Genomic DNA, 119,353 nt, shown 5'->3' on the forward strand with positions numbered 1-119,353 from the left:
TTCCTTTTTTCCAACAGATGATAGAGCACACCCTCTGCTTAGGTGGCTGATCACCTTAGCCCAAGGGTCTACAAAACCCACACATACTTCAGTTGGTAGCTTAAGCCTCTAATGGGCAATTATTCCATTCATATGAAGGTAGTTGTGTCCCATGAATATGAAATGTTTGGCAGTCCCTCCTCTAACATTGCAAGGGCTGTGTGGATGCTCTTGGAGGAGGACAAAGCCCTAAAGGTATGGGCCATTTCCATATGTGTTAGGGAAATTGAGGAGGGCTTGAAACAGCCCTCTGTTTACAGTAAACTCAGGGTCTCTTCTGGAAGGACAGACATGCTGGGTATGCAGCTAAACTGCTTTTTCAAACTCATACCAGCAGTAACCCATCAGTTGCTGTCTATTAAACAGCATGAGTTTAGTTAATTTACTTGCATGTTTAGTCCTGTTTTGATTCACATTAAAATGACTGGCATGCTGTCTGTTTCTCATGCATTCAAAATCAAAATAATATGATTATGGCAAAAAGAAAGAAATGTAACTGGTGTTGAGATGGTAATTTGATTTATGGGAAGATTACTGTATAATGAGCTACCATAGTTTTAGCGCAAAATTAATTTGCAAACAAAACTTGATAATGTCATTGACAATAATGAGACTTTTGTAAAATCTAACATCTTGATTCACATGTGCTTCAGTCGTTCATTTAGGCTACATTTAATTTAATTATATGTATTAAATTCAAGTAAGATGGCAGATATGTGTAACTGACTGCTAACATTCTATTTAATACTGCTAAATCAGTAATTTTCCCACAAGAAGAAGTATATCACTTTTTATGTTACACAGTATTTTCAGTTTGCTTTATTTTTGACTATTTTACTTTTTTTTTTTTTTTTTTTACTTTTGACTATTTCATGTTTTCTTGATATAATGAAGTAGCATAGCAGTAATCCATAATCATTTAAATGTTTTCCAGTGCTCCCCTCAGCAGGGGAGAATTCTCGGGTCGTCTTTGCTAATGTGTTCTCAGTGTTAAAGATCCCTACAGGGAAGGGAACTGTTGTGCACTTCTTAGCAAGGTACATATTTGTTAATGTCCTCATGATTTATTAGGAAAGGGACATTCAGCCAGCCTTTGTCATGGGGGGATCTGTTTATAAGTCCACTCATTGGGTGACCTGGCCTATCAATCAGGCTTTTGGAGGTAATAGTAGAGTTGAGGGTGAGGGGTCCTGAGAGGAGGGGCTGAGGTCTTTTGCATAAGCATGGGGCCCAATCTGCTGGGATTGCTCTGCACAGTGAGGGGGCCTCCACAGGCTTATACTGGGGGTCTTTATTTTGGGGCCCTTGCACTTTTTAACACAATTACTACACCACCCTTCTGTCCTGATGTGCTTGCCTTATTCATATGTATCAGCTGTTCTCTGGGTTGCAAGGTTTCCAGTTGCAAGCCCCTCTGAATGGATAACCTAATTTGGGGAGTAGTCCCGACTACAGACCAGGGAGTCTGTCCACGACATGAGAATGTTGACCTTAGAAAGCAGCGCAAAGAGGACTGCTAATTTATGAGGATGCCTTTTCCGGTTAACAGAATGTGGTAAAACAGTACCATAGAGGGTTATAGTTCAAGCATTGAGTCCACCTATATGTTTGAGTGCTGTTGTAAAGCCATTAGCTGATGAAGCTGTGCAACAGTCAACAGTGGAATGTTTGCTTCACCTCTTTTCAGGATGCATAAAATGATTATTCATTTAGGATTATTCCTTATAAGCCAGGTATCCTGGAGTCCTAGAACTCCTAGAAGCACTCCTGACTTCCAGTTACAGATGCACAAACCTCGATGTCTGTCATTATTGCATTTTCCCGTATGTTACTTCGTGGACATGATAGCCAAGGCTACGTACAGGAAAAGGCTGCGTGTGTAGATGTGAACGGTGGGGGGATGGGAACTTACAGTATATTTATGTGCACGCATGTCTGCATAAGTTTGTGTGTGATTCCCTTTAATAGCTCCACAGGCAGACACAACAGCTGAGAAACAGACAGGGTTTCATTAGTGATTCCTGTAATGTCAATAAAGTTGGCATGGTTAACAGGAAGAGTGTGGGGATGGAGCAAGTGGAGACCAACCCAAGGCCATGGGAAATGTCAGACCAAGCTGCAGATGATGGGGATGATGATGTCATCACTCATGGACTGAAAGGAGACATGGGCACACTTACTTACATAGTCTTTGTAACAAGCACTTTGACCAGACATTGTAAAGAGTGAATTGAATGTGTATAGATATAAAAGGAAGATAAAAGAAATGAAATGGCAAAATCAAAGGAATTATTATTGGCTGTTAATTAGTTTATAGTGCTATTTTGTATAAAGCCTGTTTAACTTTATATTTTCATGAAATAAAAAAAAAAAGACTTGCTTGATTTTTTAAAACTTTCAAATCATTTAAAGTGGTACTACAGTGATCTATTATCGCACTTTCACAAAATTTGGTAACTAGTGAGGGCCAGATTCAAAAGAATTGTCAAAATTGATGCAACTCGATACTGTCTTTTGTTAGATTTTGCCTTCCTGGTAAACTCATATAATTCCAACACCTTTCCCCCGGTTTTTAACGCAGGTTTCTGTCTGTTGTTTTTGAGGCAAACCGGTAAGATCATTAGGGTTGGTTTCTAAGACAATTTTTATACAGTTTTATAAAACAGTTTCTATGGGCTCTCGTGGCAATTAAACTGATTTCCATGTGTAAAATCAGTTGCTGCTTGATGTATACCAAGCAGCCCAGCCCTCTGTATGATGCTAACAATCTTGAGGACTAAGCACCATCTTCTGGTCATGTTCAGAAACACAAGCACTATGCAGATCCTGGCCTCATTGAACTAGATTGTGCACTAGAGGGTGGTGTTGTATTTCTCTCCGTTGTAGAAGCAGTGCTAGGTTTCGAAAATCAGTACATTGCCCTATCACAATGTAAATACATCACTTCATCACAGAGTAACATCCAAGACGAAGAAGTTGTTTTGAGGGTTTACAGATGTATTGAATTTTCTCTCTATAAAACAGTAATCACCATCCTACAGGTCTGGTCTGAATATTGCCCATCAATGTCGATATTTTAAATAGGTTTGATTTCTGATCCCCTATAAGCAATAACCCGTTTTTTACAGCTGTTCTAATAAGAGGCTGCATATTTTATTTCTGGGTATATGAGAAATGCAATACAGCAATAACTAGTTGGCAATGGTTGTGGGAAACATTAAGATATGAAGGAATGCTTTGCAGTGACCCCCCCTTTTAAAAATGCAGGCATGTTTGTTCAGTCTCTATTGTTCTGGTTCACTTGTTAACATGGGAAGTTGTCTGTTTTTTTTTCTGCGCCAAAAACAGACATGTTTTGTTCTGCTGCTGCTGTTTCTTCTAAAGATGTACTGTACTCCATTAGAACTTTATGTCTCTGTAACTTTCCTATCTTCTCTAAATCAAGGGCATTTGGCTGAAAAGAATCTGCTGTGGATAATGAATATATACAGTATGGGAAAATTACATAATTAAAAATACAACCTTATAAGTATGTGTCACACAAAACCCCTATCCTTCACCTGAAAGAGCCAGGGTCAAGAATCTGTGCTGCTGTAGTGCCCTTGAGCCAGTCACTAAATTTTTATTAAATCTACTTTTCGTTTGGTGACCCTGCACTCTGACCTGGTGCAAAACCAAACCATACCAGCAACAACAAAAAATCATTAAATATATAATGCAGTACGTGCACAAAATAAAGTATGAAAAGGAAATCTGAAATAGAGAACCTGTACTTGAACACAACTTCACTCGCTGAATTGTCTGTTGTCAGCTAATAGGGCCTGTCCAAATGCCTGTTTTGATTTTCTATCTCATGACACTATGTATATTCTTTTTTTATTAGATTATAGCAACATTCACATCATTCTAACAGCATAGGGTTGTACCAAAATGAGACAGACCCAGTGGAAATTGGTGAAGTCTATGTGTTGCTTTCAACCTGTTACTCTCAGTGAAAACTCATATCAGTGGTTCCAAAGGGATGGCGGTAGAAATAGGAAATAATAATTATTTTTTTTCTGACATTTCTTTGATCTAAATGTTTGTAATATCTGACTTAGATGACATTGGCTCTAATAACATACTCTTACCAATAAGACCAAATAATTTGGATCAGGATCAGAGCCCATTGTCAATATGTTAACCCATACATGCCAGAAAAAGATTTAGTATGTCCCAATACATAGTATGTCAAATACAGTATGCAAGCATGTTTTTCTGGCTATTCTGATATAGCATATATGAGCATGAGGGTCAAAGTTAAAGGCGCAATGTTATGATGAAGTAGTATGTCCCAATCGTATGCACACTGCATACAACAGTAAGGGGAAGTTGTAGTATGTACTCACAGTAAAAAGAAAAAGTATGTGTGGCTCAGGTGGTAGAGCAGTCGCCTACCAACCGGAAGGTTGGTGGTTGATCCCTGGCCCTGCAGTTTAATGTCGAGGTGTCCTTGGGAAAGACACCCCATATTGCTCCGTATTGCTCCCGATGCTGTGCCATCTGAGTGTAAATGTGTGTGAATGTTTATCTGCAGGTGGCACCTTGTGCGGCAGCCTCGGTCACAGTGTATGAATGTGTGTTAATGGTAAATGGTTCCTGTACTATGTTAAAGCGCTTTGAGTAGTTGTTAAGACTAGAAAACATTTGTAAAACATTACGAATTTTCCTAATGGCCAGACTACCCAAGCCCTTGGGCAGAGCAGAACAAGAGTGACAGCCCAGAGGAATGAAACTAATAAGTCAAAATGACGTGGTTGAGGAGAACACAATGGATAAACTTGATGCACCTAAAAAGCTAATCTCAGGGGGACAGTACTAATATTTGATACAAGCCTTCAAATATAACCCTAAATGACCTTCCCCTGACCTAGATCAGGGGAAGGTCATATCTAGGTCTGACCTAGATATGCTTGCCTTGGATGTTATGAATCTCAACCCCATCTGCTGCTGGAACTGGGGACCAGGGGAACTGCTGAGCACCTCTTTCGATGAGGTATGCTGTGACCCGTGTGTCAATAATCGGCCTAGCTTGGATGGTTAAGCTATCAACATCCTTGTACCCACGTAGGGACATGTTTCCATCAACCTGATTTGACAGTTGCAAGGCAGTGTACAAGAGATTGGGGTAGGCTGTGTTTTTCATGTACCCCTGAGTCTGTTGACAAAGTGTCCAACCTGACCAGTGGCCTCCACCCACAGCCATTGTGTCTGCCTCCAGCATTACTGGGGGTTCCAAGTAGTCTGCAAAGGCGTTAACATGGGCAAGCTCATTTAATCCTGTCAAATGGGTGATTATGTTGTTGAGATCCTCCAAATGGAAGTCTCAGAACCTAGAGATGGCTCAATTGATAGTCACAATCCCTGTGAGTATCTTCGACTTTTGTTGACATGCAAGAGCCAGTCTGAGAGACACAGGGCTGACAGACTGACCCAGGACATTAAAAATGGCCTACCTATGAGGTCTGACCTTGATGTCCCGGCATCCCTTTGTCACCATTTCCCTGGCGAAGTCAATGTTGTCTAAGGTCTCCTGGCTTGCAGATGTGATAATCTCTTTCAGACGGGCATTGGTGATACTACCTCCGCTGGTGAGGATTGTAACCCCTAGAACCAGCAGGTTCACGATGTTGTTCCGACTTGCAGCTCCTTGCTGGAGAAATAGTGCATACACAGCCAGGTACTTGAGAATCACAGGAATGACCTCGGCCTGGATGGGAACATGGGTAGCATCATGTATGTTCTTCTCCTTCTTCGAGTCCATTGCAATTTCAGATGTTGCTCTGCCAATATCTGGCGCAGGTCATAGCTGATGGGGTCGGTTCAGCCAGGTCCTGGGGGCTGCACTGGGGGGCGTTTTGATACTCCAGTAGGTGGGGGGGGCAATGCCAACTAGAGCATAGAGGCATCGGACTGGCGTTGTCTTTATGCATCCCGTGATAATGCGGCAGGTGTCGTTGAGGGCTGTGTCAATCAGTTTGGTGTGGTGGGAGCGGCTCCAGCTTGAACACGCGTATTCGGCTGTGGAGAAGCACAGGGCTAGGGCAGTTGCGCGGATGGTTGGTGGATTGGCGCCCCACTTTGAGTTTACCAGTTTGCGCAGGATGTTATTGCGAATGTTGACCTTGGCTTTGGTGTTCTGAAGGTCAGTTTTGGAAGAGAGTGTGACTCCGAGGTACACAGGGTGAGGGTGGTTGGAGAGTTTGTGGACATCCCATGAGACGCTCAGTTCTTTTTTCGCAAACCTCGATTTTTAAGATGGAAGCTGCATAGTTGGGTTTTTGATGGGTTGGATTTCAGGTGGTCGTTATTGTAGTATGTTGTCATCTCTTGGAGGGCACTTTCCAGGACAGGCTCAATCTTCTGGAAGTTCTCCTGTTGGGTGGTGATGCAGAGATCGTCCGCATAGATGAAGCAGTGGCATTGTGGGGGAAGTGGTTGGTCATTAGTGTAGATGTCAAAGAGGAGGGGGGCCAGTATGCTGCCTTGTGGTAGGCCGTTCTTTTGGGCTTTCCATTTGCTCTTCTTGTCATTTAGTTGGACAAAGAAGCGCCTGTTGTTGCGGAGGCTCTTGATGATTTGGCACAGGTCGAGGTCATTAGTCATGTCAAAAAGTTTCCTAATCATGGTGCGGTGCTAGACAGTGTCGTAGGCAGCGGTGATGTCTATGAAAGCTGCTCCGGTGATGAGTTTGCACTCAAAACTGTCCTCAATGTGTTGGGTGAGGTTCAGTAGCTGCTCAGCACAGGAGCGGCCAGGGCGGAAACCACCTTGATGTTTAGCAAGCTTAGAGTCTATAAGTGGCATAAGGCGTTGGAGTAATAGCCTCTCGTAGAGCTTGTAGGTGATGCAGAGGAGGGAAATGGGTCTGTAGCTCTTTGGGGATGATGGATCCTTTCCAGGTTTGGGAATTGCGACAGTCTTGTCCCATCATGTATGTTGAGACTATGATACCCAGCTAAGGCCCCCGGGTGGAGCTCATTGGCTGCGGAGGCAGGTTGTGATCCTTGAAGTTGATGGCAGGGGACATTTGCATCGCCACGGTTGTTCCCTGTTCTAATGTCTGTGCCCTAAGTGGCCCAATGGGTTTGATTGATAATGACAATTCCGTCATCATCAGGCTGGACAGAAAACCGCCTAGGTCACGGGTTCCAGAGGCTATGCCAAAGGTCCTAAACTGTCTCTGGATATGCACATCTAATGTGAAAGGTACTACAGGGACACTTAGTGTAGCCGTGCTATAGGCCTCTAATATGAGCTGATAGAGCTGATTCACATCCAAGTACATGGCATGGGCCAGGAGAGGTAGTCCTCCCACCAACAAGCTAAGAGCCACTACCCCTTGGATAAGGTCATGGTCTCAAACAGCTCTCTCACCTCGGAGGGCCCTACCCTGCTGATGGGCTAGTACCCCTCTAGCAAGTAGGTTTACCACATTCCCTGCACTATTTTCGGGATGGAGAAATCTCATCCAGTAACTCACTCCACGCCCCGCCTGGCACAAACCTGCGAGGTTGAAAGAGTTAGTGGGCATTTGTGGTTTCTCCATTGTGCTGATTCCTCATAAACCTTCCAATCAAGAATCCAAGACTGCTAAAAGCTTTTAAAACAGTGTATTTCTCTTTCGAGTTCTACCAATCACTGCTGGGTCAACAAGGGCCCCAGCTGTCCAGGTGACATATGTGGCTACTAAACAAGCCACCATATGGGTTGAAAAGCATGCTGGTATATGAAGTATTAGAGTTAGGTTATTCGAAATTAACTGAATGATAATATGAATTCATTAGCATTTCCAGAAGTATTCGGTGTGGCTCATGTGTCCGAGGCTGGCTGTTACTCTTATCAGTTTTACTTAGTTTTATGTAGTTAGATAGAGAGCTAAACGCACGTTTGACTTACGTTAGAGGCTATGTTTAGACGGAAACGATCTGAAGAGAAAACGCAAAAGTAGCGTTGCGTTCTCACTTTTTATTCCGCGTTTAGACGAGAGTTTTGGGGGAGAAATCTGTGTGCATATGGTGACGCAAATGTGTGTGAAATTGGATGTAGTATGCACGCCAGGCGGCTAGGTGGCACTGCCACATAACACCACCAAGGCCGCGCGCCTACGTAGAACCTTCCTTCTACTTCTCTCCTTAGTAGCGCGAAACCAAAACATGTCATGAAGCGAACAACAAAAGCTTGTCTGGAAAGACGAGGAGGTGGAGTTGCATGTTTGTCTGAGCACAGCACCCATGGGAGCACTACCAATATCCTGAGCCTCGCAGCGGCCAGCGGGCAGGGGAGGCTGAAACAGACTCTCCTCTGCCCGCTGGCACTCGCTTTCTTGCTTTCTCTTCATCCACAACATTGTAGCCTACTCCGGCTCAAATGAATAGCCTACATATGGTCATCAAACTATAACAACCTTATCCACATTGTCGAAATCATTTAAATATTGAGCCATTACATTGAAAATCTTTTAGCTAACAGTAGCCTATAATTTCTGTAGCCTACTCCGTAACAACAGACTACCTGGACGCCTTTTTCTCGTCTCTCTCCACACCGCTGTCTTCAGACTTTTGCGTTTTTACCCTTTAGACGGTAACACAATGGTGGAGCGTTTTTAAGATTTCCACTCTGGAGGGTGGTTTCACTTTTATGCGTTTTTAAGCCCCAAAAACGCCGTCGCCATATAAACGAAAGGCACATCCGATAAAATATTTTTTCGTTTTCACCCGCGAGCGTCATCGTGTAAACAGGGCCTGAAACCATCAGCATCACATCAGCCATAAAGTCCCAATATGGCTGATGTGAAAAAATTTCACCCACACATTTGCTGCATTCAAGTTGCATTCTCTTCGTTGGATTGTACAAGGTATCTTGAAGGTTGTAAATAAGAGTTGTGTTGCGTTATGTGTCTGGTGAAAAATAACACAGAAGAAGACGAGGAAGCTAGACTTGTTCCTTGGTGATTGTTTTTACATTTATAATTAAAATAGCACATATCTACTTTGAGTTCAAGGTGTAAAAATAATATGGGTAAGTGTGCACGGGTAACTTGTGTCTAATATAATTGATGAATAAATGTATCGATTAAATTCCTTTGTGTAATCATCACTTATATCACTTTTTAAACCTTTCAGCGTTTTTTTCCTCCACTTTATTGGTGCTTCGAACTCTGAATTTTACTATTTCCGACAGCCCATGAAGGCAACATTTGCCCACCAGCAGGCAGCAGCCATCCGCATCAAACTGATTTCATTCACTGAGTGGCCGCTCCGTGGAGAACAACAGGCTACCTCCCTCTGTCCTGTGTGAGTATTACAGCCTTCTGTACCTCTAGCCTTTTCACAGAAGTTATGTCAAATATTTGTCGCTTTTAGTATTCGAGACCGAGATTCTTGTCATATAATTTCAGAAATGTCTCGTATTGAATCTGGGTTTTATTTCTTTACAAAGTCATGACTGAGACGTTTTTGGACAGCGTGGTCTTTTGTTCTCTAGGTATATTTCTCGTTTTGACAAAGAAAAGCTGGGTGTTATTTAGCCTTTCCCGCTGCGACAGTTTTACACCGATGCGGTTGTTTGTTCGTTTAGTTTTGTTTTTGGTGTAATATTTTCTTGTGTCTAGCAATTTAGCGATATGGAGTGACCAGTTTAATCCAGGGTGGACATATTACCAGAATGCCAGAAGTGGTAAGGGTTAGATTTTGTAGGTATCTAAATGTGTCTAATTTGGTCCTTTTAAAATCTATATATATATTTGTTAATGTTTTAATTAAATGTTTTTATCCTTTTTCTAGGATGCTGCACAGCTATGGGACAAAGGAAACAAAAACCATATGATCAAGCTATCTAACAAAGAGCCATAAAATCAACATCTATATGGGATCCTAAATTAGGGGAACATTGTAAAGACGGCACCTTTTTTGTTATCTCTTTATATTTTATTTAATCTTATGAGCTATTTATTGTAAACAATTCCCTCATTAGACAATATTCTAAAGTGTTTAGTTAAGGGAGGTGATGTTCTTCTGTATTCAGTCAAGATATCACTACTGGCTAGGGGCTTGTAAGAATACTTTGGCGTTAAGGTTGACAGAGAAGAGCTGCTTTAAATAGCTATGTGGAACAGAATATGCACATAACTAGAGGGGTTCAGTCCGACCCAGTCCCACTGGCAGGGCAGAGACGTTCCTCCAGCAGCACCTCCACTGTTTCATCATGTTGCACTAGTTACTGACTGACTCTTCAGTACAGCCAAGTGCTGCATCCCCAGCTGCACCATGACTTCATCTGACAATGATGAAACAGGGAGTGACCTGTCTGAGTGTCTGGAGATCCGGGAGCTCCACGACCAGTACATGGACCCAGAGACCTGCTTCAAATCCAAAAGCTTACCCATCCTGAATGGACCATGTCAGCCAAATCGAAAGGCTGCAGAGCCTCGGCTGGTCAACACCACCCACACCTCTGTGGTCGTGGAGGAGAGCAGCGAGCTCCAACCCAAAACCCCAGACTCCAGCCAGGCAGAGACTCCCTCTTCCAGGACCGACTTCTCCCCCTCTGCCTCCAGCATGGTGGGGCTCAGTAGCTCTTTACCTCTGGAGGGCAACAGGGCCGCTGGCTCCGGAGGTAAAAAACTTGGTTTCTCTCTCACCCGCCTTATCCGCATCCCAGCCAGGAAGTATGTGCAGCTCATCCTGAGGGACTCCCGCTGCTTCCTGTTCTGCATGTGCTACCTGACCTTCATTCAGTCCCTGATGGTTTCAGGCTACCTGAGCAGTGTCATCACCACCATTGAGAAGCGTTACAGTCTGCGCAGCTCTGAGTCCGGCCTGCTGGTCAGCTGCTTTGACATCGGCAGCTTACTGGTGGTGGTCTTCATCTCCTACTTTGGCGGCAGAGGTCAGAGGCCTCGCTGGCTGGCTGTGGGTGGTGTGGTCATCGCTGTAGGGGCAGCATTGTTTTCCCTGCCCCACTTCATCTCACCACCTTACCAAATCCAGGAGATGAACTCATCAACGGGCCATGAAGGCCTCTGTCAGAGCGGCAACAGCAGCGGGCGTGAGCTCAATGTGGCATCGTGCCCACGTGACCAGGAAGGCAATGAGCACAACCTGTATGTGACTCTGTTCATCTGCGCCCAGATTCTTGTAGGCATGGGGTCAACGCCAATCTACACCCTGGGGCCCACCTACCTGGACGACAATGTGAAGAAAGAAAATGCATCTCTCTACCTAGGTAACACATCCCGTAATCCATTTTATTTTCCATCCTTATGGCATTTATAAAAAGTGAATGAATAATTATTATTTCATTCCCACTATGAATGCATTAGATGTTTGCATTGATAGATTTAGAAGACAGCTGTTTATTGGTGTGGTCTTGCTGATGTTTATCAGTAGGGTGTGTACGTATGTGCATGTATGTACCCGCAGAGTTCAACAATGCACTTGCCCCCCCCACGGTCCCTCTGTCCTTTTGATTTAATCTCCGCGGTATCCAACCTCTGCACCACACTGAGGTAAATACAGAGACTGCAAAGTCAACGTGTGTGTGTGTGTGTGTGTGTGTGTGTGTGTGTGTGTGTCCAGAAAGACTCGTTTCTGTGGTGTTCGAGTGGTAGCATATTTTCTGTTGTATTCCTTAAAAAATCAATCATCACTTTCTTCACCGGTATCATGTAATTTATCTGGTGTGCTGGGGCTTAGCTGGCCTTAATGGTTTTGCATACCACATACTGTACATATCTCATAGAAGAGTTCATGATTGCAGAAGTAATCCTCCTGTCTGTCTGCACACTGTAGTTGGGTTATTGGGACATGGGGTACCCCTTAATCTGGTGTAGTGTCTTTACGCTGTCCCACTGACCTTTTGTGTAGGGCTGCAACTAATGATTATTTTCATCGGATAATCTGTTGATTTATATTTTTGAATAATCAGCAAATTATTATAGCAAAAATGTTGAGTGAAAAATGGCCACATAATGTTTGCATTTTTTGCTTGATAAATAACTTAATGATTAAATGATTTGTAAGTATTGTTAATTTCACTTTCAATTGATCTGCTAACCGATTAATTGTAGACTAGTTGTTTCAGTATGTGAGTTATATGCAGGTGTATTTTTTTTTATTCCTATTTGGTCCATGTATATTCATGTGAGGAGGACTGCATGCACCCTGTTGGACAAAAAACAACGCTGAGATGGTTGCACAGCATTAGCCACGGTGCTGACACCAGCCCTTGATCACAACATTACACAGCCCATGGAGCATATTCTCTGTCGAGTCCTTTCGCTGCCTGCTCCGCTGCCCCTGAGATCCAGTATTGATCAGATCCCTGCGTCACAGGGAGCCAATGCAGCATAGCTATTGAACCAGGCAGAAAAACAAGGAGAAAACAATCCCAAACACAGACTTGCTGTGATCTCATCTCTGCAAGGTACTCCAGAGAAAACGCACCAGGCCTCATAAGGCTCATAGAGTCATCACAGTCAAGACATCCCCTTGTACAGAGCATCAAAAAGCAGCTCAGGCGACCTTGATGGCTGTTTTCAGAGGACTCCCTGAGCAATAATCTGTTTTGTTCCAGCAAAGCGTGTTTGGGAAAACAGAGACATGTTCTGACATGCCAGAGAGCAGATAAGTGGGAATAACCATGGTAACTGGGTTTCAGTTTTATCATCTGGGTGTTTTGACTACATTTTTATCTTTAACATTCTCTGAGGCATGTTCTGGTTTTTGGTGCACAAATGAGGTCCAGGTGGTTTATCTTTATATATTTAAGGTTAGTTTGATTGAAATCCACCTTCGCCATCATGAATCTTTAATTAACCTCCAGAAAAAAACACGTTGTTGGGCATGTGTAAGAGTTGACATTTTAACCTTTACCCATCCCCTTTTCTCTCTGCAAGAAGGGAAAATGCAGCCCTTTAACCCAGAAATCCTCCAAGCCATTTTCATATTTTTCCAGCCTAATTTTCTGGAGATATAGGCTACCCATATCTTGAGGATACTTCCCCCAAAATGACCTTGAGATGGTTTTTCCCCCACACCCTTGAATGTAAACCCTATCTCAATTTACACTAGCTCAGAGGGGAGGAGCTGCACGCTTTTGTAGGACAATGTAGTTTACACTGAGGGGTACTTCTGGTGTCCTTGGAGGAAGAGAGTGGTTTTTTTTCATTCATGATGTTATCTTTGTGTATGCATGCATACACAGTAGGGCATTCCCTCTAAAAGAGGGTCCTTAGAGTCACTGCAGGGGGGCATCCCAATTATTGTAAAAAAAAAAATTAGTATTATTAGCAAATATAAATCTTCACTGATGATAGGCTTACTGGCCTATAGGTAAGGTAGTCACTAAAGCGTGATTTATGCTTCTGCGTTAAATCTATGCCGTGGCTACGTATGTAGGTACGCGGAGACACAGACCTACGCCGTAGCCTGACGTGCACCCCTCGAAAAATTTAACTACACGTCGTGGCGACGGACATCGCTCGGCCGTGGTTTCGTAGCGTTGCATTTCCCCCTACTCATTTCCTCTGAGAATAGAGCATAGAGCATCAGCAGGACCATAAAACAAGCTTAAGATAGCCATCCCCAGATACATTTTATCCTAAAGATTCACTGTGCCACATAAAAGATGATTTATGAAATCATGCCAACAATTAATATTTTAATAGCTTAGTATTCTATGCTCTAAAAGGGTATGTATAAAGGCTTTAGGCTGCCCTACATGTTATTGTAGCCCCAGTTTTAATACGCAACTTCATTAAATACAATATATGTAGTAGGGGGTCCCTGCTCCATCTCTCTTTCAGTAAGGGGTCCTTGGCTTAAAAAACGTTGAAGACCCCTGCTCTTGAGAGTATAGAACTGATAGCTTGAGTATGGAAGTAGCTACCGTGCGCACATTTCTGCCTCTTTCTTTAGTTTTTTCTCTCTTTCTGCTCGGACAGATTTACAACATACCATTCTTGGCGTTACTATGGTGAACATTTGTCTTTGCCCTTCTCTGAGGAGCCGCCCCATCTTGTATGAAGGTGGCACGTTGCACTAGATGAGGTTTCTGTTCTTGATTGTTTCCCATTTGTACTACGAATTGTTGCAAACACTGCCCAGCCTTTGTTCTTGTTCTGTTGTCTCTGCTGTTTATGCCTCCAATCCCTAACAAACTGTCACCATCTCCATCTGATTTTGCAACAGTGACTCAGAGATCTAAATGATCAATAATCTAGATTCTCCTCATTAAATTGTTGATCCATTACAAGCTACGTACAGTGGCTGTGACCTCCAGCTATGAGAGGGGGTGTTTTTTTTTCTTGCACTGGCTACCTCTGTGATTTACAAGCAAATGATGCTGAGAAGCTGTTATTGATGTGGGGTGAATGGAGAGGTCAGCTCTGATTAGATTGCTGTCTGCATGTCCACATTACATTCCGGAGGAGGTGTACAAACTCATCTTGCAGCAAACAATACATCTCTTTGTTTATGCACAGTTTTTCTTTTATAACCTTTTTTAATTGTCTAGACTCTGCAGCCTCTTTTCATACATATACATGCAGCCACCCTCTACATGCAGGCTACGATTAATTAACCCTCCTGGCTGACAAAGTCCTGCTGCCTCTGCATGCATTAACTAGGTTACAGTACAGATGACTCTGAAACTTAACATACTGGTGTGTGTTATTGGTGCTTGTGCATTATTCTTCTTCTTCTATTAGATACTCATGGAAAAACCAAGGGCCTCTGATGTATCCCCAGCTGGACAGTGGGACTGTTTATTTACTAAAGAGAAGGGGAAGAGGTGGTGCCCAGTTTTAGGAAGAGAGGAGCTTTGTGCGTTCTCTGCTCTCTCCCTCTGACAAATTTATAAACAGATGCTCTTAGTCTCTCTCGTGTGTTTTGTGTAGCTGATGTGTCCCTACCAGATTAGAGAGAAAAAAAACAGGAATGATCAATTAGTTCACAGTCATACCTCTCTGTGTTTTTATTTTTTTGATAGGATTATCAGTTGTGGCCCTGGCACATCTCTTTCTGTGCTCACTCAGTGATTTTTCATTAAACTGTGTGTCCTGTTCTGCCTAGCAGCCAAAGCAAATGCAGATTGTGTGCACACACAGAAGCCAACTGCTGCTCTCTCTGCCCGTCCAGGCTGACGGATCACATTTCAGGATTGGTTAGGGTACACGTTTGGCCCTGTCAGAGGCTGGCATACAGATAGAAAGAAGACTGTTTCTTCACTGTCCCCTTGGCTTATCTCAAGGAGGTTTTAAATATTTCTACCCCCTTTCAGTGCACCCAGTCCTGCTGGCCACACAGGCCCTCAGGGTTACTCAGCAGCAGACGACCTTTTTAGCTGCAGACTGTAGGGCTGCCAGCCCTGACCGCTACTACTACGACTCCCCTGTGAACCGCTGACCCCTCTGAGGTTGATCCTGTGCCACTGATGACTCTGTCTTTTCTTTAAATCTTTTACTGTTTTTCTGTCCACCAACCTGCACTCCTTACAGACAATTTTGTCTTTTAATTAGTCTGCAGGAAGAGTAGGAGTGATGGACTAAAGCGGAGACCGTTTCCAGAGGCAAGGGTCTTAGCCGCAACAACTGTAGTGGAGTCATCGCTCAGCCTCATTGGCCGCTGTCTTCTGGCCATTTTTCAGTGTTGTGGCCGGGTTGTTTTGACAGTGTGGGAAGGTTCCTGGGGAAATGCCACAAGAGGTTTTTCTGATCGCAGGAATGCTGAGAAACCTTTTGTTTTCAGCTATGCAGGAAAGAAATGGACATTTTTCTTTGTTCTTGCTGGCTCTTTGGTCCATGTTGTTCCACCAAATCCTCCTTGATCCCTGGACCTTGTTGGCTCGAGTTAAAATGAAATAAATGCCCCAAAATAGTTTTTGAAGGGTTTAATTGTCTGCATATAAAATCTGTAGGGTATTGTTACTTACTCATGCGTTTCAGACATTTACACATTAAAATTCTGCTTGTAAAATAAAATATAAGATTTTCGGACTGATTAACTTCTCTATCTATCTCGGAGTAATTTATGTGTTTGGCCAGATGTTCCACAGTAACTGCAAAAAGATCAGGAGCGCAGACACTTTCTTCCCCACCCACGAAGCCATGAATCCTTATTGAGTGTCTTGTGGATTACATGATTACCTCATTCATTCACAAATGAAACATATTTTCTCTGTACAGTACACTACTGTATAGCGTCATGTTTTTTTTTTTCTCACTTTATACTTTCCGTCTAGATGGATAACTTATAACAATACTGCTTTATCTCCCTTGGGCTGCTTGTAAGTGTTTTATCACCTGTAAAAAAACAAAAACGAGGCCACTTCAGATGTCCTTTGCTGTTGAATATCTACTGGCTCTAAAGCACTCAAAACCTGCAGCCTCTCTGTGTATTTTCTCTGATTAAACTAATCAGCATTGTGAAGAGAAACATGCCCTTCCTTTGCCTGTTGTGTCCAGTCAGGAAATGAGTTGTTGTCAATAATTACCAGATGTTTATCTGCTGCCAGGGGTACAGTATGTCCTGCGAGGGCTTTCAGCACAGAGGGTACTGTTGGATTCCCAAAAAGGACAGACTCTGCTCTGACTGAGCTTCTATGGGATTCAACATATTTGACCTGCGTCAACTCTCTCTGGATCAGAGAGACAGAGACAGCCTGTACTTCCACGTGAAGCTGAATTACATTCCCTTCTGTGCTTCTTGTGTATCTTATCTGCTCAGCTGAGTCCTCCCTTCAAGTTGATTCAGCCTTTAGGGGGAGTTTTGTTTTGCTACAGAGGTAAAAAAAAGAAGATCTTCCTCCATTCTAGTGTTCTGTCCTCAGAGCAGTGGACTGGCTATTGCTCTCATTGACCCATGTTCTGCAAAGATGGAAAATGAGGGAGGAGGAGCTGCTGGAGGGAGAAGTGTTAATGGCATTTACATAAGTGTAAGAACATGTTGAGCACAACAAAGCTGTAGTATTTGGAAATAAGTATATGTGCTATTGTTTTCAAATATGAGGATAATGTCAACAAATACAGTCCTCCACATCCAAACAGATTGCCCTACTAGAGCAACATGGTGAGAAAATGAAAGCATTTATTTTATGAAATGTGTTTCGTTCATTGACATTTTTATACACTGGGTATCCTTTTTGCATGGACTTTGGTTTGTCCCCCTCTGACCTTCAGCTTTTATTCTATGTGCTGGCTGCACATAGCAGACCCATCTGTGTTGAGCCTCCTGGAGGGACAGGAGCCCACTGAGGGAGATGGATGGTACTAAACATTTTCTGACCTCACCCTGTGGGATTGTTACTGCATACACACACGCATGTGCACACTCAGGCACATACTGACGGGCTGAAACGCACTAAGACCAAAAAATTTAGCCTGACAGGCGTACACAGGCCGGGGCAGATTTCGCTATGCACATTGTTCTGTCTGTCGTAACGACTCTGCCAAGCACTAAACGTAGCGTTAAGCTGGTTGCGCATTATGTAACTCAGGCTAATAGGCTAACATGTAACCGCAATACAGCTCATTGGAGAGACAGTGTTTTGGCATGAGACGTCCACTGATATTAGCTGACTGAGTCTGCTCATTGTTGTGGGGTGTTTGGGAGAAAAGTTTATTTAAAGTTCACAGTAGGATCCTTTTTAAAAGCTGGATACAGGTACTTTATTATAATTTTCCAAAGCCTGCTGCTTAATGCTAATTTTTGTCAGGCTTTTGTTCCTGTAGCTGTGTGTTTTGCATTTTGGGGGGCCTAGTTGTGGGTAGACCATTGAGGGGTGTAAATGGTAAGAGAGCAGCTGTTTAGAGCTGTGTGTGTGTGTGTGTGTGTGTGTGTGTGTGCGTGTGTGTGCGTGCACCTGCAGTTGGGGGTGGGTGAGGTTTGGGGGTTGTTGGGAGTGAGCACAAGTGTTTGCAAGAGGCAGGGTTTTGTGTAGTGTTGGTATTCCTGCAAGCATGCAGTGGTATTTGAACATCTGTGCCTGTGTGAAGAGACTGCAGAGAAGTCTGACCCATCAACATCAAGACTGGCTTCATACAACTCTGTCACAGTATGTAGGAGGCACCTCTGCTGCAGAACAGTGTACCAAGTTCTTTTCTTACCTGCGTTACCATCTAGCGGGGTGAATGAAAGCAGGACTCCCATCTGCTGCGTGTTCTGCCACACCAATTCTATTTACACAAGTAGTAATCAAAGTATTCCAGATTCATGGCTGAGATCACATGAGCTCAGCTATTAATATATTCTTTTAGCCTTTTATCCTTCAAGATACCAGTAAATCCAATAATCACAGTTGCCCAGGGAGTAGGGCTCACTAAGGACACAGATTTGCAAAACACATGCAGGCATAAAGACCAGTGGTAAATATGATTAAGAATATGCCTTGATATCTCAGATATTTTGTTATGGTTTTTTGAAGGCAAGGTATAAGCTAATGTAGACTGTGGATTGCGTTGGAATCAGCATTCTTTCTTGTTTATTTTTCTCTTGAGGAGTAGCTTGTGCAGAAAGAGGACAGAGGAGGATGGACTGATGAATCGGCCACATTCTTGGCACTTGCTGAAGATGAGGGGGGCACTGTTTTAGCTTTAGTACCACTGACCAGATTGCTGTGCGATGTCTTTATTGAGAGAGGCTGAAAAGCTGCAGGTGCAAGCTTGTGGCAAACTAACAGCCCTATACTCACTACTCTAATGGATCCACACACTCACAGACACTCAGTCCCTAAGTATAATGTGATTATACCCCCAGCCCAGATGCCCCTCATCAGCTGAAAGATTAGCTGCCACCCTCTCAAATGTTGGAACATTGTGTGTGTGTGTGTGTGTGTGTGTGTGTGTGTGTGTGTGTGTGTGTGTGTGTTATCAGATTGGCTGCATGATGTACAATTTTGATCAGAAGTAGATAATGAAGCAAGTGAAGACACAATAACTGCATGTGTTTAGGTGAACTGATGGAGGTAAATGCCCAGTCATAGCAAGCTATGTTGCCCTGTCTGTGCCTCATGTTCTGTACATTTGCAAGGTACATACTGACCTGAACCAAAAGATCCAGAAAGTCCAAAGATGAGCTTTCATTGCGAGAAAATGCTTAAAACTGCCATTGAGCATTAGTCGAGGAGAAACAAAAAGACTTGTCTATTTGCTTAAATTCTGTAAAAAGAGAATGGGAGTAAAAATCACAAAGAAAGATGGATTAGGAGGAAAATCCCCAAAAGATAATAGATAACATTAATTAACAATTAAGTATAGAGCAAAAGGATTTACTCAATGTTGCAGTGTGTGAAAGAATTCTGAGAAATATTACAAAGTGAAGTCCTATAAAAGGGCAGAGGCACAAAGGAGTTAGCCCATTTCTCTTAGGCTCTCCTTTTGAATGACATCCCTTCAGTAAGCCAGTTAAAGAGAACGGTGTTGGTTTGATTAGCTTGTCACAAGGGGAAATTGTGAGGAAGTGAGAGTGAACGTAAATCAAATAGTTTTGAAAAAAAAACAAAAAAAAACAACATGATCAAATTTGATCCTCAAAGCATTCTCTAAACTGAGACTTTACATCTTTTGTCCCAAACAGAGCATTTGTCCATCTGACAGTGATGGATTTAGAGGCCCAGTCACACGTTTCAATGCAGCACAGAAGAGTGAGCAGCTGACCTGACATGTATTGCTGGCTGGGTTCTCCTTCCATCACCATGTTGCCAGTGGAATTTTGCGACTTTGCCATTTAGATGTCTTTGCATTCAGCCCTATTTCCCCCCAGCCCTCGGTAGAAATCAGCAGCAGCAGATTTGTGGTCTTTTGCTGTGAGTGCAGGTCCAGAAGCCTTACGCCAGCATCAGAATCAGCAGAAAATGGTCGTTTGGTGTCAGAGTTAGGATCCGTGACCCCTCTGACGCACACAAAAGTAGTATTGGGTCCCTCAGGAAAGCCTTGCATGCTGAAGAGAATCACTGCTTTTTCTTTTTGGACTGGCTGAATCATGCCATGCTTAAATAGTTTTGACTATCCTTCATGCACATCTTTATGCGGTGTTACTTTTGTTGGCCACATTATTTTTGAATGAGGAAACGCAAGTTCATGACTGGTCGGAGCATTGCTTTACTGGCTGGCTGACTACTGCACTGTAGCCTTCCTCCTGCAGCAGGGGAGCCGCTATAAAATAAAAAAAAATCTATTCTCTTTTTTTTCAATTTCTAAATATTTGATTTAGCGAAGTGAGCTTGAGGAACCCCTGCAAGGAAAGTATAGCAGTTTGCATTAAAATTTTATTACAGTGTACTGTTTCTTGCACTATGACAAAGATGTTGGTATTACTGTTCTGCAGCAAGAAGATTTGGTATAAAAAAAACATAACAAAAGAGACACAATTTCTGACTTTTCTTTCAAAAGGCGTGATAAAAACCCTTTCTCTCCAGTAGAGCATGTACAGTAGATTTATGAATTGGATCATCGCCTGCCCTCATTGTGTGTCTCACTTCAACACCATCAATCATGTACCTCAGCACATCAGGATGAGAGACGAGGTCACTGGGTCATAGTTTGCTGTACAGTAGAATAACACAAGATGGGGAAGGAGAGAAAAGCAGACTTAAGATGCTGATCAATTCCTTTGCGCCCCTTGTGATCAGTCATGTCTGCTTAAGGGGCTTATAACAGTAATGCCCGGAGTTAAAGCGGTTCAAAAGCCTGATGGGTGGCCTGAATGCAGATTTCCAAGTCAGAAAGGCTTTGATGTTCCTGTTTGTGTGGTTCTTATGTCCGTCTGATAAAGTCTTGATTCTTTATCTGTACCAGTCTGTACTGCCTGCGCATCAGGTTTAAAGTTCTTAACTGTACTTGATCCATTTAAATATTCTTTACATCATGCTCACATTTCATACAAATCTCATCCTTTTACCACTGTTCTGCCTGTGGGACGCCAGCACTTTGTGGAACTTTCATTGACTGCTAGTACCATTAAATGTTACATCAACAGGTTATATCTGTATGCGTAGATTCCAATTTATTTAGCCATTGTGGTAATTTGTAATGGATGGTATATCATACAATTAAAACTTTCAAAGCGTCTGGTAGTCCAACAGGGAAATAAATGCTCAAAAATGTTGTGTTCAAGTCATCTCAAGCATTGAGATATAGTCAATTTAAGGGTTAACCAAAATGACCATGATATATAATATTATTTAACCCTGAAATGCAATTATCTGTCATCATTTTGGACCCTTTTGATACAATGTACAGTTCAAGGAATTAAGGATTTCCCTGAATAGAATCACAACATTGACAGAATCAGGATTATCATTCCATGTTACCAATTCCACCTATATTATCATCATCTCAGGTCACTGTAATGTGTGTGAATGTGTTTCTCTGTCCATGTCTGAATGTTTGACTTTGAGGGAGAATTAGTGAGTGTAGTTGGGTTTAATCTCACTTGATGGAAACTGAGACAGTTTTCTATCACACTTCATTCTCATTCATGTCCACCAGCTCTACTACCTACCTCTACTTAACTTCCCCTGGCATTTTATCTGTTCACATCCTCTCTCTTGATTTCCATCTCATTCCCTCCCTGGCTGTTCTTATTCTATAGGAAGCACTTGTACAAGTACCCATATAGACCTTTTTCTATCCTGATGCTTAATGCAGGAGGAACACAATCACGCAAAGACACCTCAAAAAGGCTATGAATGAGAATCTTAAATTAATGTGGTGAAAGCATGAACGCCGGTCGGCTTTTATCTATGCATTAATGCGACTGATTCTTACAGTATCTGTTGTACACAGCTGCTTTATACTGTATGAAAAGCTTCTCCGTCAGTTCATTAAATCCCTGCAGATATTTGAATGCAGCAAGACAGGTATGTTGATAAATTTGTATCTGCAATTTGCCAGAGCGCAGTGCCATCGTGCACGGCTGTCCATCGTGTTTACCTTCATGCAAATGACAAGCAGCTGCTACAGAATAACCGTACACACCTCCACACACATCAGACTGGTTGGCTATAACTTTGTGTTCCGCCCATTTATGCGAGAGACATCAGATTTCCGGAGCTCATTGATCCTGCTTCCTTTCCAACTTAAAAAAAAAACCCATGTTTTTTGCTTGAAATGCATTACGGCGCAAACAATGCTGTATCATATTTAAAGATATGATGTCGCAGTTTATGACTTATTTTTTTTGTTTTTTTCTATCTAATTGTGCTGTGAAAATAAACCCTCACCATCTGCCTCTGGCTGTAGATTTTTGGTGTGGTGTGGCACATTGTGCTGCTCTGCACCATCCAGACAAAATGATTTCCTGAAGTGTTTAATTCGTTGAGCTACTGTTGTCATGTGTCACTGTGATTTCAGAGCTATGAGACCAGACTGGTTGAGAGGGTATTTTGTTTAATCAACATCACCTTCTAATCTATATTCCTCTTCTTCCTGCTCTTTTGCACTTTGCACTGCTCCACATACATAAACCAAAATAGCAGGTGCTATTATATAGAGACGCTCTGTACAGAACATGATGCAACATGAGACACTCAACACATTCGCTTTCAAAAGCAAATAGATTTAGAGAAATTATGCATTTTTATATACAAGGTTGCATTCTGGTTGTGGGCATCATCTAACAAATGCATATTAACTGTGTGGGTGTGTGGCCACAGTCCCTGTGCATGCCCTCTGGGCAAAACTGTAAGGTTAGGACTTGTAAGAAGACACTGCTATGTCAGCAAGTTGCCATGGCAATGCTGTCATTCCCCTATTTCATTGTCTTTTTCCTCCTCTTGTCTTTTGGGGGGTCAGTCACATGACTGAATTGATCCCTGTAACACAGGGATACAGAGAGCACTGTCCCTCTCTTTTCATTCCCTTTTTAACAGCAGCAGCCGCTTAGATCATCTATCATACAGCTGTCATCTGCAGCTACACTTTCCAAAGAGCTTTAGGCATTGAGCTGGACTGTACAGTGCAGTACATCAGAATTCTGAAGTGTGTGCTGACGTATCGCACCAACACTATTAAATGAGTCGGAATAGCTCATTTACTGTACATTTCTTTCTGTCACACAGCAGGTGTGGAAATCGATAATTATCCCACGTCAGAGTGAATAGGTAATGTGTGATGCACAATGCTACATAAATCAACATGATTTGGCTCTTGAGTAATGCTGAAAAGGCGATATGATTGCATCTTTTAGAGATTAGATGGCTCCGGCATAACACATTGAATACAAATCCAAGGTCGTTGTGTTGCTGCGTGACATCCATTCCCAGGCTTGTTTGGAGGCTGACTGAGCTTTGTAGGCTAATAGCCAGGTGGAGCGCTAAATAATTCATTGAAACTATGTTTCAAGCCAGAGAGCGGAGAGGGATTACAGAGCCAGGCTCTTACTTCTGCAACCTTTATTGCAGGAAAGTGACAAGAGGAAAGCAAAACTAAAAACAAATGAGACTTTGTGCACATGGCCTGCATGTAAACATAAACGCATACATACACACATTCTGCTCAATTCCATTTCAGCTTGTGTGGAGTTGCAGATGTGATAACAGTGCAGTTTGACACTGATGAATCTTTTGTTATGTGAATTGTAGCCTCAACCTTTTTTATCCCTGCGGTGTACTGACAAGGCAGTGAAAGTTCTGTCCTTTATTTCATTCACGTAATTAGATCAATTCATTACTCGTAATGAGTTTGGCCACCGGGGAGCTGCTTCATTAGGTGCAATGTGCTTTCTCATCAGGTCCGGTTGCTCTGCGTTCTCTTCCTTCATCCTCTGCCGCTCTGTCTGCATCTCAAGGGTGAGGGGTGAGGAGACCAGAAGGTCAGACAAGATTGGAGGGGGATGGGGGGGAAGCATTACAGATGCCATTTTATTGTTATGCCTGAAATTCCATTCAAAGATTAGGCAACTATGGAAGCAGCTGGGTGCTGTTTATCCCAGATTCCTTGCAGAAATTGTAATCTTTTGGGGAAGGGAAGTTGCCCATTCCAGTTGTGACATATTTAAAAAACTTGTCAAAGTGTAAAATCTCATCATCTGTAATGAATATCAGTTATAAAGCTGAAATAAATAGTCAATTAAACAGTAAGTCAAACATTAGCAACAGGTCAAGTTTCAAGAAATGGTCTCACTACAATGAAATGGCTACTATTATGGGTGGAACTGTTCATGAAATTCACAGTTCGGTTCATATCACAATTTTGGGGTCACGGTTTTCGGTTTGGTACAGGGGGGTATTTCAGCATACTTTTTATTTCAACTGTTTGCTTTAAACAAAAAATGCAGCTTTATTTTTAAATGCAAATGGCCATATTAGAGACTAAAGCCATCAACATAAAGTGAAACATATCCTTTTAAACAGTAGCCTACAACATGTCAGTTCTTAATGGAAATATTAGTTAGGAAAAGTGTCACTGTTATCAAAAAATAAAATAAAAACGCATAAAGAGCAACATAACCCCCACACACATTGTACACTGTTTTCAAAACAACACTGCTCTGTTCATTCTGTTTTCATGTTCCTCTGCAAGACAAATATAGTTCGTGATTTACTGTGTTGCTGAAATGTCGGCGGATATTATTGCACGGCTTAGTAACATTAAGTTACATTAATCATATGCTGAAATCCTGCATTCTCCACGACTGCATGTCTTTCGCTATGAACTGCCCAATGCCCCTCTCCCCCCGTAAGGTGAGAGTTAAAGGGACCCCTCAAAGTTTTTCCTTGCCACAATTTAGCCTAACTTTGAGGCGATATTTAGCGTCCCACTCCCAACAAGCTGGCATGACTCTCCCGGTGCGCCTGATGGCCAGTCTGGGTCTGATCTGGAGTGAAGATCATTTTACCTATTCAAAATCATTAGCAGCCACCTGGGCATTTACCTTCCTGTAATCATGCCTCTAATTCATGCCTCTCTGCTGCCATTCTTCTCTTTCTGTTTCACCCTCATTCATTCCTACAAGTTCTGAATGAGTCACTGCAGCTCATGAATACAGAGTCAGGAGGACCAGAGCTCTTACGGAGTGTGGAGGAGTGGAGACAACAGAGCAGCACTGGTCCCTGAAGGGGAGATATTAGAGGGATGTTGCTGAGCAAGCTTTATCACTCTGTTACACAGCAGGATCAGTCACCACAGACTGCAGCCCAGCTCCTCTCCTTTTCTGTCTGTCTGTCTTTGTATTCCATCACTCTTGCCCCCCTCCCTCAGATGTTATGCTGTTTCTTCCTGCCTCATCTGGTTTTCTTTGTCCTCACTTTCTCTCTCTACCACTTATCTTTCAGTTTATCAGTTTTTATTTATTTCTATATCCCACTATATTGCCATTCTCTTTCCAGATTATTGTCAAGTAAATCTCCTCTTCCTGACACCGCTGTGTCCATCCATCACAAATACTGGAGCTGAAACACTAAATTGTGGTCAATGATGCACTATAAAACTCTCTAACCTTCTCCCTCCTCTTACTCCTTCTCCCTCTTACCCGTGATGCTCTTGCACGTGCCCATGTGGATGCATGTTTTAAGTGTTCATGTGTGTATTTAATATGCAAGGAGGGGGTGACCTTGGTTGACGTTAAGGTCACTGAGGTGTAATTGATGCTTTAGTGCTTCTTGATGAGTTCTTTTGAGTGTGTTTCCCCATGCCTGTGCAATAATCATTAATATCTTGCTGATATTGGATTCTGCTTGTAACATGTTAGTTTGCACGCTCTGTAACTTCATTCTCAATTTGTATTTTCTCATGCATGTCTAATGCATATAACAAAGTCAGCACAAAATTCCCACAATATATTGAAAGTCAAGCTGGCTGATCACATAGATGGTTTAGATGCTGACTTTGTATAAGATACTGTAAGAGTGAAAAGCCAATAACTTTAATGGAGAGCTCCTAACCCATTATCTCTGCACGTGTAGAAATTCATATGAAGCCTATAATGTATTGTCCTTCACATGCAGCTGGTAGGGGTCTATTGCGAAATTGAGTAAAGTGAGCCTGTGGCACGTCATGAGTTCTACATTTGTGTGTGTGTGTGCGTGCGTGCGTTGCTGTGCCAGCATATTCCTCAATCCGATGGCACTGCCCTGGCCGCCCTTCAGCCCGGCCGCAGCCCTCCAAACCCTTCATCCCTAAATATCCTGGCTCGGTGCCAAGCGGGCAGGGTAGAGCGATCAGTCAAGCACAGTTTCTGACCCCCTTCATCCTCCAATCAGGCAGAACACTGTTAATGTAATGGATGGCGTGGCAAGACTGGCGCTTAAACAATTCCCCCAAGGGGGATAAAATATGGCCGCCCCACCTGGGTGCCTGAGACAGGGGATGATGGAGGTTGGAGGGCAACCAAAGGACCATACTTGGTGTGCAACCTTTGCCTGACGTGTGAAAGGCTGGGTGCACCCGCTGTATCTGGCTCAAGCCAGTGTGTTATATTTGGGGCACAGAAAGGGTCAGTGGTCTGTGAGGTGATGAGAATGATTCATTAATTGAGTTTATGTGACAAATCCATATCCACATTCCATATTCCAAGCTTCCAATCCTGTTAGGTTTAAAGGACGAGCTGACTCACACAACTGATTCACACACACTATGGTTGTGTCCATTCATATTTCCATCATTAACCAGCTCAAAACTATGTAACATAATTTTGAAGAGTCAGACTGAAGCTCAATCAAGAGGCAGGAGATGGATCTGAAACACTGCAATCTATAAAATGATGTGCTTTATAGCCAGCCATTCTATTATGGACTATGTTCTGTGCTTTATAGAGGGAAATTATTTCTCTGTGTACCAAAAAAGCGTGATTCACTAGCTCAGGTTTTGTGAGACGTTTTTAATTTCAAGATGGAAATAATAAGATAAGACCTCTTGTTGTTCTTGCCAACTATAATTCATTGTTTATTGTCTCTGGTGAGTAATTTCTCCAGTTACATTGTGTAACGGTTTGACTGCAGAGGTGAATTTACTCTCTCAGCCAGCAGGATATGAGAAATGGCACAGTGAAAGGAGTTAAAAAGATGAAATATGATGTGTGAGGGAAAGAGAGAAAGAGGCAGGTGAAGTGATACATGTCTGCTAGATTTATAGGAATGAAACTGCCACAGACCTTGTTTATATTTTGAAATGTATACACTTGCATAGGCATACTTTATGTGTGCAGAAACTAAAATGTAAAAGACTGGTAACCAGTCTTTTGAGCCAAGGAAATTGACCATTGTTGTCTTGCATGTTGTGTTGATGTGTGTAAGTGTGTCTGCTTTAGACTGATAAGAGGATTTGTTGAAGGGCCTTTTGTTCTTAAAGCAGTGTTCCCCCTCTTTCTCCTTTTCCCAATAGTCCCATGATTTAATTAAGTGTAGATAAGGATTTGGGCTTTGGGAAATTGTTGCAACCGCACTATAGGAATGCGCTCTATTGGTCACAATCAGGAGAAAAGAATGTCCAAAAGCAAGTGTTGGGATGAATATATGCGGCCAGTTAAAGATGCAAGCCCCTTGGGAAGTAGTGATGCCATATGCAAATGTTGGCAGGACAGCTGAAACATTTGGTGAAACAGACAGAGATGAAATGGCTTTTGAGCTTCCTTTCTGGCAAAGTGTGAGTGCAAGTGTGTGTGTGTGTTCCTCTGGTCTCAGGGGGAGTGAGACTTTTGAGTGTTGGTCTAGATACACAGCACACCTGCTGCTAAACACAGACTCTGTCACAAACTCCAGGACAAACACACTAACACATGATGTGCACACACACGCACAGACTGCTGATGGGGTTTAGTGCAGGCATCCGAGAGAGTGACATTTGAGAGACACAAATAGAAGAACAGGAGCATTTTGCTAGGTGTGTTTGTGAGAGTGAGGGGAGCAACAGAAGCATGTAAATTGTAGCCATCTTGCCAGTTGAAATGAAAATTTGTTGGTGAAAATTCACAGAAACATTTTAATGCATATGCACACACTTAAAACCATCATAAAGAGCTAATCCTTCGTCTCAGTCACATAAACACACACTGTCACACCTTGACAGCTAACAGCAATGTTCCAGGTTTAATTATAGAAAGTTTGCCCCCTCATTACAGCTAGTAAAGGGCTTTGACTCTCGTCTCTGCTGGATGTCCACAGGAGGTTTTTCCACTTGTCCCACTAAGGTTATTTAATACGTTTTTCCCTTCCTGCGGCAAAGTGACGGCGTGTGATTGGCTCACCTCAGTGAGGATCTAAGAGCCCCCGAGGGTTAATGTTTCACCCTAACTCGCTCTGAGGTTTGCCGGTGTGGGATAGCTGCAGGCTTGCCCTCAGGTCAATGTGAGACCTCTGGAGCTTTCAGGTCTGTAGTTACAGACGCTTCAAAAGCTGTAAGAAATTACCTTAGGGCTGGTGGAGAGTTCCCATTGATCTCAGTGCAGGTGTTCTGCATATGGTGGATACATCAGGGGTAATGAACAGCTCCCACAGGTCTGATTTAAGCAGTCACAGTTAACAGTGGGTCATTAAGAGCATTAATGAGTAAAAACTCATTAATGCTCTTACTAGGAATGTTTTTACTAGGAAAAAACTTCTCTGAAACAAAGTGTTTTAATAATGGGAGTTAAGTTAGGCACCATGCTCATCAAAAGTATATTATCCAGTAAGGAAAGCAGTTTAAATTATTTTGAGGAAGCTTCTGATTGCTTATATCTGTGTCTCTTCAGCCATCATGTATGTGATGGGAGCCCTGGGACCTGCAGCTGGCTACCTTCTGGGAGGCGTCCTCATTGGCTTCTATGTTGACCCCAAAACTGTAGTCAACATCGACCAGAGTGACCCCCGCTTTGTTGGCAACTGGTAAATATGCATGTGCATTTATATGACTGCCCGAGCCCTTATGTGCTTTCCCTGTACGATGATCAATCTGTTCTCAACTGTCTTTTTGTCTTGTCCCATCTGTTGTTTCTTCCTCTCAGGTGGAGTGGCTTTCTCTTGTGTGCCGTAGCCATGCTTCTGGTCATCTTTCCCATGTTTGCTTTTCCCAAAAAGCTGCCCCCACGCCACAAAAAGAGGAAGAGGAAAAAGATTGGCTCACCCGGCAACCAGTCCAGCGACGACGATGTGATGAAGGAAAAGTCCAGTAGCAAAGATCAGAACGTCACCTCTTCCATGGGCTTTGGAAAGGACATCAAAGGTGAGGAAAAGATAATATCTGATAATGTCATGCTTCTTTTCCCACCTCTGGAGGTGTTACAAGTACCTTACATATAGGAACTGTGTGCTATTGATGTACAAATGGCCCATAATCTAATCAATGGCAAGGATTAGTCATTTTATCTAACCGTGGATGCTCCATCGAGATCTCCTTTTTAATGATGTTATTGATTTGTGATGAATGAGGTTGTCCATACAGTTGACTAATGAACTGTAAACGTGGGCAGTTTTAGTGGACATTGGAAATTAATAGTAAACATGTTTAAAAGGTCATAAATAATTGCTGGCAGTTGGAGACTTGATTCCGTGATTTTAAATTAAGGGCAGTACAGTTTTGACAGTGTACGTCTCCAAAAAAACAATCATGTATTCTTCAGCTGCATTCTTCAGCTAGAATAAAAACATAAAATTAGGAAAACTGGAGATGGTGTGAGAGCATTTTTTCTGCTCTGAGCCTGATATACAGTACCATGAATCTCCTGGTTTTTCATTGGGAGAGCCCCCTGGATATGCTGTATCCTGCTCCAGTGTTTCCCAGGTTCCCCTTTGTTTGATTTTATCTCTCTCTCTCTCTCGCTCTCTGTTTCTGTATGTGCTTTTCTGTCTCTCCATTTTTTAAATGAGCTCCCAGGGGAACTCACATTTCCACACAGGAGAAAACCATATTGGCAACAGAGCAAAACTGTAGCATGCATGTTTGCTCCTGCACTTGTTATATGCATAGCAACTAAAGGGATTCTAATATTTATTTAGATTATTGTAAATGGTCATAGATGAGAGAGAGCGAGAGAGAGCGAGAGAGAGCGAGAGAGAGCGAGAGAGAGAGAGAGACTTGTCCCAGCAGGATGTTTTGGGCTGTGTGCAAACTATGGCCAATTTTGAAGACTCAGTACTTCAATGTTTGAAACTGTAATGTATTATATTGCTGTGCGTGTCCTTCCCTATTCAGCACTTTCTGTGAAAGATATGCCGCCCTGAAGTGATTATTTTCACCAAGCATTTTTTTTGCCTGTCAGATCATCAGCAAACCCTTAAAAATGCTAACACTGAATGTTTTCAGTATTGCACATGAAGGACGCACTTGTTTGGATGAAATTCTTAACATTTCTTGGATTTGTAGCTAGTATAGATAAGTAACTGCAGCCACATACTGTATATCACAGTCATATTTCAATAGCTGAAAATACAGATACAGTAATGTAAAGTAATATTTTACTCTGAAGCAGGACAAAAGTAGTTTCAAAGTTACTTGCAAATAAAAAGAATGTGACCCAAGACTAACTGTTTAGTTCCATCCTCAACTCTGTGTTTAAACTTAAAGTTCCTGATAGATGGTATAAAAGTGACTTGCGGATTTAATCGATTAATCGACTGATTGCTTGTCAGGAAATAGTAAATAAAAATACCCAAGTACGTCCAAGCCAAGTTGGCATCCTTAAATGTCTTACTTTGTCCGATAAACAGCAAATCCTCATACTGGAGAAGCTAGAACCAGATACATTATTTAAACAAAGAGAAATGTTAAGCGAAAGCATATGGATAATACAGTTTGACCGAGTCGTTAAATAAATTCTCACAATAAAATAGCGAGTGTGACAACTATTGCGAGCCAGTGGTCTGTCTGATTGAGAGAGCAGCTGCTGTAGACGTCAACAGGACCTCGCCATCTGTCCCCCCTCCAGACGAGATTACAGTCCAGCTCCACAGGAATTAAATAATTAGCATCACTATTCTTTTAGTATCTTTTGATCTGAGATAACACTGACAAATGCTAACATTTCCCCACCTACAACAAGATTAGTTGAATTAGTGCTGAGACGGCTATCCCCAAATCAAGGGGGTGTGTGTGTGTGTGTGTGTGTGTGTGTGTGTGTGTTTGGGTGGTTTGCGTTCTCCTGGCATTTTGGGATTTCAACTGCAGGAAAAAAAAAGCAAAGAGAAAATCTCTCTTTGATTTCCTGTCTTTCTGTTCACACTGTAAACTGAAAATGTGAATCTTTTTTTATCTGTGGCCTTTTATTTAAAATATTCTTAGGAAGTATAAATAATTGGATTTAGGATTTCAAACTGATAATTTTTTTGTTATTGGGGTTATGGTCATATGGCAAGAGAACAAACCAGACACCCGCTTTAACTGCTCACACTCAAGGTCAGTTTGGAGATGTAGTCCCTGCAGCAGCATTTTCTTGGTCTTCCTCAGAACATCCTAAGCAGGTGCCCAAACTACATCAGCTTTTTTTAATTTATTTTTTTATAAATGGTAAAGCAGCATCTTAAATCTGAGGTCCCTGTGGATTGTGGAGATCTGTTTCTTTTGTTTTATTTTCAGTATTTTGAGTACAGCCCCTTTTTAAGGCTGTCAACAGACACCTTATTGAGTTGGTGTATGGACAGCATGGTGGTGTTATGATTTTGGAAATAGTTGTTCAACTGGGAGTTGCGAGATCCACGTTTGAGTTGCCATGACAGCAAGCATCTGCCTCGCTGATGTGCCTGTGAGTAAGAAACTGCATCCCCATTAGCTCCTGTTTTGAAAATGATTCAGTGCTGCATTTCCTCTGATAGAGAGAAAGTGACATCAGAGGTTTATCTTTGGGGATCAGTAGATCAATAGATAAAGATAAATCAGTCTGCCTGGTAACAGTAATTTACTTACAGTTTGACTACATTACTTTTGAGTGTCGGGATAAGAGGGCATTCTGCATCATGTCCACCAAATCATATGGACACTGTGCTCGGGCAGACATAAAGGGCATGTTTGCCCTTGTTATGATGAACCAAGGATAAGCTTTGTTTGTTTTGGGCTCTCGGCATAGATGCACATAATCCACATACTTTCATTGTACAGCAAAACTTGCTGGTAGCTATTTAGCTTTTTTCAAGCTGTTGTGTGTGTGTGTGTGTGTGTGTGTGTGTTGCTGCTGAACAAGAATACTTATCCAGATGTAATGAGACATGGTTGAATGCATGAGTGTTTATTTATGTGTGTGTTTGGGAGACATTTAAAGATGGAGTTAACATTTACTATATTATTACCCAAGGTTATTATGACACAAGGTTTACAGTATTTGGGTTACAGATGTCTTTTATTAATTACAGCTTTCCAGTAATGATTCAGTAACTTCTTCTGATGATCCTGTCGAGTTCAGTTTGTGTGGGCGTGAGTGAGAGTCAAATTAAGAGACCGATTGTGTGTTAATTACAGCACAGTAATGAAATGCTCCGTCTTGTCTTGTATTCCATCCTCAGAACTCCCCAAGGCAGCCCTCAGGATCCTCAGCAACATGACCTTCCTGTTTGTCAGCCTGTCCTACACGGCAGAGTGCGCCATCGTCACCGCCTTCATCACCTTCATCCCCAAGTTTATCGAGTCACAGTTTGGTATCCCCGCCTCCAATGCCAGCATATACACCGGTAAGTCTCTTTTGTTAATTCACTCTTTCTTTTCTATAACTTTATTGAAAATTATGCAGTAGAACATGTTATCATATAGCTGCCTGTAGAAGAAAGAAAAATCTAAAAAACTTGTGATGTAACAAACTAATTTCAGTTGCGATTAATCCATCTATTATTTCTGGTATTTTTTTAAATTTAAAAAGTTTAAAGTATCAGAAAAATATATTCTACAGTAATGTAAAACTGAGCAGCAAATCCTCACATTTGAGAAGGTGGAATCAGCAAGTTCAGCAGTCAGCAGTTTGACATTTTTAGTTGAGAAATTTCTTTAATGATTTAGCCATCATCAGAAATCTTAGTGATTTATTTTCTGCCAAGCGACTATTAAAATGTTGTTTCATCACTTAAAATAAGCACAAATATGGTAAGAATCACTCTCTCCTCTGGATGCTCTGCAATGACTTTCCAGATGGGAAAAAGAAATGTGTGTTTATTTGCCTATAATGCAGTAATAAAGCAGTCATTTTTATTGAAATGTCCCTGAAGAGATCTGTTATAACCCAAACTATTAGCTCAATCAGGCAAAACGTCTTTTCCAAAGAGTTTATTAGAATGTATTACCCTTGTCTGCAGCACTTTAACAATAATTTCTTTATTGTCTTGTATCTAACTTATTACTATAAGTCTTTAGATTTAAGCCTGCATGTTAAATAGTTACATAATTATACTCTAAAAACACACTATTATGTCTTGAGGAAATATGTGTTTTTACTGCAGTGAAAATGGTTTGTTTGACATTGTGTGTTGCTTTCTTTTTGTTTATTCTGATCCTGGACAGGACGGTAAATGACGCATCACCACATACTTTATGCACTAGTTTGTAGTCTGTACCAGCTTATGCTCACATTTGTTCTCACCTCTCCTTGTCTAGCACACAGTGATTCACAGCCAGAGGGCAGCACTATGAGTCATCGCTGACTTTCATTCAGTGATGAGCATCCATTACATCCCCTGACTGTAACACACAAACCTCTATTGACTGCACGAGACACATTCATCATAACGTGGACACACGCACACACACACACACACACACACACACACACACACACACACACACACACACACACTACCCTGTCCTCTGCCTGTACCACATATGTAGCATGTACAAATCCTTCAGTCATGTCTAAGACAGTGGTACTAATACAAAACCAATCTGGTAGGATTATTACAGAAACCAGTGATTGAAAACTAAATTATGCCTGTGTATTTGTCTGTCCAAGTATTCTGGTGCCTAACATGTGGCCATCCCTAGACACACACACACACACACACACACACACACACACACACACACACACACACACACACACACACACACACACACACACACACACACACACACACACACACACACACACACACACACACACACACGTACACAATACCATTGCCTCATCTCATCTGCCTGTTGCCAGGATACAAGGGGTAAGAGCAAACGGGTTGTGCGGTTGCCATGGCTACTGAAATGATGCCAAGCTGCTGGGATGTGATGATGGTTGGCGAGGAGATGAGGGCACTCCTGTTGATGGGAGCACAGTGCTTACTCAGGCAGACAGATGGACTGACCAACTGTGACATTTCTCTGATGATTGTGAGGGACTGTTTTTTAAAAATGACCACAATACCAGACAGTGTTTTTGTGTGTGAAAAGTATTTGTTTTCACAGAACATCTTATCAAACCTAATCAAGTTAGGATTAGCTTTCAACAATTTTAAGCAACAGAAGTTGATATTTAGGAACAAAAATGTAAAGATTGACATTCAGATAAATTTGATAAAATTTGATTAGTTGATTGGATCTTAAAGCTGCTATAAGTGATGATTTTATATTCACAATGAGTGTGTTTTTATTAAGTAATTATTGTGGCACACAGAGAATTATCGCCCAACTCTGCAGTTCTCCTCAGCTAAACAGAGCTTTATAGTGTCTTTCAGCTCATTGTTTTGGTTTTAAGGCCCACAACTTTATTATAACTAGCTGCTCAACAGCCCTAATTGCCAACTGATTGAATATTGTTTGGTTCAGTTCATTAACGCTTTTATACTGTTTTTGCTGTATTAGCAGACTGCCATGTGGTCGTTTTTGGGGGGAAAAGTTCTTAGCTGCACAGGAAACGATGCATTTTATGTTTCCGGCAGCACCAACAGTGCTTTGCTAGAAATAAACAGAAGAATAATTAGAAAATCACGCAAATTACCACCTTGATAAGTCTGTATCATGCCCGGTTAAAGAGCAGCCACTGCCACATGCTCATTAGATGTTGCTACAGAAATAGCACTGTAACATATCACACATGCCCCCATCAGCTGCAGTTTCCCCTATGCTGCTCTCTGACTGTTTCTCTGACTTTTTTCACTTTAGTGCCTCTGTTAATCTCACTCACCCTCCTTTCAAATATGCACTTTCCATTCTTATTATTTTTCTATTATTTTTTTCCGTGTGTCTGTTTTTTTCCTCTGTCTCTGCTGTACGAGCTGCAGTTGACAATTGTAAGCATCGCAAAGGTCTGTCACGAGAGTCATGGCTTCTTTTATGTAGGATCTCTATAATAGATTAGCACCGACATGCACACATTTATCAAATGCCTGTTAATCCAGATAAAATGTAGCATTTATTACTACAGCATAGTATGTACTGTATGCGTGCACTGTAAGTCACTGTAATATGATATCTTGTTTGGCTGTGTACATGTTTAATCCTGCAGAAAGCACAAGGTTTTAGCACAAAAAAATACACTTACAGGATAATGTTATGCCACAGTTGCCTAGCTCTCACTTAGCATGCTGAAAGAGACACATTTTCTATTTCTGTTACACACAAACACATGCATACAGAGAGGGAGAAGCCAGATGACATTTCTGTGTACTTGGATCACTTCTGTGCTGATCCTCTATCTGTGACGACCCTCCACCCCCGCTGACTGACCCCATCTTGCTCGTTACCAGGCCGTGAGTGCCTGTGGCTGGACTCGAGGGCTGCCATGTGCAGCTTCCCTGTGCCTTAACTCCTGCACGATGTGACACTTTCCACCCGGGTCCATCCTGCCAGCAGCCAGCTTTGCCTTTCTTCATGCTGTCAATTAGACCAGCTTTAGTGGACTGAGAGCATGTGGTCCTGTACTGCCACCGTCTAAAATGACTCACTGGTAGCCCAAAGTGTAGCTTTGTCAGATTGATACAGCAAAGCCTATTCTTTCATTTTTCTTTGAATTTATTTATTCTTGGCAAGTCACATTGAGATTGATCTTTTCTTTTCAAGCAACCGTGTCCAACAAGACGGCATACAATCCTTTAATATAAAAGCATGACATGTTCACATTAATTATGTCAGTGCACCTGATTAAAATACTGTAGATCTGATTATAATTGTGATTAGGCAGTCATGCTTTACAGTAAATAATTCAGTGTTAAAAAATTGACACAAATTAGCTACTCTACTTCTGTGCCGTTTGCAACACTTCTGACGTTTTTTCCTCTATTTCACCCGGCCTTCTTTTCCCTCATCTCTCTCACAGGCGTGATCATCGTACCCAGTGCTGGGGTGGGCATCGTACTGGGGGGCTACATTATCAAGAAGCTGAAGCTCGGTGCCAGAGAGTCAGCCAAGCTGGCCATGATCTGCAGTGGGGTGTCTCTACTCTGCTTCTCCACACTCTTCATAGTGGGCTGTGAGAGCATCAATTTAGGAGGCATCAACATACCTTACACCACTGGGTAAGGGCAAATCTACTTGCTTTGTAAGCTCATTTCCCCCAACTACATACAAAATGAATCATTTTATGTATGTGGTACTTAGGAGCCAGTTATACATTTGTTTTTAAACTGCTTATTTTTTATTTTATTTTTGGGGGCTTTTTGGCCTTTAATTAATAGGACAGATGAAGACAGGAAAGGGGGTAGAAAGAGGGGGGATGACATGCAGCAAAAGGCTTCGGGTTGGACTTGAACCCTGGGCTGCTGTGGTAAGAACTGAGCCTAAGTACATGTGGCGCACGCTGAACCAGGTGAACTACCAGGGCACCCCATAAACTGCTTATTTAAAAGAAAATGCATATGAAGTTATATCTGAAATACACACATACTGGAGGATGGTGTGGGCCCGGGATGCTGTCACCGCTCCCATCACATCATCCTCATGTGTTATAGCATTGTGTTGGTGTGAATGATTAATTAGCAACACTGGCATCTGCTCTAGTGGCTCTGTTGAATCACTCTGCCACCTCTATTTCTGAAGCTGCTGCTTGACACCACATCAGCAGCGAGGCTTCACAGTTAACAAAACAGTCATCCCATGTCTCAGCCCCGGGCAGAAGTTAGGAACACCTTGACATACAAACATATTACATATCTTCTCTATCCCATCTCATTAAACTGTACGCTGCTGTCATCGATGTACCGAAACTTAACATTTTCAATTTTTAAATTCGAAAGTTTGTTGTGCAGGCATATATTTATAGACATATAAAAACATCCTTTGATATTAGACGGGCCAGCTAACTGCATCATCTCAGAAGTTCACTAAAAACTGAACACACAGGGAAAACTGCTAAACCTCTTTGAAATTTACTTTTCACATAACTAAGTTAATCATGGTGACTATTTGTCAAATAGTCAGTTTGCCCTTTAAAGCCCCATAGCTGACCCATTAATAACTGCAGTCTTTGTTTAAGCCGGTGTTTATAGAGGGGTCAATAAGACGTGTGAGGCGGTAGGGGATCCTCATTATGAACAGCACTGGTCACTAGCACCCACATGAGGAATGTTTAGCCCAGGCCCAACCCTTTGTGTCACTTGTCTGTACTCATACACACTAGTGTGGATGGAGCTCTCCCTGCTGGAGACTATTTGACAAAAAAGGACATGACAAACTCCAAAGGTCCTCAAACTTTTCAAAGCCAAAATATCAAGTTCTGGAATATCTGCAAAAGTGTTACATGATTATGACTCGGGCCTGTATGCTGAATTATAAGCTGCATGTAGTCAAGTACATTTTTAAAATAAAGCTGGGCCATACTGCAAATTTCTGTGTCCTCTGCATCTTGATCAACCTTCACAACTCAGAGTTTGTTTGCCTTCATTCTCCCTGTTCAGTGTCTGCAGCGCTAAACCTAATGTAGCCACTCCTTCTCTTGGCTCTCTGTTTAAGTTTTTATGCAGTGCAGCCAACACACAATTACACAACATCTGGAGGGTTCAGTGAAGGCCGGGGTTTAGTCTGAACAAAAGGACATAGGCAGTCAGTGCAGAGAGCCTGCGACTGCAGCAGGGCTGGTGTCTTTTTTAACGTGCGTGCAAACACGCACACTGTCTCCTTCACACACAGTGTGTGTGGAATGTGACACTGTTGTGTCAGGATGGGACCAAATGTGCTTCCCCTGTAACAACCAATGTAAAAATTAGGATGAGTATCACTTTATGCTCTAAAAATGATAGTCCACTGATTATAAGAAGCATAACATAATTAAAACTTCCCTGTTTTGCATCTTGAACACTTCAAAATTCAAATCTTCAGAGGTGTGTGTGTGTGTGGGGGGGGGGGGGTTAGGGCCCGTCCGCGGCTGTTCCACAGGGCTCAGAGCGAAGCTTCCCAGAGAAAACCCAGGACTCGCTTCACTGCTCCCGGTTTAAACAGAGCCAGCATACAGCGACGGTTCCCACACTGTCTCTCGAGTCACTGGAAGTTATCACTTCCTCACCCCCTTGTTTCTGTCGGTCTATCATCACACAGGCTGGTGGAGGGCTAGATTAAAGATTATTAAAAGGATTATGTGCAGCAGATTAGTAATGAGACGCAGAGACTGCAGTAGACATTGTTGAGAAGGTTGGCAGCTTCTTTCATAAAACACACACTCTGTTTTACTGTTGCATTACTGCACTGAACAGAAATGATTGTTACTTTGCAAATAATATACTACATTTATGATTTTTTTAATGGCTGTTTGGCTCTTTTTTTCCTGCTTAAACAAAAGTTTATGGAGTGATGCCATACAGGGAAGGGGAGTGGGGACAAGAGGTATTATCCTCATTGCAGCAAGAAGCATTAGGTTTTATGGGAAATGTGGTCTAAAATGCAACATATGGCACCATACATTTTTCTGGAGCTAAATGGTGTGCTGCTATCCAGGCAAGGCCACACTTGTAAAAGACGTTGCAATGAGACTAGCCTAAATGCATTAATGTGTAATGAATGAAGAAATGCTCCTACCGATAGTTGAATGGCCAAGTACCCTGCCTCTCGCCCTTGCTGTCACAGCATTACTGTACCTTTTTTAAAGTGTAAATTAAAAAAGAAAAGCAGCATTGTCGATGCATTTAACGTTATCCAATAGGTTTTGAAGGAAAAACAAGTTTAAAAAAAGCATGTAGCCTCTGCACTGAAATGGTCCAGTAAATGGATATGATGGGTCCTTGTTGTTCTTAACGGATGTTTTTGTGTGTCCCTCTGTGCAGTCCGACCCTGACGATGACCCACAGGAACCTGACTGGCAGTTGCAACGTGAACTGTGGCTGCAGGATCCATGAGTACGCTCCGGTCTGCGGCTCGGATGGCATTACCTATTTCAACCCCTGTCTGGCTGGATGCAGCACTGTGGGCAATGATAGCACCGGGGTGAGTACACTAAAACACTTAAACATATAAAACACACACACACACACACACACACACACACTCACTCACTCACTCTACACTTTTTGTTTTTCTGTTTCAGAAATATTTTCTATGTGGCCATTTCTACATCAAGTAGGAGAGTAAAAAAAAGTGATGAAAACGATTTTAGAGAAGGCAAACACTAATCATAATGAATAAACAAAGACCTGTTCTGTACGTTCTCCCATAGCTCTGAAAGTACAGGAAGTGTCAAACTCCACAACAATATTAGATAGGAAGTTATGACAGCATGAGGAAAGGAAATTTGAAAACAGTTTAACAAATCAATAGTAAAAACACTTTAAACTGTAAAATGTCCCTTAATACTTTTTCTGTTGAATGTTTTGAATTCCCCTTCAGAACACAAGGTAAAATAAGAGTTTACTTGCAAAATGTAATGTGTAAAATAATAGTTTTTCTCGATTACATTTTTCATGTTTTTGTGATCATTAGGCGCCGAAATGGCCATCGAAATTCGATTAATTGCACAGGCCTAGCATTAGCTTCAAATGTTAAGTTAGCTTAAAAAGAGATTTACTCTTGTTGTTTGTGACTACAGATTAGGAACTACACAGACTGCGGCTGTGTGCAGAGCAGACAGGTCATCACTCCATCCTCTGGTGGCCAGGGCAACCAGCTCCAGCTGGTCATCGTTAAAACCTACCTAAACGAGAACGGCTACGCTGTATCGGGGAAGTGCGACCGCACCTGCAACACTCTCATCCCGTTCCTCATATTCCTCTTCATCGTCACTCTCATCACCGCCTGTGCCCAGCCCTCCGCCATCATTGTCACACTCAGGTAAGGGACGCTTATGACAATCAATGTCGGTGTGTGTCCACTCTGCTTAAAGGTTGTCTTATTTTCTGTCTCTTTGAACTGAATAAAAAACATGATGAATGTTTTTCTTACATGCTTTTATTTGGATGCAGTGCAGTACATCTGTATCGTTTACTTTCTATTTCTCCTTTGTCAGGTCTGTTGACGAACAGGAGAGGCCTTTTGCTCTTGGGATGCAGTTTGTCTTGCTCCGAACTCTTGGTAAGTTCCTGAATATTTGCACTATGATGAATGATAAATATATTAGAACCACACACTGTATGTTTTGTGACCCTGTTGGGTTAAAACACTATAATCCCTTGTATATTGTATCCACTTTGGTAGATGTTAAGCTAAAGATTTTCAGAAAGCACACAGGATGTCATTTAGAATAGGAAGAAGAAAACCTACATTATTGATCCCCAAATGGGAAATAAAATTTGTTCACTCTGTTATTTTTTTTACGAGCAGTTCGGTTCCTTGTTCAAGGGCACCTCAGCATTGCCCAGGAGGTGCTCTGGCACCTGAGGTCAACTGGCATTTAGTGAAAGTAATGTATTTGTAACCCATTTGTGTATACTATGACTTTTCATGACTTTTTATGACATAATAATGATATTGTTGTGATTTGTATGGCATAATATACTATGACTTTAACAAATGTATGGCATTACTATACTATGACTTTTTATGACATTTTTATGGCATATTTTACTCTGACTTTTTTAATACACACTATACTTTTTTTATGACATACTATAGTATGACTTGTTTAATGATATACTATACTATGACTTTTTATGGCATACTATACTATGACTTTTCATAACAATTTTATGACATACTATGACTTTTGACCTCCGCCAAGGAGGTCATGGTTCTGGTTTGGTTTAATAATAATAGCCCAATTTCCATGAAACTTGGTGGAAGGGTATAGCATGGGCAAAAACAAAACCCATTAAACATTGAACTGATTACTTTTTTATATTTTCATGACATACTATACTATGACTTATTTTGATATTTTATGACCTCATATACTATGACTTTTTTGACACTGTACTATGACTTTTTTATGACTTTTTTCGACATACTATACTACGACTTCTTTGGACATACTATACTGTCGTTTTTCAACATACTATACTATGACTTCTTTGGACATACTATACTATGACTTTTTTGTGACTTACTATACTATGACTTTTTTTCGACACACTTTACTATGACTTTTGTGACACACTACACTATGACTTTATTATGACTTTTTCGACATACTGTTCTATGACATTTTTGTACTTTTTTAGACTTTTTTAACATGCTGTCTTTCGACATACCTATGACTTTTTTCGACATATGTACTATTCTATGACTTTTTTCAACATGTTTCAACATACTATACTATGACCTTTTTTTCGACTTTTTTGACATGCTATACTTTGACTTTTTTTATGACTTTCTTTCGACATACCTATGACTTTCTTTCGACATACCTATGACTTTCTTTCGACATACCTATGACTTTATTATGACTTTTTTGACATACTATTCTATGACCTTTTTTCGACACTATACTATGACTTTTTTCCGACTTTTTTGACATGCTATACTTTGACTTTCTTTCGACATACCTATGGCTTTTTTCGACATATGTACTATTCTATGACTTTTTTGTTTTTTGAAATACTATACTATGACTTTTTTCAACTTTTTTCGACAGTCTATACTAAAACTTTTTTCAATATACTATGACTATACTGAATTTTTTAACATACTATGACATTTATTCAACTTAATCCTGGCTTTTTACGAGGACTTGAACCAGTGACCCTCTGGGTCTCACAGTACTATGACTTTTTTTCGACTTTTTTCGACATACTATACTATGACTTTTTTTCAACTTTTTTCAACATACTATACTATGACTTTTTTTCGACATACTATACTATGTTTGTTTTTTTATTTCGACATACTATAATATCACTTTTTTGACATTTTTTGACATACTATACTATGACTTTTTTTCGACATACTATACTATGTTTGTTTTTTTATTTCAACATACTATAATATCACTTTTTTGACATTTTTCGACATACTATACTATGACTTTTTTTCAACATACTGTACTATGACTTTTTCACATTTTTTGACATACTATATATGACTTTTTTTCGACAAAGAAGGAACAATTTTCATTTGGAATATTTTATTTTCAGATTTGTTTTTTACAAATTACATAACAGATGCACACAAGATATACTATACTGTGACTTTTTTTTCGTAGTACTATACAGACTGATTATACTGACTTTTTTGAACATACTATGACATTTATTCAACTTGATCCGTACAAGGGCTTGAACCAGCAACCCTCTGGTTCTCACAGTACTATGACTTTTTTTCAACATTTTTCAACATACTATACTATAACTTTTTTCCGACATACTATACTATGACTTTTTTGTACTTTTTTCGACATACTATACTATGTTTTTTTTTTTATTTCAACATACTATGCTATCACTTTTTTGACATTTTTTCGACATTTTTTCGATATGCTATATTTTTTCGATATGCTATACTATGACATATCCCTACTGACTTTTTTTTATGTACTATACAGACTAACTATACTGACTTTTTGAACATACTATGACATTTATTCAACTTGATCCGTAAGAGGACTTGAACCAGCAACCCTCTGGTTCTCACAGTACTATGACTTTTTTTTCGACTTTTTTCGATATGCTATACTATGACATATCCCTACTGACTGAGCTACAGTGCTATTACTTTTTTTCGACATACTATACTATGACTTTTTTTCGACATACTATACTATGACTTTTTTGTACTTTTTTCTACATCCTATACCGTTTTGTTTTTATTTCAACATACTATACTATCACTTTTTTGACATTTTTCGACATACTATACTATGACTTTTTCACATTTTTTGACATACTATATATATGACTATATGACTATATATTTTCCATTTGCTTTGTGCATTGTATTGTGATACAGTATACTCAAAACTCTTTAGTATGTGTATTGACTTTTTGGGGTACACTTAAAGCCCCTGAAAATGTGCTTTCAAATTAGTATAACAAACTAATGTTATGTAGTCAAAATTGGCTGGAAATGAATATGAAGTTTGGAATTGGGACTCTGTGACAATCTTGTTTACCAGATTTTAAGTTATTCATCACAACATCTCTCTTCTCCCTCAGCCTACATCCCCACGCCCATCTACTTCGGTGCTGTGATTGACACCACCTGCATGCTGTGGCAGCAGGACTGCGGCGTGCACGGCTCCTGCTGGGAGTACGACGTCACCTCATTCCGCTTCGTCTACTTCGGCCTGGCCGCCAGCCTCAAGTTCATTGGCTTCGTCTTCATCTTCCTCACCTGGTACTCGATCAAGCACAAGGAAGATCGAGCTGAGCGCTGGCGCCAGCACCTGCCTCCGCTGGGCACTGTCAGCGAGCTTATCTGCCACGCTGGAGGCCACAAAAGCCACGCACGCACCCGCTCCTGCCCCGTGTTCATCCCACCTCGGGCCGACCTGCCCGCCGCCCTGCTGCTCAACCGCGGACACAGCAGCCTCAGCTGCCCCGGCAACGCCCTCAAAGCAATAACCCCGCCCATCCTGTTGCCTAATCACCACAGAGGCTCTGCCCATGTCTGAGAGCATGCCAAGCCTCCCTCTGGCCTCCATCGTGACACGTGCCTTCCTGTTTGTGTTTCTATGCCACACAGTGTCTGCTTTACATCAATCAGACACACCAGGCAGGGCTCCACAGCTGCTGTGGGACTGACAGGCAGGGACACGGGTGCGCCCACCATATTTAAAGGGCTGCTAATTGTTGTTTATAATAACAGGAAACTGACAGATGTTCTTTGATTCTGAGCATATCATCAGCTGCAGCCACACACATCATCCACACAGGTCAGAACTCCACTTGAAGGTTCAGACGATGTAAAGACATCTCATGGTGCTACTGTTAAAGGGCAGGGCATTAAAACTCTGTACAGACGGATGAGTCATCATCAACACGGCCTCTAAAGCACAACTGAAATACCTGTACTATGCAAGATCCTATGTACAGCTCCCTCTTTACTCTCTTCTTCCCCGCCTAATTCATATGTTGTCGGCTCAGTCATAATCCCACTTTCTCTTACAGTCCGGGCTGTGAACATATCAGCAACCTCTTATTTGAGCCATTCCACCTGTTCTCCTGCCCGGTGTAGTTTGGATCTTCATAATTGACCTTTTTCTTTTTTAATCCTGTTTCTCCTCTTTTTTTTTCTTTCTTTTTTTTCTTCTTCTTTCTTTTTGTAACAGTGCCTCTCAGGCTGTCTCAGCCAGTCCAATATACAAAGCTAGCTACCAGGGTAAATGCTAGCTACCGAAAAGCCAGTCACTATCCTCTCAGTTGAGCGCAATATTCTGCTTTGTTGCCCTCAGCTTCTGTGTTTGTGAACGGTTGTCCCCGAGCTTGAGCCTTTGCGCCCCGGCGGACGAAGCTCCTCGCCTTTGCAAGGTAACCATGTAGCTTAAAGCCGTTTATTATCACAACGTGGCAAACGGTCAACGATGAGATACTTTTCTTATTCCTATGTGCTGAAGCTACTGTATGTCCAGAAGATGTGATTGTACTTGTGACTTGAAATGTGATGGAGATTCTAAAGAGAAGCAAAACTGCAACAAATTTGAACCACTTTTAAACACCACACCTTCAAAGTAAAATAATTTGTATTTAATATATTGCAACAAATGCAAGGATGCATCACTTTGGCTTCATATTGTAATGGCTTCTCCATTCTATTGGTCATCAGATGTACATAGTAGTTATCTAGTAGGCTAGGCTTTTAAGAAAGTAGTGCAGCAAAGCATGTAAAAGCCCTTTTATCAGCAAGAGTAATCTGATGTTGATTCTTCAGTTCCTGGGTGTTTGAGGCCCTCTAGTGGACAGAGAGATGATTGAAGGCCAGTGAATGTTGCGGTTTGTCAGACCTACTGCACTATGAAATTCTTGGTTAAAAGGTTAACTATTAAACTTAATCACTGCACTGAATTTAGAACTTCAGTTTTCCAGAGATGTACCTTCTGCAGGTCTGCTAGTTTGGTGGTGAAGTTTACAACATTCAGTATAACCGATGCCATGTTTTACTAGAATCGTATAATTGTGACTCATGGATTAACCTCCGTTTGAACAGGACAGGTAGTGTTTGCAGAGAAATGAAAGCGCTGGTATGGCCTTTGTGTAAAAAAAAAAATAGCTTTGTTCAATATTGGAAATATTGGTACATGTTTTAAAAACCACATTTAATGAGTTTGTTTTTTCTAAGGAGGAATATAAGTCTAATAAAGTTAATGTATTTTATATCCTGATCAGTTTGACTTCATTTTAGTTATTACAAGTTTGCAAAGGAGTTTGGAGAATCTGATGCAGTGAATCCATTTTAAAAGTTAACATTTTTTGGCTAAGATTTGTGGTTTTCTGCCAGGTAACGATTATCAAGTTGTAATGGTGGTAACTAATAGTATTATTGTGACTTAGTACCTCAAATTATATATTCATAAGTGATCATCGTGTAAATATTGACAAAGAAAATAAAACTTATTATAGAGCTCACACATAGTTAGAAGCATATTTATGAACTAACCCATGATATTGTAGTTTAAAAAAAAAAAAAAACCTAAAAGCTACAAAAAACAGTGGATTTGTCTCGCGGTGCCTGAACAGTGTTCTTCACATGGGAAGGGTTGAATTCATCATGTGGGGAGGGAGTACTACACAATTGAGTTAAACGCTGAAGTAATGCTACCCAGAATGCCCTTCTCTCCATCTGTAATCAATCCTCTAGGGCTCAGTATTTAGCACAGCCTCAAGAGGAATACCAATGTACGATCATTGATCATGTGACTGGAAAGCCAAACGTGATCCTCGCTGAGTCATCTTACAATAAGTATTTATTCTATTCACTTAATGTTACGGCTGCTTATGAAATTCTGTTCTGATAAAATACCAAATGTTGAGTAACAATTTAAATTGATTAAAATTCTCCTCTTATACTTACTGAACTTTGCAAACTGTTTAGTTAGAACATTAGCATACAGGGACGGATAGAGAATCGTCCAGTGATGCCACACAGATCATTAGACAGTAAATGCAGGGATGTCTGCCTTTACTGTACTGTACACCTACTACTTGGTATTACTGTAATGTGTCCTGCTGTTCAAATGCCTGGACTACTACTGACACAGACAACTTCAGGTTGACTGTAGATTTGCTTCACCACATTATCCTGGACAGAACAGAAGCTGTATATTCTCAAAGTCTAGCTCTTATCGCTTTTGTTTCTCAGGAGCAGAAGTCTATAATTGATGTTTGTGAACACATGGTTTACAAATGCCTTGAATACTTGATATTTGTCATTAAAAAAAATGAAACAAAATCACCTTGCCTGACTGAATTATTGCCAATTTGTGTGTATAGAGACAAAACTTACGGCTGAAACATCACGGAAGGTTGAAAGGGTTTATTTTCTTAACAGCTTCATGGCTTTTCAAAAGTAGGAGATGTTCTAACACTTGTGCACACACTGTCAAAAAAGAAAAGGACCGCATCAGGTTTTTGCAACACCAGTTCCTAACCAGTAGATCCATCCCGGTTGCTCTTAACAGCAGAGATTTACTACAGGCAGAAAGGTTAAACATTGGAATACTTAGCTTTATGCAATGTCTGCAGAGTATTTTACAGAATATACTGTCCTAAATAAAACTATCAGTGGGCTGTCCTATAACCAGTTGGACTAAAGTTACATTTGAAATGAATTGGCCACGTGCAACACTATATTCAGGATTATCAAAAGCACTACATTTACACCACGAGGAATTGGTGACATTTCCAACAAAAAGTTACACAGTGAACATGTTCTAACCCCTGGTGATTGTGTAAGCGTTTGCTTGTGATGAATAAGGATAATTCTACATAAAATAAAATGCTTTGAATAGTGACGAACGTGCAACTCTGCAAATTCAGAGCTGGTGCAGTGGTGCAACTAATCAGTGAATAGTAAGTAATGTGGCCGATTATTCAGATGCTAAACTGTCCCATGATTGTCTAAACTTCCTGATAGTAGTATGTCATATAGTAGTATGTCATATTGCTAAAAATATTCATTAGCGCAAATTAAAACTTTTTTGTTATTTGCGAAACAGATGTGTATTTATGTTGATTCTGTAACTTTCTCAGAAGTGACAATAGTAGTCAGAAGAAATAATCATTTCATAAAATCTAATTTCTAATTTTACAAATGGAAACAAATGTCATATCCATAAACAGGGTCATCTGGTGGCAAAGTTCAAAAGTGCATTTGGGGTCAAATTTAACATTATATATATATATATATATATATATATATGAATGATAGTGTGAGTGGGCACTGTTCTGGTGAGGAGTCCTGTGACTGGGCAGATTTTTGATTAATTAATGATTCCTTAAAGACTGGAGCACACCTAAAGCTGACTAATGCTAACTATTCATTCAGATGTTGAAATGGTTTCACCACACACTTGTTTTTTCATAAAAACGTATTAAAAATGTCAATGTGTTATCCATATGGAATTAATCATTTTTAAACCCAACACTTGAGTTTAGCTGCATTAAGGCTTTTTTCTTTTCTAAATATGTATTTGAAAAAAAAGTCATAACACTGTTTACTAATAAATGTAGGCACCTGTAAAAAAATAAACAATAACTTTAATAACCATTGTACAACTCTGACTGAGGCGTCATCATTCGCCATTGCTCTTGGCAGCTCATCTCCCAATCACTGTGTCTCTGTGTCTCTATGGTGGCCAGCAGCTCATTGGCTGGCTGGCTGGCCAGCGCATACTTCTGCCTTAGAGGGTCTGATTGGAGGGTTGAGGCAGAGAGCCGCTGCCCTCGTAGTCCAAGGTGAGGGGCAGCGCTGACTGAGGCAGCACTTTTAGTACCAACCCGACACTCTGTGGGGGGCTAGTCTGTGTGGTGGGGGGGCTTCCGGTGGTGCTGGCCTGCACCTTGGGCCTCATCGTCTGTGGGGAGAAAGGGAGGAAGCCCTGGGCCTGGAAAATGTCCTCCTCTTCTTCGAGGTCCAGGCCCAGGCCGAGACCCTGAGGGCTTGTTGCCTCTCCGTGGCCCAGGCCAGGCTCCAGGTGGGCCTGCAGGCTGTTGTGAGTACGCAGCAGGTTGTCGTGTCGAGTCTCCAGCTCTGTCAGTCCGTTCCCGCTAAACGTCTCTCCTTCTATCTCCTCCAGCTGCTGCGCCCACATGTCGTTCTGGAAGATAACCCTGTCTCTTCTTGGACCTGATGGTAAAACCATCACCGGTGTTGCTGACATCACAGGCACCCCATGTCTGTTTAGAAGCCTCTCAGGAAGGTCATTGACAACAGATCCTAGTTTCCTTTCCAGTGTGGGCCTGGGTGTGGGAAGTGCTGATGGCGTTTTGCTGGGGGCGGGGGTGGTGAGGCGAGCCTCTGCGGCCAGATCCGGCCAGACGTCGCTGGCTGAGGCCAACTCTTGTCCGCTGCCCTCTTCAAGGCCTCCGCCCCCGGCCCCGGAGCCCAGCTCTGGCAGGGTGGAGTCGTCAAGGGTTCGGTTGAATTTGTCTAAAACGTGTCGCAGTGCAAACCTATCTACATCCTTCTGGAAGTTGACCCAGTTGTCTGGGCTGGGGCTGTAGTCAGGCCTACATTCATAAAGGCTTTCGTTTATACTATACAGATCCTCCAGTCCCTGCCAGTTCACTTCCTCGTCTGTCAAGTTGGGTAGCTTAACCCTGTCGTCCGTCCCATATTGGCTGTGTGCTGGCAAACAGAAAGAAACAGAAGACTGTGAGGATCTGGAGTAGAAAAAAGAGGGGGCTCTTTTCAAGTTTACTCAGACACCATGCAGTCATGCCCAGCCTCTGGCTCTCAATAAAGCAGCAAGCCCCATGGGGTCTAAGGCCCCAAGCAAGACACACACACACACACACACACACACACACACACACACACACACACACACACACACACACACACACACACACACACACACACACACACACACACACACACACACACACACACTTGAAAGCAGCATTAGATAAACTAGATAAACACAGCACTCACACTAAGCTCAAGCCATGAGTAGTGCAAACACATGCTGCCTTAGAAATTCACATTAGAAAGACAGACTGAAAAGAAAAGTATTAAATGGTCCATCATAAATGACTAACGCACTGAGCTGCACATAAAAAAAATGGAAATTGCAGAGCTGATGATAGGCCTGCACTGGGTTTAAATGCAAAGTCAGGCAACCTGGAATAAAATCATTTAACAGCAGAGGAAACAAAAAGATGATCAACAAAACAAGATGATGCTTAGGGTGAAAAAAATAAGAAAATTAGCTTGCTGATGAATGCTGTATCCCCAGAAAAATAAATAATAAAGGAATGCTGTCAGAAAAAGAGGCAAATAAAAGAAAATTGCAGCAAAAGGCTGAATCAGAGTTGTGCTCAGTTTGATGTCTGTAAGTAGGAACTGAGGAAAAGAAGCATCAGTGCCACTGTAGGTTGGTTTTCTTTGTGAGAATGGAGTTGGTTTTGACATATGCTCAGAGACTCACAGGAAGGAGAGGGTTGGTCTCCTCTTTGACCACGTTCGACGCTGCTGTTGCCTGGTAACCAGGTGCCAGAATCAGAGGTCAAAAGGGCAGAGGTCAGTGGGAGGACAGTGTCCACTCTACCACTACATGTAGCTAATGGCCATGAGTGAATATGACAGGCATCTGAATGTCATGCTACACTGGAACACTAATGTGATGATGGCCGTTTATTTGTGGGTGTGGCTGACATGGCATGGAGGGTGATAATAAAGGAATAGTCCAACATTTTTGGGAAATTAGTTTTCTTTCCGAAAGTGAGATGAGAAGATTGATACCACTCTCATATCTGAGTGTGGTACTCATCTTCTGACTCTACAAGAAAGCTAATAAGCTTATTGCCCAAAATGTCTCACTACTGGTACTCCTTTAAGATTTCATGTAGAATGTGATGAATTAGGTGGGATGATACAATGTCATGCATTGTCATTCACGTGCACTTGATGCTTGGGTGGGTCTGAAGTAGAAGCACATATTCAGCACCTCACCATGTGACTTCTTCATTTTTATTCAGCCATGCTATGGTAAAAATACCTTAAAAAGGATGAATTTTGAGTTTTTTTAACATGGGCAACTGCTATAAATGTTGCACTCTCAAGCAAAGCTGTGAAAATATGCGGCAGAGAATATGTTTATATGTTCAAATAGCTGCACACTGCCATGACTCAGCAGGTAAACTGAAGACAGATTGTTTGCACAGAGGTGACAACAAATGAAGCTGTGTAATGAGGGGGGTAAAAATCATCGGTTATGATTTGTTAGCGTGTCCCCAGCATGCAGCCACAGATTAAGCGCCAGCAACTCCATGGATGGATGTATTAGTGGGAATGAGGCAATTCGGCCCATGCAAGTGTTAAGAAAAAGCCACTGAAGAGAAACAAAAATTGGTGGATACCTGTGTGGCTCATAGCTTCCTCCATCTTTACCTCCTGATCGGAAAAATAAAAGCAATCGATTGTTAATGCTTTGATCCAGGGAGATACAGGATTTGGGGGGGGGGGGATAGATCATTCACACTGAAGATTTCTTCATGCACAGCTGCTACTCCCTATGGAGAAATGCAATTATTGGATGATCAGAATGAGGAAGGGAGGAATGAGAAGAAAAGATTTTGATTTGAATGGAGTAAAAACAGGGTGGAAAAGTTTGAAAGCTCATACGATTGGGCTGGATTGAGATTTTAGGATTGATCAGAACTGAGTGTTTTGTGAGGTGTAGAGTTCAACGGGGTTTCCCCTTCAAAGCAAACACACACAAGGTTATCCAGTCAGGTGTTCACCATTGTTAAGACACACTCTGCAAATAGATGAAAGTATCGGCTAGACCCATTTCACCAGATAGTTACATTTTAATAATGTATTCATCCAACACAAACATTACTTGATGTAACCACAACAGCAATTTCATTGGTTCAGGGAGCTGGCAGCCAGTACAAGTAAGAGATTCTAGGCTGCTATGTGACATGTGTTGGCATGGTTTTGACAAGTCTGCCATGCCAGCACTGAAACACAATCAGTTTTCTCAGAGCAGCTTGGCTGTTCCAGTGCTCCACTCTCCAGCTGGTAATTACAGACATTAAGTTTTTATCCTCAGGACATAAACAACGCAGCCAGTTCATGCCACACACGAACGCTACAGCTCGGCGTTACAGGCTTCGGTCATGATGGCATTGCTTATTGACCACCATGTCACTGGGATGTCTGCTCAGTAAGGATGCTTGGACCATGAGGTGGTAGTAAAAAATATATTGTGGCTGATTATGGCAGTGATGCATGACGGGCCCAAATAGAATGACAGCCTCAACTGCCGTGATGACAGCATCCTCCAAATAATATCTCTAGCACTCAGTGAGTCACTACGGGGATGATGGCCAGGACATTCAACTGTGACATGGCCTTATTTGTATTAAAAATAAAACAATTTAAAAACTCTAAAACTCAGAACATATTTCAGCAGTGAAAAGGTCCTGGGCTGAGAAAGAGAGGTCTGGGTGTGTGTACATGTGTGTGTCATCGTGAAGAAAACATTGAACACACATCAACTAAAGACACGCAAGACTCGGTGACAATTCCTTGGCCTCTACCTGAAAATGTCAGCATACGTCACTGAGTGGATCATCCCCAAACACATGCAGCATGCAGATATGTGCAAACACACACACCACTGAGATGGAAACGGATTTGAACCACAGCAGAAAACTAGACTGAAACATCCCTATTGCCATACAGTCACTCATATTATTATTACAGCATTACGTGTTTTTTTTAACTCATTCAAATTGAATCATCTGTTTAACACGTTAACTGGTCCAACTCTCAACTTCATTCTCATTCTTGTGTGTGTCAAATCTGTTTCAGTCATTGGCATCACAACTACCACTAAGCCCAGTGTAACAGTCCATATGTCCAACCGTTTTAGGATAGGTAGGTAGGGAACAATAAACAGGCTGAAGGTGAGCATTTTTACCTGTGTCCAAGCCTTTTGGGCGAGGGTTACACTGCTTGTAACCTTGACAACTCCTCATCTCCATCAGCTGGGCATGGAGGGAGTTCAGTACATCCCGATCTACTGTATACACCGTGTTGGTCAGCTGCACAGGCAGGACAAACAGAAATTTAACAATTGTAAAAAACATTTGTTTGTGTCATAATGTTTATCAGTCTCCAAGAAATTTGCATGTTGCTATTCCCACATAAAAACCTTGTGACGAATGTTTTAAAATGCAGGGACCAATGAAAAGGCTTACAGAGAGAGAGACAGAGAGAGAGAGAGAGAGAGAGAGAGAGAGAGAGAGAGAGAGAGAGAGAGAGAGAGCACGAAAGCACAGACATGGGCAGGAAGCACAGCTGTATGACTGTAGACAGATGTTCACCCACCTGGTAGGGGTCACTGTTGAGGTCAAAGTACTCCAGGAAGCCGGTGAAGAACTCGCAGAACAGCGTGTTGTGGGTCTCGTTGATGGTTCTCAGGCACCAGTAGGTGTTGTTGTTGGAGCTGGTGCATGCGCAGAATCCACCCACTAAACAGTAATCGAGATTCATTGTAAATGTAGTCATTATTCCTAACAATGTGTTTAGAGTCGTTTTTCTTGATTAAACAAGGGCAAGGAAGACTCAGGAGCATAGGTATCGTCCAAAAATGTTCAATACCATACCGTGAATTCGATACAAGTCCCTGAACAATATTTTTTTCGCTACCCATTTTATAAATTCATTTTAACAGAAAGAAATTACAACATTACAAATCTTGTTTTTTTTTCAGCTCCTTTATATATATATAAAACTATATATATGACGCACACTGTAGTAAAGATTATTAGATCTTGGTCATGCTGCATGCCTATTGGCTCACTGACACTGATGAGATTTACTCCTTATTCATTCAAATTTGGTATTGAATGATAAGGCATTTTTCTACTATGGAGGCAATTTGGTCAGTGCCTTAAAGTATTGAAGTTCGGTACCCAGCCCTACTAAGGAGCTTCCTGTATTAAACTGTATTGCATTGTGAGGAGCCTGAAGTCAATATACATACATGTCCAGAGGGGAGCAGTCTGCCAGTGGTCATTGTTATGTGTGAAGCAAGTGAGGCCGGGCAGGCTGCAGTCGTCTCCCTTCCTCTGTCTCTTCTTCTCCTTTCTTTCCTTCTTCCTTCTGCGGATCTCATTGTACAACTGGGCATTCCCGTCAATTTCCTGCGCTGACTCCCTGTGGGTAGAAACGTGAGAGAATTACCAAACAGTGTTGATGCAAAGATGACATCAGCCCCTATCCTCTCTAATGCCAGTAACCACAGTGGTGGAGGATCTGAAGGGGACTTCCAGAACGCATCGCCGATGCCAGGATATGACAGTCTGTTTACTTTCATGTTTAAGCTCTTACTAGGTCCAATTTTCTCTGGGATGACATTCTAGCCACTGTCCCCTCTTCCTCCGAGCCTGAACGCAGAACAGGCAGTGCAAAAAAACAGCTGCTTTGTATTGGCATAATCTGTTTCCAATGTTTCCCGGAGCAAGTTGATCACTGTGTATGAGGGGATTGACTGATTTCCCCTCTGTTAAGTCAATCTATCTTTCCATGCGACTCAATCACTTCCAGACACACACATGAAATAGATTGCTGGTCATGCATCTGCTTTGTCATTTAAACTCCATTCAGGAACCAAACACTTTTTTAGACAAACATCAATACATCACAGTAGACTTCCAAAACACACACATGCTGGGCTGGTCATCCAGGATCTACTAAGTCAGCTTTATGTTTAAACCTGACATGCAGCGACAATGCAGATATTCAGCTACAATGTACTGTTGAACAGCATCTTATACAAAATGATGATCGTTTGCAAGGCATGGTCAGTACTAATTACAAAGCAGAGGGGTGACACTAAATCGGGCAAACTCATAATTAATGGGGAAGAGAAACTCACTTAAACGGATGGAGTTGATCATTCCTGCTCTTCACTCTCTGTGCCTTGTTTCTGTCTCCTGTGCTAAAATAGCTGGTTTTATAAACAGAGAAAGAGACTAAGGACCAGGCAGAAAACTTTTTTAAGGTGTGGACTTTAAGGTGTGGAATGTATTTTTGAGGTGAAATTTAAATGACCTACCTCTTCTTTCCACAGTCGCACTCGTCTGGTCGTGTCCTCTTCAGGTGGCCTCTTACTTCCCGGAGGTTTTTGATTTTGTCTTGAAGCGCTTCTATCTGGAATTAAATATATAACAAATACTATCAATTATCTTTTGTCCATTAAATTGACGGACAAAATGAGTAACCTGAAGAAGGCATGCGTCTGTGTGCCAGGCTTTGTACACTCACCTCATGGTCCACATAGCTCTTATGGTCTTTCCAGGCTCTGGACGACTGGTAGATTTCTCTTTCACAATGGACACTGTCATTCATCAAGATATAACACCTGAAACAGATGCAGAAAAACCTGTCATCCACTGCTCTTTTGACAGACGTACAGTATATATCATATGAAGTCATTGCTGAGATACTTGAGGGAGGCTGCCTTCTTACTTGTGGGTAACTTTCACAGAGTTTGGGTATCCCACAGCATTGGTATCATCCGCCAGCATTTCCTCTGAACCGTCATCTGAGCCCAAATGAAACTCTGGGTCCTCTGGGGTGTAGTGGCGCTTTGAGATGACACGGCGGCGGACAGCTGACTGATCATCTGCTTGAAGGTCAATGTCATATATCTGACCTTCAAACTCCACAGACAGAGACCTGGCCGGCCGGGTGTGGACAAAACGTGGCCGAAAACCTATCAAATAAAATTAAAAACTTGAGTCAAGTAATCCTTTAATGTTCCCATTTTACTGCTTTAGTATACTTTAATGTTTTTCAATGTTCACACTTAAGTTGCACGTTTTCTAAGCAACACTAGAGGGCATCAAACTATTCAAAACCACAATCCCAATGGGGGCACACACACACGAGGCAGCATCTCAGAGAACAAATTGCAGGACTTGTTGCAGGATGTTTGCTTTTTTCGTTAATGTGTCTCCCTTAGACCATAAATAATCAGTTACAGGAAGTCAAGGCTTAAGCTTTCGCAGACTTCCTTTCCTCTAAATGGTATTGAGAGACATCAATACGTTACACGTTAAGAAAAAGCTGGTTCATGTATACTCACGCTGTCCTGATGAGCCAGATAACTGTCGGTGGGAACGGCGGTCCATTCTGGAGGGTCTGAGGAGAGTGTCCCCGCAGTCGCAGCCCCTCTCTCTGTTGTCATAAGTGCTGCTGGGCCTCAGGCTGCGGGCCCTCTTCCTGGAGCCTTCTTTCGAACCACCTTTGCACTTCTGTATCCTCCACTTTCCTGTGATCTCCTCCACACAATGCCATTTCTGTCCACAGCAGAAATAAACAGGGAGAAGCAATATTCCCTCATGAATTCTTTCAAGTTTTATCTCCGCTAACTTTATTTCTATGTGTAGATTTGAAATGATCAAGTGTCCTTGATCTGTATGCCTTTTTCGAAATTTTCCCTTTACTTTTACAATGTGCAGATTTTCTGGCATAGCTTATAATATGAGCTATAGATGTTAACAATATGAAATACTTAATCTCAGACAAAAGTCTCTGTTTTGATTTTAGAAACTCCTTGAGAAACATGCTTTTAACACATATCAGGCAACTCTCAGCCTGTGGGAAAGAATGGCATCCAAAAGCAGCAGGAAAGATAAACCAAAATGACCACATGAGATGAATTGGGCATGTCTGGTGTCTAGAAAATAAAGAGGAAACCCCTACCACTCTCACACTGGGTATGTCTGTGCCAAGTGCGTCACTGGCGTAATTGTGTAAATACATATCCACGCACTTGCTTACATCTGCTGTGTCTTTCTCAACATTTATTCCCACTTGGAAAAGAAAGCTGAGGCTAATTGCTGTGAGTAGTGCCGCTGGTTAGGTCTTGTCTAAATGGAAGAGACACATCTGCAGAGCGCAGTGCCGATGATCAGTGGTGAGTGTGGGAACGAGGGTCCAAACAAAGGGCCATAAAGCAGCTCAGGTTTCTTCTGGAAGGCTCATATAGTGACGAAGAGCTTACGGGCCAAACAAAGCCGTTATATCAGCATTAAACAAGACGTGGGGGAGAGAGGTGTATTGTCACTCAGGGATGAAAACAAACTGTCTTCTCTCTCACCCTCCCTCCTGTGAGTGCTTTTCAGGCACAACAGTACCATTGCAGCAGCAGGACAGCAGAGATGGATGAGAAACTGAGGAGGATCTGGAGCGGTTAGTTAGGAGCAGACATGGATGACCATGCAAGCTGAAACATGAGCGTTAAGGGGAAGACCCAAAGTACCGCAAGCCACTCACACTGTTATGTACCCCCAAAAACATACAGTAACAGAGATTTCTCAATGTCCCTGGTGAGTAAATCCGGTGTACCCACAACAAACCCATATAGTTATCAAATGATCGATTCCAAAGGACCGCAACAGCTCTGCGACAAAAACACAACAGAGGCTTTGCTCTTAGAAATATCTGGTCTGTCTGAACCAAGATCATGTGGTCATATTCAATCAGACAGTAACATTTAAGACTTTTCAAAAAGAAAACTTCTCTCATTCCAACATAAATCAGGTTCAACACTGAGGTTTAATGTCCTTGTTGAAGAGCCCTTTAACTCCTAACTATTTCAGTACAATGCTTCAGTTTGAGCCAAGGTTTTGTTTCTGTGACAGGGAGGTGAGTTGGCATTTAAAGGCATAAAATAAACTGTAAAATACATACAAAGAGGAGCTGGGAAAAGATTTGATAAAAATTAAGAGGAGCGATAAAGCACTTGCCTGCTGTGTGTAATTTTGTAAGATACACACCACTGGCTTTCAGGCTGCTCACTGGGAGGTCATATTAAATCATGACCAAACTTTATCCTTCATGCTATGCAGCCACATATTATGATGTACACTGTAAATGATTACAGCTATAAGAAGACGTCTACACATTTTTTGTGCACATTACAGGTGCTCACACATACTGTACCCACAATCTCAAATGCATTTGCACAACACACGCTGCTGAGCTTACTTAGAATAGCTCCATTGCTGTTTTTAATAACTGATTGTTACATACACACATTTATGTGACCATAAACTGGATCTGGATTGCATTAGCCAGCCCCTCAGAAACGCTGCCTGTCATTTAACGCTACCTGAAACTTGTAACAATTTGTATTGTTCTGGTCTGTGTGCTCCAAGGCCACATACTGTACCACTTGGCTGTTGGTCTGCCAAAAAGTTATTGGGCACAGATGAAAGGGAAGTACCAACAAATTAATGCACCACAAAACAGTGCAAAAGGGTCCAATTATGAACCAACTGATGCACTGTAAATGGCTATTTCACTTTTGGCTCTGTGGAATAGCTCACCAGGCAACATAGAGGTCGCTTTAAGAGTGGTACTCATTACTGTTAGAAAAGAACTGCAGAAATGTTCCATAGTGGATATCAGGGGAACTTGTTTCTGTTCACAAAGGTTTGCAGAAATAAGTTGTTTGTTTTACCTGTCCAGGCTGCTCGCAGGGCGTCTGGAATTCGGCCTGCTGGCACGTCTCTTTGACCTTCTTGTACTTGGGAAGGCTGTTGGTGTGCTGAGTGTTCACTGAGTCTTCCTTCTTCCTCAGGATTTTTCTACACAACACAAGTGAATAGAATTAAGGAGAAATCATCATTAACTAACAGACTTATTCAGGGACTCAATGTACTATTAAATTATTATCTTATTACTAGATTTCAGTAGGACGAAAGTTTTATCCACGGTTTCCTGTTTTTTACTTTCTGTCACAGTCAGTCGTGTGTGCTTCTAATAGTCATGGCCAGTAAAGGGATAAGTTATGTAGCATTTGTGTGTGCCAAAGGGTCTGGGCATGGAGCTCGGCTCAGCCTCACACCAGTGCTCAGCTCCAGGCCAAGCTGTTTGACCATGGCATCACGTTCAACTGCCCTGCCCCTTTCTCCTCTGCCACTACCACAAGACCTGGCTGAGTCTGCTAAGGCCATGCCAACCCTCCTATCCCCAAATCTCTGCCAACATGGCATGGCATGGCTAGGGCCCACAGACAGAATGACGGCGACAACGAAGCACAGAACAACCTGTGCCATGCAAGACTATGGCCATTGTTTTGCCGATCCTGCCTCGCGCTCTGTTCCACAGGAAAACAGCCAATGTTCACACACAGGCTTGGCTAGTCTCTTGCCTTTAGCCAAGGGTGATTAAAGAGCTAACAGTTGTTGTCGATGTCACTCCCTGATGGCTGCATTGTAGTCAGCCCCATCTATCTATCAGCATTTCACAGAGGAACAGTACTGTAAGGTCATGTGAGGATATGAGATTATAAAGCATTTCACATGAGCAGTGAGAGAACTGTACAAAAAAACATTAGCTACTGTGTGTGTGTGTTGCTACCACATCTGTGCCTGAGTAACAAAGTGGAAGGTCTTTGGAGGCTAATCTCAGCGTTTAGAGACAGGCACACATGCCGACAGCCTTTATAAACAGCGTGGATTAATGGAGGAATGGATTAAAAGAGCTAAAGCCCCTACATGTCAAAGGTTACACTATTTTCATTTCATACACAGCAGTCCATAGGCCAGCTATTTCTTCTATAACACAAACATACGCCAGCAGGAGACTGATCTGTATGCACAGCAGCACAGCTAACGAGTGCTTCTTTTGTACTCTTGGATGCGTCGCTGCAGATGTTGGCAAATGAGCAAATTAGTGGATGGGAGGGCCAAGCCAGTGATTTGGAAAAAAAGATAGGGATTGTGAGGAAATGATAGTGGGGAAAAACAGCAGCTGTATGAGAGAACGTGACATACTGTAATATACAGTATCATTACACATGCTGCCAGCACAAGCTGGTCACAACCAGTGTTACGGTTCTCTCCCCCATTGTTTTCCTACCAATGTCTTTCCTTTCTTATTTATTGAATTTGAACCTTTTTTTTCATTGGGTACCTGTATCATGCGACAAGCTTGATGGGATTATTCCTTTCCAAGTTGTCAGGTTTCTGTCAGTGTACCCCCAGCATTACCACAGCTTAACATGTTAAGTGAACAAAAGCGGGCTGTCAGAGTGGAGGTATCGTTTTCTGTAACATATATCTGGCAGCAGAGGTGAGGTTAAATAAAGGACTGACAGGGTTTCTGAGAGAGCATGAGCTGTATGCGATCGCGTGCACTACAAAGAAAACAGTCTTGGAGAAACAGTGGAGTGTTGGCTGTAGCGTGGCTGCTGCATTCCACAGTGGGGGAGCTGGTGACATGTCCTGTGAGTGTGAGCCATCCAGCCATTCCTCAGGTAACATCAGCTTGAGATTGGCTAGCCTTTGTTTATTTTCCGTGTGTCTAGCTATCTTACGTCTGTCTCCGCCAGTGCACGAACAGCAGGCTAAGTCAGGTTTAGGGCCCAGATCATGTGCTCGATATATGCAAGGCCCCTTCATAAGACAAAGACTCTGCTTGTTTTTCTTGTAAATGATCAGATGACCTGGTTACACATGCGTCAGCGCCTCTTGCGTGAACTGTCATAATTTGCCATCCGCTTATAGCTTTACCAAACAACTTTGAATATTTAAACCTCTTCCACTGACATTGCCTTCCAAGCAGACTGTGGTCAGGAAATGTCTGTCAGATAACAAATAACTGGAAAAGTGGCTGTGTTCCTGAGTAGGGAACTCCATTGAGCCTTGCACATTTCGGGTTCATTGAAATGCTTTGTCAGGTTTGTGTGACACACAGTGCTCTACAATGACATGGATGTGCCTGTGGTGTGGAAAGGGAATAAAGAACCCCAGTTTACCCTCGCTCCACCAGGAATGTGTCCCTCCAGACTTTGGGTTTCCGGTTGGGTTTGAATCTGGGAAAACAAAACGCACAAAGTTTATAGAATTCATATGGCCTATGCACTCACCATCAGCTAGAGTATGTCAGGCATGCAGCTAGCCAACATTATGGGAGTCAATCATAGCAAGCTCAAGATCTTGTGGGTTCAAGGGAATAGTGTAAATGTTCTTTAAGCATTAACTTGATTATCTCAGTTCTATCTGTTGCTCTGGGAATGTTTTTGACTTTTGTCTTTAATAGTAAAGATATATTAACAATAGCTGCTTTTAATGTGTGGTAAATGACAATGACTTTTCATTCATATTGGATACTTGTGGGTTTGCTGGGGAAACAAATGATTCAACTTGCAAACAAATTCAACTTCATAAGAATAATCTCATCTCAGCCAAAGTCCTGCAGCCAAGGAAAATCCACCAAATTGCCCCAGACCCACTTTGTGCTCAGCTGGAGCAAAAGCAATTATTTTGGCTATGGAAATTTGCATTTGCTCAATAATGGCAAACAAATAGGACTTTTGCACATTTCACACACACTGTGAAATTACTGTGCCTAATATCTATTACAGCATGGCATCATGGATCCATACAGACCTATTGCCAGTCCGTTCCTGTTCCAGCAGCTTAAGGATGGACTTTCCATCCATGTCTGAAGGGGTATCCAGCCCAGCAATGTGAAGAATGGTGGGAGCTAGGTCAATGTTCAACACCAGATGAGGGTTTCTAAACAAGGACATGCACATAAAGTTTACTTAATTTCTGAAATACATACAGTGATATTAAATAACAAAACCAAGGAACCTGAACAAACAAATACAAAACTTCACACACTGACAGAAAGATACATCAAGATAGACACAGTACATTCAGTTCATTTACAATGTAGCAACAATGTCATTTGTAAGCTAGGAAACTCCGATAATAGTTTTTGTTGTTGCTTGGACTTACACTGCCCCTGGCTCTATGTTGGGTCCTCTCAGGAAGAATGGCACACGGATGTCAAAGTCATAAGGCATGGACTTGCCCTTTACTAATCCAAACTGACCAATATGGTAGCCATGGTCTGCTGTATAGATGACGTACGTGTTGTCCAGCTCCCCAGTTTCTTCGAGCATTTCAAACACCTAAGAAGTAAAATGAGTGATGATAAGAAGCAAGAAAATACAGAGGAACAGATACCAAAATCCTTAAAAAGTCCATTAATAATTACACTTACCTTCTGGACTGAGTCATCCACAGACATGAGCGTCTGCAGTCTCTTCCGATGGAGGAAGTTGGTGAACTCCATGTGGATGGGTCTCATGGGGCCTGTGTACTGCATGATCCAGTGTTTGTCCATATTTGGGGCGTAGTTGTAGCTGGGGGTGCTAGTAGGAGGGCACAAAAGAGGGAGAGAGGAGACAGGCATGTGAAAAAAACTGCCTTTATTTAGGATCGATAGAACATACATGTATACTGTGTGCCTGATAAAGTCCCATAAAAGTAAGAACATCTTTATGGTGAGTTGAGAATTATCAGAGCACGTAACAGCTATGAAGACCCCATTTAAGATGCCAAAAAAACACCTGTCTGCTACTTTTCACAAACCACTGCTCAGTAACAGCTGCTGCAGTTGTCCAGTGCATTTGACATGCATCAATCGTGGCTCTGTTTGTTGAAGGAAATGTCTTAATACTATGCAGCCAGCACCTTCACTGTTTTTCCACACCTCTCTCCGACCATCTCTCCCCTCACACAGAGACGAGAGTCTCCCAGCTCCACTGCGCTCTTGGCACAGACAAGTCATTTGAGGGTTGGCACATGCTTAAGAAAATAATAGGCCCCAAAGTCAAGTTTGCAACAACTTCTGGACCAAAAACTCAATAAGTGATGGTCATTTGAAGTAGGGAATAACATGAGTGGATGAAGAGCAAGAGAGAGGGAGAAGAAGTCTTGTTTGTGGAGTTATAGCTGAGAGAAGCTGTTCATCTGTCTGCGGTATTAGCTTTACAGCTAATTAAGGAGAGAGATAAACAGTAGACTAAGAAGTTGACTGTGTGCAAATTTTCTGCATGATATAAATAATATACTGAAAGCATATGTAGTTAGTACCAGCTTTTATAGTCATATGTGTATGTCTGTAGTGTTGGCATATAATGTGACGATAACAAATTATTTCCCTTCTACTTTAAGTAATTAACTCCTAAAGCAAACTATAAACGAACAGGTTCCACCCCTGAATAAGCAGCCCCTGGACAAAGTATCAAGACTTAGATACTTAATGAAGACCTGCTGGAAGCTGCTTTGCTCTGATTGAGTGAGCTGCCTTCTGCCCTTGTCTCCTCAGGCTTGCTTTGTGAGGAGGGTGAACTCTTCACCCACCTAGCCAGGCGGTCTAATAAGCCCCACAAAGGGACCTGTCTCTGGGCAATGGGCCACCAAGGTATGGGGCCCTGGGCACAAGGGAACCAGGAATGCAGAGGTCAGTGAAACGAAGCCAGTCCATAGGAGAGGTCACACCTGCCACCTGTCACATATAGGTTGGTGTTTTGTGGTATTAGTCCTGGATTACAGCAACCCAAGGCCCGCTGCTGTTCACCTCAGAATGCTTCCTGACCTTACAAAACTTAACATAGACACATCCCGCATGAGGATTAGGGACATTCCTTAAAACATCTTGTTGAGCTACAATCAGAATAACTTCCATTCACTCCCTGCTACACAGAGATGTGCCAATGAGTAACTGCACCACATCTATACTGTTTAAAATAAGTCAAGAGCTTGGCTTACATCTAAGAGACAGGGTAAAAACACAATCAGAGAGGAATGTTAATGACATTAACATCAAACCCTCCCCTGCTATTGTTGCTGTCAAAAGTACAGGCGCTCATTTGATTTATGAGGCGGCTCCTCCTTTACTGCCACACAGTCTCTTCCCAACTCTATGTATTACGGATTAGAGGTACACGGCATCTGCTGCAAAGATAGAAAGTGGCAGACCAGACAAGTTTCATGTCATATCTTTCCATTAGTGGATGACCTTACCAGGGACTTACTGGCTCTTGTAGAGAATTACCAAAGCTCATTGAACCGATTCAAACTCAAACTAGAACAGTGTCAAAACAAAATCATATATATAAAGGAATTTGCTCCACATCATCTGCCAGTGGGGAAAAAAAGGGGTTTTCCATATATGTTATGGAAGTGTGTAGTCAACAAATATCAAAACAAACACCTACCCATACCAACCACCTGTGCTGCCACAGTAACCAAAACACATGCACCTACACACAATCACTGGGGCAACCCCTTTAGTCACCTCCAGGCCCCAGTTCTACCCCTTCACCCAGAGGCTTGAGCTAAAAATAAATTAATAATGTCACAAAGGGTGTTCCAAAGCACACAATGCATTCCTCCCATCCCAAGAGCTGCAGGGAGAAAATACTGATGGATATGGACAGGATCAGGAAGTCCTTTGCAAATTTCACAGAGGGGGAGGCAGGGGTGGGGAGAGTGGCAAGAGATGAGAAAACGAGACAAGACACAGTGGGAGAGATAAATAGAAAGACAGACAGAAAGAGACATACAGATAGAGCAATAGAGAGGTAGAGAAAACAGACAGAGGGGAATGTTAAGTGGGATAGAAAGTGAGAGGAAGGAAGTGGAAAACACTGAAAGCACTGGCAAACAAAGAAAAAAAGGAAATTTGAGCAGAAATGGCAGACTTGAAACTTACATTTACTTTTCTAAAACACCATCCCTCCCCCCACCCAGTGGAGTAGTGCATCCTGGGAGCCTGTTGGAGGGCCCACCAAGAGATGGCAGGGCATGTTGCCATGGAAAGACCCCAGAGTATTGCAACGCCGCCTCAACTCAGTAATGAGAGTTGTGGGAGGCCAGTGTGGGCTTGGCATGAGCGCTGTGCTCCTTAAAAAAGCCATCCCCGATCTTCTTCATGGTATGTGCCCCAGCTATTCTTGGATGATAAATCATTTTGATTTCACGCTTGCCAAGTCATCGGCCCTAGCAGCTTCTAAGCAACCTGTCATCACTGGGGATTGAGGGGCGTGAGTACTGTAATGATGTTATGTACACCAAATCATAAAAACTCAAATTGGAAGTCAACGAGAAAAATTCCATAAAGCAAAAGATGAAAGCTGCCGGAATGTCTGAGTATATAATCTGTAAATATGGGCCCTGAACATTCATGTTTCATTTTTTCACAGGGTTAAAAGTCCTATGTAGGAACCCTGATGAGTGTATGTGTTTTAGTCTGTGTGGTATTGTGAGTCTATATGTAACTTACATGTGCTGCGAAGCATTTGGGAAGTGCTCAGCGTACTGTGGAGCCGAGTCTTCTGGGCCATGAGGAGCAGCGTGACTGATGACCATCATCACAGGGCGGTGAGGGTACATGCGCTTGGACATGCGGAAAAAGTTGATGCTGTCGTTGGTAATCAGATCTGTGAAATAGTCCTGGAAAAAAGTGAATAAATAGGAATCATTAGGCGCTGCAGGGCTAAAATCCCATCTAAAGAAGGCAAAAAAAAAGGAAAGGTAGAATTGGGGGAAAATGCAAAACACAAGCTTTGATAAAAAATTAATTTGCAGTCCAATCAACATGACATGTTGCTTTCCCCTCATTTTCAAATAAATAGACAGGGGCCAGTGGCAAAATGAACTGGGGCCATTGAGTACACTACCAATCTGTTGAGTCAACAGCTGGCAACATGCCTGTGTGTGTAAATGTGAGTGTGCGCTTGAGTCTGTGTGTATGTGTATACAGTATATGGGCTGTTGCCTCATCAGTGAATCTCTGCACTATTGAATGTGACAACACTTGATGGTGAGAGGAGCCTGGTGCTCTCAAATGGTATGTTGTTATGATGGCTCCCACCCTCTCCTCCTCTCCAGGCTATCAATTCTCTTTCTCATTTAGCTTCCTCCTCTCCTATTTAGCTTCATTTTATTTTATCCCCCCTCTCTTTACATGAGTTTTCTTTTCTCGTCACTGATTCACTCTGTGAGATAATGGAACACACAAATCAGACACAATAACCTCAACAGATAACCCTCAGGCATTACTTGGGAAATGAGCTAGTGTGAGTGATGACTTGTATACAGGAGATAGAAAAGACACAGAGGCCCTAAGACTCCCAGTGCTCTGTTTTTCAAATTTTTGTAAAATGGGCAAAGAAAGGACAACTGAATGAATGAAACTGTAACCTACTGTAAAGAGATTAGACTCTCACAGTACTGACATTTTATCAAAACCTTTATTCCAGGCACGGTGGAGTTTGTCTGTTTAAATGTACAGTAGGTCACACCCTGAACTAAAATCACAATGGCATTTGCCAAGTTTCCAACAGATTAACCATTCTACCTGCAGTTTTGGCATGCTGCAGTTGTTGTCTGGCATACCACATTCGGAAGGGAGTGCCAGGTTCAGAATGAAAGGGTAAAGGGTGATTTTCCTGAAATGTCAGAAGTGGGTTTGGCTGATTCATCCTGTCTCTATTAATAGGCTTTATAGCTAAGCCAGCTTTAATGGCCTGGCAGCTACACATGCCCATGGAGGCTGGTGATTGCGTGCACATGGCAAGGCATTGCCATACTTGTTTCCTATGTGTTGCCAGCTCTCCAAAACCTGAGCCACTGCTGCTAAGGACTCCGGCAGGTCGAAAGGAAGCAACAGTGTCATGGGTAATGCCTGGCCAACAGCTCTAAAATGGTCAGGGAGGTGAAGAGTATCACTTTCCCCAGAACCGTTTGGAGATTATTAGTACTACGTAAGTGGCAGTCACAAACTAATTCACACATGGTGTAATTTCCCTAATAACATTCACCCATTTGAATTATGACATTTCAAGTTTTAGAACAACTTACATAGTTTTACCATCAATGTAGCAGAACGTTGTGGCTTTGAATTTACAAGATTTGTTCATGGCGAGTTAATTATAAGCTGCTTGATCTCTGATCAGAGTTTCTGTTAGAAGTGATAATACCAACATGTCACATCTGGCTTGCAACACAGGCTGCTTTATGCCTTTATGACCGTTGTCTTGCGTCATGGAATTTGAGGGAAAAAAAAGTGTATGGATCATATTCTCCAACTAAATCTCAAGCAAACGGTCTTTGACAAAGGCCTTAACCTCAATGAACTCATCCTCCTACAGATGGAAAAATAAAATGGGACCTAATTGAATGAAATCACTGGGCAAGGGCCTCATCTAATCACAATGACTGTGTGCCAGCTGCACTCTGTGAGGAATACCATGACCTTCTCACCCTGTGTGAATCTAAAAAGAGGAGTTGTGGTTGTCCTAGTGGTAGCAGGTTAATGGTTAATGACAGTAAATAGCAAATAGTGTGTCCATTTGGTTTTAAACCACAATCTGCTGACCAAGCCCATGCCATGTAAACACCTTGGCCTCAGCTTGTGGGTAACTTTACACCTCAGTCCAAGTTGGCAGAGAAATAGCAATACAAACATTTGTTTGCCCATCTTTTGGGCAGGCCATCTTGAAACTTGACTTGTATCCAAACTATAAACCCACCTCATGGATTCCTCATGTACCCAGGACTACGCTGCCTGGGAAGATATTGGCATGGAGCTGCGAAAACAAACTGACAGCTCTTACAAAAACATTGGGGAAGATTGATGACCGATGCCATCCAGCGCTACAAAAAGACAGTGTAACCACAGTGTTCATCTCCGGAGTCTGACAGTTTTTTTTATTGTGGTGTTATAGCAGAAAATCATTCTGCAAAACTTCATTCATAGTGAGACAAAAAGTAGAGTGAATGCAGACAGAGAGAGAGACAAAAACAAATGCAGGGTGGTATTTATCACAGGCTTGTTATACGGTTCAGTTTTACAGTGTCTAAATGTTGAGGTAAGGTGCGTCATAATAAAGGGATGATGCAGAAATGGAGACTCCACCTCAAGTCATTCCCTTTAATTCTCGCATGAGAATTCCTGCCAGCCTAGATCACAATACCGTGATAAGTGAAGTGCTTTGCCGTCTGTATTTATAAGTGGAGTGGAACCTGCTATTTGTCAGGTGAAGTCTTTATATTAGGTCATAAAGGGAAAACAAATGAGTGATTGAGTTGATGGTCCCTTTTAAGAAATGAATGCAACACATACCTTGGCATAATCAGCACCATGTTTCTCCTTGTAACCATTCCGACAGACAGTGTAATTATAGAAGCGGGAATTTTTGATCAATCCAACCCATTCGCGCCACCCAGGCGGGATGTAGCTGCCATTGTACTCATTGAGGTACTTGCCGAAGAAGCCTGCAAAAGAGAAGAAGAGAAAAGGGAAGGTTTCTTTTAATATGGATTCTTAAGCTATAAATGCATGTTAACTTTGCTTGTCTATGCCTGCAATTCTGATTGTTTGACTTTACCTTTGTGTGTGTGTGTGTGTGTGTGTGTGTGTGTGTGTGTGTCTCATCACTTTTTGCTTGTCTCTTTTTCACTGGCTTTACTGTACAGCATTCTCAGATAGGCTGGGCAGGGAGCCAGCCTGTCCGAGAGAAGGCTAATTGCAGACTAACGCATCAGCTCTAAAACCGCAGGCCGTGCTGCAGCCCACAGGACCCCACTGAGCTGCCCAGTCTAACTCCTGCCCGTCACTCACACAGACACTGTCTGATGGGACACGACAGCGACCTGGCACGCTCACCATGTTTGCATTTCTCACAGCAGACAGCCAGGCAGGGCGGTGGAGTCTAGCTTACTGTAAAGATTAGCATTGACTAACACGAATATAGAGGTCCCAGGAGGACATTTGAGCTGGTGATGATTGACAGTGTATTGGCAAAAAGTGAGATGGTACCCAATCAGAACCTAAGAAATGCTACTTCAAACAAACATCACCAGAACTGCATTTACTTCACTTCATTGTTTTTCTTTCCGCTCATGGAAACGGACACATTTTATAATCCAACCATAAATTATTTGCTATATCACATTACAAATCAATATCGGAAAGGAGCTGGATGAAGACAAAAATCTTATTTTACCAGCCCCTTTCTCAAATGACACAACAAACAAATACATAGACTGTCGGTCAGTTAACAATTTTTATTAGATTTAGAGGTCTTTGGTGAACATACAGCAGGCCCTTAATGCTGATTATTGTATATAGATAGGTGACCATATATGCAAATGTCTTAGTTAACCAACCTGTCCTGTAGCCAGTGTTGTTGAGGTAGACGGCGAATGAGCGTGGCTCGTGCTGAGCTTGCCAGGAAGGAGAGGAGCAGTTCTCGTTATTGGTGTAGGTGTTGTGGTTGTGGACGTACTTGCCCGTCAACATGGAGGACCGTGACGGGCAGCACATTGGTGTGGAGACGAAGGCATTAGTGAAAGTTGTGCCTCCATCTTCCATGATCTTACGGGTTTTATTCATTACCTGAAGAGAACCTGGAGGACAAGGTATGGCGGTCAGTGCTGACTGAATAATTTAGCAACACTGAAGTCTTCATTTTCTTACATGCATTGTTAATACTATGAAAAAAAACAGATTGTGTCAATACAATTTTTTTTTTTTAATGACAACTACTTTTTTTCAACAAAGAATATAGATAAACACAGTTCAGTCTAATTGAATCATTCTGCTCTGGGTTATGGCCTCTATTTAATATTTCATGTGTGGAGAAAGACCACATTAATTGTAATGCAAATGCCAAACAAAGACAAAGAAATTGATTGAGACAGGAAAAAAAAAAAGAAAAATCACAGGAACAAAAAGATTTTTTCAAGTAAGGCAAAAGAGGACCCAAATAAAAAGTGAATAGGGCCCAGACAAACCCAAAAACGCCAGAAAGTGTGCCAACCTTACCTAACTCAACATCCTGGTCGTCCGTTATGATGAGGATAATGTTGGGCCGGATGTTTCTGCGGTCTCTCTGGATGCGACCCCTCAGGCCCTGAGCCCTGGTGGTGGTGAAAGCCCAGCTGCCTGGAGCCCAGTCCAGAGACAGCAGGGCCAACCAAGCCAGCCACTGCATCAGCATGGTGCCCGAGACGACAGGAGACGGGGTGGATAGATGGGAGGATTAATGGACAGATGAAGGGAATGGGATAAGGTCCAGCCAGGCCACTCACTCACACCCGTGCAGCTCTCGCAGCCGTGGTCAACTATAAAGAGACAGAAGGAGAAAAACACATGGAGACATTACAAGGGACTCAAGGAAAGAAGAGAAATAAAGTGGACAATTTTAAAGTAGTAGAATAAAGAATTGCATTATATTCTCAGAGAGACAGTCAGTGAAAAGCCTAGATTTCCTCTTGGAACATTTAAGCATATTTGCTTTAGAGAAATTGTGTGCATCTGCTCATAAATCATACTCAAACACAACAGTTTATCCATAAACAGAGAAGCCAAAAAAGATAATTTCATGCTTTAGCCCTTGATGGTCCACCAAGGAAAACTTACCCATCAGTTCCAACAAAAGTTGCGTGCTGACTTTAACCCCATCAATACTCTCCCTTGTAAACAAAATCCCTCAACATCAACTCTCCTGACCTTAACTGAAAACATAACTTGATCACAGCAACCCATGAAAACTTTTTAAACAACAGAAGAGATCTAGAAACACAGATCTCACCTCAGAGAATCCCATAAGTCTCATTTTGTTTGGCCTTTTCTCATATTATCCAAGTACTTTTTCTTGTGTTTTTCACTCTCTCCTTCTGTGTCAGATAACACTCACACACAGAAACTCTCTCTACTGGAGAGCTGTTGTTCGGCCAACTGTGCTGAGACCGAGCCATTGGCTGACTGCACTCAAACACCCACATCCACTCTCCTGTGTCAGCCAATCACAGTCCACCTTCCACCTGTCACTCAAAAGTCACCCCCTGGTGAGTCAAGCGTGACAGAGGGTCGGTGGGGAGGATGGGACCACACTAGGGGGGAGGGGGTTAGGGGGCACGGGAGGCGGAGAGAGGGTTCCGCTACATTAACCCCAGTGCCACTGTCGCCAATCACAGATTACCACTGAGTCATCATAGCACTTTGCAACCTCTTGCTCACTTACAATGTCATGGTTGGTCAGAAAAAGTGCATATCCTTTGCCTAAATGGCAGGGATCAGTGGAAAATGAATACTAGTTCTGAGCCTGAGCTATCCCCAAATTCAGAGGAAGGGAAATTTTGTATATGTATATATATATATATATATATATATATATATATATATATATATATATATATATATATATATATATATATATATATATATATATATATATATATATAAAAAGAGTAACTGGGACAAAAATGTAAAGATTTAAATATAGCGGGTAGTTTTCAGAAACAATAATACACGTGAAATAATGGCTTGTGGCTGTGAGATGAACCATGGCGCTGTAACAATAAGTTATCCATGATTGCCTGTGAAAAAGCGCCTTATGGACAGCAATCCCACTGAGTGGCACCATACTCCTTGCTATTCTGAGTTAATGGCCTGAAAACAAATGGCAGGCCTATGACACCTGAGCCTAGTCAAACCCCACTGGGTGGCTCCGCCCTTACCCCTATTTCCACAAAAAGGCCAGTCTCAATTGGCAAAGAGTAGAAACTATGACCTAAAATAAAAACATTTATGGTGTCTGACTGATAACGGAAGGTCCTCTGGATACGTGTATCAACATTTTAAAGGGTGAAATGCAAATTATAATGCATTATGTTGATATGTGGCTTTATTTCTCTTTAGAAAAAGCCTACATCCACAAACACTTGCTCTCATTGATGTGCCAAACAGATGGCCTTACATAAAATAACACCACTACAAATTATATAGGGGAGTCGTGTTTTTTTTCTTGCACTACATTGTTTATCTGTTTCTCCTCTACTCAGATGCGGCCTGTAATAAACAGAGCTTCAGATGGAGCTTTAAGAGCACTTTGGTCTGTCCTGCGTTTCAGACAGGTAGTGTCCGGGCCAGCCAGCTCAGTCATCGTGACAGCCTTGAGCAAACATTGGCGCCGTTTGGACAAACACCCCACCAGCGCAGGGTGGCAGAGTGCACAGAACCTCACAGTGAATTACACACACAACACAAACTACTGTACAGACATATGGTGACACGCAGAAACTCATAACCCACTCACACACAAGCCTTTCTCCCCACAAAAACACATTCTCCTGCTGTAAGGGTCCAAGTCCTTCTACATAAATTGGAAAGCTTCCCAGAAACAATAGACGCAGTCCGAATCTCAAGTCTCTATTTCTGTTGAGCTGTAGAAAACCTGAAATCAACTGTAAACCAGTCAGCCAACTAGTGTAATGTTAGCACCCAGCGCAGATTTAATTTTACATGCCAATGGTTCCCAGCAATAGCCTCTTCATGCGACTCAAAGAAGTGAGAATACAGACAAGAAGGTTCATTGTGGAATCTGATACAAACCTTGTGGTGCTGATGTGGTTAGCTATAGTGGTATCAATAGCTACACTGTCTGAAGTGACTGAGATGGCAGGGCTAATAAAATGCAACACATAACAACCAATGGGATGTGGGCCGAAGTTACGCAGGCAAAACGACACTGCTGCTGCCACAAACGAGAGCAGACATCCCCTTGTCCTATGGGCTACCGCTCATCCAAACTCAATTTCACCTGAGCTACTTTCCTCACAAGGTCATCTCAAGTTCACTTTTGACCAGAAAGATTTCTAGCAGCTCTGTGTATGCCAAATGTACCCCTGTGCATCTCAAAGTCACCCCTAATCAAAGAAAACACCACAATTATTTATTAATGTGGATGTGGCAACCCCAGTAACTTGACTTTTTCATGTTAATATGACATATGGAACTTTAAGCTGCCACAGGAAATGTCCAGCTAAGTGACAAGACGAGGGTGTCGAGAATAGCAGCTGTGGAGTGGAGCAGCGGTAGATTGATGGCAGATGGCTGGCCGTAGGGCTGGACGATTAATCGATAATGTATCGACATCGAAATTGTGAAGCTGTTATCGATATATTTATCCCATGACAATAATTTCGATAATTTTTATAAAACTAAAATGTGACTTTTTTCACAAGCCATTTTCATTTCAAGCAATGTCTACTTTCATTTCAATTTTATTCAATAAATAGCCATAATAGTTCCCGCTTTGTGTGTTTCCTTCAATTGTTTTAAAATAACAAAAATAAGCACTTTTGAATTAGGAAAAATATCTCACCTTCAATATTTGAGCCTATTTACAGTACACACTTGCCAATGAACTATGAGCACAAAAAAAAGGAAATTATTAATTATCATTAATTTATCGGTATCGAGGTAAAATGTGCAATTAATCGTGATTTTGATTTCAGGTCATATTGTGCAGCCCTAGCTGGCTGTTTTAAGACCTATGGCAGTTTCCTGTTCACATGAAGGAAAACTAGAAAAGTAACTTTACTTACAATCAAAATTACAATTCAGATATTTAGCAGACATTTTTCCTTATACTAATATATGCACCAAAAACAGTTTGTCCACTCTGAGGAAGTACACTCAGAAGTGGCACAGGCAGCAATTTTTGTCTCAAACAATTGTCTTTGTTACATTCAAGGGAGACAAATTAACTGCACAAAGCATTATTAATGGTAAATACTTCTACTATTCTATATTACAAATTATATCCGCTCCAGATTTGAAAGTTGGAAAGTACTTAAATTGTCCAGATTGGACCGTATAAATACCACTTCAATCTTTGCTGGTTATCAGGATTAACTGCATCAACCGAATTAGATCAGTGAGTTCAAACACAGTCACTTCTGAGTGTTTTGTTTTGTACACAGGCCTTAAAAAGTGTTATCCAGAGTTCTTGCCCTCAGGGATGAAAGGAGCAGGAAAGGTACCTAGTACATCCAGCTCTAAACATTGCTGGATGTATTCAAACCAAAAAGGCAGCTCATACACTGTTAATACAAGAAACAATATGAGAAATATGCTAAAATCTGAAAGTTATTATACAGTTGGCTTCCAAAACTCTCCTCTGTTATTGCTATTGCTTGTTACGTACTTGCCTCCAGCATCAGAGTTGAAATGCATATTGCCAATTTCATGAACCCCTTGAGAACCCTCTGTGAGAATAGTGTTTTATGTCATTTTCACAAACCCTTCATTTTGAATGAGTCATTTATTTATATCATGTAGCCGCTAGATGATAGCGTGATAGAGCGTGATATAAGTAGAACAGGCTTCTTCTATACATCTGTAGAACAGACAAGAGGTCTTTATTTCTGGACACAGTCAGAGGACTAGGGAGCACATTGTTTCTTCTTCCTCATTGTTGGAGGATTAGCACTAATGACCTTTTAAATTAGCCTTTACTGTATTCTTCATGGTTAAGCTGGGGGATATTGGGAAGGAACGTTAAATGCTCATGGGATCAAAGGACTGGAACAAAATGGCCATTCTGGAGTTTTTCAGACACACAGCTGCCAAATACATAAAAGATGTGCAATTTTCAGATTAATGGCCATCAACGCTAGGGACTTCTAGCTCACCTCAACACCCTACTAATCTTTACTTTCATGACAGTTTTTTTTCCTACATTAACTGCAGAAAACAGCTCTTTCACTTACTCTCCTTTGGCACAGGCAGCATTGCTCAGTGATTTGGTATGGATGCACAGACAGCTGTGCTTTGTGCACTGGGTAAAGCTGAACATTATAGAGTTGCTGCTTGTGTAACCATCCAGGGCAGTACTATTTGGCTGGTTGGCAGTTGTGCCCTCCAGTTAGAGGCCTCAAACCACACACCCTGCTGCACCCTGACCCTCATCTGACCCAAGTGGTAATATGGCTTTGATGGTGGCTTGTTTAACCTCACCTCAGCAACCTGAGGCTACCCACACACAGGGGTGAAGAGGGGAAACTTTGAGGGAAGAAAAATTGAGTGGAGGGCGCTCAGTACAGAGGTATGAAGGTAACAAAAGTCTTGTAAAAGCCTGGTTGTGATTGGCCTGTATATTCATTTCAGCAATGGCAAACAGGCTGCATCTGGCTTAGGTTCTGTTCAGTCAGCAGTGGCAGCCTATGTATTTATCAGCTGTCACTGAAAAACAGCAGACGCACTAAGAAGACACATAAGGGAATTCTTCTGCAAGAAACACACTGAATGACAGCAATAAATCCATGTGTCTGTTAAAGCTGTGTAGTTGTCCACTAATGTGCGTCTGCCCACAGATTTTGACTTTTGTTCAAGGTAACATGGAGAGTTTGGAGGTGAGGGGGTCAAACCCAAACCAGATGCCATGCCCCACAAAAGTAAATCAGTCATTCATAAAGGGCCTAAATATTAAGGACAATGGCCATTTCAAAGCACCTCAAATCCCCATATTCCTGTCCATTCTCTCTTTCGCTCCCTCTCTATTTGCCCAGTCCATCTGTAAGGTAGCCAAGTCACAGAGGAACAATGGCAAAGAGAGGGGAATTAAAGTCTGATGGCATAGTTTGAATTCTGTAGGCCATTCTGGAACTATAGACTCCATACAGTCACAACTTTGAGCAGGAACTCCACTCAAACGTCTACCATGAGAGAACTTTGTAAAGTGGAAAATAAAAAAAGCGAGTAGAGATATCATACATGTTTAGTTACAAACTGATCTGAGAGAAAAAGCAGAATAAATAAAGGAGAACAACAATGACATTTTTCAGTGCAGACTGATTGCTCCCTGTCCATTTCAGAGGGGGAAAAATAATTATTGCGGGGCCTTAGATTAAGGTTTGTCCAAATATTTCTGTAATCCGACGGAATTCGGCTGGGCTGCTGCCATGAGGACTGACGAGGGCCTTTTACACTGAGGAGGGCCTGTGTCAGGGCTCGCTGTGCCCCGGCAGGCCAAGGGCAGCACAGTGTACCCACCAAGCCGCCCGTCAGCCATACTGAGCTGACTGAAGGAGAGCTCTGTCCCGGTGCACTCACTTGTGGGTATGCACTGGGAAAATGCTCAGACCTTGGTGTTTTCAGACTCTTAACTCCACTGATTTGTTTGACCAAACTGCCCAAATTGGTGTAGGATCTAGGACAAAATTCCAGTGAGAAAACCAAGTGCCAGGCAGTGAGGAGAGATCACTGGCTCCTTGTTCCAACATGTTTATGGCTTCACAACTTATAACCTTGACAGGCACATTCAGAATCTTTGTTTCGGCCAGGTTATAACTACAAAACTTCAGATGTTATAGTGAGAAATTATTCCCATCCACTGGTATGCGGCGTTTGGGGTACAACGCAGGCCACTTTAATGAAGAAGAATGGCCTCAATTCAGTGAAATGTGAACCTGGAGCGAGTGCATTCACGGCTATTAGTTAAACCCCTCATGTTTCTCTCTGGCCTGGTAAGAGACCCTTTGTAGTGCCAAGGCTGCCAGGCCACCCCATCAATATTATGGATGCATCTAAATGTATAATTAAATGAATCCTGGTCCAAAATACTTCAAAGTGGGAATGGCTTGCAGGCCACCAGGTGGTCTGCTGGAAATCATGAAAGAGTTTTGAGAACCCCAAGAGGGAAATGATTAAAAAACACACAAGGTCATTTCAGAAATGGGGAAAGCTGACTGTATTTATTTATGTACGTGTGTGTGTGCATGTGTGTTCCTCTCCTGAAGGTGATGTGTATTTAAGTGTTCATACCCTTAACTATGGACACCCTTTACTAAGGTCTGTACATCTAGGCAAAAGTCATGTAGGTAACCCTGATTGATTTGGTCAATCGACTGGTATCACTCGGATACACTCATTGTCATTATGTTCAGGGCCCTGATGGAAATTTGCTGCCACCACTGTTCAAAATGAGCGGGCAACAGTATCGCATGAATGTGCTTTTCTTATATTATATATACACACACAATATATCAATATAATAAAAAGGCACATTAAAATACACAATCCCTAACGTTTTTCTATACTTTTCTAAAGACGTATCGTTCTTGCCGGAGGCTTGCTTTTCAAGTGAGGTTCAATTTTACGAGTGGAAAAGCAGATTTACCATTCAAGAGGCTGAGGAAAAGGGTGAGAGAAAAGGATGAGGGAGGAGAGAGTGAACTAAAGGAAAACCACTCCTCTGATTTATAGTGTGATATGAAAACATGGAATCACAATTACAGCATCAGCAGCCACAGTTATATGATATGAGTCTCGAGCAAGCACTTTCTTGTTAAATCTATTCTAAGCCATGAATGGAAACCATTAGCGATAGACGGCTTCAGATGAATAAAATATGGCACATTTATATTCCTCCAGCCACTTTCTTGTCAAAACCCACACTCCCATCAGAAACACTCCATCAGGCTGTGAGAGCTCCAGTCGATGCGAGAGAGAGTAGAACGTATTGCTCACACACGGGTGGCTTTCTTGTCTCTTTGACTCGTCAAATATACCCTCGATAAATTATTCCTTTTACCACAAAAGAGAGCTATGGCAAATTGCTTCAATGGGTTTCCAATGAGGTAATTGTCAAAAATAAAGAGATTGACTTTTATTTCCATGAAATCAGCAGCATGGTGGCACAGAGAAAGAAAGAATAGAGAGAGAGAGAGAGAGAGAGAGAGAGAGAGAGAGAGAGAGAGAGAGAGAGAGAGAGCAAATGCAAGTCTGAAGGATTTTTTTTCTGTGCTCGGCAGTTTACCAAATTCAACAGCCCTGTAATGTTCACGGACAACTGACATGAGAAATGTGACTTGAATTCTCTTCCTTGTATATCGTGGAAATTGACAAGGAAAATAAGACTTCATTAGGAAGACATGGGCTTCTCTTTCTATATGCACTGATCACTAATCACAAAAAGCAAGACTATGATGCAGGACCAGTTTACAAAAATAAAGATCAATTCGGACTGCTGAGTGACAAACCTGTCTCCTAAATAAGGGTGTTGACTTGACATACAGTCATGTGAAAAAGTTAGGACATGGGGTACTTTCCATAAAATCATCTCTCAATGCAAATCAAACCAGCTATTAGGCTAACTGAAATAAAACCATGCCAATCTCTAGGTATGGTGAAGGGTATGTGATGATGTGGGGCTATTTTAATTCCAAAGGCCAAGGGAACTTTATCAGGATGCATAGTATCCTGGATCCATGAAATAACTGACCTTTAAAAATAAAAATCTGCCTGCCTCTATGGGAATTTAACATAGGGGTGTACTTACCTATGCCCCCTGTATGTTAAGGAAGAACATTTATTTATTTACGATACATTATTCATTCACAAAGAAAATTGGTGTCCTTAAAGATTGGATTTTTCCTAATTTTTTTTAATTAAGGCATTAAGATCAATTTCCTAAAGATGATTTTTTTTTCCTCTTTTTAGTCAACTTTAGCATGGGTGTCCTAATCTGTTCACATGACTGTAGGTAGGAGAGTTAGTATAAGGTAGATACCCGTTTTAAATAGCAAATTGAGCTTTACTTTTCCTCCCCCATCTCTGAATAGAATTATGTTACTGTCAATAATACAGACAGAGCTGTGTTGAGCGACAAAAAAAATGACTAGGTAAACAGAAGATCCTGGGTTTAATCTGAACAAGCGCTGGGCTTTTGGGAAAAGCAAGCCTTGACACATCACATTTATGACAATTTCAAACCGAAAGACAAGCAGACAACTGAAACAAATGCACCTGAAATAAAAACAAATTTAAGTCAGGCAGCGGTTTTGTCAATGAAGATTATCAGTATACAATTCAATGTTCAATAAACATTGTACCCAAGAAGACAAAAGGTCTGGAGTGCTCAGAAGTACAAACAGATCATGAAGGTGCTCTTTGGAAGGGGAACACAAAAGACAAAAAAGGTCCAAGGCACTCTTCTTGCAAAGCCGCTACTTGCTGCCCAGTTCTATTTTTAATGTACTAGATGTCAATATGAAATAGCCATAAAGGCTTTTTTTATTGCAAAAAGGAGTGCCTTGGACCTTTTTTCTCTTTTAAACATAGTACCCAATTCTAAATTCACTGGTACCATCTAACTGCTTAGATAAAGCAAAGTTAGCTACAATCAAACAATAGCTAATAGATTATTTAAACTTACAAATACTAATAATACTCCTCTCAGGATGACCTGCTTGTCAGCGCTGGAGTATGGTCTGGATACACCGCCTATCTATTCTGGGATAGAGAACAAAACACTCTGGCTTCTTTTGTATTTCTTTAGACCAATCACAAGCATTCTGGGTGGCGCTAAGCTCCAATAGTGGAGATAGGGAGAGGGGAGGGACATCCGGCGCGTGTCAGGCTTTATCCCAGCAATGTCCATCCGTACAGACTAATGTTGATGTGAATAAATTAAATATGAACGAGCATTTGCATTTAATAAACATTCCCCTAATTATGCGAGTACAAACTAAATCAATTCTGAGTGGAAATCAATAAAAAAAGAGAAAAAAAGAGGACGATTCCTCGGGGTGAGGTGGTAGCAGCTCAGTCAGCAAACCCCAGTTAAGTGCAGTGCTCCTGCTGGTGCATGAAACTAAACACCCCTAAAATGTGGAACATGTGTAGGCATATTCTCTGGGAACCGTAGACAAACATAGACCATGAGAACCAGCCTGCATGACCCTGGATGCCATAAACAAACTTATCCATGGCTGTGACACACCAACATGATACCACTCATAAAAAACACATTCGTCCGATTGCACCTGTGCCTGTTTAGCACTGCCCTCTGTTCATGCATGTGGGCATATATGCATGTGTGCATTTGGATATCACATACTCATTCAGCCTCTGCCAGCAGCATATATGTGTGTGTGCACTAGTCATTCACTGAAACAGCCAGAGTAAGAATCAGTCAGACTTGAACACAGACAGACACGTAACCTGTAATTTGTACACAGGGGAGCACTCCTTTCCTTTGCCTTTGGCTCAGCGTGCGGCTTTCTAACACATGATGCAGTAACGTCATTTGTAATTTAACTAACTTTATTCTGCCTGGCTAAAATACCAAATCTTAGTGCATTACAAAATATCTAAAATACGATATCTACTGAAAGACTAATCAGCTTAGAAAGCATTAAACAGAAGGCTTACCCCTTAAAATTCTTCCATTCCTTTACATTTGAGCCAGAGTTGAAGGAATGCAGTCAATGCATCATCCCAACATGTTCAAGAGAAACCAGCCAAACTCAGCTGAACTTGCCACAGGCAATTCAAGGAAAGCAAAGTGAAGATAATGTCTGTCATGCAATGCTGGACCTTGTCAGTATAAACAAAGTTGCCCAACCTTTAATACTACAACTGTTCAAATATCCAGCCATTCTGCATCCACATGGCAAAGTCGGGCTGTTCCAGTAAGGGCAAACAGGACCAGAGGCTACCAGTAGCACATGGCTAAGTCCACACACGTATGAGTGTTTGCATGCACACACACATAGACGCACAAGGGCAGAGGAGGGGAGTGCTGGCAGAGGCTGAATGTGTTTGCCCGCTCCAGGGGAGAAGGAAAGAAAGGGAGCAGAAGAGCTGAAACAAACGCATGCTGGCTTCTATTAGTTGAGCTGTGGAGCGGGATGGAGGGGTGAGGATATGTATTCATTCCTTCTGCCCCTCCATCCATTCCCATCCCTCCAACCCTCCCACCCCATTATCTCCATTCTGGAAAAGCGGTGGATGAAAGGGACAACCCCCCAGTGGCAGCACTTCTCCCTCCAAACTTACGGCGACGAATTCTGACGGCTGCTTAATTGTACGTGATACAGGCAGGGCCTTTTCTCTTTCAAATCTAAAACAGATTGCTTCTCCCTGGGGAGGAGATTATGGACAAGAGAGATGACAAAGCAGGGACAGTGCAGCCCTCTGGGGGGTGGAGGACAGAAGGGGGTAAGCTTATGGATAGTGTGTGTGTGTGTGTGTGTGTGTGTGTGTGTGTGTGTGTGTGTACATGTTTTTCTATGTTTCTCTTTTGTACATTCCTGTGTCACAAGAAGATTATGTTTGTGTCCATGTGTTTCAAATGCGCGCACGTGTGGGTGACAACCAAGAACGTGCGTGCAAGATCCAGCCTCTGATTACGACAAGATCATTGGAAGATCTGTCCACTTCAAACCACTTCTTTTTTTCCCCCTCTTTATCACACGCTCACACCTCCCTTTCTCTTATGTTGGCCTCTTCTACTTTGTCCCACTTCCCCCTCTGTGTCTCTCTTGACCCAGCTTTCTCTTTCTCCCTCTTAAGCCAATGCTGCATCTATGTGCAGTGACATTTGAACAAAAGCTGCTCCGGACATCACAGAAAAAGCATTGAAATCCTCTTTCCCGCACTCACTAGCTAAAAGTGCACATTACTTTATAAAGTCTAAGAGCAATCTCACTCAATTCATTCTCAGGCCAAAATTACAAGGACCTGGTCAGGGATCATTCCTGGCTGTTGCATAGCTGAACTTTGCAAAACCTTTTCTTCACAAAACACCTCTTCTCTTTCTGACTAGTCATCAGGGCAGAGGCTCAAGACAAAGACATGCGGAACAATGCCAGACACAAAAAAGTAAAGCATAGAATATACATCTGGTTTGCTGCTTTCTTTAACGTGTGCATGTACTAGATTGAAGGTCGGAGGATCAGGCATTCCTACCAATGATGAGCTGAATGTGATGCCTGCATGACCTGACCTTTACCGCTCAAATGAGAGGCTGAACAAACACTTGGGGGTGCTATCGTGAGCTCCCACACACCCAAAAATAGATCTATGCAGTGCGTCAATTTCCGCATCCAGATATGCATTTGCATATTTCCCTAGAGATATGTCGTCACAAATCAAGGACGCATCTCGTGTAAAGGCTGTATGTAAGTGCATGGAAGCTCTGTGGAAATGTTTGATCAGTACGGGCAACAAAGAAACTGAAAAAGTGTCTGACTCATCTAAAGATAGCCTTTCTAGATCCCACATAAATAAAAGCATGCCAAATGCTCACTGTTCAAATACTGGTCATTTGCAGTGATAGGACTGTGCAATCTACAGCGCTACTATACAATCAGGCTAGTATGAGAAACACTATCATTAAGCTGACGAGATAAACAAGTGCCTGAGGAGAACGTGGTTTAGGAAATCTTTTCTTAACATGCTCGCACACCCGAGAACACACACAAACTATAGTTATACAGCATATTTTTTTGCATAGATGAACAATGTGAGGAACTGACATTCTAGTCTTCCAAAGCAAAGATTTTGAATAATTCAGAGTATTGACTAAATCGTCAGCAAATGTAACGTATTAGGTGCAATTGATCAAAAGAAATATTGGATAATGCATATCCAGTTCTTCTGCCATTTTTCTCAATATCAACACCATCTAAACTCATTTTTTAGAGGCCATGAGTATCTTTCTATTCTTCTAGGAGAACGTACAGTCACCTGCAAGGATTTCAATTTTACTGCAACCCAGAGGAACCCTTTAATGATTCATAAATGTGACTTCTGTCATTGTAGGGTCAAGTTAACAAAGTAAAATGCAGCATGATGACAGTCTGACTCGGCTGAGTATGCTAAATGCTAAGGCTAAAATGCTGATGCTGATCTGGAGACAAAAGAGGGCAGGTTTTTGATTTGGAAAAGGACGGAAAAAGTTAAGATATTTGCTGAAGACTGCCGCTGCTGCTCACACATAGTAGAATCTTAATGAAATTCAGCACATTTTAGAACAAATTAATATATTTAATGCCCTTTTCATATCTTGCAATAATTAGTCTGCTATGAATGCCTTTGGCCTTGTTCATCAGTTGGCATGTATGAAGTCACGCAAAATGTCTGGAAAGTCTCTGATTCACTGTGGCTGGCATTTAAAAAGGACACACACTTTTGGTCCCATTTGTACAAATAATGAAAACCACAGATACAATCTCTTCCCTTACGCTCAGTCACTCACTCACCATACTTATCAGAAGAACGAATTACTTCACTTATTGCTCACACACACACACACACACACACACACACACGGGATGGCAGAGCTGCTACTGGAACAACGTTTGTCTTGGCAAGCGGCTACCCCCCAGAACCTAATTATTTGCAGCAGCTGCTCATGCTCTTGTTTGTAGCACAGTGAAGTTACACTGTTTAAAGGATCTCCCTTCTCATCTGAGCTGGCAGTCAGCGCTGCCTTTAAAAAATGCCCCAAAACTGCTCTGGGTAGGGTAATCAGAAATGTAATCTAAACGCTGCTGGGTGAAACTGAAGTGAAGGGAAGATTTATGGATCAGTCTCGTCAATGCTGAAAGTTTGAAGTTAGGCTTCTCCATATTTCTCCGGCTTTCTCATTCATTAACACATATTGGCAGTGCCTGTGTATTGAAATGTAAGCCAGTCTGTTACATTTTCGCCAATTGTGCCTGGCACAATCAATCAGCTTTGAACAGGACCACAGCCTAATTTTGCCATTCAGAAACACTAGTATAAGTTCTCAAGTTGGACTGGTACAAACGTTGAACATTTTGATCCAATACACAAAAAACTGCCCAAGTCATTCATTTGGTCCTTAAATTAGAGAAAATTGAATAACATATCACACTTGGCTAAGTTCTAGCTTACCAGAAGCATAAACATTGATTTTAAGAGTAGTAAAAATGTGTTCAACTACAGCATTTAGATTTTTTTTTAGAGCATTCCAACACAATGCTATGTACATATCTCTGGTTAATACAGAAAAACGTATCCATAAATAAAAAGACTATCAACTTTCCCTTTCTCTCAAAAATCCTTCAACTGTTTCCCTAATTGATCTGCTCATACAACCACATTTTGTACAAAAGTCTCCACTGGCCCTAAAGCAGCAGCCATCACAACCTATTGGCGGTTGTGTTAAATACTTCAAGTAACATGCAGGAAGTGTAGCTACGGCTGGTTTACCAAGGTAAACACAAATTCACACAACAGCAGCTTTCACCCATACAACCTCCTCTCAAGCCGACTGCTGTCCACACAGCCTTTCACAGCTGCACAATCTCCATTTGCAAACACCTCACTCTCACACACACACACTCACACACACACACACACACACACACACACACACACACACACACACACACACACCCTGGAGCTTGTACCATACATCATATTCCCACTCCACTGGCAAGCTTCCCTTCTCACTTGACTTGAGTTAAATAGCTGAAGTGAGGTGTACATTCTGAGTCTCTGTCTCTCTGCTTAGCTTTGACAGTTTGTCCGGAAAGCGCTCTTCAGCAGCTCATCCATTTAGCGTATACTGACACGTTCTGCCAGAAGGGCACTCTGAATAAGATTTATGAAAAAAACTTATCTGGGCTGAAGTGAGGGAATGTTAAATGCCACACTGAGTTTTGGGAATGTAGAAAAATTGTGTTTTAATTTCCTATTATCAAAACTGAGTTAATTAATAAGGGAACAATTAATCTTCACTTAAGATTTTAGGGAAGAAAAAGTAAAGGATACATTCAGGATAAACAATAAAATACAAACTGATTTTTGTTGTTGTTACCATGTCCATATTATAACTCATAGGATGCCCCCAAAGACACAGTTCATTATGCAGCATACTTTTTTTAAGTGACAGCAAGCTTTTTCAAATCTACAGTATCTTCCCTTCATTTTCAAAGATCCTGCATTCAAAAAACTAGAAATTAACAGATGGGTGCTTATGGATTGGGGGGAAAAATGACATTAATGGAATGTGCTGCCTTCTAATCCCTTGAGACGGAGGAATTTGCAACGGAGGGAATTCCTGTCATTCAGGGGGAAAACTATGAAGTCCAGCACACAGAGAGGTGCTGTACAGGCAACACAGATTCACTGCACTTGTAAACTTCTGACTGTATGCTGCATCAGAAATGTACTACCAACTGAACAAACTAACAGGCACAGACACTGCAAAAGCAGAAAAATAAAATAACAGAAAATAGACCAAAAAAGTAAGAAAGTTGTAAAGTACCTGGAAGGCAAGAGAGCAGAGTGCTGGCCGAGTGAGAGGGAAGGCTAGGAGTTTTCTTCTTGTGTTTCTTCACCGGGTCTTCCCTCGCTCATAGAGGGATTTGTGTCTTGGTGCTGGGGTTTTGGGTTGAAGAGTAGGGGGGACCACACAGCTCCTGGAAGACAACCTCTCTCCTCTAATCCTCTCTCCGATGTGATGACACTCTCTAACCTCGACCATCTGTTGAAACACGTCCCGGAGCAGTCAGCACCGCGTTGTGTCAAGAACCCCACTCCCCTGCCCAATCACAGACCGGCTGCTGGGTGGCTCCTTGCTGCCAGGAGGCAGGGACAAGGACACAGCTCAGCACTGAGGGAGACACACACGCAGTTACAAACACACACACACACACACACACACACACACACACATATACACACACACACACTACGAGATGGAAGTAAGAAAACCCCCAGTCATCGTAACCTGAGAGGCAGAGTAGGAGGAAGGTACAGGGAGAGTGAGAGGAGTGGAAAGAGAAGGAATGGGAGGGGAGAGAGGGAGCGAGAGCAAGAGCAGAGAGGGGGGGAAAGAGAGAGAGAGAGAGAGAGAGAGAGAGAGAGAGAGAGAGAGCATGTTTAAGTGGCAAAAGCAGGGAAAGACAAGAAGAATATGGAGATAAACTATTTGTATGCTTTATATGTCCATGCTGGTAATGCTATTCAGCAATTCTCACACATATATTAGACTGAAATCCCACACATGCATGCACGCACGCACGCACACACAATCACACAAACTACTTTACTCTGTCCCTGACACCTTTCCTCGCATTCTTCTCCCTGCAGCCACAAAGTATGTGGTCTAAAGAATTAAACTAAAAGAGCAATAAAATTCTGTATTGGCCCCGTGGTGGGAATGCTGTTGGCACTAAACTGTTACATCTCTAAGCACAGAAGTACAGGCAGCGGCTCTCACACCTTAGTGTGATAAATCCTTACAGTCCCTTGGCTGCATTCCTGCCCTTCACCACCTATTGCCTTAAGTTAAAAAAGAGGGCAGAGGGGAAGACACTAAAATTACAAAGCTAAGGAAAGAGTAAGATAGCAAGAGAAAGAAAAGGGAAAGAAGTAAAGATAAGAGGTGGTATGGGTTTACGGCTAGATGACAGCAAACTGATAAAGCAGTTTAACATTTACTATCAACCTTTCAACATCAACACCATTACTGGTGCATTTCCTAAATGAATCAACCAATTTCCAACCCATTCATGCAAAACACAGGGAACATTAGGTGAGAAAGGCTGTCACATTAATCATTTTGTGGAACCACAGTCCATTAAAAAAGGATTACAAGACCCCGATGATACTCAGGAGCAACTTCAAAGGCAAGCCCTAATGAGTTAATACCCATTTGATATCCAACAGCATCACCATGAGTTAATCAGAGGTGTGAAACACCAAAGAAAGGCTTCTAAGTTGTTCATTTACATTCTATAAGCAGCAGCAACACCCTGGCCTCTGTTTTAAGTTGTCCTTTGATAAATACTATTAAGTTCAAACAGGTATTAATGAAGACTTTAATCACCTCCCTCCAACTGACCGTTGATCAATGGTAGTTTTGATTGTTCCATAAGAACATAGTGTACTGACAAACCATTATTTTTTAATGGGATAACTTATTATCACAGAGATCCATCTTTAACACTGTTTGTTGCTTCCTAAAATGATTTGTATTGTATATGTTGCATGACCTGAATAGTCAAGTTTCATACATATTCTGTAATTTTGCTTAGATCTCATGTGTATCAGCTTTCCATTTTAATTTGATTGCACCACATAGAAACAGCAGAGATATACTTTTTTTCAGTGGTTGCTCTCAGTTATATTTCCCTTAGGTTTACATATGAGGATATTGGATTAAACTAAACAAAGTCTATTTTCACCAGGGACACATGAAACTTTCCCCGGCTTTGGCTGATGTTTGAAACAGGGGCAGCGGTGAGAGAGAAAGGGCCTTAGAGGGAAAGAGCTCAAATTAGATTAACTAAATTCACAAAGACTGTCCCCTGCCCCTCCTGCATGGCTACACACATCCCAACCCACACCTCCAACCTCAGCCCCCATTCTCACGGCCGAGAGGTTTCTAAAGGGCCTTCAAGCAGGCCAGGGGCGACCAAATCCCTGTGCTCTTTACTGGATTAAAGATGGCTGCCCCACTGTGAGAGAGGGGCCGTTTTTCATAAACCGAGCACATCTGTAAACATCATAAATCCATGCAGACAAAAAAAAGGTTATCAGGCAGAGACTGTGTAAGGAAAACATCTACTGCCTTATCCAGCAAGGGCCCACCTAGAAACCAAAGGTTTAATAGATAGAAACTGGCCATCCACCTTGTGCCAACACACATAATCTATTTTGCATGACCACTCTTAATCTCCATTTTCACTTCCGCTGATGGACACAACAGCAACAAAAGCAAGGGTAGAGGGAGGTCTATAAAATGGCCTCATCTTATGAATGACTGAATGACCTGCAGGGGGGCCAGAGGTTCTCCAGTAACCCCCATTCACTCGCCTTCTCCCCATCCTTACTTCACAAAGAATTCACCAAGCCCATCATAGTAGATATTATTTGGATAACACAGAAACTGGCTTTAGGGTGACCAGTTTCCGGTTATGTTAGACCTCTCCGATTGTGTCGCCATACAATATGATGATACTCTTGTATCTTGGCCAAACTTTACTCTTAAACTGGATCCAAGCCTTCAAACTCACTTCCCCCTTTTCCTTGCAGTTTTCCAACCATCAGTTGGGCCTGCAGGTGCAGGAAGAGGCCAGAGTTGGGGGGGGGGGGGGGGGCTGCTCGGTTCACTAGCCCCATTCTCTAGGGCTGAATGAGATACATAGGGGTGTCATAGCTGTGATCTGGCCTCTGTGCCAGTATAGATGAGGGCTAGGGTTGACGCTGGGGGATACAGCCATGACGTGGAGGAAGGCAAACCTTGGGGTGACATTGTCTTGTGCTACACAGCATTTTAAATGCCAAGCACATGGCTACTGCCATGTTAACCTCCCTCTGTAATGCAGTGCTGTAGACTTGTGTCAGATGACTGGTGGGTATCAAATTATTGAACGTGTCAGCTGCTTAAGATCTGTTTGAGTCAGGATGTACAGTAAGACACTTGAGAAACTACATACATTAACTACCAACTAATTAAGTGCCAACTCTGGGAGTAGAGCTTATAGCCACATAAGAGAAGACAAAACTTTCTTCCACAGCCAAGCCCAGGTGTGATCGAGTTTGTAAAGAAAAACACTCCATGGTGTTGTTGTTCCTAGATACTACATTTTCTTTGGTCCTACTGGGTCCCAGGATCCCTTACACTTCAGGGGGTTGATTCAGTGTCATCTTAAGTTCATGCCAGAGAGGCACAGCTGAGAGCTGGGGATGACGGTTACAGCAGGAAAGCAGGTGAGGACACACAGTTGGTCATGAATGTACAGGGCTAGGAAGAGAAATGAAAGGTAGGCGATGGGAGGACAGAGTGGAGACAGGAATACAGTAGGGGCAGAGGGGCGGCAAGGATAAAGGAAAAACAGAGAGAAAGCAGCGAATGGAGGAGGGGCTTCTGTGGTTCAGTGACAGCTGAACACGCAGCACATGCATGTGGAGGGAGCCCTCCTCACACCACCCTCCTGCTGTGCCATGCATGTGCCCTTGTTCTACACGTATGTGATTTAACACACATGACAGACAGACATGCATGGCAGCGGAGCACCCTGGCAGCTCACCTGGTTGAGCGTGTGCCCCATGTACCAAGTCTCAGTCCTTAGCGCAGTGACCCGGGTTTGATTCCAACCCGCGGCCCTTTGCTGTATGTTGCCCCCCCTCATATTAATTAAAGGCAAAACAGCCCAAAAACAAACAAAAAAAGCTGTCACAATATCTTGAATAAAGCCAATTGACTTTAAATACTGATCTTATACCCAGAGTAAACCCAACACTTTCCATGTTAACACCTTTGCTAAATTAGCATTAAGGTGCTGTGTTATATCCCTGGATTAAGCATAATTTAACTACCAGAGTGTTACTTGTGTGTTTCAAAAATAACTTTTCTAAAATGACTTTTGTCAAGTTGTGGACTCTGGTTCACAACTTTTGATTGAGCTGTCAAAAATGTTTTTGTGTAACTCAACTACCAAAAACATGTAAATTAGGGTTACTGGGGTTTGGAATTGGGTTACTACTTTGTAAACAGCTTAATTGAGCTATTACCCTTATACCTTGTTATTCACAATGATTGAGTTATTTGTGTAGACGTAAACATGCTTTATGTGTGGAACATTTTCATCAATGTTCAAGGTAATATACCAAACAGTGAATAACACAGTTGGCTTTTTAAACTTAAAAGGTTGCCATTGCTCCAATAAACATCAAGGCTGACACCTGTTCTTGAAAATCCACTGTCATGCAGCATACAGGTAGTTTTGCAGACAAAGGGAATACACTAACACATAATGAACTCATTAACAGTAACCTGAGATCAAGCGTTAGGTGATGATAGGATTTAGAGGTCTGTTTATAATGACATCCACCAACAGACTTCAGTCAGTTGCCAGATGCGCTATCACCTCTCTAGCAGATGTTTACACAACCGTCAACCATGGCCACCAACCAGTGAGAAGAGTGTGAAAGACAGTTCCGCTTACAATGGAAGATAATTATGCATTTTGATAACATAATCTAATCTTAGAGACCTTTAGTATTACTCTAAATGTCATTAATTCAAAGCAGTTAGCATATTTATCTTTTTCACAATCAAATAAGGCACAAGTGACTGTCCTCCATTGAAAGTAATTGTTTTCATTAGCCACACTGCCTTTATGTCGCAAACACACATGTTGATCTTCCAGTTTCCCCAAACTACAGTTGACTTAATCATTTTGCTTACCATTTTTGATCTGAAGAAAATGTCTTTGTTTGATTTCCATACAAAATATAAAACGATAGGTTGTACCATTGGCAATAATGAACAGGTGCAAATACTTACTAATTTCCACATATCTAGTTCAAGAGGAATGTAGCCTATATTGGATAATTCTTGGCATGAAAAAAAAGGTAAGTGCATCCAGATTTTTCCAATAACTGTCAGCACATACCATGATTCCTTGGCTCTTACTAGCTGCCAGAGGCACTTAAGAACACACAGACACCCTTACTGATCAAGCCTTTAAACATTGTGTGGTAAATAAGGGCCACCATATCCTCCAAATCCATGAACAGATTGATTAAAAGTCCATCGTACAAATATTTTAATATTGTGTTGCCTTGAATACAGTAACAACAGACCTCTTATTCATTTGCATTTCCAAACGTACAGTATATTTTATATGCAGAGTATATGATAAAATCCAATGATAACATAGAACAACTTCTGTAGAAATCTGATGGACCACCCAAGGAGCCATATTAAAGCAGGATTAGGCTGCTCCAAGAACTTCTACAAAAATTGGGAAATATAGTGAGAGAAACCAGTCCTATCATTCCCCTGATCTGGTGAATCACAGGATGACAGAAATGATTTGGGATAGCCTTAAGGTTCAGTAAATGGGTAAATGGCTGGGAACCAGTGCTGTAAGCCATGAAGATATGAGATAGATACAGCAGGGAGATACTGATCACTCTCCCTGGGTCTAACTAAAAAGATGAAAGACATTCTAAAAGCAGAGACAATGGTGGTCATGTAGCAATAAGGTTCCACAAGCAAAGCCCCAGGGACCTTTGAGATTGCAACACAAATTCCACTTTTGAATTTATAGGACGTGTTGGTGGCTTTTGTCAGTCTTGTCAGACAAAAGCAGTACAAGTGAACACAACATTAGTAAAGACATATCAGTGTGGGGGTGGAGTGGAAAGATTAGCAAGACAACCTGCAACACCTCTCACACTGGAACAGCAGAAGTGGCACAAAAATGTGTTGTGTTTGAATAGATAGTTGTTCTTTAGGAATAAATCTCTTTTAAGCTTTTGGATTCTAGGCAATATCCCCCCCTATTCTGATTCTCTATTTCTGGGCCTACTGGTGAAGCATATCATTAACCCCACCAACACAGTTCCTCTGTAGCCACAAAACAGTCTCCATACTACCAAATAATAATGCCTTCAACAAATAATAATTTCCCTACATACCCTCTGTATGTCTATTGGGTAGCAGTCTTAAGACATTGAGAGAATGCAGTAATTGTTGTCATAAAGCCAGTGTCCAGCTCCTTCCTGTCTCAGAGCTTTTGGGAGTCTCACTTTTACCGACTGGTGCTCCGTTTCCGTAAACCTGACTTACTAATCCTCTCAGGCGAGAAGGTGAAAGGCAGGAACAAGGAGAACGGGGGAAAGCTGTGTGTGGGAAGCAAGGCCTATGCTACAACATTCAAAATGCCTCGTTGAAAATAATCCCATAAAGCATGCCGCCAGTGGCCTGTTGAGAGAGAGAATTAGGATTTGCGTAGGGCAGATAGGCCGTTCAATTATCCCCTCAGAGGCCTTAACTGGCCCCAGGCCACGATAAGGACGGATTTCTCATTTGTCAGCAGAATGTGACAAGAACAAGGGAGATTTGGTTAGAGCATACATACATACATAGCATGTTGACATACAGTATAGTAGCTTAATGATACATCACTGCATAACAGCTCCAGTGAATGATCAGTGCTGCTCTTAACAGCCACAATACTACCACCAAAACACCTAATATTGAGGCACAATAACTAAATTGGCAAGCTAATAGACATCCACTGCAGCACTGGTGTCCACATGGAAAACTACACACTAGTCCAATAAGAATACAAAGTATGTTTTCTGTGCCCCAGTAAAATGAAAACACAGGGGATGTGGCTGCGGCTTTCAACAGGGTGTTTGTTGGGTTTCTGGGCGAGGGGAAGCATTGTGGCTCCATGTGATTTGTGATTCGCACGCGGGTGGGAAGAGAGGCCTTTTAATCTGTGCCATGGACTCCGCTTCCTCTCTCTAGGAGAAAATCAGTAACATGAATGGCTCACCACTATACAACTGCACAACCACTAGCATGTTTATGACCCACTGAAGGGCCACACAGTGTAAGAGACCATTTGTGTGAAAATAGGTACTAGAGCAGGATACTCCCCTTCTCTAAGCTCCCTCATCCAGTCTCTTTTATACACTCAGGCCCTCTCATCATCCACTCTGCCCTTTACCCAGTTCACCTCTCTCTGCCATCTTTCCTTCACTTAAGATTTTACCATTTCCATTCCACCATTCTCAGGTCTCCGGTCATGCCCTCGGTTATTAAAGAATGGCCAGAAATAGCCAGTAGGACAGCTTTCAGTAGAACAAAGAAGCCAGGTCTCCAACAGCTGCAAATTCCAGTGATGCCTGCATGCGTTTGGACACTATTGTTTCTATAAACCTGGGCCAAGTAGCACGCTGAAGATGATGGCCAGCAGAGATGTCTGACAGCTAAACCTGCTTTCAGGCCCCATATCAGGTTGAATTTCCACATTGTGTTACTGTGTGTGTGTGTGTGCGCACACACACACACACGCGCGCGCGTCAGATACAAAGTGAAAAGTCATGTCTTTTTTTTTTTTCAAATAATGTAATTGCTTAAACGGGAACTGTTTCATAATCAAGTGAGTACAAATGAAACGTTTTAACATCATGAATATTTGATTATATTTATAAGAACTGCTATGGTTTAATAGTATTAAACTGTAACATACTCCCAGGTTCCCATTTCACGCTCATCCTGCAGACTGTGGAGTCTGGAAACATGTACCGGACAGCCCATCCCAGAGGAGAACTGTGTCTGTGTGGGTGGGAGAGCGCTCATTTGAAGAAAACTCCCAATAATCCAATTAAGCACATCATTTCCTTTAGTACACAGGAATTGAATCAACTGTCAGAAAGAAGCCGAGTCAGAAAAAGTGAAAAGAGTGGACAGAGAAAGGGTAAAAAAGGCTTTTCTGTTTGCAGTGAACAAAATGCAAACAAAGCTTTAGAAAATAAGGCTTTAGATCTCTGCAAACATGGTGGGGCCTCCCGTGCTCCACTTTGTAACTGTCCTGCTTGGCTGGCGATCAGCTCTCTTGTCCAGGACTTTTAGCAGAGATCCCTTGACCAGGAGCCAAGCTGCCTTTCACAGTGTGCGAGTGTGTGCACACGTGCTTGAATATGCATGAGAAAAGATGGGGCTCCTCTACTGTTCTGCTGCTCTATAACTGGCCTTATATTCACAAAGAAATACAATATAAAGAGGAAGACAAATAAGAGGGAAATATGGATGTGGGGTACATTAGTGATATGTTGCATGTAGGTGAAATAACCTCACTTAAATCCTACCTGAACTACTCCATTAACCTCTGTTTAAGTAGATTCTGTTCTCTTCGAGATGGCACGCATATGAAGTCATTTCAGTAAATACACTCCTGCAAAAAGAGGGACACTAGAGGAGAGAAAAACGGTACAGGAATTCAGAATATCCTCCTCGTAAACGCTTATCTTCCCTCTTGGGACATGGTCAGCCACAATGACGAGGCCAAAACTGAGAAAATGGGCATCATCTTGTGAATACTTCAGTCCAAAAAAGGCTCCCTTGTGTATACGTATGTAGCTCTTTGAGCTAGTTAACTTAAATGCACATCTCCATTTTCAATTTTTATTTTTATTTTATTTTAAATAGGCATCATAACATTTTGGACATGCAAACAAGTTGTAGTTTTCATAAAGGCCTTCTAAAGCCCTGTGTTTTCTCTTCTCCCTGTCGTCCCCCCTCCCTTCCTCCTGTGTTGGCGAGAATGTTGATCTCCTGAATTTTACCGAGACCATCTGATAACACTGTATGCTTATTTCGAGCAAATCTGGCATAATCTACAGCTACGGGGGCAGATCTACTTTATGATAAAATGTAACTACAACTCAAATGTTATTGTCTTTATTGTATTGAAGTAATATTCTTTCTAACAAAGAAAGATGGGAACAAAATAAAATAGGAGAAGAAAGTAGAGGAGGGCAATATGATCAAAATTAATACAGCAAAAAGTATGTATCACAGCATTATCTCATCATAAGATCTGTGAACTACTTTCATTTGATAATATTAAATACTACAATGAAGGAAATATCTCACAGCCTTTGAATAAAGACAGGAAGGAGGGAATGAACATATGAAGGGATAGAAGGGAAGTAGCAAGGAAGGTATTAAAAAAAAAAAGGGCCTCAATTTGTGTAGCCCAGTCTTAAACTGTGAAAAGGGGTGCTCAGCTTTTCTTTTTCAAGCTTTTATATACAAAAAAAATAAAAAAATAAATAAAATTCTTAAGCCCTCATTCTTCATTTCCTGTTCCTGTCCGGGTCCAGATGGCCAAAGGATCCAGAGAACATCCGTAACGGAATGACTGATTACTTCCATGACTGAGCTGGTGCCGAGCAGGGTAAAGTAAGTAGGAGGTCCAAGAATTTGTATCGTAACAGTACATGACCAGCTTCTTTCACCCATAAATAATCAACTGTATTTTTGCGAGAAGGAAACGATATACAGCATTTCTTATAGTGTAATATTCACTGGCAGCAAAGCACATGTAGATATTTTTTATAAATGTCACATCTCTAATGCAGCTGATAAACTCAACAATCCTGCAGCTGAACTGAGGGTTCAATTACAATTCCTAAAAAAAAAATATATAGTGTCTCATTTTATAATGTGATGAATGTATTTAGCTAGGTGTCAGACATGCTGAAACATTACACTTAAGAAAGAAAGGGATAAAACATGTTGAAGGCTTTATGGACCCCTTGCCACATATTGTACACCACTTGAGCTGATGGTAAAATCAAAACTGTACGCTGACTGAATCAAAAACAGTCATAAATATTAAAGCCTATAGCTTAGATAAACATGCCTTGGGAATGTAAAATATTATTACAGTTGTGGAAACCTTTTCTGCACTTGTCTAATCCCATCCAGGTATGTTAAGACAATGACATACATATATTGACAGGTTTACAGTAGGCAATGAATACAAGTATTCTTCTAATCTTATGCTACGAGTGGGAGACCTCTACCAGCAACAAAAGGCAAGCAGTAACAAAATAAGAAAACTTTCTCATATTCTACTTATAATACTCATATCATAACTGTATGAGCATATTTTTCTCTATCATTTTAAATCTGTATACTGCATTATGTGAAACCATGGTATGCTTGTTTTGCTTTGTTTCCCCCAAGTGTCCATGTAATCTGTTCTGCTGGGAATAGCTGTCATGGAAGGCAACAGCGTCACACAGCTCAGGTGTTTGGTTACAGGTAAAATGGGATCATAAACAGCCAAAGAGATCAAAGGTGTTTATGCCTTTTGCAAGTGGCTGTATAACCCAGCCACACACTGCAAACTTAATCGATATATCAGGTTAAATCATTCCGCTTTGCGAAGCTGTCTGAATCCTGTTTTGGAGAAACAGTAACTTAGCTCAGCCACAGGTATGTAGAGTCAAAAAGTTTGACAGAAACTGCCTATAAAATGTGCTCCGTACACTTTCCACATCACATCAAGTTTGCCATATGAACCCCATGCTCTTGGCATCTTCTGTAATGACATTACACAATGGTGTTCCATGTCAAACAGCAAGTTGGTCCTCTCGCATCACTGGCCAAATAGAAATCACAAGCTCAAGTTTTATATCCAAGTCAAAGAAAACTAGGCTGCTGGCACCACAAATGTAGAAATGTGGATCAGCAGGAAGTCAGGGGGCTTTTACTTCAATGTCTTTGCTCCCACAATTAAGACTTCATAAATATATACCAGAATATAAAACACTTAAAATTGAGGCCCTTTGCACTGCATTTGACTGACAAGGCCACTACACTCCAAATTACTCACAGGCACACAGCAGGCAAGCAGAGTGTTTGGCCGAGATGTGCGTCTGGTGCCAGTGTGTTGCGCACAGGCCAAACTTTTGGAGTCAATTGTCAAGGGCATGCAAGTCCAAGCCATGAAAGCCATCTGGAATGGAGCAGAAATGACACAATTTACAGCTATAAATAGAACAACGGTCCACAATCAGAGTGATAATCCCTCAACAATGTAGCGGCTTTGTGGCATTATTTAATGTTCTAGTGCAAGACTTGGAGAAAATATCCTGATCCACCCAAGTGTCATGTCGTTCTGCTCAGATAAACTGACCCTGAACACATTGTAATGTGGTCAGAGCAGTGGGGAGGGTCTGTGACCTATGACCTGGTTCTGGGATTAGTAGTTTATGACACTTTAGTCATGGACTTTCACCAAAGCCCCCTCGTCTCAAAGAATACTCTTCAGTACAAATGGAGTGGAAGAAAACGCTGCAGTTAGGTACACCACAATCTGTTGAAGTGAAGATTGATGAGGGGGCAACAGGTCAAGTGTAGATAATTTCTCTTAATCTGGCGAGATGATTGAAGACTTACATTTAAACAGGTGGTTTTCAATAATCTGTAACTGGTATAATGTATAGGAGAAAATATTCCCCTGAATATGTTCTAAATCCACTACTTTTCATCTCTCCAGATGGTCACAATAAAAGAGAAGTCGGGGCCACATACCAAACCTGCCAACGCTACTGTCTCTCACATCTAATCTGTATACACAAATACATGGCAGCGGTCCCCTTTTTCAAACTGGTGTTTCTGAAGCTGATTCTTATTACCAAATAGCTTTTCCCCTCGTGGCATTGTGTTTGCTCTTTCTAGCTTGACATGGGGGCAATATATTAAAATGTATGAGCCTTTATTCTACCCTGTTCAAAACTGTGCCAAGTTGAGTTTACCCAGACCACAACACAAAACACAGGAACACATGCATGCGCATGCACACACACAAAAAAGGAGAGTCAACCGCTGCCATTGTTTATTTGTTGGAAGGCCAAAAACCCATGCTGGCAGTGGGTCTGAGATGAAATGGTATAGAGAGCCAAAAATGGCCATGACATTATTACATTTTTAGCAGCAGGAAAGAAACCAAGCCTCAAATCAACTACACCAAGATCATGTAGACAAGGTAACGGTCACATTTCCTTTGCAACTGCTTTACGTTCTCTCCCCCTTTTCATTAAGAGCCTTTTTTTCCCCCCTTTTTACAAAACTCTCTCTCATTTCAGCTGTTGTGTCAGAGCTATCCCAGTTGGGCATTATAACACTGCTTGAGTTGTTTTTAAAGAATATCTTAATAAAAACAACACACCACCCTGAGTTGATTTGTTCCCCTCCCCCTAACACATAGTGAAGCCAAATAGGTCTGCAAAAACTTGAGCTTGAAGAAAAATGTACTATCTGCTAACACGTTTTACTCCCCGAGGGAGGCAAACATGCTCAGACTTAATGCAAAACATATTGTAAAAAAATATTAAATCCCCACATCCTCTTAATGTTAGCAACAGAACAATACAACAGCAATCCTCACAATGTTCCCCTAATCCCCTCTAAAATGGGCTTCATCAATTGGAAAAAAAGCATTTTATTTTTAAGAAGATGGTATGAGAGAGTTCTAGTTCTAATCTTTGCAAATATTTGCAGTTGGTTCTGGCCATCCATTGGATAGGAGGTTATCAGATATCAGCTATCAATGTTGTGTGAACCAAACCCTAAGGCAGTCATTCTAAAAAATAAAAGGTCTTGCTTTAGATTTATTTATTGCATATCACAAATCTGTACACAGTCCTGGGCTGATAAAACAGTTCCATTGTAATGATAAAAGGCACATGGCCTTATCAAGTTGTTGCAGGGCCCAATCTTGGCATTTTGTCATGTTGACAGCAGAGGCAGACAAATATGTCACTGTTAACACGATGGCCTACAAGAAATGATGAAGCAGAAAAGTGAAAAATGGTTGCATTGGGAATTTAAGAGCAAGGGATGAGAATCCTCAAGTATTTTAATTTAATAGCCATTTTTTAAATATATGCTAATAAAACTTGCACTTATATTATTGGCTGGTGTTTATTCACTGCACTAAATTCCAGCATAAATCTAAATATTGACCTACAATTAGGATAAAGGGTATAGCAATCATCATGAAAGGGTCTGCACACCAGACTGTGTGAGCACTGGTGTCATTTTTACTAAAAGAGTTTGAGATTTTACATATCAGATACAACAGTTAGTGAGAAACTAACTCTCTAAAGTTACTTTCCCACATCAATCTCCCTCACTAGCTGGTGTATTGTGTGCCTGAGTAGAGGGGTCTGGAGGTAAAGGGAAGCTCAGACTGCAAATTAAACAATCTCTACCCATATCCTCTTCTAACGGCTTTCCTTTCCTCCAAGACCTCCCAGTTTCCCTGGGCCCAGCAGGACCACAAGCAGCTGTACCAAAACAACACTAAATCATCTCCACCAATGATCTACATAAACAACCTTGGACAAGAACAACATTACATTATGCCAATCTATAGAACACGCCAAAAATGTCTTCTACAGAGCATCGTAAATTAAACTGTTATTAAATTAACATTCATTTTACACAGATTAAATCATTTAATGCTCATTACTGCCTGTTCATTTTGTTCTTTTTTTAATCATCAAAAAGGTGTAGGTCTATACCTGTAGTTTAGAATAAGTTAAATAAAACTATCAGGTACTCAGAGTTCACCAAGTTCACCTGAATTGTAGCAAAATCAAATACATTATTCATTTATCCTAAGATGTGCTCAAAGTTCACCTTGCGCGGCAGCTTGAATTCTCGCAATATCAATAGATTCCGCGAGAATCGCTGGATCACAAATCACACAAAAATCCATCTTTGTCAGGCTTCAAGGAATGCGTTTCAGTACGAACAGCAGCGGACAAAACCAATCGGCGTCCGGTGAGGAGCAAATGGCAGCTATGGCGTGGTTTAGGTGTGCGATGGTCGCGACTGTTCGTTTAAAACAACAATGGCGATGGTTCATCCAAATACCTTCCAGGTGCCTTTTCCCAGACAGTTTCCAATGACGCCTTCTCAGATGGTTCTGTGCTAACAAACTATCTGGCGCGTCAGGTTAACTCAAAGTTGCAAATTCAAAGAAAATGGTTACGCTACAGTTATTTCCCTCTCCACTTGTAAAATAGAAAGTTTTTTTTTGTTTAGTAACTAACTGCTAAGGAAGGTCCAATAGAGAGACACAGTTATGACACAATATTGTATATGCTTTGTAAATCATTTCATTGAATGATGCATGCAGTAGTATGAGTGTGTGGTCTCGGCTTGGACTAATGGGATGTATTATTTGAGACTTTTAAACATGTACAGCTTCACTGTACACATTGCAGAAAAAGGTATTCACTAACTTATGTTCCTATCTTATACTGCATGAAAGGATTTCTAGAGGAATGGGCAAAAACACCAACCAGAAATTATTTTTCATTGATGGTTATACAAAGCATATGCAACAGTACAATAGTTGCTGTATGTGACTTATGACATGGCAGTATTTTCAGGAACTTGGGCAGTACAAAGCAGCCAGAGTATATGAAGGACACATTCTCTCCTACATCATTTAAACTAAATATCTCTACATAAATACTCTTACAACACCACCACCAAGGAGAGAGACCTATAAGACACACGGCAGACTGTATGTGTGCGATTGTGTGCATTGATCTCAATAAGTAAAGGTCGTATCATCAGCTACTTCAGAACAGTTCATGAGAACTAATATAACTGCAAACGCACAGACAGCTTTCTCTTGTGTGACATAGTAGATGTGTTTGTTTGCATGTGTGTTTAAGTGCAAATGGACAACTGCCTGTCAACAGTCATTAACATAATAAATAGTATACAGTAGATCATCTAAGTAAAACGATTTCTGTTCAAATATACAATACTTAATTTCTATTTTCTTTTTTTATATATTGAATATATCAACACATTGATTGGAGGCTGCATGCAAAAACTGTTGTCGACCCTTTCTACAGTTGCAAAGGACAATTTAACATTTCATTTTCAGTTTTAGACAATGTAGCTCTCCTATTTATTTCCGTCCTCGTTTAGATTATATGTATGGCATCTATAATCTTAGTGGGGTCAAGCGCCAATGTGGCATTGATTGTTTGCAACTCTGAGCCTTGCTGGTAAGCCCTCTCCCTCACCCAAGATCCCTTCCAATGAGAAGCAGACCTGACTAGGCATCAGTTGTGGTGTAACGGCTTTCAGTGATTTTGCTCTTAACCCCAGAGCTTGTTTTGAAACCCTCCAGGGGGGCATTGGAAAATGAAATGCAAGTGCTGTGGAAACCATATCCTCCTCCCCCTCATTGCTCTGGTTAAGGGACAGTTGCACAGGGAGACAGGGATATAGATATTCCTTGGTGGAGAAACACATCTCACTTAGCTAAATTGGCCGTGTCTCATCCCTCAATACCTACTGTTCTCATGGGGAAAATTAACTCCACCAGGTGCTATGTAGGATCTTTAGAGTCTCAAGAATTGAACCTTTTCCACACCCTGCATTCCTGCTATAGGAGTGGACACTGGTCAGACATGCCTGGATAGCCTTGGTCAACACCTCACCGTGTCTCAGACTCTGGTCCGTCTTTCAAACTCTCTGAGGTGTGCAGCAGTATTTTCTGATGAGTCACATGATACACCTCTGGCATGAGTCTGCAGCACACAATCTCACTCTATTTCTATTCTTTTTTAAAGAATTTGGACGGAGGGCAAATTGTCCAGATGGCCCTAACTCAGCAGTAGCCATATTAGCTTTCAAAATGTCCCGGCTCAGTCCTGAGTTACCGTTTACCTGGGGCGGCAGGGCACTTCCCTTTTGATTTCTGCACAGTTGCTCTGATCTGTCAAGCAGAAAAATAACCAGAGGCTACTTCAAAGGCCAGGTCTCCTCACAGCGGCTGAGTCCAAAATGCTGCTGCCTTCATGCAAGGAGCCAAAGCTAAAAGGCGTCTTTATATGAAAATTGGTTTCATTAAGATCACTGGAATCCTTTGAGGGTCAGTGGAAAAAAGAAAACACATGTTGACAAGCACAAACGTCTGCACCTTCTTATAAACATCAACCTCAATGCTTTTCACAATGCCTTTATGACGGGATTTTTTTCCCAGTTTGTAAGACAGCACACAAAGGATCGAATGTAGGTACTCAAAAAGCGACTGTATAAGTCTTAAAAATGTTGAGGTGTTGAAGTAGCTTTCTGAACAACAGGAGCCTGTTCTTACACCGGTGGCATAAGTAGTTTCTGTGTTGGTGAAAGCATACCCTATGCACTCAAATTGTATCTTAAGGAGGTATTTTACAGTGTCCAGAGGGAGGCTAGGAGCATTTATTTATGCTTAAGGTGAAGTACATAACAGCAGGCGGCGCTAATCTGTATTGTTGCCCAAAATTCTGGCTGCTCCCCGATTTTACAACCGAGCATAATGGCGGCTCGTTCGGAATACAATCTCATATTTTACGAAGATAGTTCACCGAAACGTGTTTCTGAAAACATTTTAAGCAAGAAATAGGCCATGCAGTTGCTGAATCTGTCTTCATTTCAGATCGACAAAGGTCAGTTTAAAAGATTTCCGCCAGATTTTGAGAGGCGTTAGTCAGGCTCATCCCGCTTGTTATTTCCAGGCTAGCACTACACCAATCAGATTGGTCATTGAGTCCGACTGCCCGCCTTCCGATTCAACATGTCAAATTGTCCCAAATGAAGGCTGACGGCTCCTCCGACTGACGACAGCACGGAACACACCGAACAAACTCAAGTCACTGACCTCACCAGACTGTCCGACGGCCGATAATCGGGTTGGTGTGTCAGGGCCTTAAAGTGCCCATATTATGAAAAAAACACTTTTTTTCTGGGATATGGGGTGTTCTTTTGTGTCTCTGGTGCTTCCACACTCATACAAACTTTGAAAAAAATCCATCCGTGCTGTTTTGAGTGAGATACGGTTTCTGAATGTGTCCTGCCTTCAGTCTCCGGGTGAGCTGTTCAAAATCGGCACGGCTTGTGACGTCACAAGCCGAAACGAGCTGACTAACCGCAACCGTTAGCTCGTAGCGTTAGCTCGTAGTGTTAGCTAACGCTAGCATGCTACCTCGTTCTCAATAGCAAAGTACTGCTACAACACACACAAGTTCACCATAATCTACAAAAGAACTACTTACATGTGCGCCCTCATTTAGAAGTCTCCCAGCTAATCCTGCCTTGTAACTGACCGAAGTTAGAGAAACAGCCTCTCTTTTACCGTCTATGGAGCTAGCTAGCTGACATGATCTACATCTGAGCTGCTGCACATGTGCGAGTGCAATCAAAGATAGTACAGAAGAAGAAAAGAGGTCTCACTCTGTAGCTAAAACAGAGACCAGCTGAAAAGAGGATCTGCAGCAGTGAGAGAGAGCTGTGCAGCACAACAAAAATATGGTGTTTTTTGAAAATTAAACCATGTAAACCTATTCTGGTACAACCTTAAAATACAATTATGAACCTGAAAATGAGCATAATATGGGTGCTTTAAAATAGAAAAATGTGTCTACCAAACTCAATAAAGGTGAAATTGATTTTTTTTTTTTTTTAAAGGATCAATTTGAAACAAAGGCAATAGTCAGAAACAGAAGGAGAGCAAAGTTCAGCAAGAAATTGGATAAAAGATATAAGAGCAAAGATAAATTCAAAAGTCCTTAGTTTCAGGGGGTAATTTTAAACACACTTAAAGCTAGAATGTGATATTATGACTGGAAAAGCTTTCCAGCTGTAACTTAGTTACAATAACACCCAAACCGTCAAATCAACTGATATCGGAGCACAGAAATTATTAGACATTAAACATGAGAGGAGATGGGAGAACTCCAACAGGGAGGCATTTTATCACAGTCTAGGCTCAGAACCTGCTGTGGTTGTTCTCTTCCAAGACTAGGAGGGGGGTAACCCAATCACATCAAGCACTTCCTTATATGGTCAGGGATCAAACCCTCAGGAGTGTGCTGTAATTTCTTACCATGGCTTTGACAAGAAGCATTTCGGTTTGCGGTTTGGTCCAGCTCTGGAAAGTGGTGCAACTTCTATATTATGTGAAATGCCTATACTATACAGGACATAACTATATTGTGGCTAGGAGTGAGTGGGAAATGATGAGGTGTTGTAACGCCACGAGGTGACGTCTTTGGTAATGTGATCACTATCATGTTCAAGTGCTTGAACATGATAGTGAACATGATATTGAACATGATCACTATCATGTTCAAGCTCTTTTCCACTAGGTCCAGGTTAGATGCTTTGTCATCAAAAGGACACAGTGAGAGGCATTTACAGTATAAGCTCACAGCAGCAGGTCTTGTAGATAATATGCTTCAGTTAGGCTAGCCCTCGATCAATGCTCACCAAGCATCATGTGGCTTGGTTTGAAGTTAGAAGTGAAGACATTAAAGTCATCTGTCTGGGTCACCATGGATTAGGGGTGGAACGGTACATGTATTCGTACTGAACTGAATTCGCATGAATGTGCATGAATTTACACGGAGAATACACGGTATAAAAATAAATAAAACTTGCGTGCAAATTAGTTTATGTAATGTGGAACTAATGTAATACGGAACTACGGTTAGATACGCGAGTTCTTTAGGGACACCTAATCTGTAGCCCCGCCTTAGCTCTGAAGCTGATTGGCGCGCTGCCTATGTAGCCGATCTCTGCCTATGTATGCAGTTTTATTTTTTTTTATGAGTCAGAGATGGCAGCACTAAGGACGAGTATGGCGATTGGTGGTGACCCACAAGAGTTAGAGGACCAGCCAGTTCCAGTAGTACAGGCAAGAGAGTGGTGGATAAGACTGCTGTTGTAGATTAGTGGTACTTTTCCAGCGTTGCGGCTCCGAACCGTAAAGTTAATTGGGACAGACGCCTTGTTTCTTCAGGCTAACTATATTAGCTTTAGCCAGGCAGGGAGCAGCTCTCTGCGGTGAAAAATGGCCGGGAGACGTCGTGAGAAAGTTGCATTAATCAGATAATTTAGTTTGTCTTTGCAGAGAACAGAGATGCTGTATTTTCAGTTTTATAGCTGATTGTCTTATTTTGTTTACAAGTTACAGATGGAGTCTGGAGAAGATTTGGGGTACTTATTGTTTACATCTTACTTTACACACTTCAGGCTGTTGCAGCTAGCTAAGGGAAGAGAATGTATGACACTAGGTGGTACAGCCTGAGACATCAGTGTTTCCCACACATAGACTAATGTGTGGCAGTGCGCCTCACTATCAACGCTATTTAAAACATGTTCTTCTGCATTTCCTTTCCCTGCTCTCCTCCGTCTCTCTGTCACTTGTGTCTCACACACACACACACACACACACACACACACACACACACCCCACCATGCTGTGTTTGGTGCCTTCCAGGCAGCGCGGCAATGGTTATGTCAAAGAAGTTATGTTAGTGTTAAGGTGAGGGTTAGCTACCTGTAAGGCGACATTGGAGGCTTAAAACACCATTGAGCCCACCGTGCACACAGCGTCTGTCTCCATAAAGGAGAGAAGACGGCTGGCGAAATTCACGAGTTCACTAAAGGTTGGTATCTATCTCTTGAACACCTTTACACAATCACACATTCACAATCACCGACCCAACTCTTAGCAAACAAGCGATTGCACCTGCTTTAGAAAGTTAACTAGTCGCAAGTTTGCGGTAAAATGCAGTTGGGTTGTCAAGGTCAAAACACTATATAGCAGCTGTGAATCAAATAAACGTATAATAAATAATGTTATGTCATTTCTTTACTCTGACACCTTCCCCCACCCTGTCTGAACCGAGGTATGAACCGAACCGTGACTTCTGTGTACCGTTCCACCCCTACCATGGATGCATTTTAGAGGACGGCGAGGTTATGAGTTTGTCTCGTGTTACCTGGCTCTGCTGGAGCTGACCTGAGTGGGACCTACAGATTAAGGAACCATCTGGGAGCTGCAACCTGAGCTCAGGAGAGGAGGAAAAGAAGGGCCGGTCCAGGACAAAACGTTCACTTTTTTACAATGATGTGCACACACACAACACACACACCCTCCACTGTTGTTCAGGAGTACTTTAACTTAAACTGCATTTTAAAAAAGGGAACGCCACTCAAAATGAAAATTCCTACCTGCAATTTCTTTAGCACACAGCCACGCAACCCAAAGAGCTGTGACTGTAATGCCATTAAGGAGTGTTTCTCCTGAAACCTGACAACCTGCAGGTGGAGGCGCTGGAGACAGGCTCGGACCATACACGCTGCGGGCCGCTGTGGACTTGTGTCAGTCCCACAAGCGGTTTCAGGAAAGTGGCTGCATGTGTCCGACAATGCACAGAACATCAACACCGGTACAAGCCTACAGCTGTCCGCGGACACGGAGTTCGGAAAGTGTGTCAGAGCCTTCCGGACAGGTGAAATGAGACTCCGTTTCCTGTGCTTTCTTTTGGAAGGCTGGCTGCCAAAAATCACACCTTACTAGCTAATTAATTAGCCTGAGTTAAACACTAGCTATCAGTAAACAGAAGGTAGTGTCTGGTGTGTGCGCCAGTGTTTATGCATTTGTGTGTCGGCCCGCCCCCACATTTGGCGACCGGCGAGACCCAGTCATTTCGGACCCTGCACAGTACTGTGAAACAGCAGCCATTTAATTTACTTTGTAAATGTAAGAGAACTTGACTGAAGAAGAATTTTCAACATACTTGAATCATCTCCACAATGGAGTTTACTTCTGTTGGTTTGGTTTTTCAACAGTACTTGTTACAAAGAATGTAAAGTGTTTATTTTTCACTTAGGTATATTGTTAATCATTTGCATAGTTAATATTGTTCTTTGGTGTTACAGGTTTTTCAAATGTTATTTAATAAAAATCTTTTTTTCTCTCAAAATCTCTCTTTTTTCTCTCCTCCAACCCCCCCCCAAAAAACAAACAAATACCAAATCGTGGGTTTGGTGCATCGTTACAGCCCTAACCAGAACCTCTGGTAGTTGGATCAAAAAGCACCTTAAAATAACGTGTGCTAGATAAAATACACTACAGCTGTTATTTAAATGCATTAGGTATATATTTACTAAACAGTTAAGTAAATATAACTATCTGATCGGACTCGGTATCAGCAGACATTATTTCGAATCAGGGACAAAAAAGCTTGATTGAGACATCCCTAAATGTCATCAATCCATCCAGCTCCAGTGACAGAGACAACTAATTGGCTCAGAGACGGTTTGACTTTGTATAGCCAAAGGGGGTTCATATTATTGTATTTGATATAAATTACAAAATCTCTTGATTATTCTCCTATTCTACCCTTCAATCTTTTCAATTTCATCTCACTAGAACATGGTAGGGTGAGTGTTTTATTCTCAGTTAGAGAGGACAAACCAAGCTCTCAAGCCCTTTAAGCAGAGACATTAGCTGATGAAGCTAAATAAGAAGTCGTGCTCTCATTTTTAACAAATGGAAGGTTTTATTCAAAAAGATTTGGCTCCGACTGATTAATTTCCATTTTGAAGAGGCCCAATTCCTATATCATACCAAAAGGATGCTGACCCACACCGCTGTACATTTTTCAGTGAAGCACTCCAATGATTGAGATTTCCCGAAAGTACAATGAATATAGTACAACATCCATCCATGTTACAATTCAGAGGTCGGCACAAGTGCAGGACAAAAATCCTTGTAAAACAATCCCAGTTAATGGAAAATAATCTGCCTTTAACCACATAGCTGCAACTCACAATAGTATGTCTCAAATAAAAAACGAAGGCTGCATCATCCAAATTATGACAAGTGGCCACACATGACTGACATCCCCAGGTCCAGATGTGAAATACAGTAGGCATGACGTTGCTGTGCTTGTTTTCTGGCCCTTTGAGCCATAAAAATGGAGTGCATCTGCTGGACATTTTGCCAAGATATTATCCCCTATACAGCCATGGGAAATAAGAACCAAACACTGTCTAACTCTATTCATGTAATGTAGAAGATGTAGGCAGGGGTTGATTCATCTTTAATGAACGACGTCAGGACTTTTCCACTGCCTGCAGTTCTTTCACCTCCAATTCGACAACCATTACACAATCTCAGTTTGACTTTGCCTCGCTGATGTTCTACAGAAATCGTGCAGTTCACTTCCGCCGCAGTGGCTCCTATTTAAAAGTTCCATGTGACTCTCAAAAGGCTCCTTTAGGTCCCTGTGGTGGCAGTCCTAATCAGTGTGTTGCACACAGCAGCCAGCCAGAGGGCCAGCGCAAGGCCTGGTTTCCATCTGAGAAACAAAACAATAATGGCTCCTAATACCATCCTCAGGACCCCTGTCCTGTCAGACAACACCGCTTTATAGAAATGACTCTCATTTTTAAACATGCCTTTTCGTGTCTCCATTAAAAAGGCCTCTTCCCTACAGCAGATGCCAAAGCCAATAACCACTTGTTTAAAAGATTACAGAAAATGCCTCTGATATGAAAGTATAAGAACAATTGCACAGAATAGCCACAATGTGCCACAACCACACTGAAAGCATTAAAAAGGACTTCCTTTTAAAAATCACCATCATACTTTCCCTTTATGCAACTGCTGTCGCTTCATGTGCCAAAGCAATGGCGCTCTCATCAAGTATCTGCCCACCCAGACAACCCACCAGGAATAGCCATGGACTTGTCTCCAGGCAGTCACAAGTGATTGGACTCCATCTCCCCAATAAAGTGCTCGTTCTAATGACAGCCCCATGCTCCACACGTTGCTATAAGCACAGGCCTGACAGCTGCTGCGCTCAAACAAGCTCACCAAAAACACGAGCTCAACATACCATCTGCTAGTTGTGTCTCCTCCAGATTATTAATCAAACTCCCTATCGCTGCATTGATGCTGTAGAAGATATTGTTCCCACCACATCATTAGGCGCGCCGGCGCCCACATTGTTTTCTATATGACATCATTGTGTACAAGCAGTTATCATCAATCAATTAATAGATCATTTAGAGTAAGGCTCAAAACGCAATGACATTTATAGTAGTTTTACTTCACACACTCAAGGATTCAAATGCCACTGAATGGTTGTAATGGTTGTGAACATGCACAACGAATAAGGATTATTTCATCAACACAATGACATCCTTTATTTCCAACAAACTACCCCTCATATTTGGGGTTTAGTGGTACCCACTGAAAACGATGTGGCTGGCGCCAGACAAGCTATCTTCACAGTGACATGACAGAACACCAACACACCAATAACCCCAAGCAATGGCTGTCACCCCTGCACCATGCTGTGCCATCCCAGAACACCACCACTAACCTCAGACCTCCAAAATAAGGTTGTGGGAAGAATTTTATGAAATGCATTCTGCATAAAGATGTTTACCCTTGTTCTGATATAATCAAACATGACAGCTGGTTTGGCACAGCAAGATCAGGTGTTAAAATATTATACCATCTACATCCCAATGTAAATTCTAAAGATCACGTGAACAAAATGTAACGCAAGGATTGGGACATTTTATCATATGCCCAAAAGATGAAATACCAAGAAAAGTGCCTTCGTATTATTTTAATTAAAAGGAGATGCATGGTTGTAGCTTTGAGCGTGGGTTAGATATCAGCCAGCAGCACATACAACACCAAAATATAAATACAGGACATATTTTTCCTCACAAAGGACCACAGGTTGTCAAATGCAATATATCAACAACAAACTTGGCGTCCATCGGCTTCTTTGAACATATCATCTACAGCAAATGGTGCATGACCACCCAGCAACTACACCACGGTCTGAAAGTTAATGCAGAAACAAATAGTGTTGCAATTCTTAAGTTACCTCTTTGGGGTGCTTTTTAGGTTTATTACAAGCAAATGTTTGATGTAGCGGATCTTGCAATGCTTGTTTTTTCTGGACATCTCTTATCTGGATAGCTATCAAAACTGCTGCTGGTTTCTACTCTGATTCCCAGTCAAGGTTGTGTATTGATTTATGGCACTGAGATTCTAGGACAAGTAGCAACCTTGTTCTGCCAGCAGTTGAAAAGAAGGGGCCTACGGGCCTCAGCTGAGGGGTTAAATGTCAAAAAACCAACTATACCTCCCTCCCACCCATGTGAAAACCATCCCCCAGGTTTGGAAGTGTCTATGTGAAAGTGATGGCGAAAAATGAAGAAAGCCAGTATTGTTAAGAAAAACAAAACTTGATTCTTCTTTCGACCTTGTCAGAGATTCCTGTGTGTCAATGACTATCTAATTGTTGGTCATACATTACCCATAACTGGAAATTTGTGAAAAATGTCAACCATTTCCTCTGATAAATATCTGTGTTGTCCAGGCGTTGAATAAATGGCCCTTTTTACTAATGACTCACATTTAGACAGTGGCTCAAGCTGACATAGAAGCATACCTGCTGGGATCCATACTACAGATTTATTGTTCATGTCTTAAAAAAAGGTATATCCATCATGAGGATAACTTTGTGCTGGCTCATACAATTCTTTTTTACTTTTCTTTTTAAATTTGCTTAAACTTGCACAAAACTTTCAACACCAAATTGAAAAAAAATATAGTAACTAACATGCTAAAGCCCCAAATAATTTTCTCAACAGTTAGTGGACCAAATCACAGCTAAAAACTGAGTGAATAATTGCAGACTTAAGTTCATCAGGTGATGGAAACAGGTCTCCAATGGCAGTTGTTTTACAACTCACCACTGTAAATTCTGTACTGCAAGTACTGTGTGCTGTGTGTATGTGCATGCCGCTTGGGTTTAAAAGCTGTCATGTACCATTCAATGAAACATCTGTGATGGGAGGTGCCCACTTGATAAACTCAATGACCCACTCGCCTGCATGTTCCCCAACCCCAGGAATAGGCTGCTACAGTATATAAGCCTACAAACCGCACAAGAGATTGTCCACGCCATATCCTCTGTGCAAATGAAAATTCAGCAAAAAACTGTACATTTTAACCTGCTCTTCTACATTATTTCTTATCTGTTACCAGACAATTTTGGGTTACCCTTTACTTGACGGTATCTACATAAGAGTGACATGACACTGTCATGAACGCGTCATAAACATTATAAACGTTCATGACATAACGCTTCTTTTAGTAAGTGTCATTCGGTTATGGTTAGGGTTAGAGTTAGGGTTCATGTGTCATGACTGTGTCATGACAGTGTCACGTGTCATGACAGTGTCATGTCACTCTTATGTAGATACCTTCAAGTAAAGTGTTACCCAATTTTGTTAAGAACCACGTTCTGAGAAGCCAAGAACTTTTGAAACTACTATAGCAATGTCCTTGAGGGCTTTCATGGCTGTCCTGCTTCACACTGTTTTATGAGAGTACATGCTGTTGACTTTATGCAGCGTCCTAAACCTTTAACACCAGTTCTGCTGTGATTCTCCAACTAGCCTTTGAAAGTGGGAGCCAGCCTTGACTGTAATCCTGGGAGTGAAAGTACATGGCAGGCACAGACATCACTGAAAGGTGCAAGCAGGTGGGGTGGGCTTGTTGCTTCTTAACAGATGCTGCCAGCTGTGATAAATGAATGCTCAATGTTTCCTTGGGCTGGTTAGTTAATATCAAAATGCAAGATTTCTGTGTAGAATTTGGTTACAGCAAGAACATCATTATATTTTACATAAAACACAAGAAACAAAACACTTTCCATTTCTTAAAGACATGTTCTTCCACATAGAAAAAAAATGCTCAGTATGAAGAGGTGAGATTAGAAGGCCAAAAATCCCAGGTAGTAATTCAGAGCAGGAGGTTAGCAGGAGACAGGCGGTAAACTAAAAGACTGTTAAGAACATAAATGAAAAACACCTGTTATTCCAGGTTTAAAACAAGACCGTAACAGAAGAACTGAAGTGATGTGATGGGGGTGCTTCTAAAAAGTGTGGTGTAAACTGAAAACTACTTCACTCTGCCATCTGAAAAGATAATTTTTTCCCTTTCTTCCCACTCTCAAATTTACTGCTTCTATGACAATATACTCACTGTTTAATAAGCGCTGCAGAAACATCTGGATTCACTGATAGACACACAGCTTGTCCATAAACGGCTGAGGACGCAGTGACTTAGCTCTATTTGCCATTGGATGGCGGGCTGGATTTTGTGCAGTACAGACCATTATGACCAAAACCTATGTACAATAGAAGATGGATTTCTCTCTTATAAATACACCGCTGACAGGCTTTCAAAGACCAGCTGACTGACTGCCAAGAATCATTTACTAGATTAGTCCCTTAAGTGGATAAGTTGCAGTGGTCACTTGATATACACAAAATGTAAACACAGGCAAATGGAAAACAGCAACACAAAGCTTGGAGAAACCCGAGCTAGGCTAAGAAACAGCTAAATTAAACTGAAGATACAATAATTTTTGGTACAATCCCTGATGCTGTGATCTCTCTGCATTATTTAGACTGTGTAGTGATATGCCAATAAGTTCACAGTGAAATGAGAACCACTTGTCTTAATCAAATATCATCATGCAATCACAAAATTAAAAAATTTAATAAAGTGACTCATTCTATATAAAAAAAAAGAAATAAAAAAAAAAGAAAGTGATGATACACTATAACTTGAAGAATAAAAGTAGACTGACATAGAAAGAAGATTTGAAGGTAACAAGAGAGGACTCCGTGAAAATGACCATGATTTATCACAACTGAAGCTCATCAGGATCTGCTGGCTTAACCTTGAGACCAGCCAACCAAAAATCAAACAAACGTTGCAAACGTTTGGTGGAATCCACCAATAAATTGGCTAATTTCAGAACAAGACAGTGGAGCATTACAGGCAGTTCCTGTATTTATTTGGACTGCACTGCATCAAAAGAACCATGATAAACAGACATATAAATAAAAAGGATGTAAATTGAACACACCTGTTAATATATCTCCCCCTCCCGCCCCTGACAGTTAATATGACTTAGCCTCAAATATCCCATGCATAATTTCTCTGAAAGGGAGAACAAACGCTGGCGTTTTCACTTTGAAATGTTTATTTCTGTAGCCTTGTAATACAAAAAAGGCTGCTGCAATTTAAGGGCTGCCTGGCTAAAGAGGCACAGATTTACAAGAGTGAGATGGATTTGGACAGACAATGAGAAAGCAGGACAGGCTTGAAGAGCAGGAATCACCCTGTTAAAAGAAAGAAAGAAAGAAAGAAAGAAAAAGATTTCATTGCACTCTTTGAGGTAAAGTTAATAGCCTTCGTATGGACTTCAAAGTTGGAGATCATTGCTTGTCCAGGGTCCCCTATGTCAATCTATTACACTGCAGCAATCTAGTTTTCCAAAACAGACAACTACTAATGACAGTTATTTCCTTAATGCTAGAAAAAACAGAGCTCTAGCCAGTGTTGTAGTCAAGACCACTTAAACCGAGACCAAGTCTTTACCAAGACCAGAGTGTATCGAGACCGAGACAAAACCAAGACTTTGAGAGGCTGAGACCAAGTCAAGACCAAGACCACGGCAGGGCAGGCCGAGGCTAGACCAAGACCAGAACAGTGCGAGTCCAACACTGCATGACACGATAAAATGTGAAAAATGCTAACCATAGGCACTGCTCAAATTGCTCTGAAAGATTGGCAGAGTGATAACGTTAGCTAGCTTTGCTAGCATCACTTACATTTAGCTTACCTTTTCTTTATGCTTCCTTTTTAAGTGCCGATAAAAATTTTAGCTGGTCTCAGCTGTCTCAGTCAGTGTTACATTGCAGAATGTAATGTCTTTTAGATGCTGTTTTGCAAATAAACTAACTTATGGTTTAGGTAGCCAACTTGTACTACCTAGGATTTGGCATCTCCCAGACTGCCAGAGCTGTCAATACAGTAATCTAATAAAATAATTACCTCATCCCATAGCAATGTTAGTAGTGTTGATGAAGAGAAAGCCCTTAAGACCCTTTAATGCACTTCTAAAAACACAGGTGCTATAATACAGTCCATAACTTCCTCTCATAGTGACCAGATTTTTACTTTAATAGGTGAAAGACCACCATGCCAAAAATGTTAAGTATCCCATGTAGGGTTGCACTGTAAGGATATTTTCTTAATATAATGACTTTTTTTTGAGCCACTTAAGGGCATGGCTCTAGGGATGTCCACCACTTTGGTCCAAACTGAAATGTCTTAATTTGGTTAAGATATCCATGCCCTATGAATATCTCAGTATTTGTCTCAGGTTTTGAATAATAAATGAAGATGAATAATAACTTTCCTTTGGTCAAAATCTCAGTGTATCCACAACTTTGGTTTATGACCAAAGCGTGCAAATCTAATTCAGTATAGCTACTAAACATGAGCATGTTAGCATAGTCATTGTGAGCATGTTACCTTGGGGCTGCTGCTGTTAGCATTTAGCTCAAATCACAGCTGCGCCTCAGCACAGCCTCACAGAACCACAAGTGTAACTGATAGACCTAGTCTTGTTGTAACTAGGCCTACCAGCTGAACTTCTATGAATACAGCTATGAATACAAATGTAAAACCACCATGAGTGAAATCAAAATGGGAGACAGACTAAAGCAACCAAATGTATGTAGTTATGATCTGTAACTGTATAGGCTATAAAGCATTTCATTTTGGCTTCCTTACATTTTGGAGTGAGTCACATACATCCTGCCACCTCTGGATGTCTACATTTGCTGCCCTAAATCACTCTCTTAAGCTTTCTCTCTCCATCTTTCTCTCTCCTCCTGTCTGCCTTCCTCTTATCCTTTATTCTCCCTGCTGCCATCATTCCAGATGTTGACTGGTGTCATAGGTGCTTCATAAATCCTTTTTTCTCCTGTCAGACATCACTCCATCTCCTTTCTTCCATCTCCTTTAGCTAGCCCTCCACCCTCCCAATAATCAAACCTCACTGAAACTGTCCCGTATCCTTATATCAGGACTTGCTGAGGCGGCTTGTTTTCTTTGGGAAATGACTCATAAATTAGGGGAGCTCCCAGGCTGGCTGTGAAAGCTCCAGACAACCATACACAAGGGTCCCTAATTAGTGTGGCTGGGAGAAAGGCCAGACAGGCCATGGCTGCAGGACCCATTTAGGACCATCACTGACTTAAAAGAGGAAAGAAAACTGAAAATATTGATCACATGACACTGGCTGGCCCATTCTTAATAGCTGGGCAAAAGGGATACCTGAGCTACCACTGGGTCCATAATCTCCTTAACACCACTCAAAGTTTTTCTTTGTTGAAAGAGGATGTTTGAAAAAAATCTAGCTTTTGGATAAATAGTTAATATAACAAGATCAATTAATATACAAAATTGTATTTAGATTATTCAACATAAAATACCAATCACCTTAGGCTTTACAATCGCAATGTGTATCCTATGGTTGCATGGCTTTTCATAAAGCCAGAAGAAAATGTTGAAAGTACTGCTTGGCACTGCAGTTGGAGCTTCTCAGAAGTGAGAATCTCCTTATTTCCCGCTTTTTATATCATAACAAATTGAAAACTTTTTGAGTTTTCATTGATAAAAAAATGGCAATATAAAATGTTTAATCTGCTCAGATTAGGCCTGGTGGAGATGCAGTGTGAACACAAACCGCTCTAAACAGAGACAAAGGGACCATATATCTGCAAGACCATTGCTTCTTTGTGTTTAGGGCATGGTGTGGCTTTAAAAGAAAGGAAAGGGAGAAAATAAGGGGTTTCTGCCTATACAAGTGAGAGTGACCCCTCCCTTAACTGCAGCTACAGTATATCTGCCTTCAGATATACTGTACTGACAATGACAATTTAACAGTCCGACTCTTTTTAATTTTCAAACACAGTAAAACGTGCCTATTGGTAAGAATCTGGGAGATGAATGCCAGAAACCTTTATATAAAGTTGTAAAAACAAAGTCTGCTGATGAGTTATACTAGCACTAAGGTTCTGGACTTAATTCAATGTTAAAAAATGCTGTCCATTGAGGAAAACCAGGATGATTATTCTGGTGCTTATCTAAGTGTTCACCCTCAACATAGTTTATTGAGTGATGATAGCATTAAATTCTGAGGAGCACATATTTTGCATCAAAGACTGGCTACATTTCAAGGAATTTTTCTGTTTGTAGATTCTGTAAACCTAGGGGAACATTTTAAAAAGGAAGACTGCAATGCTTTGTTTAAACCTGTGTCTTTTACACAGTCGCAGCATATATCAATTCATGTGCATGGACATTAAGGTAACTCCTTCAAACTAACTACACTTTAAGTGAAACACCAACAATTGCAGAAATTCTGGCCAGGGACCATACCATACCCCTATCTCACCATGTTTTCTCCCTGTATCTACAGTCAGCTGTCAAATAAAGAATAAAATGCCAACAAAATATAATGTTAAATAAAAAGTAGTACAAATAGACTATTCTTCAGATCTTAAAACAGAATGGAGAGAAATCTGTGTAAAAACATCACTCAGGTGCTAAAGACATCACTGGCCAAACCTCTGACTGTACAACAATATCCTGTGCATTGTCATTTAACAATCAAAAAAAAAAAAATCGAAAATGGAAAAATCCACACAAAGCAATTATACCTCTATACATTAAAAGCCAGTGTCCTGTTTCTGACAGCAAACTGCCCAAGAAGCATATTGTTCTCAACAAGCACAACTTCAGACAGACAAGCAATAGAGAGAACATGGAAGCACAGGACGTCTAGGCTGAGAACTAACAGGCTAATAAAGGTTATTCAATTGCATCTTTAAACGGAGACATGTTTAAAAAAAAAAAAAAAAAAGAAATAACAGCCTGCAAAGAGGGACTCCAATAACTCCAGGCATCCCCTGATCTTATCAACAGGTCTCAGCCGCTCTACCTAGTCAGTATCTTTAGTCACACAGACCTTAGAACGTACATTCACTTCTGCATGTTTGCTCTTCCTCTCTTAAACATGGTGTACAGCTTTGAAGATTTCTTATGCTAATTATTAAATATGTACATTATGGCTTTTTCACCTAACAATAGCACAGAGAGCCATTGTGGGAACTTGTGGCTGCTTGGCGAGTTATTAAGAACACTGAGGTATTCCCACACTCACACTTACAGCACTTCACCAGTTTAGACTAATTAAAATGTTTCATGGGGCTAAAGACATACCAATTGCATAGGGGTTTGTAGCTGTGAATGAATGTCCGCGATGAAAATATAACACAGAAGGAACTTTTACGACGACAACTTCAGCCTCAACCTATGCAGACAGTCTAGAAAAGTCATGATGTATAAAGACTCAACACCTAACAAAAACAACCCTTCAATGTTCAATGAAGGTCCTGCAATTTTCCATTCACATTTTCACTACAAGAGACAGGGGGCTTTCAGTTGTGAGAGGAATTTGGATTTATGGGCACTCCCTAAGGATCCATAGGGGCATTAAAGTTTATTTTAGCACATTCTCTAGGGAGTGACTTCTAACCTACGGCTCAGACGGACATAAATCCTATTCGAGAACATACTGAATTATCAAAAAACAAACAACACATTTAGCACAAGGTACATAGGTGCCACACATCAGTGCGTCAGTCAGCTTGACAGGATGCCATCCATCTTTATGCACAAACTTTACTGAGAATAAAAGACACTCACTTAAACATTTCTGGCTGTTCAACAAGGTATTGAAAACTTCCAGTCAAGCATGTTTCTCACATTATTAAATTAAGTCTACTTTCCAAAAATGCCCTTTAGTGCAGACAGCAATAAAGACAGATGCAGAAAAGTCATACCCTTAAAACACAAAACTATATTCAGTCTAACTCAACTAATTATTTCAGAATGGCCAAGTGACATCTAGCTTTGGGGACATATTCCCTCAAAGCAGACAACAGCAGAAGCTCTGTTGGTGCTGTGGCAGGGATGAGTCAGGATGGCCCTGTGCCTCATTCCCAACAGGAGAAAACACAGGGCAAGAGAACAGTAAACCCCACAGTCGGTAAGCTGTAGAGCAGCTGTCCTTCACCTACCTAAACTGTCCCAGCCAGGTCAGGTCTGTTCTTCACTAGTCTCGCATTGCCAGACCCTCCTCCACAGCGCTGCGGAGGAGGGTCTGGCAAGTCCACACAGCATTCCGGGATGGAACGTAAACGTGCTCTGGTTTATAGGCATTTCTTTAAACCAATCACAATCGTCATGGGCAGCGCTAAGCTCCGCACGGAGCCGCTGCAAAATCGCCTTGGAAGGAACTTGTTTTGGTGGAACGTGTACGCTCAAAGGTAGTTTTAGTCGCGTAAGAGAAAACTCAGATTGGACAGATAGTCTAGCTAGCTGTCTGGATTTACCCTGCAGAGATCTGAGGAGCAGTTAACCATAGTCCTCATAAATCCAATGGAGTTTAAAATTCCAACACAAAGAAAGCGGAAGGAAACGGACATCGGTGAAAAGACATGCATATGGTGGAATTTTCTTGCGGCACCGGAGCAATCCTGGATGTGGAACGTCGTGGATATAGACTAGTTCTCCGCTGCCATAAACAAAACCCTGAGACAACTGACTGGCAAATTAGCATTTTATAGTCTTGGGTTGTGAGGAAGGTACAACAGAGAACAAGGTTGGAGGTGGCGAAGAGGGTGGGTCGGAGGAAGTAAGGGCTTTGACTTGAGATATAGCAATGACAGTGATTGTCATTCATACTGTTGTAAAAGCATCAGTGTAATGAATGTAAATGGATAAAAAAATATTAATTATTCATAAAGGAAATTGCTGCTGATCATCCAAGGGTCAGGTAAATATTAGTTAAGGAAACTAAACAAAATATGTAAAGTTAGCTAAGAACAACAGCTGGAACGACTGAAGTGGATTTAAAGACTGGCAAAACAATTCTTAACACATTAGAAATGCCAAGCTGGACCCAGCACCTGCAGAGTGAGGTCACCAGTATTAAAAGACATATTTAAGCCAAAGTGAAGAGCCTATCAAAAGACTCCCTGGCAGTAAAGTGGTAAACTAAATATTCAGCAAAGTAATGGATAAATGCTTGAACAGAAAGGGTACTAACAAAAGATTTGAGATGCAACAGGTCTGAAAGGTATTTTCATACATGTGAGGCCAGGGAAACATTTTATGACATACATTCTTTCTGAATCTAAAAGGCACCAGCCTGGTTCCGTACCAGAAAGACAACCTCAAGTTCCAGTCAAATCTAAGCAAACCACCTCACAGTGGTATACACTGTAAAGTGTTCTCCTGCTGAGGTGGACTGACCGCCAAAATATCTTGAGAGCTGTGGGAAAGTAAACAGAGTTGAGCTGGTGAGGAAAGCCTCTCTGTGTCTGGATTTCCCTGAAATATCCAACAAAGATGAGCAGAGCATGCCGATATACAGAAGATGTTGCAAGACACTGACTTACAATATGGCACAGTGTACCCTAACAGATGTACTTTTCCATCACAGCTGAGGAAAAGAGACACAGCTATAAAAACCCTGCGGAAGTAGCTTAGTTAGTCATGTTCAAGACATGGAGGTAGAGTTTCCGAACATGCGTTTGCTTTTTAAGACTTATCCTACTAAAAATGGCTGAGTGCTATGAATAACTAAGGGAAACCCTATAAATATAACATTAAGAATATATAAGATTAAATTGCAATTGTTTTAAACAATGTATTTAGCATACTGAGGCATGTCATTTCTACTTTGTTCAAGACACACACAATTATGTTGAAGGTGTAAACACAGCAAATGAATTTCCTTTGTTTATGAGCATGTGCATGCAGGAAAGAAAACAAAAACAATCCTTGAGGATTACTCTCAGGCAGGAAACAACATCACCCGAGTGTTAAGTCATCAGGTCAGGTGTCCCCATTTAACATCTAAATGTTAAATGGTTTTACAGGAGCATTGTCACCCTGATAAAACCAGATCAGTCTTTGTATTATTACTTATTGAAGAATCAACAGAAAACAATAGCTTAACTCTAAAATTAGCCATTGAATTATTCATAGTAGACCCAAAAAATAGGATGGTTCAGTGGTTAGCACTTCTGCCTCACAGCAAGAAGGTTCTGGGTTTGAAGTCAGGTCGTTCCGGGCCTTTCTGTGTGGAGTTTGCATGTTCTCCCCGTGTTTGCGTGGGTTTCCTCCGGCTGCTCCGGTTTCTTCCCACCATAAAGAGCAATGCATGCTAGGTAATACTGGCTAACACTGGCGCATTTACAGAAAGGTTGTTTAATGTGCATTGTCCTAATCAAATAAACTTACAAACTTTTGTGCTGCTTTGAAGATAATTTGGATAAAATGAAAATTACAGGATTAATGACTGCTTCCAACTGTCATTTATAATTGTGTGATATATAGAAAACGAGACAAGAGTTTTACAGGAAACAAAACCAAATATGTGTCAATGTGTCTCTTAATCAGCAACAGTAGGTTTAGTTTACAGAAAAATGCACATTATTCCTGTGGAAACAGTGTAGATAAAAACGAGAGTGATTCAGCGCACAGCTTTGTCAACGCGAGTAAGAAAATGTTTCTTCAGGTGTTTCATACTTGTCATTTAATAACAAAAGTGTGTCTGTCATCCCATGGTAATAAAACCATAAATTAAAAATATTACTTATTACTACTACTTGTTACTAGTGGCTCTCACTTATTTTATTTGAAGGCTTGTTCACAGCACACAGAAAATGGTTGTTAATACACATTTTAGCCTATACTTTTTACAGAACTTCAAATATCTTAAAAAGGGTACAATATATCTACTGAAACTAAAACAAAGACAGCAGTTTAACTAGGACCTGACTTCCTTTCCCCATTGCTTCCACCTGTGCATACAGCTTACAAATGTTGTACTCAATAAGAGACACACACATCAAATTCTCAGCCAATCTGAGGGGGTGGTGTTTGTATAAATCCTGGAGGACAAGTCCCTGTTGATCCCAACACACCCACTGATTTCCTCTCTGAAGGGCCTGGAAGGTAAATAACAGCAGGACAGAGATCATTCTGACTGCAGAGCTCCTTGACCACTAACGCGCACACGCACACACACACACACACACACACACACACACACACACAGCGCAAGTTGTACGCTTGTATCCACTCTCCCATCCTCTGACATTCTCATCACCTTCCCCAGCACAATCTGACTTCCTCCATTTCACAAGCCTTGTTAACAAAGCACACCAAATGCTAAGATTGCATAACCCAATGGGTGACCCTAGCCAAATGTCACCTCTACACACAAATATACACACTTGTCCACAATGAGGGGGGAAAATATGTAAGTGCTCCCAGACCTCTGATTCAAGCATCCGCAAATTTGCTTATCATTCAATATATCTGTCACTGAAAATTTTCCCTCCTC

At 41.6% G+C, this 119,353-nt stretch overlaps 2 protein-coding genes across 6 annotated transcripts; one reads left to right on the top strand and one right to left on the bottom strand.

Moving 5' to 3' along the window:
* The first annotated feature begins 8,363 nt into the window (after positions 1–8,363).
* On the top strand, positions 8,364–45,555 carry slco5a1 (solute carrier organic anion transporter family member 5A1). 3 transcript variants are annotated; one of them, XM_078280554.1, is made up of 11 exons: positions 8,364–9,099; positions 9,262–9,374; positions 9,864–11,304; positions 28,746–28,878; positions 28,998–29,215; positions 32,485–32,649; positions 36,210–36,408; positions 39,145–39,304; positions 39,903–40,144; positions 40,320–40,384; positions 43,399–45,555. In XM_078280554.1, exons 3-11 carry the CDS (start codon positions 10,347–10,349, stop codon positions 43,854–43,856), a joined length of 2,598 nt encoding a protein of 865 aa, XP_078136680.1. In that variant the 5' UTR covers positions 8,364–9,099; positions 9,262–9,374; positions 9,864–10,346; the 3' UTR covers positions 43,857–45,555. The 3 variants fall into 3 exon arrangements, with proteins under 3 accessions (XP_078136680.1, XP_078136682.1, XP_078136683.1); XM_078280556.1 differs by lacking the exon at positions 8,364–9,099 and having other exon boundaries at positions 9,207–9,374; XM_078280557.1 differs by lacking the exons at positions 8,364–9,099; positions 9,262–9,374 and adding an exon at positions 9,420–9,756.
* A 1,144-nt stretch (positions 45,556–46,699) lies between these two features.
* Positions 46,700–84,418, bottom strand: sulf1 (sulfatase 1). 3 transcript variants are annotated; one of them, XM_078280553.1, is made up of 20 exons: positions 84,108–84,418; positions 69,062–69,360; positions 68,404–68,643; positions 67,358–67,509; positions 64,514–64,683; positions 61,445–61,595; positions 61,177–61,352; positions 60,823–60,951; positions 60,189–60,245; positions 57,888–58,014; positions 55,506–55,719; positions 54,887–55,133; positions 54,683–54,779; positions 54,474–54,568; positions 54,294–54,365; positions 53,400–53,572; positions 52,742–52,884; positions 52,332–52,455; positions 50,761–50,794; positions 48,900–49,027 (listed from the first exon to the last, which is right to left on the bottom strand). In XM_078280553.1, the coding sequence occupies exons 2-20, from the start codon at positions 69,234–69,236 to the stop codon at positions 48,994–48,996; spliced, it is 2,610 nt and encodes an 869-aa protein (XP_078136679.1). In that variant the 5' UTR covers positions 69,237–69,360; positions 84,108–84,418; the 3' UTR covers positions 48,900–48,993. The 3 variants fall into 3 exon arrangements, with proteins under 3 accessions (XP_078136677.1, XP_078136678.1, XP_078136679.1); XM_078280551.1 differs by lacking the exon at positions 50,761–50,794 and having other exon boundaries at positions 46,700–49,027; XM_078280552.1 differs by lacking the exons at positions 50,761–50,794; positions 54,294–54,365 and having other exon boundaries at positions 46,700–49,027; positions 84,108–84,417.
* Between the last annotated feature and the right edge of the window lie 34,935 nt (positions 84,419–119,353).

This window comes from Sander vitreus, chromosome 22 (assembly GCF_031162955.1).
Source record: "Sander vitreus isolate 19-12246 chromosome 22, sanVit1, whole genome shotgun sequence".
Classification (NCBI taxonomy): domain Eukaryota; kingdom Metazoa; phylum Chordata; class Actinopteri; order Perciformes; family Percidae; genus Sander; species Sander vitreus.

Coding starts and splice junctions, on each gene's coding strand:
- sulf1 (XM_078280551.1), bottom strand. CDS start 69,236: ATGCTGATGCAGTGGCTGGCTTGGTTGGCCCTGCTGTCTCTGGACTGG. Junction 67,510..68,403: donor CAACACTGGCTACAGGACAG/GTTGGTTAACTA, acceptor TCTCTTTTGCAG/GCTTCTTCGGCAAGTACCTC. Junction 55,134..55,505: donor ATCTGGCTCATCAGGACAGC/GTGAGTATACAT, acceptor TTTATTTGATAG/GTTTTCGGCCACGTTTTGTC.
- slco5a1 (XM_078280554.1), top strand. CDS start 10,347: ATGACTTCATCTGACAATGATGAAACAGGGAGTGACCTGTCTGAGTGT. Junction 36,409..39,144: donor AACATACCTTACACCACTGG/GTAAGGGCAAAT, acceptor CCCTCTGTGCAG/TCCGACCCTGACGATGACCC. Junction 40,385..43,398: donor TGTCTTGCTCCGAACTCTTG/GTAAGTTCCTGA, acceptor CTTCTCCCTCAG/CCTACATCCCCACGCCCATC.